We start from the raw sequence: 140580 nt of genomic DNA on the forward strand, positions 1-140580 counted from the left end.
CTCCTCAGGCCCAAGCACCAACTCCAGCCTGTTCTCTGCCCTGTACCAGGAGGCTGGGGAGTAGACAAGGGGCAGCCTCCTGGGGTCCAGGGTCCTTCCAGGGTCTCTACTCCCTGAATGCATGGGGTAAAGAGAGTCAGAACCTCCAGCTTCTGTTTTTTGTTGTTTTGTTTTGTTTTGTTTTGTTTTCCCCAAGACAGGGTCTCACTCTGTTGTCCAGACTGGAGTGCAATGGCTCATTGCAATCTCCGCCTCCTGGGTTTAAGCGATTCTCCCGTCTCAGCCTCCCTAGTATCTGGGATTACAGTCTCCCGCCACCACGTCTGGTTAATTTTTGTATTTTTAGAAGAGATGGGGTTTCACCATGTTGGCCAGGCTGGTCTCAAACTCCTGGCCTCAAGTGATCCACCTGCCTCAGCTTCCCAAAGTGCTGGGATGACAGGCGTGAGCCACTGTACCCGGCCTGTTTTAGTTTTTAAATCTCTTTTTGGCCCTGGAGTACAGAGGTTTTATTTTCTAGTCCCTTTTATTCCCATCATTCCTAGCTCACCACCCACACCCACAGGCAACCTTTCCAATGCGTTCAAGGTGTGCCCTTTCACTCACGTGCGTTCTTGTAAAACGAGGATCGCTCACGGCTACTAATGGGGACGGATCTTCCTTTTGGGGTAACTCACATGTCTCAGAACTAGATAGAGGTGAGTGTGCTAAATGCCACTGAATTGTACCCTTTACAAGTGGTTCATGGTTAACTTTATGTTATGTGAATTTTACCTCCATTTCTTAATACGTGTATCACTGTTTTGGAGGGGTTTTGATTTACCCAAGTGGAACTGGGCTATGGATAATATTTCTGTCTTACTCTTTCTTCTCAGAGTCTGGTGTTTTTTTAATTTGTTTTGTTTTTTTGAGACAAGGTCTTGCTCTGTCTCCCAGGTTGGAGTGCAGTGGTGTGATCCTAACTCACTGCATCCTTGAACTCCTGGGCTCAAGCGATCCTCCCGCCTCAGCCTCCTGACTAGCTGGGACTACAGGTGCATGCCACCACACCCGGCTAATCTTTTTAAAAAAATGTTTTTGTAGAGATAGGGTCTCGATATGTTGCCCAGGCTGGTCTTGAATTCCTGGTCTCAAGCGATCTTCGCACCTCAGCCTCCCAAGGCACTGGGAATACATAGCAAGACTTCATCTCTACAAAAATAAACAATTAGCCAGCTGTAGTGGCTCGTGCCTATAGTCTTAGCTACTTGGGAGGCTGAGGTGGGTGGATCGCTTGAGCCCAGGAGTTCAATGCTGCAGTGAGCTAGGTCACACCACTGTACTCCAGTCTGGGCTACAGATGGAGAACCTGTCTCTAAAAACAAAAACAAACAAAAAAGTAAGATTCTGAAGTTACTAGAACAAATTGTGGGAGAAGATCTTTTGACATAGAAGTGAAGGACTCCTGAAACAAAACCTCAAAAAATGCATAAACCAGAAAGCTTCCCCCGCCAGCCTCCTGCCTCACCCAGAGGAAGTGGCGTTTCCTCCCGGACGCCGGCCTGGGCGCTGCCCACCTGGTGAGTCATGGGCCACTCTCTTCCGAGGCTGGCGGCCTGGCCCACCCTTCCCGTCGGTACCCAGGAGGGAGCACAGCCTGCAATGGCCGCCTTATCTCACCCTCGCCCATGGCCCCGCAGACATGAGGTCAGGGCCGGGGATGGAATGAGGGTGGGAGGTGGGAGGCAGTGGAGGGTCAGGGAGAGGTCAGAGGTCGCTGGCAAAGCTGTTGCTGCACTTTGGAGGTGAGGGTGGGGGGCAAAGCAGACCCTTAAGGGACCCCAGCCAGGCCCCAGGGCTGGGGGTGGCAAGAGGTTCGTGTCATCACAGTGTGGCCGGGTCAGGGGAACAGGGACAGGTGCCCCAGGCCAGGGGAGAGAGGGCCCCAAACCCCAACCCCTTCCAGAATCTTATTTCCGGGGGAGAGAGGGCCCCAGATTAGGATTTTCTATCTAAAACAGTCCGCACCCCTACCCCTTCCAGAATCTTATTTCCAGGGGAGAGAGGGCCCCAGATTAGAATCTCCGATCTGAGCCTGTCCTCACTCCCAACCCCTTCCAGAATCTTCTTTCCAGGGGAGAGAGGGCCCCAGATTAGGATTTTCGATCTGAGACAGTCCACACCCCTACCCCTTCCAGAATCTTCTTTCCAGGGGAGAGAGGACCCCAGATTAGAATCTCCGATCTGAGCCTGTCCTCACTCCCAACCCCTTCCAGAATCTTCTTTCCGGGGGAGAGAGGGCCCCAGATTAGGATTTTCGATCTGAGACAGTCCACACCCCTACCCCTTCCAGAATCTTCTTTCCAGGGGAGAGAGGACCCCAGATTAGGATCTCCGATCTGAGACAGTACGCACCCTCTACCCCTTCTAGAATCTTCTCTTGTTTCTCCAATGGCGCTTTGAGGCCAATCCCCTTCCAGCCAAAACACACGGCCAGACAAGAAAGCCATTGAGAGAACAAGCAAGGGTGTGTCTGTGCCCACTGGGGTGTCCCCAGAACTCTTTGGGCATCTGTGTCTTACCCCTTTCGTCATCCGACAAAGGGTGACTCAACACCAGCACCAGCCCCGCGCCTTCGTCCTGGGAGGGCTGAGTCCTTCTGCGGCGTTGGGTCTGGGTCCCAGGGCTTGCCGGTTCTGCCGATGCCTGTCACCTGGGTGCAAGCCTGTGTGTGGGCCCACATGTGTGCCTGCAGATGTCTCTGCATGTGACATGTGCATGCCAAGTGTCCAGCTGTCTATCCCCTATGCTTAGTCTCTGAGTCTGGGCTGACTGTGCTGATGGCACTTTTTCCAAAGTTTCCTGGTAACTGGGACAAGTCAGTGTGCCCTCCAGCCTGTTGTCGGGGGTCCCTGGGCAGTGCTAGGCAGCAGCTTTTGGATGGGCAGTCAGTCGGTCAACATGTTTATTTTGGGGTGTATATAGGCGGTCCTGGGGGCTTTCTGTCTCGTCTGCTTCCATCCACCGGTCTGCGGGGACTGCAAATGAGGATATAGTTGTCCCCTCTGGCCAGTGTTGCTGTGTGTCTCTGTAGTTAAAGGTGTACCCTGGAGCCCTTCCCCTTCCCTGGGTGCCTGGTTTGTGGGGTTTCTGTCCTGGGTTAGCAAGGGGCAGGGGGACCTAATCCATAGTCAATACCTCCCTCCACTTCACTCCCCAGCAGAAAACCCAAATGTGCATGGAGAAAGAGCACTGGCTCAACTGTCCCCAAAGTATAGAGACAGATGATTAATAGATGCATACATACATGTGTATATGTATGTATACACACACATATCCATCCATCCATATGCATACATACACACACATCCATACATGTACATACACAGATATGATATCACATAGAATAAAATACTCCAACTGACGTCTGAACTTTTAATTAATCTTAATTTTTTTTTTTAGTATTAGCATTATTATTTTTTGAGACAGGCTCTCACTCTTTCACCCAGGCTGGAGTGCAGTGGTGCGATCTCAGCTCACTGCAGCCTCCACTTCCCAGGTTCAAGCGATCCTCCCACCTCAGCCTCCCAAGTAGCTGGGACTACAAGTGTGCTCCAGCATGTGTGACTAATTTTTGTATTTTTTGTAGAGACAGGGTCTCATTATCTTACCCAGGCTGGTCTCAAACTCCAGGGCTCAAGCAATCTACCTGCCTCGGCCTCCCAAAGTGCTAGGATTACAGGTGTGAGCCACAGTGCCTGGCCTGAACTTTTAAATCAAGATTTTATTTGTTTATAATTATTTTATTTCGTTATTTTATTTTATTTTTGAGGCGGAGTCTCACTCTGTTGCCCAGGCTGGAGTGCAGTGGCACAATCTCAGCTCTCTGCAACCTCCACCTCCTGGGTTCAAGTGATTCTCCTGCCTCAGTCTCCCAAGTAGCTTGGATTACAGGTGCCCGCCACCACGCCCAGCTAATTTTTGTATTTTTAGTACAGACAGGGTTTCACCATGTTGGCCAGGCTGGTCTCAAACTCCTGACCTCAAGTGATTTGCCTGCCTCAGCCTCCCAAATTGTTGGAGGTTACAGGCTTGAGCCACCCCGCCTGACCTAAGATATTATTTATACAGAGACATGCATACAGCGTATGTGAACTTGCATCAGATCGAATGGGAATTTTCACAAACCACACACATTGCTGTTGACAGCACTCAGATCAACATACCAGCCCCTCTGACCCCCATTTCCCTTATTCCCCTCCCAGCCCCCAATCTCCCCCTGAGAATAGCCACTGCTCTGACTTCAGCATAGATTCCTTTCGTCATTTTTTGATTTGATGTAAATAGAATCCTAGATTATCTACCCTTACGTTTCAGATTCATCAAAGCTGTTGCATGATTTACTTTATTTTACATTATTTTAGCCTGTGCATTCCCACGACTCTGCCCCTCTCCCGCCGAGTTCTCAGGAGCCCACCACTGGGAAGAAAATCCTAGGGGAGGCCAGGCATGGTGGCTCATGCCTGTAATCCTAGCACTTTGGGAGGCCGAGGTAAGAGGATTGCTTGAGGCCAGGAGTTCGACACCACCGTGGGCAACATAGCAAGACCCTGTCTCACCAAAAACTACAAAGAAGAGTAACCAGGCTTGGTGGCATGCGCCTGTAGTCCCAGCTACTCGGGAGGCTGAGGCGCGAGGATTGCTTGAGCCCAGGAGGTCGAGGCTGCAGTGAGCTGTGATTGCACCACTGCATCCCAGCCTGGGCAACAGAGCGAGACTCTGTCAAAAAAAAAAAAAAGAGAGAGAGAGAGAGAGAAGGGAAGGGGAGGGGAGGGGAGACAGAGAGAGAAAGAAAGAGAAGAGGGAAGGAAGGGAGGAAGAGGAAGGAAGGAAGGGAAAAATTCTAGGGGAAGACTTTGCAAGGAAACAAACATCTCTAGCTCTGTGAAGCTGTGATCCACCAAGACAGGATATGGCCTCTGGGGCTTCTGTTGAGCTCCCAGATCTATGCCTCGGGCAATGGGGAATGAGAGACCACAGGGATGGGTCTTAAGCTTCCCCAGACCTTCCTTCGTCCTTCCAGGAATGCGCCAAGCAAAAGCAAGCTAAGAGCAGGTGCTGGGAGCAAACAGCTGCCTTGCAGGCAGGACGAGGAGCCTCTTCAGTCTGCAGCCCTATTGGAGAGGCTGGAAGGGGAGAGCTCCCGTGGATGGAGAAGCAGCCTCAGACCCCAAAACTGTCCGCACCTCCCTGTAAGACAGGATGGTGTCCGTGGGACAACCGACCCATGTGCTCTCTTCCCAAGCCCTGGGTCTGTACCATGCCTAGGGACACAGATGTGGGCCACATTCCACTGTCCAGACAACTTTCTTCTTCTCCTCTAAGGCCCAGATTGAGTGACACCTCCCCTGTGATACCAGCTTGACCCTCTGTCCCCATCCCCCCTAGACCCCTGCAGCTCCTTCTCTAGGACCACTGGTGCCTGCGCCCGGTTCTGTTTCTTACATAAGAGGTGATGCCCCCAGGGTCATTCCAGGATGCAAATCTGTCCATGTCACCCTCTGTGGAAACCTCCCATGGCTCCCAATGACCTCCACTAACGCACTCCTACTCCTCCGTTCAGCAGGATCTGGGCCCCCTGGCCTGGTTTCTTTCCACTCTCCCCTCCCAAGCTCCCACTCCAAGCCTCGCCTGCTATTTCTTGTCTTTGTACTTTTTGGATTGGGGCCAGCTGATTGCAGTGCTCCCTGCCCGCCTTTAAACTAGCAAAGTTCTCTTTGTCTTCAAAGACTTGGCTGAAAAATGCCTTTCCTCCAGGAAACCTTCCTTGATGGCCCAGGCAGGGCTGGTGCCTCATCTGACCTCTCATACTCCCCACGCATGGGCCCACAGGGTCTGGGCTGGCACAGGGCCCTGGATGTGTCCCTCCATGGGGAGATGTCAGGGAGCCCTGGCCAGATGGCCCAAATGATGAATGTCTCCCAGGGATGTGCCAGCCTTTCCTCCACACTGGGCCAGCAGGTGTCAAGGCAGTGGTGAGGCTTTGGGGCCAAAGCCAACCTTGGATAGATCCTCTGATTTGAGCTTCCTCTGAGCCCTCAACTGCCCCCCTACCAGGATCCCACAGCCCCCTAATAGGGATCCCCACCTGCCTCAGCTCATTCTCCATTTGGCAAGCAGAGAGCACCTGCTCACATGCAGATCTGTGATGCTCCCTGCCTCAAACCCTCCATGGCTCCCCAGTGCCTCAGGACAAAGTCTTGGTCTGGTTCCCAGTGTCTGCTGCCCCATCCCCAGCCCTCACTCTATCAGAGAAAATAGGGGCAGGTCCCCAAACTGTCACCCCCTTGAGCCCTTGTTCCCCACACTGCCTCCACCTGGAGAACTCATTCTACCTAGCCACTGGCCACCAGCACTCTGTAAACCATTCCTGTTCTCTCTGACTGCTCCATCTCAGTCCCCCTGCAGTACCTCTTGCCACCCATCCTGGGCCATGAGAAACTTTGGGGCACTGCTTTTCACTTGTCTATCACCCACTCCAGGCTGTGGACTCAGGGCCGAGGCTCTACTTGGCTCATCTCCATGCCTGGGCCTGGCACACAGTAAGTGTTTGTTGAATGAATAAGTGAACACACCTATTTTATAGACAAGGCACATGAGTCCCAACACAACAGCGACAGTGACTCTGGGCCACAGTGGAGTGCAGGCACGGGGCTTCTACGAGACATCCTCTGAGGGTGTGAGCTGGTTTCTGGGCCCCCTGAGATGTGGGACCATGATCCGCCCACTCCCACCTCACTCCAGGTCAGGCCCCAGCAGGGAACAGCAGATTCGACCACCCCTCTAGGACCAGGAGGAAGGTGACCCCTGGAGCCATCTTTGGGGACCTTTGAGAACACTTCTAGGGCCTGGATCACCCAGGGCACCTGTTCTGCAGAGCCAGGAACTTCTGGACAGGCCCCAGGCTAACCTCAGGGCCCCTCTCTGCCTCCAGGCGGGGCAAAGGTGGGCAGCGCCAGGAGGGTGGGGTAGGAGCCAGAGGCGTTGGGGAGAGGCCAGCCTGATTTATAAGGCAAGCAGGGATGGGATCACTTGGCAAGGTGGGCATGCACGACAGACCCTCAGAGATAAGAGCCCAGAGGTATGCAAGCGATGTAAACAGCTGGGAGCAGGCACCCCAGCTCTCCCGTACCAGCCAGAGACACCCAGACTGGGGAAGGGCAAAGCAGCCATCTCAGATGGAAGAAGGCCCCGTGGCCTCCCAGGACCGGGCCTCACTCCCGCTCCAGCCAGCCCGGACCCCTTGTTCCACGTCATCATTTCAACCGTGCCCAACTCTGCATCCTCTCTCAAGGCAAACCTAGTCTCAGAATTTTCCCTGGGTCCTTCAGGGCCTAACAACACTGCACCAGAGCAGGCCACCCCACCTCTCACCGAGACCACCGCTTCCATCTTCCAGACCTGATTGTGTCACTTTGCTGCTGGGTCCCTGCTGCCTTCAGGATGACACCCAAGCCCCTTAGCCTGGACGCGAGCCCCTCATGATCAGACTCTGCCAGCCTCTCCTTTGCAGTTCATCATGGCCCTCCTTAAGCTCAGCCATCCTGACCTCCTGCACTTTCCTGAGTGTGCCCAGCACTTCTTGCCACCTCTGGGCCTTTGCAGACATGATGCCTTGGCTCTAATAGCCTTCTCTGCTCTGATCTGCTGGTGAACTCCTATGCAACCTTCAAAACCCATCTCATAGGTGCCCTCCTCCAGAGTCATTCCTGCCTCTCTAAGGTAAGGTAGGGGCTGCCTTCAGCTCCTGCGGCACCCCCATCCCAATCCAGTCCTCTCAGTCATAGTACTCAGCATTCTTGCAAGCCTGCTACTCTCTTGATGGGGGCTCTCCAGGGCGAAGTCCTCAGGAATGCCCTCTGCAGGTCCCTGACCTCCACCTTGCGCTGTTGAGGACTCAGAATCTCCAAGTTCATGGCTGGGCGTGGTGGCTCATGCCTGTAATCCCGGCACTTCGGAAAGCAGAGACAGGAGGATCACTTGAGCCCAGGAGTTCAAGACTAGCCTGGGCAACAAAGTAAGACCCCATGTCTACAAAAAAAGTTTAAAAAATTAGCCAGGTGTGGTGGTGTGTGTCTGTGGTCCCAGCTACATGAGAGACTGAGGTGGGCGGATCACTTGAGCCCCGGAGGTCGAGGCTGCAATGAGCTATGATTGCACCACTGCACTCCAGCCTGGGCGACACAGCAGAACCCTATCTTTAAAAAAAAAAGAATCTCCAAGTTCAAAGCTAGAAGCTCCCACCTTTTGTGAAGAGGCCCTGCGCCAAGAGGAAAAAGATCCAGCATACAACATAGTCCTCCCCTCCGCACACACACTCTCTGCAGTCCCAGCTAACTCAGCCCTGGGCCAACAGACAAAAGTACCCTGGCTGTGACCCTTCCTCCTGCCTCAAGTCAGGCGGATTGCTTGAGGTCATGGTCGTGGCGGCCATGTGAGGGGAATGACCGGGCCCACTGACAGAAGAGGAAACTGAGTCTGGAGGTGGGGAGACATATCTACCCACGCCTACAGCAAACAGTGGGAGAGCAAGCTGTTTGACTCCCTAAAGCAGCCCTTTGTCCAGAGTAGGTTGAGGACATACCCACTCCGGGCACATACCAGCTGGTGCCTGGGCAGGACAATTGGCAAAGCATGCTCAGTCAGGGGACTGGCAGTTGCATGCAAGGACCTGGAATGCACCGCTGCCTGCCCAGGGCTAAGGACACACATCGGCAGGGTCATACCAGTTGTCCCTGTGGAGCAGGGAGATGGATGTACAAGCTGAGCGCCCTGGCAGGAGACAGAACCAGGGCATGGGCTGTGTCATAGGCCGGGTGGCTGCAGACCGCCTGTGTGGACGGGAACACAGCTGCGGGCCCACGACACAGCCACGCGGCGGTGTACCCAATGCAGACCCCTGTGATTGTGTGCGTGGCCCAGACTCCACTGCAGATGGTGGCAGAATGTGGCCAGTGTCACCCTGGAGGGAGAATAGGGGGTTGGGAGCGGGTGGGAGCACGTGACCCAGTCTGGGGTCCCTAAAAGCAAGCAAGTCCTGAGCGCAGGTTGGATTTGGACAGGACAGGGATGCAGGAACCACATTCTACCCAGGGGGAGTCAGGGAGCAGAAGCCCCTCCACAGGGGGAGGTGGAAGAGAGAGAGCCCCAGGAGTTCAGGGACCCCTACCAGAGCCAAGCTGGAGACCCTCCCCCCAGGGGCTGGGCAAACGCACACAGCCCTCTGACGCCAATCACCTCTGCCACCAAGCCCAGCAGCCACAAGGCAGGACTGTGCGTGCCGCCGCAAGCCCCCGCCACTGCAGACAGCTGTGACCCCCTCCTCGGCTGGCTTCCCACCGGAATGCACGACTTTGGAAGGAGACTGTGTCATCCAAGAAACATTCTATGTTTTCCTTGGTGCGTGTTCTGGGAACGGGGCAAGAACAGCCGTCCACATGGCCGTTTGCATGCTTGGGTGGCTGCCGGGCCGAGGGCCACCCATACCAGTAGTGTCCTCATTCCGGTGGGGCCTGGCCTCAGCAAAGCCACTCCCTGCACCACCTGCCTGGGAAACCTGGGGGAACATCTCTGGGGCTGGGATCTAGAGGGAAAGAATTTGCAGGGAAGAGAGGTCACCCCCCAACCCAGCCCCCAGCTCTGCTGACCAAGCACTGTCTTTGACAGAGAGACACCCTGGGAGACAGATGGGGTGCCATAAGCACAGCCCTCTGAGCCTCAGGCTTCCTCTCCATACAATGGGCTCTCTCAAAGCTCTGAGTCTCGGCAGTGGTGGGCTTCCTTAGGGACCCAATGGTGGCAAGGGAGAGAGTGTTAAGGACCAAGCAGCTGCCAGCCTTTCCCCCCACTGCCCCTCTGTCCCTCAGAAATGCCTCCTACCTAGGCAGCAGGTCTGGGTGTCACTGAGCCCAATGCATGAGGTGGCTGACATCGTGCACCCACCGACCAGCCAGTCCTGGATTTGCCCGTAGTAGATCCTGCAGAGGGGGTGGCAGGTGGTAACTGCCTGCCAGCCCCAAGTCCTGGCCAACCACCCTCTCTTCAGGGGTTAACTGCATACTCCAGCCCACTCCTGTTTTCAATTTGGACACAGTGGACCAAGCTTAAGGATTTGCATGTTTCCTTGAACATTTCTCGGCTGGGGCCCGAGTCAGGCGGATTGCTTGAGGTCAGGAGTTCGAGACCAGCCTGGCTATCATGGTGAAACCCCCTCTCTACAAAAAAATACAAAACTAGCCAGGCATAGTGGCACACACCTGTGGTCCCAGCTACCCGGGAGGCTGAGGTGGGAGGATTGCTTGGACCCAGGAGGTTGAGGCTGCAGTGAGCTGTGATTGTGCCACTGCAATCCAGGCTGGGTGACCAAGAAATAATATTACCTTATTTTCTTTAATTTTATTTATTTATTTATTTATTTATTTATTTATTTATTTATTTATTTACTTTGAGATGGAGTTTTGCTCTCGTTGCCCAGGCCAGAGTGCAATGGCACGATCTTGGCTCACTGCAACCTCCACCTCCCGGGTTCAAATGATTCTTCTGCCTTAGCCAAGTAGCTGGGATTACAGGAGTGCACCACCATGCCTGGCTAATTTTTTGTATTTTCAGTAGAGATGGGGTTTTGCCATGTTGGCCAGGCTGGTCTCAAACACCTGACCTCAGGTGATCCGTCCTCATAGGCCTCCCAAAGTGCTGGGATTACCGGTGTGAACCACTGCGCCCAGCCAGAATATTACCTTAATCAAGCCTCTAGATATAACAGCCAGCTTCTCAGAACACAAATAATAGAATTATATATTACTCCGGGGGGTGGATGGTGAAGCTCTGTCCCCAAGACCAGCAGCACCAGCTGCCCCTGCCTGGGTGGCCACTTTACAACAGCAAATCTGGAGGTCGTCCTGGCCCATGGGCTCCCAATGGAGCCCAAACAGTGGCTTTGACAGATGAGGAAGCCGAGACCCACTGAATAGAGGGAGTGTTCTTAATGCCAGGGACACCCGGCGCAGAGCCCATGTGGGGCTTGGGGAACCCAGGGCACTTGTCCCTTGGTCTTCCGCTGAGCAGCTTTGAAGAGGGCGCATCTTCTGGGAGTTAGAAACCCAGGTTGGAATGGGCCCGTCTCTGCGTTTCTGGGCCTCGAGTCCCCTACCTTGGGGGCACAGGTGTGTATCTGGGGCCGAGGGGATACTGAGGCTATGCCCTTGGAGACTGGCTCTCTCCAGCTGGCAATCTCATTCAGGGATTCTGGGACTGAAAATCCTCCAGGGCTGGGCATGGTGGCTCACGCCTATAATCCCAGAACTTTGGGAGGCCGAGGCAGGCAGATCACTTGAGGTCAGGAGTTTGAGATCAGCCTGGCCAACATGGTGAGACCCCCGTCTCTACCAAAAATACAGAAATTAGCCAGACGTGGTGGCAGCCGCCTGTAATCCCAGCTTCTTGGGAGACTGAGGCAGGAGAATCACTTGAACCTAGGAGGAGGAGGTTGCAGTGAATCAAGATCATGCCACTGCACTCCAGCCTGGGCGACAGAGTGAGACTCTGTCCCAAAAAAAAGAAAAAAGAAAAAGAAAATGACCTCTCAGTGCCTAGGATGGCAGCCCCCAGGCTCAGGCCCTCAGCTGGAACCCCTGGAGCTGTGAATGAAGTGTGAGGAAGGCGGGGCCTCCAGGCAGCTGGAGTCCAGGAGGGAGGCTGGGCTGGACCTGGGATCTCTGGACCCACGAGGCCTGCCTGACCTGCCTGCCCCCTGCCCAGGGCGTCTACCTTGGCCTGGCTCTCACCCGGTCGGTGGAGGCCCAGGGGCCTGGAATCGGTCACATCCGGCCCAGCCGTCTAAACAGGCCTGAGGCCCCAGAGCCCGCCGGGCCCAAGGGGAGCCCAAAATAACATCTGAGTCAGCATCCCTGCAGACACCCCCATCAGCCTGGGCCCATAGGGAGGGGCCTAGAGGCGGCCCAGACGGGGACCAGGCCAAGTCAGGCAGCCACCTGCTCTGGCGGGGCCCAGCCAGCGGCCAGCATGGCCCAGGGACATTGGAATTAGCCAAGTGGGGAGAGGGAGATTGGAGAAGAAAGAGAAGGGGGCGGCCCTGCCCGAGGTGGGCTCCAGTGTGAGAGAGACAGGGCTGTCTGCAGATGGTAGCAGTTCAATGCAGCCAGTGTCACCCTTGGGGGAGAATAGGGGGCTGGGAGCAGGTGCGAGCACATGGCCCAGTCTGGGGTCCCTAGAGGCAAGCAAGTCCTGAGTGTGGGTTGGATTTGGACAGGACAGGGATGCGGGAACCACACTCTACCCAGGGGGAGTCAGGGAACAGAAGCCCCTCCACAGGGGGAGGTGGAAGAGAGAGAGCCCCAAGAGTTCAGGGACCCCTACCAGAGCCAAGCTGGAGACCCTCCCCCCAGGGGCTGGGCAGACACATATAGCCCTCTGACCCCAATCACCTCTGCCACTACAGCCCAGCAGCCACGGCCAGGCCTGTCCGCCCCACACTAGCCCTGCCAGACACAAAGGTGGCCCCAGCAGAAGGGACTGTCTGCACTGAGCCATCCACGTCATCCTACCCATCCCTCCAGGTGAGCACAGCCCCCAGGAGACCCAGAGGAGCTAAGATTCCAACACCAGGGCAGGGCGGGCCTGAGATCAGGGACAGGTCCTAGGCCAGAGTCCTTCAGCATCAGTCCACGTGATCTCGACTCCTCCCCAGAGGCGGCCGCAGGAGCGAGCTGGTCCAGGCCACACTGTGTCCTCAGGTCCCCGGGTGGGTGGCTCTGGTCAGTCCCTTTGCTTTACAACTGTGAGGTCGCCCTGCCTCCCATGGCCAAGCTGGGGCAGAGGGCGGATACCTGAATCCCTGCTGGCCTCCCAGCTTAATCCCTCAGCTTTCCTGAGAATGGCTCTGCTGTTCTTGGCCAAGGGCCTCCGCTGAGCCTGGCACGGCCCCGGCTTGGCCCTCACCAGCGAGTGAGGGCTTGGCTGGGGCCCAGCCAGGGCGGTGGACATGATTGAAGCTAGAACATGGGGCCTGGTGGGCGGTGGATGTTCACTTGGACCCCAGGGAGTGGCTCTGCCGCGGGGACTCACCTCCTGGGGCCCCTCTCATCCGACAGAAGCTTCAGGGCCTTCTCCGAGCCCACCTGGTCCAGAAAACATATAGACCCTGCTCCTTCACTCCCCTGAAACAAATCTGGGTTTTCCCACAGGGAAAGAAGCAGAAAGTTGAGAACAAAACCCTGGTTCTCCCTCCCGTTACAGGCCTTGATCGAGTCTCTACCATATCCGAGGCTCAGTGCAAAGCTCCACGTAGAGGATGCAGAAATGAATTTTCTATGGAGCCCCAGGACGGGGCCACACCTCTTTTTACTGCCCCAGTTTCTCCAAATGGCCCTGAGCCAGGGATCTGAGTGGGGCTGTAGCTAAGATTTTGCTGAGCAGCTATTTTGTGCTTGCATGCATGCAATGTGCTTGAGCTCCCTGACTCCCTGCCACACCCTCTCTAAGAGATGAGGAAACCGAGGCTCAGGGAGGGTATCTTGCCCAAGGTCAAAGTGCCCAAAGTGGAACAAGAGGGACTTGAACTTGCGCCATGTGGACTCAGAACCTCTGCTTTTAACCACAGGGGTGTAGTGGGAAGGGTATGTCTGGGGAAGGGCAGAAGGTCCCGAGGCCGGCTCAGAGGGAGACAGGCATTGCAGGTGGGCAGAACCAGGGGAGGATTGAATGGTGCTGAATGGTGCCCGAACAGTCTCCAAGGACCATCATAGAAACCCAGGAGCCCCCCTGGTCCATTTCATTAGTGATTTGTGTTTTCACATCTTTTCATTTACAGGCCTTATTTGGGGACCTCTTTCTGCAAAGGTACTTGGAGAAAAACATTACAACCTCAGAACCCCAGTTACCCACCAACTTGCTTTTTTATTTTTATTTTATTTTTTATTTTTGAGACAGGGTTCAATCTGTCACCCAGGCTGGAGTGCAGTGGCACGATCTCAGCTCACTGCAACCTCCACCTTCCAGGCTCAAGCGATCCTCCAGCCTCAGCCCCGCCAAGTAGCTGAGACTACAGGCACACGCCATTAAGTCTGGCTAATTTGTGTGTGTGTGTGTGTGTGTGTGTGTGTGTGTGTGTGTGTTTTGTAGAAATGGGGTTTTGCCATATTGCCCAGGCTGGTCTCGAACTCCCGGACTCAAGTGATCCGCCCGCCTTGGTCTCCCAAATTGCTGGGATTATAGGCATGAGTCACCACACCTGGCCCCAAGTTCCATTTTTTAAAAATTTTACTATAATCCCACCCCAGGAAGAGCTGGCTCACCAGATGGTAAGTGACTATCCCGTGAGATGGCTCCATTAAGTCCATACATTGAATATTGGAGTCAAGGGAGAAACGCAGAATTAGGCAGACATCAGACTAGATTGGATTCACCGTCATATTCTCAATGCTCAGCACAGGAACAGAAATTAGTAGTTGCTAAATCAATATTTGCTGAATAAACAAGTAAGTGCCTTTCTGTTAAATGGGTAATAGCCAAGTTTCTAAACTATCTTATTATCATTATTATTATTTTTTTTTCTTTTAGAAACAGAGACTCACTCTGTTGCCCAGACTGGAGCGCAATGACGTAGTCATGACTCACTGCAGCCTTGAACTCCTGGACTCAAGTGATCCTCCTACCTCAGCCTCCTGAATGGCTGGAGTACAGGCATATACCACCATACCCAGCTAATTGTTTTGTTTGTTTTTTGCAGAGATGGGGGTTTCGCTATGTTGCCCACGCTGATCTCTAACTCCTGGCTTCAAGGAATCCTCCCACATCGGCCTCCCAAAGTGCTGGGATTACAGGCGTGAGCCACTGCGCCCAGACAAACCATCTCTGTTAATTAATGCCTGAGTACCATTGAATGAATCATTTAAACTCTACTTTGGATTAATCCTAATAAGGGATTTAGACTAGATCAGGGTCATTTAAGACACAAAGTATAGGCCATACCTCCCACTTCTTGCTCCCAGCAGACATGACCCATTGACTGTGTGATTCCCATCTGCTGAGACTGGATATCCGCAGAATCCTTCTTAACACCACTTCTGATGGCCATTGCCCATCAAACACAGTTGGTGACGGAACCTATCTGCCATCCTGGTTGGAATGAGCTTCCCCAGCCCATTAAAGAGAGAGGCAGCTGAGAGAAATCCAGGCTGTAGAGAGAGTTTAGGGAGGAGTAAGGAGGGACTAGATAAGATGCTCTTTTTTTTTTTTTTTTTGAGAAGGAGTCTCCGTCTGTCACCCAGGCTGGAGTGCACTGGCACGATCTCGGCTCACTGCAACCTCCACCTCCCATGTTCAAGTGATTCTCCTGCCTCAGCCTCCCAAGCAGCTGGGACTATAGGCATGCACCACCATGCCTGGCTAATTGTACTTTTAGTAGAGACGAAGTTTCACCTTGTTGGCCAGGCTGGTCTCGAACTCCTGACCTCAAGCGATCCGCCTGCCTCAGCCTCCCGAAGTGCTAGGATTACAGGTGTGAGCCACCTCACCCAGCCAGGGCTCTTTAAAGATTCCTAATTCCAGGCTGGGCACGGTGGCTCACACCTATAATCCCAGCACTTTGGGAGGCTGAGGGGGGCAGATCGCTTGAGGTCAGGAGTTCAAGACCAGCCTGGCCAACATGGCGAAACCCCGTCTCTACTAAAAATACAAAAGTTAGCAGGGCAAAGTGTCAGGCACCTGTCATCCCAGCTACTTGGGAGGCTGAGGCAGGAGAATCATTTGAACCCAGAAGGTGGAGGTTGCAGTGAGCCGAGACCGCACCGCTGCACTCCAGCCTGAGTGACAGAGTGAGAGTCTGTCTCAAAAAAAAAAAAAAAGAAAGAAAAGAAAAAGAAAGAGAGATTCCTTATTCTGGTCTGGGGACCCTCAGAGTTCCATGAATGGGTGAGCTTCTCCACCACTGGCGGGGGGAACACAAAAACCCACATGGAGAAAGGATGGTGGCCCCCAGCTTGCTGCCTGAATCCTAACAGGCGTTGGAACCAGCTCTCAGCCTGAAAACCACAGGCAGCTCAGAGCTTTTATTAATTCCAGGGCCTGGAGGAAGGGCTGGGGCCCTCGAAAGAGGCTGTGCAGCTGACGACCCAGGAGGGAAGAGTTTTTTTTCCAAACGCTGAGGCCACCACGCTTTGGGAAGGGTGAGGGTAGACAGGCCAAGTCCTGGCTCTGGGGAGATTTAAAATGCTCTGTGTCAACGTAGGTCATCGACCTAATTGTGAAAGGAAAACTGTAATGCTTCCAAAATAAAGCTTAACAGATTATCTTCATGACCTTCGGGTGGGCACAGATTTCTTAAACAGGACAGGTGAAGCACTAACCCCTAGAGAAAAGATGGATACATTTGACTTTGTTAAAATTAAGGAATTGTAGTCATCAAAAGACAGCATTAAAAGTAAGGCAAGCCAGGCAGGGTGGCTCATGCTCATAATCCCAGTGCCTTGAGAGGCCAAGGTGGGAGGATCGCTTGAAGCCAGGAGTTCAAGGCCAACCTGGGCAACATAGCAAGACCCCCATCTCTACGAACAATCAAAATAAATATAAATAAAGGCAAGCCAAAGATTGAGAGAAGATCTTTCTCACACATATAGCTAACTGCAGAATAGTATCAACATAGAGAACATGCATCATAAGGAAATATCAATCCTATTTTCAAAAATGTGCGTAAGACGTAAAAAGTCACTTCACAAACAAGGATAATCAAATGCCCAAAAAGCGTGTGAGAAAGTGTGCACCATCATTACTCATCAGGGAAATTAAAGTTAAAATCACACTGGGAGCCCAACGCGGAGGCTCCCGCCTGTAATCACAGCACTTCGGGAGGCCAAGATGGGAGGATCACTTGAGGCCAGAAGTTTGAGACCAGGCTGGGCAACATAGTGAGACCCCAAGCCCAAAAAATTTAAAAAGTAGCCAGGCGTGGTGGTGCACACCTGTAGTCCCAGCTACTCGGGAGACTGAGGCGGGAGGATCACTTGAGCCCGGGCGGCTGAGGCTGCAGTGAGCTATGATAGCACCACTGAACTGCAGCCTGGATAACAGAGCAAGACCCTGTCTCAAAAATAAATAAAATACTCTTATGATGAGTTGCATTAGCAGTTGCGTGAGCAGATGTCATCTGGCAAAAGTCAACATGACAACACGCACACACAGTGCCTCACATCCACAGATATACTGACACAGAGACACACACAGACACACTCACCCTCATTGCTACATCCCCAGCAGGCTTCAATCTCCTCTGGGAGGGGCAGGGGGCAGCAGGAAGACCATCCAAGCTGCCCCGGTGATTTCAAGGATAGAGTACAAGGCAGAGAAAAGCAGTGTCTGCCCAGAGCCAAAAGCCAAAACCTGCATGAGGGGCCAGGGGGACCACCCCACTGAGCATGCTTCTTCCTCTGGGAGCTGGCAGGAGAGTTCAGGCAGCTGGATCTCTTCTGGATAAACAATGTAATGCAAACCCACGGAATGAGAGCCTCAGACCCTGCAGGAGTAGACCCCGGGGTGCAGAGAAAGATGCAGACAAGAACATGTGGAGATGGACAGAGAGGGAGACAGAGATGCAGAGAGGGGTGGAGGCCGGGCGCGGTAGCTCACGCCTCTAATCCCAGCACTTTGGGAGGCCGAGGCGGGTGGATCACTTGAGGTCAGGAGTTCGAGACCAGCCTGGCCAACATGGTGAAAGCCCATCTCTACTAAAAATACAAAAATTAGCCGGGCATGGTGGTAGGCACCTGTAACCCCAGCTGCTCGGGAGGCTGAGGCAGGAGAATTTCTTGAACCCAGGAAGCGGAGGCTGCAGTGAGTGGAGACTGTGCTACTGCACTCCAGCCTGGGTGACAACCTGGGCGACAGAGCGAGGCTCCATCTAAAAAAACAAACAAACAAACAAAACAAAAAAAGAAAAAAGATTGAGGGGGATAATAGCACCACTCCGCTTGTCTGGAGATTAAACCAGTTATTGTAATAGAGGCTCCCAGCATGGTGCCTGACAGCCAGTAGGAGGGCAGTTCAGGCTGAAAGCTAAAGCCATTTCTCGCCTCCTCCAGGAAGCCCTCCTGGACTGACCCCATCTGGCACTGCTTCTGCCTGACCTCCCGCCCTAATCCCCATTATCACTTTCAGGTGGTTTTTTTTTTACACCAGTGAATTCCCATACACAGTTCAGGGTAGGGGGACAAGGGCTCCCACCAATCTGGGCTGATGGAAGACGAGTAGGTAGCCCAGCCTGAACCAAAGAAAGGGCCGGGGACAATCACATGCCCCTTGCCGGGCATCATACTCAGACCGTCTAGTAACACAATGTGACTTGGAAGGACCTCTTGAGAAGTCAGTGGAAGTGGGGGCTTTTCTCCTAACCAGGATATTTTGAATATGGGTCTGGGAGGGGCCCCCAACTCCGGAAACCCACCCTTCCAGCCCAGGCACAAACCTAAACCAGAGAGGTTTGCTTTCAGGAGAGGGCAAGGGAAGGTTTGCAATGAGCGTGCTGATGGTTGAGAAAGGAATCAGGGCATCTGCAGGTCTTAGCTCCAGGATATTCCCTTACTGCACTTGGGGCTGGGAGGAAGGAGGAGGCCCCCTCCCTCTCCCAGTTTCCCACAAGTCTTCTGTTATGGGCTGAATTGTGTCACCCCAAAATTCACGTGTTGTTCTCCGAGTCCCCCAGGACCTCAGAATGTGACTGTATTTGGAGACAGCGTCTTTTTTTTTTTTTTTTTTTTTTTTTTTTTTTGAGACAGAGTCTCATTCTGTTGCCCAGGCTGGAATGCAGCAGCGTGATCTCAGCCTCCCAAGTAGCTGAGATTACAGTTGTGCACCACCATGCCCGGCTAATCTTTGTATTTTTGGTAGAGACAAAGTTTGCCATATTGGCCAGGCTGGTCTCAAACTCCTGACCTAAAGCGATCCACCTGCTGTGGCCTCCCAAAGTGTTGGGGTTACAGGCGTGAGCCACTGTGCCTGGTCCCGTCCTCAGGATTCTGAGGATCTGAACCCATTGATTGTCCCCCTGGGAGTCTGGGGGCTTATGGGGCCAGGAGCAGACATGGCCCCACCTGAGAACCATGACCCCACCTGTGATCCAAGCTGGGGGCCCAAGACCTCAGCACCAAGCTCTTATCTGCTTGGCAGGAGACTGACCTGTGACCACCAAGGGGGCTAGGGAAGTGTGTAGCAATAGAGGTCTCCCCCCATCCCTACTCATTTTTTTTCACTCACACATTCACTCAGCTGCATTGCAGATGCTTGCTATAGGAATGACAACAGCCCTCAGGGTAGACAGAGAGAATGATGTGTAAATAGTCATGGCAACCATGCCTTTTAGACTTTTTGACAGTGCTGAGCCGAAAAACAATTCATCATGATCCAGTACACACATGCAAACATATAAACTTAAACAAAGGTGTAGGCCAGGTGCCATGGCTCATGCCTGTAATCAGGCCAAGGCGGGAGGATCGCTTGAGGCCAGGAATTTGAGACCAGCCTGAGTAAGATAGTGAGACCCTGTTCCTTTTTTAAAAAAATTAATTACTTTAAAAAAAATTAGCCAGATGTGGTGACATGCACCTGCAGTCCCAGCTACTCAGGAGGATCACTTGAGTCCAGGGATTCGAGGCTGCAGTGAGCTATGATCGTGCCGCTGCACTCCAGCCTGGACAACAGAGCAAGACCCTGTCTCAAAAGATAGGAGAAAGAAGGAAAAAGAAAAAGCGCAAGAGACAGTGCTAAATTTGATCACTTGCGCTTATTCTATTCTATTCTTTTCTATTCTATTTCACTCCATTCTATTCTATGACAGCCCATCCCATCTGAAAATCCTGTTCCTGGCCGGGTGCGGTGGCTCACACCTGTAATCCCAGCACTTTGGGAGGCCGAGGTGGGCAGATCGCTTGAGGCCAGGAGTTCGAGACCAGCCTGAGCAACATGGTAAAACCCTGTCTCTACCAAAAAATACAAAAATAAGCTGGGCACAGTGGTTCCTGCCTGTAATCCCAGCCATTCGGGAGGCTGAGGTGGGAGAATTGCTTGAACCCAGGAGGCGGAGGTTGCAGTGAGCTAAGCCTGGGTGACAGGGTGAAACCCTGTCTCCAAATAAATAAATAAATGAAAATGTCATTCCTGGCCCACTAAAGTGACTCCAAGCCCCACTAATGGGTCACAACCTGAAATTTGAAAGGCGCTGATTGAGTGAAAGTCCTTCATAGGAGCCCTGAGGTGACCCGGGCTGAGTAGGAAGGACCAGCGTCCTCTGAGAGTCTGTTACTGGCAGGCTTTAAGCAGGGCAGGGACACATGGGGTCTGTGCTCTCAGAAGCTCCCTGCAGGCGGCTGTGTGGGTGGGCAGGAGGACAAAGGCTGGGTGCCTGGTCAGGGCTGCCTTCAGCCTTCCTGCTTTTGCGTACACCACCGGAAAGCAACTCCCTCTGGGAGACGGGAACAGGATTCAGCTCCGGCATCGACTCCTCCAGGAAGCCTTCCTGATTGCCTCCCCTCCTGCAGGCTCTGACCCTCCGTTCCCAGGACTGCAGGTGCTGGTGTCCTCTATGCCTGTCTCCCCTCCCCAAACCCAATGCCTGCCAGAGCAGGCCACTCAGAAATGTGGAGAACAGAATGAACAAGGAAGTGGATCACCCCAGGCCCAGCAGGAGCCCCTGGCCCAGCCTCGCCTGCCTCCCACCCAGCATCCTGGCAGCTGCCCTGCCCGCCCTGCAGGACCCGCCTGGCGCCACAGGGATCAGGCCAGCTGAGGGTTCCGGGCATGGGTGGAGGGCTCTGCCCAGGGCGGGGAGCAGCCAAACGTGGTGTGGGGATGGAGACGGGCAAAACCAGGAGGAAGAGAGCTCCCCCGACCCGGCAGTGTTCCCGGCTCAGGCGCTTGGAAGGGCTCCTGAGCACAGAGGGCTGCGGGAGGCCAGGGAGATAAGGGCTTGAGGGAGGGCGCTTGGGTGGGGTAAGAGCTGCAGCAGCTCTGCCCACTGGTTCCTAGAGCCAGCTCAGGGGAGCAGGCAGCTCAGCCCTGGGTCCCACAACATGTGCAGCCCAGGGAAGAGAAGGCTCTGCTTTCCAGGTGCGGAGCCGAACAGAGATCATCGCTCCACCCTAAAGCAGTGTGGCTGGAGGAGTGAAATACTCTAGAGGCTTGAGCTCCAGGTCACAGTGCCTTTGGGTGACCTTCCGCTGGTCACGTGTTTCCTCAAGGATCCGTTTCCTCACCTGTGTGGCAGGATAGTTTATTGAGTCATGAATATCTGTTCTTATCCACCCTGTAACCCTCCCCTCTTGCCACTTTCCAAGCAGCTCTCCAAGTTGCAAGCAAAAAGCCGCCGGAAGTCATCTTCGAGATGAGAGTGAGTATCTTAGACTGGAAGCATCTCCTGCCAGCCCGGAGATGACAGAATGTCCTGCAGGCCACTCCCTTGGAAGCACCTCTGGAGGTGGTCCAGCCCCGAGCTTCCCAGCCTCAGATTCCAGCACAGTCTTGGGGTGCACACGAGCACACAGGCTCCAACGAGGGAGTCAGGGAGTCAGGGCCTCTACTATCTCCAGGCTCCATCTAAGATGCCTGGATTTTGGTGGGGGGTGGAAGTGGAGGAAGACAGACCCAGCAACTGGGATGGAATTCACTGCCACCTACCCGTGTGACATTGGCTTAAATTAAATTAAACAGATCTAAGGCAGACACCAAGATGCTTTTTCTGGTGGCCGAGTTTATAGACAGGACTCCTAACCCTTCTGGTTGTTAACCGGGATAATAATATCCCCATTGGAAAATGGAAGTGTGCTTTGTAAACGGTCAAGTGTCAAACAAACGAGAGGCGTGCTCTGGACTCCTCCATCTCGGGTCCCATGGGAAGGGGGTTTACAGAGGAGGGCCGGCTCACGATGTTCCCCTCCAGATGGCAACAGACAGCCTGTGAGGCGCTGTAGGAACAGCACAGGGCAGAACAGCCCGTCCGGGACACCCACCTCCCCACCCCCGGCTCACACTGGCCGAAGATCCAGACTGACAAATGACTCAGACACACAAACACCCGGGGCTAAGAGGAAACACCGCATGGCCCGGAGGTTGCAGGGGGCAGCACTCACAGGGATGGGGCTTTCTGCTATGCCTACCCCTCCACCCAGCCATGATCAGTGGCCTGAAATGGTGTCATGGACCCCCTCCCATGTTTGAGCACTTGCTGTATACAAAATTCTTACAGATATGTTTGTACTCTTAAATGGTTATGAAGAGCCTGTCTTCATAGGACGAAACCAGGGATTCTAGGGGTCAATTACTGTTGATGTCACCATCCTTCATTATTATTAGATAATCTGGCCAAAGTCATACACTAATCAATATCAGTCCCCATCACAACCACAACAACGACTGCTGACCCTTCCGAACCCACTCCCAGCCTGGGGGGTTGCAGAAGCACCGAGTTCCAGAATTTCAGCCTCCCTCCCACAACGTCCAATGCATCCCCTCGAAGCACAGCCTGTCCTTCTTTTGAGCTGGCTCTGTGTGATGAAGGGACACCCAGCAAATGGCCCAGACCCACGGGCATCCGATCTATTTTCGGTTGCAGTCCCTTTACCTCTGACACCTGTGCCCACGCCAGACCCCTTCCTTTCCTGGCCAGCCATCCGAGGGGTCCCTGGTGGCCTCTGGGAAGAGAGGAACTGCAGAAGTCCCTTTCATTTTCCAGCTGAGGTGCTGGCTCTGGGCCGATGCTGCCAGGCACCCCACAGGAGGTAGCCGCCCTCTCTGGCTCAGTCACCAGTACGAGGGCAGGGCCTCTCCTTTGGGGCTGCTTGTCACGGGAGCCCTTTGCCAGCCTCCAAGGACATCCCTCCTTCTCTGTCCCTCTCCCCTGTCCTCAAGCCCCATCCCATTTTGAACCTCTGCATAGCAGGATCCAGATTCCCCTCCAAGCGCGTCAGAACTAAGGCTAGCTCTGGCTGGGCATGGTGGTTCATGCCTGTAATCTCAGCACTTAGGGAAGTCGAGGCGGGAGGATCATCTGAGGTCAGGAGTTCAAGATCAGCCTGGCCAAAATGGAGAAACCCCGTCTCTACTAAAAATACAAAAATTAGCCAGGCGTGGTGGCGCGTGCCTGTAATCCCAGCTACTCAGGAGGCTGAGGCAGGAGAATTGCTTGAACCCGGGAGGCGGAGGTTGCAGTGAGCCAAGATCGTGCCACTGCACTCCAGCCTGGGCGACAGAGAAAGACTCCCTCTCAAAAAAGAAAACAAACCACCAAAAAGGAACTAAGGCTAGCTCATCTCACCAGTCCTTTATGATCTAAACCAGTGCTGTCCCCGGTGGCCGCTGCTGGCCACATGTGGCTAATGGAGCACTTGAAATGTGACAAGTCCAGATTGAGACGTACCCTCGATGCAAAATACACACCAGTTTTAAGACCTGGTACAAAAAAGAATGCAAGATATCTCAATAATTTTTATTTTGATTGGATGTTGAAAGGATTATACTTTAGATATGTTGTGTTAAATATATTACTAAGAATAGTTTTACTTATGTTTTCTTTTATTTCATATGGCTACTAGTAAATTTAAGATCACAGGAGGGGCTGGATGCGGTGGCTCACATCTGTAATCCCAGCATTTTGGGAGGCCGAGGCGGGCGGATCACCTGAGCTCAGGAGTTTGAGACCAGCCTGGCCAACATGGTGAAATCCGGTCTTTACTAAAAATACAAAAATTAGCTGGCAGTGGTGGCGGATGGCTGTAATCCCAGCTACTCGGGGGCTGAGGCAGGAGAATTGCTTGAACCCGGGAGGCAGAAATTTTAGTGAGCGGAGATCACGCCACTGCACTCCAGCCTGGGTGACAGAACGAGACTCCGTCTCAAAAAAAAAATCTGAACTTTGTCTGGATAGCGACGGAGAGTGTCTGAGCAAAGCACGATGTTCTCAGAGCCATCCAGAGACTGGGAACTCTGTCCTACCAAAATGGGTGCACCCAGAGGAGCTGGAAGATAGAGATCGCCTGTGGGTGACTCATCTGGTTGCCCCTTGGTAGCACTGAGCCAGGCAACAAGCGGGCAAGGCTTGTCAATGATAACGGCAAGACCAGCGATCACCAGGCGGCCAGGTGCACCCGGTAGCCCTCTGTGGGCAATTCTGCATGTATGACCTTATTTAGTCATACAGCTAGGCAAGGAGGTGACACTAAGCATTTGAGTACTGACGGGGTCTTGAATGAACAAGTAAATGAATGAATGAATGGATGGTGGCCGATGACTGTCATCTCCAGTTCTTACATTATGTATCGCGTGCATCAGACTACATGGCATGGATATTCAGTGCAATGGATTTGATTGTGAATTGAGGCCCCCTTTTGCAATCAATCTTGTTGCATGTTATGTTTGTGGAGCTCCTGCAATGAGCAGAGGCTGCTAAGCAGAAGCAGCGCACAGGCTGGGGGCAGGACACAGGGCCCCCGGCCTCGGGGGAGAGGTCTGTTCCAGCCACCTCAAGTCTATTCCTGTGAGTGCCCCTCCACACCCCTCCTGGATCCCCCCACTGCAAGCTCTCTCCCCCTGGCTCCGGACTCTCTCCCCGTCCTGGAATTAATAAAGACTCTGTGCAGACTGCGGTTTGCAAGTCTGAAAGCTGGTTCCTGCCCACGTCACTGCCTCGAGAGGAGAGGGGTCCAGCTTCCCACAGTACCCCCTGCCTTCCTCCTTCCCAGGAAGGCGGAGGCACGCAGATATACCATTGACTTCCCCTCCCCTGCAGCAGGCACATCCTGGGCATCGAGGTTCAGACCCTGCCCCTGAGCAGCCCCTACCCCCGCCAACAAAGGGTGGCTTGGGGGGGCTTTTACCCCAGCATAATCTCCATCAGCTACCCTCAAAGCACCCCCAAATAAACACATACTGTAAGTAAGAGCTGCACACTGGCTGTATGTGTACATCTTCAAGACAATTCTCCCAGCATGCCCCTACCTTCCAAAATTCCAGAGCTGCTCCCTCCAAAGACCCAGGGAAAAGGAAGGGTTTGTCCAGGGTCCTGGGGTGGCCCCGTATTGACTGAAGCCTGATAGCTGTCCTAGAAGCAGAGCACTTGCAGAGCGAGTGATGGCAACTGTGGTATTGACACCAATCCTAGCACCAGCTGAACACAGAGCATTTTTGATCTAGCGGAAATACAAGACCACGTTGTATTTGTCTTTGCAATAATCTCTTAGCTAGGAATACTGATCACCTGTAGACAGATAAGGAAACTGATGCTCTGTGGAGAGGTTTTCCCACCAGAAAGGCTAGAGCCAGAAATTTACTTCTAGGTCCACCAATACCTGCCTTTGACCAATGCCTGCATTTGACCTTTCCACACTGAGCCACCCCTGCTGGCACTCCAGACTGCCACAGTGCTCCTGCCTCCACAAGGGGTCTTTAACTCATCCCTCGGAGCCATCGTGGTGCAGGGAAAAGCCCACAGGGCGTGTGGCTTCCATGCTGTTCCCTGACTGGCTGTGACCTAGGACAAGGAACAAGTTTCCCTCTCCTATTCTCTAGGTCTCACATTTCTTCTCCTCTAGCAGTAGTGGGAAGTGAGGGGTGGGGGATACGACCCTCCCCTGTTCCATCCCACACTCCAACCCCCAAAATCCCCGAGGGTCCCCGTCCAGCTCAGTCCTGGGGGCAGAAATGCAGAGTTCTCCAGGAACGTGTCCCAGCTGTTTCAGTGCAGGCCGCCCCCTCCTGGCCACCAGTGGAATGTCAGCCTTCCCAGAGGGGCCGGGAGAACAGCAGTCCAGAAGCTCCCAGACTGGTGTGGGCGCTAGCTGTGCTCAGCGTGGGGATGGGAGGTGACCCAGTGATAATGGGAAGCTGGGCTGCCTGTCAGTCTGCGGGGGGCTCCCACCTCCCTGTTCCCCCACAGGGCACCTGGGGATCCAACCTGATTTTTGCCAGACCCTGCAGCCTGCATGGGGCTGGGTATAGGGCTGTGACCTTGACCCATGCAGAATAGAACCCTGTGTGTCGGGATCCTCCATGTGCTCCAGATGCCCCTGGGGACAGCACCAACATGGCCTTAACTCCCAGGCCATTCCCCCTGCCTCTAACCCCCTGGCATCTGCAGGCATCCACCCCAGACCCACCCAACACCTCCTCCCCAGCTTCAGGCGCTAGGCTGAGACCTTGGCCCCTGCAGAATGCAGCCCTGTCCAGGGTCCCCTACCTTCCCTCCAGATCCCTCCCAGAGCAATACCAACCCGATCCTACCTTCCAGGACATTCAACCTGCAGCCCCCTGGCCTCTGTAGACATTGCACCCCCCGAACCCCCAGACCTGCCCAATGCCTCCCCTCCCCAGCTTTGGGCAGAACCTGTCTCTAGCCAGACCTGGGGGTGTTGGGGAGTCTGGAGGGCCCGGGTGGGGGCTGAGGCGCGGGACAGCTGGCCCGTGTCCTCACACTGGGCCCGGGGCCCAGCCGGAGGGGCGGGAGCCTGGCCACTCGGGCCTTGGCTGGGGCTGGGATTTTTGGCCTGGCCGCCAGGCCCTCCCTTCTGCTTCCTCTCCCGAGGGCTGTCCTGGCAGAGGCCCCCCTCGCTCTTTCTGGCGGGAACAGGGCCAGCAGCGAAAGAACAGTCGCAGAGGGAAAGCGGGAAAGAGATGGGGGAAAGTGTGTGTGTGTGAGTGTGTGCTTGTGTGCATGTGTGTGTGTGTGTGTGTCAAGGAAAAAAGCTCGCAGTCCAGCAGCCCGGGCCTGGGAGGCTTGTGAGCCGGGCCTTTCGTAATTGTCCCCTCCCCGCGGCCCCCTCCCCCAGGCCTCCCCCCTCTCCCGCCCTCCCGCCCGCCCTCTCTCCCTCCCTCTTTCCCTCGCAGCCGACGAGGCAACAATTAGGCTTTGGGGATAAAACGAGGTGCGGAGAGCGGGCTGGGGCATTTCTCCCCGAGATGGCGGGTCTGACGGCGGCCCCGCGGCCGGGAGTCCTCCTGCTCCTGCTGTCCATCCTCCACCCCTCTCGGCCTGGAGGTAAGAACCCCTCGCCCCTGTCCCCAGCGCTGCCCACAGCTGCGGGCCCTTTGGGCCAGGTGACTAGACGCTTAAGGGGGAGACCTTCATCCCTGGGAACTGCAAGGGGTCCCAGGTGGGAGCCCCTCAGCCACTGGGTCCTCGGAACTGCCCCTCCCAGGAGCCAGCCCTGTGCCCGGGAGGAACCTGTCAAACAGACACCCTCGACTCAGAATAGTCCCAACCCAGCATCCAGGCTTTGCTGCCCTGCGAGGGCTGAGGGGGCCCCTGCTCAGGTGCCCGGGTGCCCGCCCTGTAGGGGGATCAGAGCATCCTGGGGGAGGGCCCAGCAGGAACCCCTGGGTCTGGAGACACCACAGTCTGCACACCTGTGGACACAGCTGGGGTGCACACCAGCCCTGGGGACAGGGAACCTGGGCTTGATACCAGCTCAACCGCAGTGAGCTGTGTGACCTCAGCAGGTTCCTTGACCCCTGGGAAGCCGGGATCCCCCGGTGAGGAAGGTCAGGGCTCCGCTGAGGATGGATTTGCAGCTTGGGAAGCTGCTGCTGTGTTCTCCCTGCTGAGGCAGGCAGGGACTCCTGGTATGCATTTGTGTGCGTGTGTCTGTGTGTGTGCATGCGTGCAGGAATGAGCGTGCTGTGTGCTCGTGTGTGTATGTGTGCATGCACAGGTGTGCACGTGTGCAGATGCCCGGCTGTGTCACTGAACAGGGGAAGGGATTTCTGGAGGGGTACATATGTCTGCTCACAGGTTCATCCTTAGGCAGGTGTATGCGTATGTTTGGAGGAGGTATATGAAGCTGCTCCTTAGTGTGTGCAAAAGTCTGCCACCTGACAGACATGTAGACATGTACACATGTAGACATGGGCGATCTGGCATCCAGGTGTGACACTGGTGTGGACTGTCACTGTGTGTGTTATGGAATGTGTGCATCTGTGTGTATGAATGTGTGTGCGATGTGGCACACAAGCATGGAAAGGCGGGCTGGAGAAGGTGTCTGTCTCCTGGCAGAGGCAGTGTGGCTGAGACAGAGGCTGGAGTGGATCCTGGGGCACTGCTGGGCCATCTGCTATGTGCCCCAACCCAGGCACAGTTGGTTATGGGGTTTAAGGGTGCCCCCTGTGGGGCTGCTATGCCACGGCCAACGGGGGAGGACTGAAGAGGCTCCCCGGGCATGGGAAAAAGGAGGGCATTTGGTAGGCGGGTCTGGGTGGAGTCTGGTTTCCTCGGGAGTCCTCCTTGCCATGAGAACCAAACGCTGAGTGGGGGGCAGGAGGGCCACGGGGTGGAGTCAGGGGCCTGGGCAGGAGCTGCAGCTGTTTCCGTGAGATTGAACAGCTTCCTGTGCAGGGTCCACTGCTGGATGAGGCCAAGAGACATGGGTACCCACAGGCGGGCCCCAGCAGGGGCAACGAGCCAGGGCCTGAAAGCAGCAGCCCCGGGTCCGTCTCAGCCTCCTCCCCAGGTGTAGCCCCCAAACACCCAGCCACCCTCCTTCCCAGATGGGGCCACCACCTATAGGGTGGCAGTTCATCATCAATGAACCTTGAGAATTAGAAATTATTATCGTCACTTGACAAACAAGGAAACTGAGGCTCCGGCAGGCTAAGGCAGTCCCCGGGGATTAGTATCAGCCAGCTCTCTGCCCCAGGTCAAAGGGCAAGGGGGTTAGGAGTGAGCTAGCAGGCAACATTTGGGGAGGGGGAGGCTTGGGGCTGAGTTCTTTAAAGCAGGCATGCCCTAGGCAGAATCAGCTCTCTCCTTGTGTCCTCAGTGACACCGCTAAACGCCCAGCTGGCCTCACACTTTGCAGCGATCAATCTCAGCTCTGTCCCAGGTGGCTGGACTTGCTAGGTCCAAATAAGGGGTGTGTGAACCGATGAGCTCGTGTGGGGTTTTGCACAGAAGTGCTACTGAAGTCTGCAGAGGTCGGGGAGCCAACACAGGGAGTGGAGCGCTCAGTCACTTGCTCACTGCCACTCACCTGGCCGTCCTGGGGGAGCCTGGCTTCTCCCTCAAGGAAGAGGGTGTCACTTATGCAAGTTCAGCAGCTCCAAGGAAGGAACCCTGTTGCGGGGGTGGGGGAGCAGGAGGAGGGGACAAGCCGCACAGCTCCCAGGCTGTTTCAAAAGTGAGCATGAGAAATTAACCCAGGGATAATTCTTCCCCATCCCCCAGAAATAGTATCAGGGATTTTTTTTTTTTTTTCCTGATTTCAGAACTGAAGATGGTTTGGAACAGAGGTTTCCTTTTCTTTTATTTTCCTTTTTTATTTTTATTTTTTTACCTTTTTTATTTTTTTTAAATTGAGACGGGGTCTCGCTGCGTTGTCCAGGCTGGTCTGAATTCCTGGGCTCAAGTGATCCTCCCACCTCCGCCTCCCAAAGTGCTTGGATTACAGGCATGAGCCACTGCCTCTTTTTAAATATTTTTTAAATTATTGTTTTCCGTCCTTAAGTAGGAACAGGGATTTTCAACCTGGCTATCTATTAGACTTCCCACCCGAGAATCCCTGCTTGCTTTGGTTGGAGAGGGACCTGGACACATACTTTTCAGGCTTCCCAGGTGACGGTGGGGTCGCCAGGGCCAAGAAGCACTGGTTTAGAGGTCGATCCCGCTCTGTGTGTCTGCCAAGGCCCCGGCATGAGGGCAAATGTGCCCTGTGTGGGAGGGGACACAGTCACCCAGTGGAGGACAGCTTGTTTTTGAAAACCCTTGGCAGCCTTCTGCATGCAAACAACAAACAGCTTCGTGTGGTCTTATCTGCTCCCCAAGCCAGCCCCCTGGACTTTGGTTTGGCAAAGCCCCCTGCCAAGACCGGCTGGCCCCAGGCTCGCTCCCAAACAGGCTGCTTCCAGCTCTTTGAACCTGGAGCCCAGGGCCCAGGCAAATGGCCCTACATGTGACTTGGGGTCAGCTGGGGGTCCCAGACCAGGCTCTTCAGCTCACTGGTTCTCCATTTCCCTGGCTGCAAAATGGGGAGAAACAGCCCTGCCTGAAGTACCTCCTAGGGCCAATGAGAGCTTCCAGCAATGTAATATCTGGGGGAAAAAAAAGCATCAAATAAAAGGACCGTGGGAATGGGCATTTTTAAAATAATCTATTCTCTTATTCAGAGTCTGCTAATTTGGGCTCATGGATCCTTGTAATTAGTGCACATTGCTAAGGTTTAATACTCCCTCTCGCTACTTACACCATGTTTTGTCTAGTGGAGGGGCAGCTAATGTGTAAATAGATGTGCAATGATGAAAGAAACAGACAGGACTCGGTTGGGGGTGGCCAGAAGGAACCTTGAGAAATCCAGGAAGGCTTCCCAGCAGAAGTGACATTTGAGTTAGACCTAAAGAGAAAAGTAAATGGGGCCAGGTGCAGTGACTCATGCCTGTAATCCCAGCACTTTGGGAGGCCCACATGGGCAGATTGCTTGAGCCCAGGAGTTTGAGACCAGCCTGGGCAACATAGGAAGGCCCCTGTCTCTATTTAAAAAATAAATGAATATTTAAAAGGAAAGAAAAAGAAAGAAAGAGAGAGAGAGAAAGGAGAGAGAGAGAGACAGAAAGAAAGAAAGAAAAGGAAGGAAGGAAGGAAGGAAGGAAGGAAGGAAGGAAGGAAGGAAAATGTTGGAGGACCTGTCTGTGGATGATGGGTAAGTCCCAGACTACAGGCCCTGGCAGGCAGAACTGAAGAGACAGAAGAGCAGATTCTCGATTGGAGGAAGCCCTGTCTGCAGTTAGTGGTGACAGAATTTGGAGGTGGTGATTTTCCCGTCATGGGAGGTATGCAAGCAGAACACGAAGGATGTTTGTGGAAGGAGGTCCAGCCCAGGCCAGAAGACTATTATGATCCCTGAGAGTCTAGGATCGTGATTCTAAGATGCAAGAGACAAGTTCCACCCTGGGCTAGTCGGTGAAACATGCCAAAACCACATAAAACAAGACAAGTGTTCTCCAGGCCAACTGCTTAGGGCCAGCTGAGCAGCACAGTCAGGGAGAGCCGTGGGCTCGAGAAAGGCAGGCGGGAGAGTCTGAGCTCAGCCCTGGTGCGGGGGTAGGACTTGGACAGAGGCAAGGACATTCCTGGCAGGAGAAACGGCTTGTGCCAAGGAGTGGAGGGAGAAGTGAGGATGCCCCACGGGGCCTGGGGAAGCAGCTGTTACCTTTTCAAAGTCCTTTCCAATTTCCAGCTGCTGTCTAATTTTATTCTCACCTCTCTCACTTGCAGAGAGGCAGGAATCCTTTGCAGCCCCTAAATCTTCTCCATTTCCTCATTGCAAAATGGGGATTAAAACCTCGGGCTCCCCAGGCCGTCAGGTTCAGGCATGAAGTTTGGCAAATGCCACCATCATCAGGGTCTGAACGGTGGGCGTGGAGAGTGGGGACAGAGGAGATCTGGGGGAGGGGAAGCTAAGTCTTCCCCCCAGAAAGTGCCTGGGGTGCAGGAGGGCAGAACCCCAGGAGAAAGGAAGTCAGGGTTCAGCCAGGCCCGGGGGCTCAACAAGCCCAAGGCAGGGGGACTCCCAGGGCAGATGGGGATGAAACAGGTTAGAGCCGGATTCACAGACAACCACCCTGCCACCCCTCTACTTAATTCACCTATCATGTATTGAGTAACTACTGCATACCTGGCCCTGGGCCACGGACTGTGCAGTGAAATGGGAAAAAATGAAACGTAAGTGCCACTGTCTTTTTATTTTTGAGCAATTACTGTCTGCCAGGTCCAGAAGAGGACATAGCCTATTACTTGAACCCTTTTACAACTTGCAGCAACCTTGCAACCTTGCAGCAACCAAGTGATTATCTGCCCCATGTCACAAAAAAGGAAACCGATGTTCAGAGAGGTTGAGTGACTTGCCCAAGGTCACACAGATGGTAAGAAGCAGCGAAGGCAGAATTAGAAGCCAGAGGGGTCTGTTCTGAGCGCTTTGCTCTTCCCCCCACCTCCACCACACTGTTCCCTGCAGTCTGCTCTGGAGCCAGAGAGTAGAGAGGAAGGGAGAGAGGCACATGAAGAACGAGGGAGAGGGGGGAGAAAGAGGAGGAAGGAGAGAGGCCGAGGCAGAGAAAGACGCATAAGAGACTGTTGAGAGCTGGAGGCCGGAGCCAGGGAAGGCATCAGAGGCCCGAGGCGGGCCATGTGTGTGCTTGGCAGTGGATGACAGGGCCCAAGTGCTCCTTCCCAGCAGGCCCAGCCCCCCTGGGGCCACCACTCCGAGCCTTGAGGTTCTGACCAGATTACTTGCACACTTCAGGCCTGGATTGCAGTGCCTGAGGAGCCACAAGCCCTGGAAGGGGGTGGCGCCGGGGTCTTGGCTCCGGTGGCTGTGACAGCTCCACAGCCCTGACCCTGCTGGGCTGCAGCTGAGGCTGACAGGGCCCTGGGGCCAGCAAGCCCAGCTGTGCAGCGTCGCCAGGCCTCAGAGGCCAGACGTCTGGCCGCGAGGCCTCCCTGGACACATTGCAGAGACACCGGTTCCCCCAGCCCCGCCCATGCCCCACGGGGCTCACGGCCCCTTTCAGCAAAAGCAGTAAGGGAGGGCTGGGCTGGGGCGTTGGCAAGGTGGCTTGTCAAGCTCAGAGGGGGGCCTTCTGAGGTGGAGGCAGGGCCCCCGGTTTGGGACCCGGTCTGTTGCCATGGCGATGGCTCAGGCAGGGTCTGGATCCAGCATCACAGCGTTCCCCAGTGAGAGCTTCACTGGTCCATGGGGACTGAACTCGTGATCCTGTCTGGCCGGTGAATTCGCTTTTCCTTAGGAAACTATTCACTGTGCTCATTCATGGCGTCCCCCTGAGGCCCCGGCGCCTCCTAAGACAGCCCGTGTCAGACAGCCAGAGCCCCACCCAAGCTCGGCTGCCCAGTGGCTGAGGACGCTGACCTCACGCCGTCCTATCAGTGTGGGAATGGCTGCATTTGTGCTGGCAGCTGCACCTCCTTAATGCTCACTGTAGCAGCCCGGCCTGCCCTTCCCAAAGCTCTGGCCTCTACCCGGCAGCTCAGCTCGGGAAGGGAGTGGGCTGCCTGGTGAGAGGTGCTAGAGTGGGCTGCCTGGTGAGAGGTGCTCAGACCCAGTGTCTTCCACCCCAGGCCCTCTCCCTGACTCCAGGGAGAACCAGGTAACACAGCAAGAACCATCATACTCTAAGGACTGGCAGCAGGGCACGGGGCCTGTCATCCTAGCACTTTAGGAGGCCAAGGCAGGAGGATCGCTTGAGCCCAGGAGTTCCAGACCAGCCTGGGGAACATACTGACACCCCATCTTTACAAAAAAATCAATTAGCCAGATGTGGAGGTGCACGCCTGTAGTCCCAGCTACTTGGGAGACTGAGGCAGGAGAATCGCTTGAACCTAGGAGGCGGAAGTTGCAGTGAGCTGAGATCTTGCCACTGCACTCCAGCCTGGGTGACAGAGCAAGACTCTGTCTCAAAAATAAAGCACTGGCCTGAGCTTGAATCCAGGCCCCGTCTCTTTCCAGCTGTGTGGCCCCAGGCATGTCCCTTAACCTCTCTGAGCCTGATTTCATGTCTTAAAATGATAGTCTCTGGGAGCGGTGGCTCACACCTGTAATCCCAGCACTTTGGGAGGCCGAGGCAGGCAGATCACTTGAGGTCAGGGGTTCAAGACCAGCCTGCCCAACATAGTGAAACCCTGTCTCCACTAAAAATACAGAAATTAGCCGTGCTTGGTGGCATGCACCTGTAATCCCAGCTACTCAGAAGGCTGAGGCAGGAGAATCGCTTGAGCCGGGCAGACGGAGGTTGCAGTGAGCTGAGATCCCACCACTGCACTCCAGCCTGGGTGAAAGGCCAAGACTCCGTCTCAGTCTCAAACAAAACAAAATGATGATAGTAAGCCCTGCCCTTCCAACTTCACAGGCCGATTTCAAAGAGCAAGAATGAGAACACACTTTGTAAACAGAAACTGCTCTGGAGACAAGCGATGTCATTATTGCCATCAGCATCATTCTTGTTTCCATGTAATTGTGGGTTTTGCCATTGAAAGTAATGGCAAAAACCGCAGTTACTTTTGCACCAGCCTAATAGTTCTGGCTTCTGGAGGACTGACTCTACCTGTTTCCTTTCAGGGGTCCCTGGGGCCATTCCTGGTGGAGTTCCTGGAGGAGTCTTTTATCCAGGTAATGTACATGAAACTTCCACACACCCAGGTCATGCAGATGATGCTGATGTCCATAATAGATGCACATTTTGACACTACAGAAGGTAGGAACATTGACACACCTACCAGAAGTCACACCCACTTAAAAATGCAATTAACAAGACACTGATTTACAGCCATTAAGAGCATACAGGCTGGACATGGTGGCTCACGCCTGTAATCTCAACACTCTGGGAGGCAGAGAAAGGAGGATTGCTTGAGGCCAGGAGTTTCAGACGAGCCTGGACAGCATAGTGAGACCCCCTCTCTACACACACACACACACACACAAATTTAAAATTAGCCATGTTCTACATTGAGAAAAATGAAAATGAAGTATAGAAATTAAAAAAAAAATTAGCTGGGCATGGTGGTGCATGCCTGTAGTCCTAGCTACTGGGGAGGCTGAGGCAGGAGGATCACTTGAGCTTAGGAGTTCAAGGCTGCAGTGAGCTATAATAGCACCACTGCACTGAAGTCTGGGTGACAGAGTAAAACCCTGTCTCTAAAAAGAAAAGGGGAAAAAAAGAAAAGAAAAATCAAAAGTAATACTTTCAATACTTAAAAAGTATTTGAGGCCAGGCACGGTGGCTCAAGCCTGTAATCCCAGCACTTTGGGAGGCCGAGGCAGGTGGATCACAAGGTCAGGAGATCAAGACCATCCTGGCTAACACAGTGAAACCCTGTCTCTACTAAAAATACAAAAAATTAGCCAGGTGTCGTGGCGAGCGCCTCCAGTCCCAGCTACTCGGGAGGCTAAGGCAGGAGAATGACGTGATTGAACCCAGGAGGCGGAGCTTACGGTGAGCCGAGATCGCACCACTGCACTCCAGCCTGGGCGACAGAGGGAGACTCCGTATAAAAAAAATTTTTTTAATTAAAAAAAGCATTTGAGTGTACAGAAGTGACCTGGAAGTGGGGAGAGACGCCAGCACTCCCCCAGATTCATACTGACACTGGACTGCTGGCCAAGCAGAAGAGAAAACCGAGGCTTGCAGAGAGCAGGTCTTGCCCAAAGTCACGTAGTTAGGCAGAGGTGGATTCAGCCATAGCTGGGGGTGGCAGCGGGCTTGCCTGGCAGAAGTACCGATGATCTCTCTTTCTCTTTCTCTCCCCCCACAGGGGCTGGTCTCGGAGCCCTTGGAGGAGGAGGTGAGCTCAGAAACCACACTTGTTCATCACTGAAAGGGCCTGGGTTTCACCCGAGCCACATGCATCCTCAGACCTGAGAACCCTGGGAGACCCGAGCATCAAGGACTCCCTCATTTCACAGACAGCATCCAGGCGGCGGGAGGAGGCTTCTTTGAGAACCAGAACCCATTGGCCTTCCCAGTCCCTCCCCTAGACTTTATCTCTGGTGCCCTCTGCCTTTCTATTTCTTCTTTTTTTTGGTGGGGTAGGGGGGCGGGGGGACAGAGTCTCGTTCTGTCGCCCAGGCTGGAGTGCAGTGGCGTGATCTCAGCTCACTGCAGCATCTGCCTCCCAGGTTCAAGTGATGCTCCTCCCTCAGCCTCCCAATTAGCGAGGACTACAGGCGCGTGCCACCACGCCCAGCTTATTTTTGTATTTTTTCTAGAGACAGGGTTTCATCATGTTGGCCAGGCTGGTCTCAAACTCCCAACCTCAAGTGATCTGCCTGACTCGGCCTCTCAAAGTGCTGGGATTACAGGCGTGAGCCACCTTGCCCGGCCCCTTCCTATTTCTTTTTATCCTCAAAAACCTCCCTGCCAAGCCGGCTGAGCAGGCACCATCTTTTTTTTTTTTTTTTTTTTTTTTTTTTTTTTTTTTTTTTTTTTTGAGACAAAGTCTTGCTCTTGTCACCCAGGCTGGAGTGCAGTGGCGCAATCTCAGCTCACTGTAACCTCCACCTCCCAGGTTCAGGTGATTCTCCTGCCTCAGCCTCCTGAGTAGCTGGGATTACAGGCACATGCCACCACGCCTGGCTAATTTTTGTATTTTTAGTAGAGACAGGGTTTCACCATGTTTGCCAGGCTGGTCTCAAACTCCTGACCTCAGATGATCCGCCTGCCTCAGCCTCCCAAAGTGCTAGGATTACAAGCGTGAGCCACCACCCCCAGCCCATCATCCCCTTTTGAGGCTGAGACTCTGGGACTCAGAGAGTATAAACCACGAGTTAGAAGTAGAGCTAGGTTCCCAGGGGCTCCAAGTCTGAGTGGGAGGACCTGGGGCGTGAGATTCCACACTGCCCACACTTTGCCCGGGTTGGGGGTTGGATAAGTAGTAGATGGATAAGCTGGGCCACCCCATTCACTATCTTCTCTTCCCTCTGCAGCGCTGGGGCCTGGAGTCAAACCTCTTAAGCCAGGTAAGACCCAAGGCCTCGGAGCATTGACAGACAGTGAGGGAGCTGGGGAGGGAGGAGCCTACCCAGCTGGGAATGGGACAAGGAAACCAGGAATGGGACAAGGAAGCCAACGGGCAGGAGGAAGGAGGGAGGTGTGGACACCGATTAGCCTCCCAAGGACGAGTAGGCCGGGGCCAGGTCCCAGGGCTTCCAGGAACAAGAGGCTGGAAGCAGATCCATGTCCTCCCTGTGTGAGGGCGTCTAGCATCTACCCTACATGTGCATGTGTGTTCACCCAGCTGTCCAAAGACTCCTCTCTGCAAAGGAGAGGCTGTTAGAGGCAACATCAGGGATTGCTCCAGTTCCAGTGGCCTCCAAGCCTTACATGACCCTCGGGAGCTCAGACACAGATCCTCAGCCCCAGACTTCCCCTAGCCCTTGACCCCAGACCAATACCCCAGATCGCTCTGATCTTGATGCCATTCTGAGCCCTTCTCCTGACTCCAGACGGAGCACTGGTCTCAAGCCAAAGCTTAACCCCAGCCCAAGCCCTGATCCTAATCCCAGGCTGAACCCTGACCCTGCTGACCCTGGTCCCACAGGACCCCCAATCCTGGCCTTAGGCCAAGCCCTGACCCCAAGCCCAAGCTGAGCACCGACCATGGCCCCGGATAAGCTCCCCTCCTAATCTCAGGCCCTTTCCAGCTGTGTCCAGACCATGGAGTTTTCCAGTAAGAAGGTGTGGCCGGATCTATCCTGGCCTCGCCCAAGGGGCTGGGATCTGCCACGAGGGTCCACTCTCAGCTCTGGGGAATGCACCCCCAGGAAGGAGGGTGGGGCAGGTCCCTCCGGGAAATACTGGCGGATAAGGAGCAGGTGGAGGAAACAGTGTCTCTGTCCAGATTGATGGTCCCTCGGCATGAGACGCTCCACATGTGACTTTGGCCGCCCCACACCCTGAGCTGTGTTGCCCTGGCTCAGAAGCCCAAGTCTCCAGGACACAGTTTAGATGTCCAAGAGCTCTTATGAAATCCTGATCGTTGATAATCCAAGTGCAAATGAATCTTCAAGACCCAGATTCCCCTGCGCTAAAAGTCCATCTGGGTTGTGAAACACCAGGGCTGGAGCCAGGAGAGGCAGGAGAATGGGGTGCCTGGGGTCTACAGGGCTCTGCAAGGCCAGGAGACCCTGGGAGCTTGCCACTTATCCCCGCCAGCACCTATACCCTGTCTTCCTGGAGCAGGTGAGGGTGCTTAGCAGGGTCTTTGACGGTGAAGAGAGGACAGGGGAGATGATAGTGGTGCAGAGGTGTGGAGGTAGGTCTGTGCTTGGCCTAGAAGACCCAAATTGAGGAGGTCGTGCCTGCAAAGCTGGAGGGTACATTCATTGATCCCACTAGGAGCAAGAGACACATAGCAGGTTGTGGTTAAACACCAGAGGAAAGACAGACAACTCCCTATGAAGTTCCAGGATGTGTAGTTGCAAAAGTGAAGCTTTTGTTAATGAAAGATTTAGGTTAGATTTCTGAAAGAACTTCCAGCTCAGGGTGAAGGAGTCAATCCAAAGGAAAGTCAGAGCATCTCCTTCTGATAAAAAGGGCAGTGTTTCCAGGCAAAGGGCTGGATTCCATGACCTCCCCGAAGACTCAGGGCTACAGAAGGGTCGGCAGAGCCCCCATGGCACCCCCAGGGAAGCCCCCACATCCGGGCTGCCAGGACGTCCGGGCCTGCCCAGGCAGGATGGAATGGAGCACAGGCAGTGCGTGTCATGCTTGGGAACAATTAATCCCTTGGTGACAGAGGGTGGGTGGCCTGGCAGCTGCTTTTCCACGTGGGCGCCACCACGGGTCCAAGCTGGCCCTGCCCTGCCTCAGCTCTCAGCGGGGGACCGGGCAGCTGGAAGCCTGCACACCCAACACCCTGAGCACTAGCCAGAGGCCAGCCGCCCACTGAGAGGGGCACGGGCATGGACAAGAAGGAACTGGGAGCACCCACTGTGTGCCCTGGGTAGGTTGCACACACTAGGTGCTTTCTGCACACATGCTCACTGGTCCCAGGAAGGCAGGTGATATAATGGCCATTTTGTAGATGGCAAAAACTGAGCCTCATCAGAGAGGCAAATTGACCTGCTTGTGCTCATGGAGGCTGGGTAGCAGCAGCAGGGTCTGAATCTAGAACTCTCTGACTCTAGAAAGGAGGAGGATGGAGCTGGCCAGGTCCCTGGACTCCCAGCTGTGGTCAGCCCCTCCCCGCTTTCTCCTCCTTTCCAGATTCTGGAATCCTTGGGGCATTTGGGGCAGGTGAGTGCAAAGGAAGGAGGGCAGGCAGAGACAGAAGTGGTCAGGCCACAGGACAGGATGCTCAGGCTGGGATCATGGGGAAAAGGAAGATGGCCCCAGAGAAGCCGCCTGTCCCCCACTGCAGCCCCAGCCTCTTCTCACTTCCTGTGCAGTCCTCAGCTTCCCCTCCCAGCCCCTCTGTGGACAGGAAAGGTCTGAGCATGTCCCTTGCCCTCTCAGAGCTCAGGAAACAGGCCTGGCTTGAGAGAAGTGACTGCCAGCGCTGGTGGGACAGGGCCCGGGTGCTGGGAAGTGACTCTTGCCTGATCGCCAGGCACTCCCGCCCGGAGGCAAAGATGCTTCTTACATGAGGCTGGCTGAGTTTCAGAGGGGTCCAGCTCCCACTAGTAGGAAATGAGGGACGAGGAGTGGTTAGTAACGGAGACCACACCCAGGGAAAGGCAGGGGGGACCTCTCCAGGGTACAGCAGGCTCCATGTTTGGGATCCATCCCTGGAGAGGACTCGCCCCTGAGGCTCAGGACTAGCACTTGTAGGAGAGATCGTCACATAATTAGAAACAAACCTGGCACGGTTGTGAACTCTGACCTGATGGCCCATTGGTCCTGGCCAAGGCAGTGGAATGTCTCCCGCAGTGGGAGACGAAGCGATTGGGCCCAGATGTGGGGAGGAGAGAGCCAGAGGGACCCATTTGGTGTCTCATAAACATCTTAGTAGGAGGCTCCTGGGCTGCAGGGCAGGCTGGATGGAAGGACAGATGGGTAGTGGGGACACAGGAGTTCCCTGATGCAGGTGAAGGGGAGGGGACTGAGTCAAGAGATATCTGCAAGGAAGCAGAAGAGAGACCTCACTGGCCTGGGGTGAGGTCTCGCTCACGGACTCTGCTCTGTCCCAGCCCTTGCTGAAAGCCCTGCTGAATCCTGTTAGCCAGCAGGGCTTCTAGGAGAAGCACAGGCCTGGCCCAGGCTTGTTAGGGATCGGTGCAATGACACCTGCACTGCACATAGTAGTCGCTCACTAAACTACCGGTGGATGCTATTTTATCAGGATCGACCCTGAGCATCACAGGCTTAGGGACCAGCCTAGGGACCTGAGTGGCTGATCACAGCACTGCCCTAACTCCAGGAGACATTTCCCACTCTGGGCCTAGGAACACTGCCTACACTCCTGTCTCTGTTTCTTATCCACAGTTCCCGGAGGGCTTGCGGGTGCTGGCCTTGGGGCAGGTGAGTGCTGACACCCAAGAAGGATATCCCCTGTGGGAACCAGCCCCTGAGCTCAACCCAGGGCTGGTATGCAGCACGGTCATGGAACAAGGGTGCAGCCCAGGTTCTGTCCTGGGCACTGACGGGGACTGATGCTGATACCAACTGCCCCAAGCAGCTGCCCAGGACATGAGGAAATCACAGCTGAGTACCTGGGTTCCTTTATAACATAGTAGTGAAGGCTGCATGGAGGAAGCCCCATGGACCAAGGAAGCCCAAGGGAGTCGCTTAACTCAGCAGGGGTTCAGGAAGGCATTCTAGAGGAGGTGGGTGGGGAAATTTGACCCCAAAAGATCCATGCAGTTTTCAGGAAGGCTGAAGTGAGAGGATCCCTTGAGCCCAGGAGGCTGAGGCTTCAGAGAGCTATGATCATGTCACTGCACTCCAGCCTGGGCGACAGAGAAAGACCTCATCTCTTTTGTTGTTGTTGTTGTTGTTGTTGAGACAGAGTCCCACTCTGTCACCCAGGCTGGAGTGCAGTGGCTCAGTCTCAGCTCCCCGCACCTGGTGCAGTTGATCTCAGCTCACCACAACCTCCACCTCCCGGGAAGTGATTCTTGTGTCTCAGCCTCCCAAATAGCTGGAATTACAGGTGTGCACCACCACGCTCGGCTAATTTTTGTATTCTTAGTAGAGACGGGGTTTTACCATGTTGGCCAGGCTGGTCTCGAACTCCTGGCCTCAAGTGGATCCACTCACCTCGGCCTCCCAAAGTGCTGGGATGACAGGCTCAAGCCACCGTGCCCAGCCACAAGACCCCATCTCTAAAGGGGAAAAAAAAAAAAAACCAGCCATGCAGTTTTGTCAGAGCTGTATGACACATTAACCTCGGCACACAATCTAGTTCTGGTACGTAGGCGCGGTGGCTCACACCTGTAATCCTAGCACTTCGGGAGGCTGAGACGGGCAGATGGCTTGAGCCCAGGAGTTCGAGACCAGCCTGGGCAACATGGTAAAATCTTGTCACTACAAAAAATACAAAAAAAAAAAATTTGCCGGGCACAGTGGCATGCACCTGTAGTCCCACCTACTTGGAAGGCTGAGGCGGGAGGATTGCTTGAGCCTGGGTGGTTGAGGCTACAGTGAGCCAAGATCGCACCACTGCACTCCAGCCTGGGTGACAGAGTGAGACCTTGTGTCAAAAAAAAAAAAAAAAAATCCATTACCAGTGAGCAGTGCTCACATGGATGTCCTGCAGGCATTGATGTCTGGCAGAGAGCAGAAGAGCCTCCAATGTGCTTCCTGAGTGGGGCACAGCCAGGCAGGGCCAGAGTGTAGGAGTCTTCATAGGTGTGGTAGCTCAGGACCTCACCCCATCCTCCCCTCCGCAGGGCTCGGCGCCTTCCCCGCAGTTACCTTTCCGGGGGCTCTGGTGCCTGGTGGAGTGGCTGACGCTGCTGCAGCCTATAAAGCTGCTAAGGCTGGTGAGTGGTGCTCTTTGGGACATGCCACAAGCCCTCTGGCTTCCATGGGGCCCTCCGCTTTGCAAAGAACCTTCCCTCAACTCAGGCTTGGGAGCCAGGTGGGTGGGATTGTCAGTTGCAGTCTACTGGGGCTCAGGGAGGCAGCTAGCTGTGCCCAGTCTGAAGGTGAGTTAGTAACGGGGCCAGACCTCAATGCTGGGCCCTCAGCATGCAGCCCCGGGCCCTTCTGCCTCCCCACTGTTCCTTATGCAATGCCTCACCTGTCCTGGCTCTGCAGGCGCTGGGCTTGGTGGTGTCCCAGGAGTTGGTGGCTTAGGAGTGTCTGCAGGTACGATGGCTATCCCCGAACTCCCTGGGTCAAAGTTGCAGGCCTGGGTGGCGCCAACTCTGATGCAGCCCCTTCTGTGCCAGGTGCGGTGGTTCCTCAGCCTGGAGCCGGAGTGAAGCCTGGGAAAGTGCCGGGTCAGTGCAGAATCCCTGGGGCTGGAGGACAGAGGGCAGGGAGGGGCAGAGGGCAGGGAGGAACAGAGCCCTTTCCACGCCACTGCACTTGGGGAGGAAGGGCAGGGCCTGGCTTCAGTCTGGCAGAGAAACTAGCCAAGCTGGTGCCTGCATCTGTGAAATGGGGAGGAGGGGCCTGGCCCACTTCCCGGGCCCTTCTCCCAGGATCTTGGGGTAGAAAGAGACGGGCTCTGTGGCAGGCTGTCGGGCAACAGATGGGGAAACTGAGGCTCAAAGAGGCGAGTCAGTGTGGAAGGGCCTGCAGCGAGTCCCGGCAGAGCTGGGGGAGCCCCGTGTCCTCTGACTCCCCATCTGGTACTCGTTCTGCCTCACCAAGCCCTTTAGGAAGTGACTTCAGGTTAAACAAAAGACTGCCTGAGTCTACGCAGCAGGGAGGGACATCTGGAAGCTGTTAGCCAGAGGTGGGCTGGCCCAGCCATGTAAACAGGCTCCAGGAGACGGAGATAAATCCACACACCGAAGAGTTTGCAGATGACTTCCGAAACTCGTGGGAGGAGGGTTGTGGCCACCCCACGTCTGTCCCTGGCTGCCCCTGTCGGGCACAGAGGCTGTGGGTTTGAGGGCCTTGGAGCTGCCTGGGTGGGAAGGGCCGGGGAGGGGTCCCTGGAGGCTGAGCTGCTGCTAGTAACTTTGCTTTCTTTTGGCCACAGGTGTGGGGCTGCCAGGTGTATACCCAGGTGGCGTGCTCCCAGGTGAGGGCAAGGAGGGAAACAGGGACTCTATAGGAAGAAAGCAGCCAGGACGCAGTGGCTCATGCCTATAATCCCATTGCTTTGGGAGACTGAGGCAGGAGGATGGCTTGAGGCCAGGAGTTTGAGACCAGTCTGGGCATCATAGTAAGGCCCTCGTCTCTACAAAAAAATTTAGCCAGGCATGGTGGTGTGCACCTGTAGTCCCAGCTACTCGGGAGGCTGAGGTGGGAGGATTGCTTGAGCCCAGAAGGTCCAGGCTACAGTGAGCTACGATGGTGCCACTGCACAGCAGCCTGGGTGACAGAGCAAGACCCTGTCTCAAAACAAAGAAAAAGGAAAAGAAAAGCAGCCCCCTCAGCCTCCCTAGTACCCCCCTCACCTCCCCGAAAAGCAGAGGCCACCAGAAGCCCTGAGTCCTGACCTGAGCCATTTCCCCAAACTCCAAAGCTCAGGCTAACAGACATAAGGTCCCTGGCAGTCCATCCATCCCCTGAAGGTCAACCAGCCTTCCTGCACCCCACCCAAGCCCTGATCCCAGGCACAGACCATCATCACAGCCTGAGGCGGGCCCCTGAGGACAGATCCCAGTGTGACCAGCTATTTCCCAAAAGCTGTGAGTCACCAAGGGGCCACCCAATGAGTCTGCCCTGCAGGAGACCCTAAAGAGCTGCCCCTCACCCTCCTTTCCCCTGCCAGGGCCTGACCACCCCACCCAACATGTGACCTCCTGAATTCCCCCAAAAGCCCAGATTTAGGCTGTTATGTGGGATTTGCTGATGGAGTGGCCCTTCCTCCCTCTCTCCCCCACTACGCTGAAAGCCAAGGCTGCCCAGCCCCAGGGGAGACGGGAGAGGTGGAAGACGCTGGCATGGTCCCAGCTGTAGCTGGATGGCTGCTTTGGGGGTCTGGGTTGTGAGCGATAGCCCCAGAGAGCACAGGCCTCCCTGGTCTACGGGCAAGTGGCACCGCGCAGCAGCTGTCCCTCTCTTTACCTTTTCTGCGGAGGGTGGTCGAGACGGCTTTTGTGATTAACTCCAGCATAGAGATGAGGCTGACTGAGGCACGAGCTCACATGGCTGGGAAATAGGATTAAAACTCAGATCTTCTGACCTTGAGCCAGACAGGGAAGGAAAGTCAGCACTAAACAGGTCCTTTCTCCACCCACCCCGTGAGCCGTGCCTGTCACTGACAGTCGGTCCCAAGGGAGGTCAGCTGGGGGACCCGAGGAGGGGAGGGGTTCCCAGCAGGGCCTGCAAGGCCTGCCTTCCTACACTCACTGCTTTGTCCCCCGGCAGGAGCTCGGTTCCCCGGTGTGGGGGTGCTCCCTGGAGTTCCCACTGGAGCAGGAGTTAAGCCCAAGGCTCCAGGTATGCAGCTGTCTGGACAGAGGGCTGATGGCAGGGACTCTCCAACCACCTTCTGGCCCCTGGTGTGAAATGGGGTGGGATGCTGGACTGGCTCAGGGCCCTCTGGGTGACACTTTTTATGTTCCAGCCCTGGGCAGCCTGGTGCTGAAAAACCTCAGAGTGTGGCTGGGCACACTGGCTCACACCTGTAATCCCAGTATTTTGGGAGGGTGAGCTGGGAGGATCGCTTGAGCCCAGGAGTTAAAGACCAGCCTGGGCAACATAGCAAGACCTTATCTCTACAAAAACATGATTAAAAAATTAGCCGGACATGGTCACACACACCTGTGATCCCAACTATTCAGGAGGCTAAGACAGGAGGATCTCTTGAGCCCAGGAGATCAAGGTTGTCGTGAGCTATGATCACACCACTGCACTCCAGCCTGGGCAGCAGAGACCCCGTTCCCCTACAAAATAAGAAAGAAAGAAAAGAGGGCCAGATGCAGTGGCTCATGCCTGTAATCCCAGCACTTTGGGAGGCTGAGGTGGGCGGATCACCTGAGGTCAGCCTGACCAACACGGTGAAGCCCTGTCTCTACTAATAACACAAAAATTAGCTGGGCGTGGTGGCCTGCACCTGTAATCCCAGCTACTTGGGAGGCTGAGGCGGGAGAATCGCCAGAACCTGGGAGGCAGAGGTTGCGGTGAGTTGAGATCACCCCATTCCACCCCAGCCTGGGCGACAAGAGCGAAACTCCATCTCCGAAAAAAGAAACCCCAGAGTTCATGTGAGCGCAGCATGCGATGACTGGTCTGGGAAGAACTGGCCATTCCTTGGGCCTCCTGGCCCCTTGGAGCTGTCTGGCCCAGTGTCCACAGTTCCAGGGCTGCAGTGACAGCTTTTTATCATTACAGGTGTAGGTGGAGCTTTTGCTGGAATCCCAGGTGAGGCAAGGCTGGTGGGAGAAGCAGGGTGGCCAGCCAGGCAGAGGCTCTGGCATTGGGAGGGGTTGGGCACCCAAGATCCCATCCAAGCCTGCCCAATTTCTCCCACGCCTGCAGAGCCAGGCCTTGCAGTGGCTGTAGCACAAAGTGGCACCCATCCCAGGCCTGCTCCCCCCACTGGCATAGCAGCCCAAAATTCAAAGGAGTCCAGAAAACCCTCCAGCCTGTGCCAAGGGCTGCAGGCCCGAACTGGGGCCCAGGCCCCAGGAGGGAGAGAATCCTGTAGCTTCCTGGAGGAAGTGGCCTGTCACTGGGAATTTCTCAACTGACCCATGATGGAGATTCAGGGAGTCCCTCGAAGCAGGATGGTTTCTGGATGCTGTAGCAAGCTCCTTCTGTCTGAGCAGAAAGTGGAGTGGGTGGCGGAGGATTTGGAAGGGGGTGCTGGGACCTGAACTTGCTCTCTTTATTCCCACAGGAGTTGGACCCTTTGGGGGACCGCAACCTGGAGTCCCACTGGGGTATCCCATCAAGGCCCCCAAGCTGCCTGGTAAGTCAGAGGGACGGTTCAAGATGCACCACTCGGCCGGGTGTGGTGGTTCACACCTGTAATCCCAGCACTTTGGGAGGCTAAGGCGGGCAGATCACTTGAGGTCAGGAGTTCAAGACTAGCCTGGCCAACATGGCAAAACCCGGTCCCTACTAAAGACACAATAATTAGCCAGGTGTGGTGGCATAGGCCTATAATCCCAGCTACTGGGGAGGCTGAGGCAGGAGAATCTCTTGAACCCAGAAGGCAGAGGTTGCAGTGAACTGAGATCGTGCTACTGCACTCCAGCCTGGGTAACAGAGTGAGACTCTCCTCCAAAAAAAGAAAAGAAGAAAAAAAAAATGCACCACTCACTGCGCCTCCCTGCACAGAAGTCAGCCTGGGTACAGGTGTCTCTGGTGGCAGGGAAGGGGTGTTGAAGCCCCTGTATGGTCACCAGCCAAGGAGAGCATGGGAAAGTCATCTGCAGGTATTGAACTCACACACACACGCTCATGCACAGAGACCCATAGTCCCGATCTGAAGCTATTAGGCTGGTGGAAAGGAACACGGTTCATTGGAAAGATCCCTCTAACATCCACCCACTCGTGCTCCCGCCCCTACCTCTGCAATCAGCTTAGACAATAACATGCTTTCCACTGAGGAGGGGGTGTAAGGAAAATACTCAGACTCCAGGGCCATGATGGGGCTTGAATTTGTAGGGGGATGGGTGTTCCATGGGCCTCGGGGGCAGAGGTGTCCTCTCCCTCCTCCACCCAGCGCCTTTGCTGTCCTGGGAGCAGCTCAGGACCCTGATGTGGGAGGTCTCAAGCTTTAGCACCTGTGGGGGTAGATCTGTCCACCCAGGTTGGTGGGACCCCAGCAAGGCATGGGGCAGCCCCTGAGTTTGCTCTGTCCTCTCTCCAGGTGGCTATGGACTGCCCTACACCACAGGGAAACTGCCCTATGGTGAGTGAGACCCTTCTAGACTGTGGGCTTCCAGCTCTTTCCCTCTCCAGGGTCCTAGCAAGGGTGCTGTGCTTCCAGCCCTGGGCCAGGAGAGCACCTCGCTGGGGCAGGGTTGGGGTCTTGGAGTGGGAATCTCAGAAGGAAAGGGCATGGAGTTGGGACTCAGCATGGGTCTCCATCCCTGCCCTCCCACCTATCAATAATGAGACCTTAAGTGAGCTGTGTTGCTTCTTTGAGCCTCTGTGTTCTCATCTGTAAAATGGACATAACAACTCCATACATGTGTTTGTATTTGTTTTCACTCTGGCTGGGGGTGACAGGTGCAGACTCAGGACAGCTTGGACCCCGAGGGCAGAGCAGGGGGAGGGGGAGGGCAGCAGTGGTGACATCTGCACAGATGACCATCAAGCCTCTCTGTTTTGCAGGCTATGGGCCCGGAGGAGTGGCTGGTGCAGCGGGCAAGGCTGGTTACCCAACAGGGACAGGTAAGGAAAGCCTCACGTCACTTCCAGCCAAGGGAGCACTGATCTTCCGGGCTCCAGAGCCCTGGGGTGGATGAGGTTCCCTCCTGAAAGCAGCAGCCCACCCTGCATCCAGACCCTGGTCCAAACCTGGAGCAGGATCCTGGGGGAGGAGTGGGGCAGCTCCATCAGCCTCTGCCTACTCTGAAGCTCCCATGTATACCCACATGTCAGTGGATTGGCTCTCTCGGGGCTGGGAACAAGTGGGCTCTGGAGATACAGGAGCACTGTTTCAAGGTCTCTCCCCTCTGCTTGCTTCCCCCAGGGGTTGGCCCCCAGGCAGCAGCAGCAGCAGCAGCTAAAGCAGCAGCAAAGTTCGGTGAGTGCCCCTGGAGTCCCCACCTGGTGGCCTCCAGCCCCCTAGCCTCTCCATTCCCATTACTATTGAGAGCCTGCCTCTAAAGTGGCCCCTACATACCCCCATTTACTCAAAATTTTCAACATCACCCATCTATCTATCCCTCCCTCCAACCATTCTTCCATGCATCCATGTATCCATTCATCCTTCCATCAATCTATTACTTTCTCCATCCCTCCCTCCATCCATTCCCATTCCTCCATGCATCCATCTATCCATCCATCCATTCATGTACTCATCTGCCCATCCATGCATCCATCCACTCATCCGTCCATTCATTCATCCATCCATCTCTCCCTCCATCCATTCATCCATCCATCCATCCATTCCTCCATGCATCCATCTATCCATCCATCCACTTATCTATCCATTCATCTACTTATTTACACATGCATGCATCCATCCATCCATCCACTCATTCATCCATCCATCTCTCCCTCCATCCATTCATCCATCCATCCATTCATCCATCCATCTATCTATCCATCCATCCATCCATCCATTTCTCCATGGATCCATCTATCCATCCATCTGTCCACACATCCATCCATCCATTTATCCATCCACCCACTCATCCATCTATCCATTCATCCACCCATCCATCACTACCTCCCTCCATTCATCCATTCTCCATTCCTCCACGCAGCCATCTATCCATCCATCCATCCACTTATCCATCCATTCATCCATCCATCAATCCCTCCCTCCATCCATTCTTCCATCCATCAATCCCTTCCTCCATCCATTCTTCCATCCATCCATCCACGCATCCATCCATTCCTCCATGCATCCATCCATCCATGCACCCATCCATCCATCCCCTCATCCATCCATCCATTTATCCATCCATCACTCCCTCGCTCCATTCATCCATCCACCATCTATCCATCTATTCCCCCATATACCCATTCATCCATCCAACCATTCCTCCATGCGTCCATCTATCCCTCCATCCATTCCTCTAGGCACCCATCCATCCATTTCTCCATGCATGCATCCATCCTTCCATCCATCCTTCCATCCATCCATCCACCATCTATTCCTCCATGCATCCATTCATCCATCCATCCACTCCTCCATGCATTCATCCTTCCATCCATCCATCCACCCATCAATTCTTCCCTCCATCCATTCTTCCCTCTATCCATCCACTCATCCATCCATTCTTCCCTCTATCTGTCCACTCATCCATCCATTCCTCCATGCATCCATTCCTCCATGCACCCACCCATCCATTTCTCCATGCATGCATCCATCCTTCCATCCATTCATCCATCCATCCATCCATCTATTTCTCCATGCACCCATCCACCCATCCATCCATTTCTCCATGCATCCTTCCATCCATCCACTCATCCATCTATCCATCCATCCATCTACCCATCAATTCTTCCTTCCATCCATTCTTCCCTCTATCCATCCACTCATTCATCCATTCTTCCCTCTATCCATCCACTCATCCATCCATTCCTCCATGCATCCATTCCTCCATGCATCCATCTATCCATCCATCCATTCATCCATCCACTCATCCATCCATCCATTTACCCATCCATCCACTCGTCCATCCATCCATCCATCCATCCATCCATCTATCCATCACTCCCTCCATCAGTTCTTCCATCCATCCATCCATCTGCCCATTCTTCCATGCATCCCTCCATCCATTCCTCCATGCACCCATCCATCCATTTCTCCATGCATGCATGCATCCATCCATCCATCCATCCATTCCTCCATGCATCCATGCACCCATCCATCCATTCACCCATGCATTCATTCATTCATTCATTCATTCTTTCCTCCATGCATTCATCCATGCCTCCTCCTTCTCTCCCTCACTGCCTCCTCCCACCCATCCATATCAGAGATCAGGGACAAACAAGAGTTCTCTTAGAGAATATAGCCACTGTTGTGGGAGTCAAGAAATGGGAGGCATTTTTTTCTACCTGAGGAAAGTTAGAAAGGCTTCCCAGAGAAAGTGACATGTGATTTAGGCCTTAAAAATAAAGATGGAGCTTACCATGTGGTTAAAACAGGAAAGAGGAGGCCAAGCAGAGGGAATGGGTACCACGGTGGTTAGAAAGATAATTTTAGGTGGTGCATATATAAGCATTTAAAATATTTAATAGTTATGTATCAATTTAATGTGTACTATAAAAATGTTAACTCACTGCTCAGGTCAGTGAGTTCTTGGCTAGCATGGCTGCAGATGGAACGTGGTATTCCTGTGCCCGTGCAGTGGGTGGAGTGGGCATCTGCCCCCTGCCCCAGGTAGTGCCCAGCTCAGGGTCAGACCACTAGGGCTGAAGTCCTCCTTCATCCTCAGCCCCAGGGAAGCCCTTTCCTTATCTCCCCACCAGCCCGAGAGAGCGAGAATGTGGGGAGAAGCCTGAAGCTGGGCCTCCCAGTGGAGGCCCCGCAGGCCCCCCTCCCAGCACCCGAGGCTCCTTGGCCCCAGCGGCTGGTGGGGACGGCTGGAATGTGGGAGCGGGAGAGCAGGGCTGTGAGGGGCTGCCAGAGCCAAGCAGCCAGGCGCTTGGATTACAAACTTGGCTGCATCTTCGGAACACAGGGAGAGGAAGTCTTGAACATTCCTGCAGGGGCCCCTCTGGCCCAGGGAGCGGCCACTTGTGGTTTCTCAGTATGTGGCAATGATTAGAATGGGATTTGTCTGAAAACATACAAGTCCCTTAATGAGTGTGTTGAAATGGACACTTTGGGGGAGAGTCAAGGAACAGTGGAGTGGGGTGGGGGCCTCCCCAGACAGGCCCATCTGGAGACACCCGGGCCCCATTCCTGGATAAGATCACACTGGTGAAAACGCCGGCGTCTAAGTGGCCATCCTGCCTGTCCTCAGGAGGGTCCTTGGGAAACTACATTGCACTGTCCCCATCTCAACAGGTGCTGGAGCAGCCGGAGTCCTCCCTGGTGTTGGAGGGGCCGGTGTTCCTGGCGTGCCTGGGGCAATTCCTGGAATCGCAGGTAACATCTGTCCCAGCAGGGGGCGGGTGTGTCCTTGAGATGGCCACAGGGCAAGGACCTCACCCTCTGTGGCTGTGTTTTCAGGCGTTGGGACTCCAGCTGCAGCTGCAGCTGCAGCTGCAGCAGCAGCCGCTAAGGCAGCCAAGTATGGTAAGTGCCTCCCGGGGTGGCAAGTCCACGGCTCGGGCCCCTGCATAGACCTCGGAGACCCTAGCCGTAAAGCCAGATGGACTTGGCCTTTATTCCTTCCCAAATATGCATTGTTCATGCCTCCTTACCTTTGCCCCTTCTGATCACTCTACCTGAGATGCCGTCTCTATTGTTTTGCCCTGATTAACTCAGCAGAGGGAGGGGACCCTGCAGAGGGGACATGGCTCCTCCCACTCCATCCCCTCCAGGGCTGGCCCACAGGTGTCTGCTGCATCAACTAAATGGGTGCCCAGTGGTGAGAATTCTGACTGTGCTTTAGAAATAGATCACATTCTAGCTATGCACAGTGGCTCACGCCTGTAATCCCAACAATTTGGGAGGCTAAAACCAGGAGTTTGAGACCAGCCTGAGCAACATACTGAGACCCCATCTTTCCAAAAAGTATTTAAAAATTATCTAGGCATGGTGGCACATGCCTATGGTCCCAGCCACCTGCGAGGCTGAGGTGGGAGGATTGCTTGAGCCTAGTAGTTCAAGGCTGCAGTGAGCTATGATCATGCCACTGCACTCCAGCCTGAGTAAGTGAGAATTTGGTTCAAAAAAAAGGGAAAGAGAGACAGAAAGAGAGAGACAGGAAGGAAGGAAGGAAGGAAGTAAGGAAGGAAGGAAGGAAGGAAGGAAGGAAAGACGGAAGGAAGGAAGGGAGGGAGGGAGGGAAGGAAGGAAATGAAGGAAGGGAGGGAGGGAGGGAGAGAGGCAGGAAGGAAAGAAAGGAAGAAACGAAAGAAAGAAAGAGAAAGAAAGAAAGAAAGGGAAAGGAAGGAAGGAAGGAAAAAGAAAAGAGGGAGGGAGGGAGAGAGAGAGAGGGAGGGAGAGAGAAAGAAAGAAAGAGAGAGAGAAAGAAAGAAAGAAAGAAAGAAAGAGAAAGGAAAGAAAGAAAAGAAAAGAAAAAGAAAGAGATCACATTCCTCCAGCCCACTGATTCAAATCCCTAGAGCTCTTTAGGGACCCTCTTAGTCTCTCCACATCTCTCTGATGAGTAGGATCCATGCAGAGGAAATGTCAACCCACCTGCAATCCTGCATTCAGGACCAACTGTCACTTCCATACTCTACTAACCACCCTTCTAGCCCCTCTGAGGTTCCCATAGGTTAGGGGAACAATGCTTTTTCTTCCACAGGAGCTGCTGCAGGCTTAGTGCCTGGTGGGCCAGGCTTTGGCCCAGGAGTAGTTGGTGTCCCAGGAGCTGGTGTTCCAGGTGTTGGTGTCCCAGGAGCTGGCATTCCAGTTGTCCCAGGTGCTGGGATCCCAGGTGCTGCGGTTCCAGGTGAGCTGGGCTCTGTGTGTGTGTGTGTGTGTGTGTGTGTGTGTGTGTGTGTGTGTGTGTGTGTATAAGAGAGAAATACTGAGACTATTGCCAAAATTTTTGCATTCTCCCTAACACCATAACCGTCTGCCCATACCCTTGACCACGTCTCATCCCCTCATCTTCTCTTCCTTGGGCTATACCAATCTCCTAATTAGCTTCTAATCAGTATCATATTTTCCAATTGACCTTCTGGCTATCAGTGTTCTCTGGGGGGTAGGAACTGTGTCTTTTTCAACTCCATGTTCCTAGCCCTTAGCTGAGTAGGTGTTCAGTTTATGGTGGATAAAACGGTAAGTGGGTGGATAGATGGATAAGTGGATGAATGGGTGGGTGGATGGATGAATGGGTGGGTGGATGAATGAATGGATGGATAGATGGGTGGATGAATGGGTGGGTGGATGGATGGGTGGGTGGATGGGTGGGTGGATGGATGGATGGATGGATGGATGGATGGATGAATAAGTGGATGGATGAATGGGTGGATAGATGGGTAGGTGAGTAGATGTGTGGGTGGATGGGTGTGGGATGGATAGGTGAGTGGATGGATGGGGGCATGGATGGATGGGAGGATGGATGGAAGAATGGATGAATGGGTAGATGGATGAGGGATGGATGGATGGGAGGCTGGATGAAAGAACGGGTGGATGAATGGGTAGATGGGTGGATGAATGAGCACATGGTTGGAGGGGCAGATGAATAGACGGGTGGGTGGAATGGTGGGCAAGCAAATGCAAAATGGATGGTTGGCTAGATGGTTAGACGAATGGATAATCGATAGGCAGATGGGATAAGTTGGCAGATAGATGAGTGGACAGAGAGTTAGGTGGTTGGGTGGGTGGATTGGTATCCAAGGATAGACAAATGGACAGCCGGGAGCAGTGGCTCACGCCTATAATCTCAGCACTTTGGGAGGCCAAGGTGGGCGGATCACCTGAGGTGAGGAGTTTGAGACCAGCCTGGCCAATATGGTGAAATCCCATCTCCACTAAAAATAGAAAAAAATTAGCCAGGCATGGTGGTGGGTGCCTGTAATCCTAGCTACTTGGGAGGCTGAGGCAGGAGAAGTGCTTGAACCGGGGAGGCGGAGATTGCAGTGAGCTGAGATCGCGCTATTGCACTCCAGCCTGGGTGACAAGATTGAGACTCCATCTCAAAAAAAAAAAAAAGACAAATGGACAGGTTTAGAGGTGGGTCATTAGGTAGATGGATGATGGGGGTGGCTGGGTATACAGATGGGCAGGTGGGTGGACATCAGTGCATAAATGGATGTGTAGCCAACTCTATGTTGGCATGAAAGGAGATGGCCCAACACACAGATGGGTAGACAGAGGGATACATACTACACAGCTCTCCTCCAATCTCTCCTGAGCATTTGTGTCCCTTTTGGTCTCTCCAGGGGTTGTGTCACCAGAAGCAGCTGCTAAGGCAGCTGCGAAGGCAGCCAAATACGGTGAGTGCTATGCTGACAGCTCTGCCCCACCCTGTCCTGGCCTTTACTTGCCAGAACTAAAGGACCCTCCTCTACTTGCCCAGAGAAGGGAAGTGACTTGCCCAAGGTCACCGAGCAAGTCACCAGCAGGCCTCAGGATAATGTCTCCCCCATTTGTCTCCCACCACAGGGCCATGGGGCTGAGTGGCGGGAAAGTCCCAGGATGGTATTCCCAGTGGGGACAGTGACCCTGAGCCTCCCTGCTCTGGCCAAGGCCCTCTCAGAGGAGCCCAAACCTGCCTGGGGATGTGGATTCTGCCAATAGTCTCTCTGCATCCAACAAAGGGGGTCTTCCCGAAGTGCTCAGAGAGGAGAGGGGCCAGAGGAGGACTGAAGAGTGTCAGTAAAGGGCTGGGTGCAGTGGCTTACACCTGTAATCCCAGCAATTTGGGAGACCAAGGCAGGAGGATTGCTTGAGGCCAGGAATTAGAGACCAGCATGGGCAAAATAGCAAGACCCTGTCTCTACATAAAATGTAAAAATTAGCTGGGCATAGTGGCATGTGCTTGTTTGTTCCAGCTACTTGGGAGGTCAAGGCAGGAGGATTGCTTGAGGCCAGGAGTTTGAGACCAGCCTGGGCAACATAGCAAGACCCCATAAATAAAATAAAAATAAAAATAAAAAATAAAAAAAATAAAAAATAAATGAAAAATTTTAAATTTTTTTTCTTTTTCTTTTTCTTTTTTTCTGAGATGGAGTCTCACTCTGCCGCCCAGGCTGGAGTGCAGTGGCATGATTTTGGCTCACTGCAATCTCTGCCTCCCAGGTTCAAGCAATTCTCAAGCATCAGCCTCCCAAGAAGCTGGGATTACAGACATGCACCACCATGCCTGGCTAATTTTTGTATTTTCAGTAGAGACGGGGTTTTGCCTTGTTGGCCAGGCTGGTCTCGAACTCCTGGACTCAAATGACCCACCTGCCTCGTGGATCCCAAAGTGCTGGGATTATGGGCATGAGCCACTGCACCCGGCCAAAAAAAAGAAATTTTTTTTTTTTTTTTGAGATGGAGTCTTGCTCTGTCACCCAGGCTGGAGTGCAGTGGCGTGATCTCCGCTCACTGCAAGCTCCACCTTCTGGGTTCAAGTGATTCTCCTACCTCAGCCTCCCATGTAACTGGGATTACAGGTGCCCGCCACCATGCCTGGCTAATTTTTGTATTTTTAGTAGAGATGGGGTTTCACCATATTGGCCAGGCTGGTCTCGAACTCCTGACCTCAGGTGATCCACCTGCCTCAGCCTCCCAAAGTGCTAGGATTACAGGCATGAGCCACTGCACCCGGCCCCACATTTTTTTTTAAAGGCTTCATGGTGGAGGTGCTGGGGACCCAGGCATCCCAGTTTTCTGACTTTTATGGACAAGGCCTGGGGGAAATTTACATCCTCTTTCCCAATCCATCAGCATCCCTCAGAGCCCGCCCAGCCTCTCTCACTGAACTTCTTTTCTACTTGGCTCCCTTCCCTCTGCAGGGGCCAGGCCCGGAGTCGGAGTTGGAGGCATTCCTACTTACGGGGTTGGAGCTGGGGGCTTTCCCGGCTTTGGTGTCGGAGTCGGAGGTATCCCTGGAGTCGCAGGTGTCCCTAGTGTCGGAGGTGTTCCCGGAGTCGGAGGTGTCCCGGGAGTTGGCATTTCCCGTGAGCCTTAGTCACATCTGGGGACATGGGTTGAGAAGGGATGGGGGCTTCTTGTCTGCTCGGCTCTGCTGGGGCAGTGGGGACTGTAGATCGGGCTTGAATGTGCTCAGGGAGGAGTTGGGGGAGAAGAAGGGAGGTCGTATCCATGCCTTACAGGGCAGAAGAGCTTTAAGCACGGCTCGGAGGAGACCCAGGCACGGCTTCTGAGGGTCTCTTTCTTTCTCGTTTCCTTGTAGCCGAAGCTCAGGCAGCAGCTGCCGCCAAGGCTGCCAAGTACGGTAAGTGCCCCTGCCCTGCCTGTCCCCAAGTCCTGCTCTCCCGCGGGGCTCAGGGTCCAACCTCAGGGCAAACTGGCTCCCAGGCCTCCAGGACTGAAATGGCCTGGACCAAGGTCACGAGGCCCCTGCCCCATCTTCCAAAGCCACACTCCACTCTTACTGTCCTTTTCAGATGCCCCCTGTTAGGACTGTTGGTGACTGGCTCATCACCCCACCCCCCCACCCCCCACTCCCAGAATTGAAGGTGTCTGGCCGGGTTGGGTGGCTGATGCCTGTAATCCCAGCACTTTGGGAGGCTGAGGCAGGTGGATCACCTGAGGTCAGGAGTTCAAGACCAGCCTGGCCAACATGGTGAAATGCTGTCTGTACTAAAAATACAAAAATTAGCTGGGCATGGTGGCGGGCACCTATAGTCCCAGCTACTTGGGAGGCTGAGGCAGGAGAATGGCTTGAACCCGGGAGGTAGAGGCTGCAGTGAGCAGAGATTACACCATTGCACTCCAGCCTGGGTGACAGAGCAAGACTCCAACTCTAAAAATAAAAGAAAAAGAAAAAGAAAAAGAATTGAAGGTGCCAGGAAGCCATTCTCTTCTTCCCCCGATTCTCCCACCCACCCTTGTTCCCCCAAAAAGTGAGCACTGGGAGGGGCAAGGCTGAAAGTTCTCCACTCCCCCAGGTGCTGCAGGAGCAGGAGTGCTGGGTGGGCTAGTGCCAGGTGCCCCAGGCGCAATCCCAGGTGTGCCGGGCACGGGTGGAGTGCCAGGTGAGCTGTGTCTTCAGCCCAGAGATGGGTTTGGTTTGTCTCATGGAAGGGTCCCTGGAGTTGACCAAGGTCGACTGCACCATTTTACAAACGGGAAGACTGAGCCTAGAGATGGGAAGCAGGGAGGGGTGTGAGAGACTACTCTCTCACCCCTTCTCTTCACACCTCCAGGAGTGGGGACCCCAGCAGCTGCAGCTGCTAAAGCAGCCGCCAAAGCTGCCCAGTTTGGTAAGTCCCCCTCACCTCCGACATTGGCTCACGGAGAACTGCTTTCTCCTGTGCCCTGCTCTGGGGTCTGACTGCCCAGCTCCCTGTTCCTTTCCACCCCACTTAAGCTGTCACATTCTGGGGTGGGCCCTCCTTAGACCTTTTGGCCCACTGATGAATGACCTCTAGGAGTGTGGGTGATGTTTCTGATTAGGGAAGCAGGGTGAGCAGTGTGAGCCTCCCTGTTCCTAAAGTCCCTGGTGCCTCCCAGGCTACTGGGGACCTGACCTCATGCTGAACTCCAGCTCCCCTTGAGGGACTCCAGTTCTCCCCCTTCTCCTGCTCTTTCTCCTTCTCCTTCTTCTTCTTGTGCTCCTCTTCCTTCTTCTTCTTCCTTCTTCTCCTCCTCCTCCTTCTCCCTCCTCCTCCTCCTTCTCATTCTTCTTCTTCTCCTTCCTCTTCTTCTCCTCCTGCTTCTTTTCCTTCTCCTCCCTCTTCCTCCTCCTTCTTCTTCTCCTCCTCCTGCTTCTCCTTTCTTCTCCTTCTTCTTCTTTCTTCTTCTTCTTCTTTCTCCTTCTTCTTCTTCCTCTGCTCCTTCTTCTTTCTCCTCCTTCTTCTCTTCTCCTCCGTCTTTCTTCTCCTCCTTTTCCTCCTTCTTCTTTCTTCTCCTTCTCCTTCTTTTTTCTTGAGATAGGGTCTAGCTCTGTCACCCAGGATGGGGTACAGTGCCACAATCATAGCTCACTGCAGCCTCAACCTCCCAGGCTCAAGCAGTCTGCCTGCCTCTGCCCCCCAAGAGCTGAGACCACAGGTGCCCACCACCATGCCTGGCTAATTTTTTAATTTTTTTGTAGCGACAGCGGTCTCACTATGTTGCTCAGGCTGGTCTCAAACTCCTAGGCTAAAGCGATCCTCCTGCCTCTGCCTCCCAAAGTCCTGGGATTACAGGCGTGAGCCACCACACCCGGCCTGCAGTACTTCTTGTTCCCCATCTCTTGCTACATTTGAGGGCCACCCTGGCAGCCCCAGGTGCCCACACTTTTCTGAACATGGCAAATCGTGGCAGCACCAATTGTAGAGCTCAACTGTATGTCAGGCCCTGGGCATGGGGTCTGTAGGCCTTGGCCCTAGGGACCTGTGGGCTGAAAGGTTCAGATCAGAATCTCTAGGACTGAATAGGCCAGAGAGCATTTCAACTGCAGGTCTGCTGAGCCCCAAATTCTCACACACAGCAACCTTTATTATTTATTTATTTGAGCCAGGGCCTCACATTGTCACCCAGGTTGGAGTGCAGTGATGCCGTCATAGCTCGCTGCAGGCCTCAAACTCCTAGCTTAAGCAATTATTCCCCCTTAGTATCCCTAGTAGCTGGGGCTACAGGCACATGCCACCATGCCCAGTTTAAAAAAAAAAAAATTGTATGTGATCCTCCCACGTTGGCCTCTCAAAGTGCTGGGATGACAGGCATGAGCCAATGTGCCTGGCCTACAAAAATCTTACAGAGTTGATTTTATTTTTCCCATTTTACAGATGTGGAAACTGAAGTTCCCAGAGCTTAAGTAACTTGCCTACAGTTGCACAGCTAAATGGTGGCTGAGCTGAGATTTGAACCCAAATCCTTTCTGTCTTACAAAGTCCCTTATATAATGTAAATCTGCCTCCATCAGCCTCAAATCTCCAAGGGGTCCTTGTCACTGAAAAGGTTAAGAACTCCTGGCCAAATGCAGCAGCTCACAACTATAATCCCAGAACTTTGGGAGGCCAAGTCGGGTGGATCACCCAAGGTCAGGAGTTTAAGACCAGCCTGGCCAACATGGTGAAACCCTGTCTCTACTAAAAATACAAAAAAATTAGCCGGGCATGGTGGTGCGCACCTGTAGTCCCAGCTACTCAGGAGGCTGAGGCAGGAGACTCACTTGAACACGGGAGGTGGTGGTTGCAGTGAGTCGAGATCACGTCATTGCACTCCAGCCTGGGCGATAGAGTGAGACTCTGTCTCCAAAAAAACAAAAGTTATGAACTCCTGAGCCTGCACACACTTCATATTAGGGAGGAGGAAGCTGAGGCCCAGCAAGGGAAAGTAACTGATCCAGGGTCACACAGCAAATCTATGCCAGGGCCGAGGCTCCAGCCCTCTTTCCATAAGCTTCTGTCCTCTTTGATCAGGTCCTGGTTAATGATCAGCTCTTCTCAATCTTGCAGGGTTAGTTCCTGGTGTCGGCGTGGCTCCTGGTGTCGGCGTGGCTCCTGGAGTTGGCGTGGCTCCTGGTGTCGGTGTGGCTCCTGGAGTTGGCGTGGCTCCTGGAGTTGGTGTGGCTCCTGGAGTTGGCGTGGCTCCTGGAGTTGGTGTGGCTCCTGGAGTTGGTGTGGCTCCTGGCGTTGGTGTGGCTCCCGGCGTTGGCGTGGCTCCCGGCATTGGCATTGTCCCTGGTGGAGTTGCAGGTGAGTTTCATGAGTCAATGAGCCTGAGGGGCCCCCGAAGCCTCCATGGGCCCCGCCTCCATCTCTAATCCCCCTCTCTCTCCCTCCCCCAGCTGCAGCAAAATCCGCTGCCAAGGTGGCTGCCAAAGCCCAGCTCCGTGAGTGCCTCACCCACCTTTCTCTCCTCTCCCCAACGATCCCAGAGCTGGTTAGGGGCAACAGCCAGGGAGGAGGCCGCTGCTTGGATCTGGGCCCCTTCCTCTGGGACTAGGCTCAGCTCCCTGGGCAGGACACCTCCTTAGGGGCATGCTCCCTGCCTGCTGTCGCCACCACTGCCCTCTGTCTGCAGGAGCTGCAGCTGGGCTTGGTGCTGGCATCCCTGGACTTGGAGTTGGCGTCGGCGTCCCTGGACTTGGAGTTGGTGCTGGTGTTCCTGGCTTCGGGGCAGGTGCAGATGAGGGGGTTAGGCGGAGCCTGTCCCCTGAGCTCAGGGAAGGAGATCCCTCCTCCTCCCAGCACCTCCCCAGCACCCCCTCACCACCCAGGGGTGCATAGTAAAATCCTTGTTAGGTTCTCCTAAGCATCTGGGGGTAACAGATAGCGGGAGGAGGGCAGACCAGGCCAAGGGACCCCAGGCTGCCCAATTGCAGAGTATCTGCCTCCTCAGTAGAGGGGTGGCAGGGCTCCAGACTGAGAAAAAGCCTGCCCTCCAACCAGGGAAGGAGCAGGTAGATCAGCCTGGCTCCCCTTCAGCAGTGCTCTGTGGCCAGGGGACCACTAGGAACTCCAGTTCTTCACCAGCTGGTGACTGAGCCCCACTCTGTGCCCAGCCTCAGGCAGGCCATGCTAGGCCTGGGGAGAGAAGGAAAGGGCAGACGGAAGGCGGAGGCACTGTTCAGCCCTAAAGCTCTGTGCCTGTACAGCTTCAGGGCTTTGAGGAAGCAATAGAGGCCAAGGAAGTCAGGGAGGGCTCTCTAGAGGAGGCGGCAGAACTCCCAGGCACAGAGCTCGGCTCCTGACCACTCCCCAACTTTTCTTTCTCCCCAGTACCTGGAGCCCTGGCTGCCGCTAAAGCAGCCAAATATGGTGAGTGCACCCCACAACCACTTGTGGCTCCCTTGCCACCACACCATCCCTGACAGCACAGGACTGGGGTGGTCACAATAGAAAAAGGCAGTTTCGGCCGGGCATGGTGGCTCACACCTGTAATCCCAGCACTTTGGGAGGCCAAGGCAGGCAGATCACCTGAGGTCAGGAGTTCCAGACCAGCCTGAACAATATGGTTAAACCCCATCTCTACTAAAAATTCAAAAATTAGCCAGGCGTGGTGGCGGGCACCTGTAATCCCAGCACTTTGGGAGGCCGAGGTGGGCGGATCATCTGAGGTCAGGAGTTCCAGACCAGCCTGACCAATATGGTGAAACCCCATCTCTACTAAAAACACAAAAATTAGCCAGGTGTGGTGGCGGGCACCTGTAATCCCAGCTACTTGGGAGGCTGAGGCAGGAGAATCGCTTGAACCCAGGAGATGGAGGCTGCAGTGAGCCGAGATCACGCCACTGCACTCCGGCCTGGATGACAGAGCGAGACTGTATCTCAAAAAAAAAAAAAGAAAAGAAAAGAAAAAGAAAAAGGCAGTTTCTAGGACACATTTATGATAGTTTAAAAACCTGGCCCCTGCCCACTAAATGCTTATGGTGCCTTCAACCCCTGTGACCACCAAAAACACCCTTGAAATCCCAGTTGCCCCCCAGGAGGCAATTCCACCATCCCTAAGCTCGCCCTGACCCTGACAGTTTCATGGTCCCTGTGTCCAGGAAGGGACTGGGCCTGCTGTGGGTATGAGGAGTCTGGGCAGTCTCTGCCTCCACCCCAGCTCTCTGGCCCGAGCAAAGGAGCTGGTATTCCTCATCTGGGCACCCCGGGTCCCCGCCCGCCTTCCTGTCCTGCCAGCAGGACTGCTCCCACCACGAGCCAGCCCAGAGGACGTGGCAGTCCCACAGCCTCTGCACTTGGCGCTCTGGCAGCCCCGCCTGGCCAGACCCACGCTGTCTGTAGCCCCTGAATTCCTGGCCTCCTGTGAGCAGCGTTGGTGGGAGGTGGAAGACTCCCCCAGGGATCCACCAACCAGCCGGGCAGGTCCACTTGGGGCCAGTTTCTACCTCGGAAAATCCTGGCTTCCTCAGCGCCGACCCCCAGCGGCCCTGGCCTCCTCCCCTGCTCACTGCTGACTGCTTGGCAGGCCTGAGTCAACAGACATTGCCAGGGAAACAGAGTGACGTCACGTGGTGGAGCCACGAAGGGCGCAGGCTCCCCAGCCACTTCCCGTCCCTGAAGCCCTGAGCACACTGCTTAACCTCTGCTCTGCCTCAGTGTTCTCATCTGCAAAATGGGAATGACAATAGTGCCTACCTTTCCTGCTGCAATGCATAAAAAATGGGCTGCTAAGTGTGAAGCACTCAAAATGTTAAGTGCCTGCTCTAGATACTATTGCTGTTGTTTGTTTGTTTGTTTGTTTGTTTTGACAGAGTCTTGCTCTGTCGCCCAGGCTGGAATGCAGTGGTACGATCTTGGCTCCCTGCAGCCTCCATCTCCCAGGTTCAAGTGATTCTCCTGCCTCAGCCTTCCAAGTAGCTGGGATTACAGGCGCCCACCACCACGCCTGACTAATTTTTGTATTTTTCGTAGAGACAGGGTTTCACCATGTTGGCCAGGCTGGTCTCAAAATCCTGACCTCAGGTGATCCACTAGCCTCAGCCTCCCAAAGTGCTGGGATTACAGGTGTGAGCCACCGCACCTGGCTTACAAAAGAACTTTTAAGGCCAGGCACAGTGGTTCACACCTTCGGGAGGCTAAGGCAGGAGGATCGCATGAGCCCAGGAGTTGGAGGCTGCAGTGAACTATGATTGTACCACTGCACTCCAGCCGGGGTGACAGAGCAAAACCCCATCTCAAAATGAAACAAAACATGGACTGGACTTCCTGTCCACTGCTCCTCCACAGTGTCACATGGCCCCTGCCACCTGTCTGTTTGCCTTGTGTCCCTGGGGCAGGGAGACCCATCGTTCAGAAATGGAACACTCATTTTCCCTCCTCTCCCCGCAGGAGCAGCAGTGCCTGGGGTCCTTGGAGGGCTCGGGGCTCTCGGTGGAGTAGGCGTCCCAGGCGGTGTGGTGGGTGAGTTGAAACCCCAGGAGGGGCAGGGTGGGGAGGGAATCTAACCAGTACAGAGTGCCTCCCTGAACTCGGTCTGTGTTCCCAGGAGCCGCACCCGCCGCCGCTGCTGCCGCAGCCAAAGCTGCTGCCAAAGCCGCCCAGTTTGGTGAGCACTGGGTGGAGGTGGGAGCTGCTGCCAGGCCGCCAGGCCCCCAGGGTGTGGGAGGAGCTTCTGACCAGGCACTGTAGACTCACTCCCTGCCCCAGACACCTCCTGGCTCCACTGTGCCATCGAAGGCCAGGGGAGAGCTCAGGCTCCACTGTGTCCCCAGAGGACACCTCCGCCCTCCACAGGCTGAGGCTTCAGTCCCACCTTTCTGACCAGCGGAGTCTAATGCTCAGCTGTCTCCACAGGCCTAGTGGGAGCTGCTGGGCTCGGAGGACTCGGAGTCGGAGGGCTTGGAGTTCCAGGTGTTGGGGCCCTTGGAGGTGAGAGTTATTCTGAAATCAGTGAGTGTGTGTGGTGTGTGTATGCGAGACAGAGATGGAGACAGAGACAGAGACTTTCGTTCCCACCCCTGCCACGTCTTTGCTCAAGATGTCCTCTTGGCCAGGTGCGGTGGCTCACGCCTGCAATCCCAGCACTCTAGTAGGCCAAGGTGGGCGGATCACTTGAGGTGAGGAGTTTGAGACCAGCCTGGGTGACATGGCGAAACCTCATCTCTACCAAAAATACAAAAATAAGCGGGGCGTGGTGGTGGGCACCTGTATTTCCAGCTACTTGGGAGGCTGAGGCCAGAGGATCGCTTGAGCCCAGGAGGCAGAGGCTGCAGTGAGCTGAGATGGTACCACTGCATTCCAGCTTGGGCAGCAGAGTGAGACCCTGTCATATAAAAAAAAGAAAGAAAGAAAAGAAAAGAAAAGAGGCCAGGCATGGTGGCTCATTCCTGTAATCCCAGCATTTTGGGAGGCCGAGGTGGGCGGATCACCTGAGGTCAGGAGTTCGAGACCAGCCTGGCCAACATGGGCTCCAGAGACTCCACCAATGTCTCTACTAAAAATATAAAAACTGGCCGGGCGCGGTGGCTCACGCCTGTGATCCCAGCACTTTGGGAGGCTGAGGTGGGCAGATCATGAGGTCAGGAGATCAAGACCATCCTGGCTAACACAGTGAAACCCCGTCTCTACTAAAAAATACAAAAAATTAGCTGGGCATGGTGGCAGACGCCTGTAGTCCCAGCTACTCGGGAGGCTGAGGCAGGAGAATGGCGTGAACCTGGGAGGCGGAGCTTGCAGTGAGCCGAGATCGCGCCACTGCACTCCAGCCTGGGCGACAGAGCGAGACTCCGTCTCAAAAAAAAAAAAAAAATATATATATATATATATATTAGCTGGGCATGGTGACACACGCCTGTAATCCCAGCTACTCGGGAGCCTGAGACAGGAGAATCACTTGAACCCAGGAGGCAGAAGTTGCAGTGAGCCAAGATCACGCCGCTGCACTCCAGCCTGGGCAACAGAGCAAGACCTCATCCCAAAACAAAATAAAAACAAGAAATGTGGCAAACGGGAGCTGGGGCTATCCCTTGCCGCCAGGGTCCCAGTCCTCCCCCTCTCCTCTCTCTTTCAACCCACCTGACCACTGCGGTGGGAGTAAATTAGGAGAATGATGGTTATGCCAGTTCTCCAAGAAAGAAATCAAAGCTTGGAAAGAAATTGCTTTCCCTAAGTCTCCACCATGGTGGCCGACCTTGTGTGGCCATTTCCCCCTTTTTTGGGCTGTCATTGTGTCTCCCCCTGTAAACTAGCCTGCACAGCTCTTCCTGTGAGTGCCACAAGACCAGACACACAGTAGGAGCTTAACAATTAAGACTTTTAGGGCCGGGCATGGTGGCTCATGCCTGTAATCCCAACACTTTGGGAGGCTTAGGTAGGTGGATTGCTTGAGGCCAGGAGTTCAAGACCAGCCTGGACAACGTAGCAAGACCCCCCACCACCACCACCTCTACGAAATATTTAAAAATTAGCTGGGCGTGGTGTGTGCCTGTAGTTTCAGCTACTTGGGAGGCTGAGGCAGGAAGATCACTTGAACCCGGGAGTTCAGGGCTGCAGTGAGCTGTGATCGAGCCACTGCATTCCAGCCTGGGCAACACAGCAAGACCCTGGATAGATGAAGGAGAGATGGGGGGATAGACACTGGGAGGATGAGTCCATGGGCAGATGGTAAAGGGTGAGTAGGTCAAAAGACAGGGCCCAGCCAGGCGCAGTGGCTCACACCTGTAATGTCAGCACTTTGGGAGGCCGAGGCAGGTGGATCACCTGAGGTCAGGAGTTCGAGACCAGCCTGGCCAACATGGTGAAACCTGTCTCTACTAAAAATACAAAAATTAGCCAGGCGTGGTGGTGGGTGCCTGTAATCCCAGCTGCTCAGGAGGCTGAGGCAGGAGAACCGCTTGAGCCCAGGAGATGGAGGTTGCAGTGAGCCAGGATCGCGCCACTGCACTCCAGCCCAGGCGAAGGAGTGAGACTCTGCCTCAAGAAAAAAAAAAAAAGAAGGAGACAGGGCCTGACAGGTGGCATTGGCATTCCTGAGCCGTCATGTGCCTCATCTCCCCAGGTGTACCTCCAGCTGCAGCCGCTAAAGCAGCTAAATACGGTGAGTTCCCCTCTGATGCCTTCCTGCCAGTGGCCTGCACCCCCTGCCATGCCCATCGCCACCCTCCCCCAGCCCAGCTCAGGCCTCCCTCTGGCTCCCCCTACCCCTGAAGATCTTGTCTGGGACATTCCTTAACCCAGAACCCAGCAGGGATATCAGGGCCTCTTCCCGATGGGGGTGTCTTATCCTGACCCCACCTGCCTCTTCTTAGGTGCTGCTGGCCTTGGAGGTGTCCTAGGGGGTGCCGGGCAGTTCCCACTTGGAGGTAGGGGTGGCCAGCTCTGCTATGTAGTCCTCAGCTCTGTCCCGATCTAGAGGGGGCCTGTCCGTCTAGCAGTGGGGACTCCCAGAGCCCATGTCCACACAAGGACAGGAGACTGGGGCTGGCGAGGGCACTTTAGGATAGCAGATGTACTGGGCAAACGGGCAAGCTATAAGGTTGGGGATAGTGCCAGGCTGAGCTCAGGGTTGAGGCCATGAGGTGCCACACCTGGTTGCTAGGTGGCCGCATGTTGTGTTGAGAAAGCCACTCTGGCTGTAGTAGGGGGGATTGGCTGGGCGCGGTGGCTCACGCCTGTAATCCCAGCACTTTGGGAGGCCTAGGTGGGTGGATCACTTGAGGTCAGGAGTTCGAGACCAGTCTGGTCAACATGGTAAAACCCTGTCTCTACTAAAAAAAAGAATGCAAAAATTAGCCAAACGTGGTGGATGCCTGTAATCCCAGCTACTCGGGAGGCTGAGGCGGGAGAATCACTGGAGCCTGGGAAGCAGAGGTTGCAGTGAGCCAAGATCGCACCACTGCACTCCAGCCTGGGCGGCAGAGCAAGACCCCATCTCAAAAAAATAATAATAAAATAAAATATAAAAAATTATATAGTGGGGGGGATGGAGAGGAGGTGATCCCAGACAGAGGTCTTGGGTGAGCCAGTGCAGGCAGAAAGTGATGAGGCTGGAGTCAGTTTCCACCCCTACCAACCCACCAACCTGAAATCTCTCCTGCAGGAGTGGCAGCAAGACCTGGCTTCGGATTGTCTCCCATTTTCCCAGGTATGCCAGGCTCCCTGCCCCTGGGCCCTGCCCTGGAGCTGCAGCCACCTCCTCCCTCCTCTCCTGTGTCATCTCCTGCTCAGAAGGGCTGAGCCAGCGCCCAGGGGTGGACCCCACAGCCTCAGGTCACACGAGGCTGGACCCCGAGCTGAACGTAGAGCCTCCCCTCCTTCTTGCTGACCTCTTACAAACACAGGGAACATTTGCTTTTCAAAAACACAGTTCATGGCCAGGTGTGATGGCTCACACCTGTAATCCCAGCACTTTGGGAGGCTGAGGAGGGCAGATCACCTGAGGTCAGGAGTTCAAGACCAGCCTGGCCAACATGGTGAAACCCTGTCTCTATTAAAAATACTAAAATTAGCCGGGTGTGGTGGCTCACGCCTGTAATCCCAGCACTTTGGGAGGCCAAGGCGGGTGGATCACGAGGTCAGGAGATGGAGACCATCCTGGCTGACATGGTGAAACCCCGTCTCTACTAAAAATGCTATAGTCTTCTTTTTTTTTTTTTTTTTTTTTTGAGACGGAGTCTTGCTCTGTTGCCCAGGCTGGAGTGCAGTGGCACGATCTTGGCTCACTGCAACCTCTGCCTCCTAGGTTCAAGCGATTCTTCTGCCTCAGCCTCCCAAGTAGCTGGGACTACAGGCATACACCACTACGCCCAGCTAATTTTTGTATTTTTAGTAGAGATGGGGTTTCACCATATTGGCCAGGCTGGTCTCGAACTCCTGACCTCGTGATCCGCCCGCCTCGGCCTCCCAAAGTGCTGGGATTACAGGAGTGAGCCACCACGTCCGGCCGTCTCTACTAAAAATACAAAAAATTAGCTGGGCATGGTGGCGGGCGCCTGTAGTCTCAGCTACTCGGGAGGCTCACGCAGGAGAATGGTGTGAACCCGGGAGGCGGAGCTTGCAGTGAGCCGAGATTGCGCCACTGCACTCCAGCCTGGGCGACACAGCAAGACTCCGTCTCAAAAAAAAAAAAAAAAAAAAAAAAAGCCGGGTGTGGTGGTGCACGCCTGTAATCCCAGCTACTCTGGAGGCTGAGACAGGAGAATTGCTTGAACCCAGGAGGCGGAGGTTGCAGTGAGCTGAGACTACACCACTGCCCTCTAGCCTGGGTGATGACAGGGCAAGACGATTGCGTCTCAAAAAAAAAAACCAAAACAAAAAAAAACAAACTTCAGAGGCAGATGTCTGTTTCTGCCCTACTCTCTGCTCACTGCCACCAGGTGGCGGTAAGGAGCCATATCTGGCTCAAGCAGGGGTAGGAACTGCTCCGGGCCGCGCTACTAGACAATGGTGCCTTACCTAATACAGACTGATGCCTTGAAACAGGGTTCACCCATCAGACTATTCCCAGGAGGGGGTAGGAATCCTGGGTTTGAGTCCCAGCTCAGACACTATGTGGATAAGACCCTCTCTCCCTCTACTGGGCCTTGATTTACTTATCTGATGCCCTCTCAGATGTATGGGTCCACCCCACTCCCTGAGAGGGCCGTCTCCTGCAGACACTGACTCTCCCTTCATCCCATGTTCCTTGATGGAGCTGCTCTTAGCCTTTCCCCAAAAGGCTTCTTGGAGCAGTGGAGCCAGGAGCCAGTGCCAGGCCCTGTCCTTCCCCAGCCAGGCCCCGTCCTTCCCCAGCCAGGCCCCATGACCTGCCCCCTTTTCTGCAAGCGTTGGTTTCATTCAAGTAATATCTTGGGGGCTTCTCCCGCCCCATCTGTCCAGTGGAAGTTGATAGCATGGATCAGGTCTGAGTTTGGCCTGGGGCCACGACTTGGCTTCTCTTGGCTTCTTGGAGCCTCCATTCGAGTGGGTCAGAGCAGGCGGGGATTAGAGCCGAAACTGAGAGGGGCCGGACTCACAGTGATGTGCACCTCCTCCCGTCCAGGTGGGGCCTGCCTGGGGAAAGCTTGTGGCCGGAAGAGAAAATGAGCTTCCTAGGACCCCTGACTCACGACCTCATCAACGTTGGTGCTACTGCTTGGTGGAGAATGTAAACCCTTTGTAACCCCATCCCATGCCCCTCCGACTCCCCACCCCAGGAGGGAACGGGCAGGCCGGGTGGCCTTGCAGATCCACAGGGCAAGGAAACAAGAGGGGAGCGGCCAAGTGCCCCGACCAGGAGGCCCCCTACTTCAGAGGCAAGGGCCGTGTGGTCCTGGCCCCCCACCCCATCCCTTCCCACCTAGGAGCTCCCCCTCCACACAGCCTCCATCTCCAGGGGAACTTGGTGCTACACGCTGGTGCTCTTATCTTCCTGGGGGGAGGGAGGAGGGAAGGGTGGCCCCTCGGGGAACCCCCTCCCTGGGGCTCCTCTAAAGATGGTGCAGACACTTCCTGGGCAGTCCCAGCTCCCCCTGCCCACCAGGACCCACCGTTGGCTGCCATCCAGTTGGTACCCAAGCACCTGAAGCCTCAAAGCTGGATTCACTCATAGCATCCCTCCTCTCCTGGGTCCACTTGGCCGTCTCCTCCCCACCGATCGCTGTTCCCCACATCTGGGGCGCTTTGGGGTTGGAAAACCACCCCACACTGGGAATAGCCACCTTGCCCTTGTAGAATCCATCCGCCCATCCATCCATTCATCCATCCGTCCGTCCATCCATGTCCCCAGTTGACCGCCCGGCACCACTAGCTGGCTGGGTGCACCCACCATCAACCTGGTTGACCTGTCATGGCCGCCTGTGCCCTGCCTCCACCCCCATCCTACACTCCCCCAGGGCGTGCGGGGCTGTGCAGACTGGGGTGCCAGGCATCTCCTCCCCACCCGGGGTGTCCCCACATGCAGTACTGTATACCCCCCCATCCCTCCCTCGGTCCACTGAACTTCAGAGCAGTTCCCACTCCTGCCCCACCCATCTTTTTGTGTCTCGCTGTGATAGATCAATAAATATTTTATTTTTTGTCCTGGATATTTGGGGATTATTTTTGATTGTTGATATTCTCTTTTGGTTTTATTTTTGTGGTTCATTGAAAAAAAAAGATAAATTTTTTTTTCTGATCCGGGGAGCTATATCCCCAGTAGAAAAATCATTTTAATCACTCTAATATAACTCTGGATGAAACACACCTTTTTTTTTTAATAAGAAAAGAGAATTAACTGCTTCAGAAATGACTAATAAATGAAAAACCTTTAAAGGAAACTGTGTCTTAGCTTCTTCGTATGATTTAATCTGCCTTCAACTCGCTGGCCTGGATGGGGATAAGGGCTGTTCTTCAGGGAACCTCCACCACCCACAGTGTATTTGAGAGGTTGCCAACCAAAAGCCCCTGCTGCCGGCTTCTGGGGCATCGATCTTTCTCCAAGTTTCGCTTGTACTTTAACAATGAGGCCAGGAGTTTGAGACCCACCTGGACAACATAGCTGTCCAGTGGAGAATCACTTTGTACCACATAGCTACAAAAAAAAAAAAATTACCCAAGATTGGTGGTGGTGCATGCCTGTGGTCCCAGCTACTCAGGAGGTTGAGGTGGGAGGATCGCTTGAGCCCAGGATTTCGAGGCTGCAGTGAGCTATGATTGCGCCACTGCACTCCAGCCTGGGTGAGACAGCAAGATCCTGTCTTGAGAGAGAGAGAGAAACAGAAAGAGACAGAGAGGAAAGATGGCTGACCTAAGAAAATGCAGAAGACAGTCAAAGGTAACCATTTTCCTCCGAAACAGTCCCCTCTGAGGAAGACCCACTCTCATGCGTGGCCATGTAAGGCCATTTGGCTTGAGAAGTTTAAGAAGTGACACCCAGCAGCAGGTTCACCCTTACTCAGATGCACCCATTCCCATTCTGGCCCTTCCTCCTCCCCTTGAGGCCAGAAATCCGTGGGGCCCGGGAACGTGTTCACCTGCAGCCCACATCCCTACCTCTAGACCACGCTCTGGATACCAGATACTGGAATTCCCTTCCCCAACCACCAAGCCCACTTCCAGGGCTCACTCAGCCTCAGGCCTGTGCCATCCTCCTGAGAGTGGGCCCCGTGCTGAGTGTGCACACCTCTAAGCCAGAAATGTGGCAACAGAGCTGTTCGTGGGGAGTGTGGGTGGGGCTCACCATGCAGACTGGAGCATATGTGGGTTTGCATACGAGGATCCTTGCGATCCCAGAAGGAGCTGGGAGGGAAAGAGAAAGCTGGTGGAGGGTATGCTCAGAGAGAGCTTCCCAGAGGACAGTAAAGGGCAAAAAACATTTTACCAGGCAAAGAATAGAACAGAGAGGAGGGTCAGGCCTTTCAGGCAGAGGACAGGACAACTAGATGTCTGGTAGGAGAGGGCAGTGCTGAGGACTTATGGAGGATGGATCAGGAGGGGGTGAGCGGTGTGGTTCAAGGAGATGCACAAGAGGGTTGCTGTAATAATCCAGGGAGGGGTGACACAGCCTGCCCTAGAGTGGTGACAAAGGAGATCCATCCATCCATCCATCCACCCATCCACCCACCCATCTGTCACCTACCCACCCATCAACCCACCCATCCACCCACCCACCCAACCATTCTTCCATCCATCCATGTCTCCTTCCACCCATCCACCCACCCACCCATCTATCCACCCACCCATCCATCCATCCATCTATCCACCCATCCATCCACCCACCAGTCCATCCATCCATTCATTACTTCACTCAACAAAAATATCCATTGCTGGTTTTTCCTCAGGTCTCTGGCCTCTAAAAGTCAAGTAAGCCCCAGCATTCAGGCCTGTGGACTCCCCGTCTTGGTTTCTCATAGCTTGCGGTTTTATTTATTTATCAGAGACAGGGCCTCAGTCTTTCACCCAGGCTGGAGTGCATTGGTGCTATCACAGCTCACTGCAGCCTTAAACTCCCAGGCTGGAGCAATCCTCCCAACTACAGGCACATACCACCATGCCCAGCTAATTTTTAAATTTTTTTATAGAGATAGAATCTTGCTATGTTGCAGCTGGGCGTGGTGGCTCATACCTGTAATCCCAGCACTTTGGGAGGCCGAGGCGGGCGGATCATGAGGTCAGGAGTTCAAGACCAGCCTGGCCAACATGGTGAAACCTCATCTCTACTAAAAATATAAAAATTAGCCGGGTGTGGTGGTGCATGCCTGTAATCCCATCTACTTGGGAGGCCGAGGCAGGAGAATCACTTGAACCCAGGAGGCAGAGGTTGCAGTGAGCCGAGACCGTACCACTGCACTCCAGCCTGGCGACAGAGCGAGACTCTGTCTCAAAAAAAAACAAAGAATCTTGCTATGTTGCCCAGGCTGCTCTCAAACTCCTGGCCTCGGCCTCCCAAAGTGTTGGGGTTACAGGTGTGAGCCACCTCAGCTGGTTGCTCGTGGCTTTAAATATTTAATACGACCTATTCATTGGTGACTCTCCAATTGACATCTCCAGCATGACCGCTCCCCTGAGCCCAGGACTTGCACATCCAAGGCCAATTCTAACATCTCTACCTAGAAATCTCATAGACATGGCCTAGGTAGCGTGGTTTTCCCTCCCTGCCTTTCCCATCTCAGTAAAGGGCAGCCCTACTCTTCCAGAGGTTCCGGCCTGCAACTCTGGAACCATCTCTGACTCTGCTCTTCCCTCACTCCCCACAGCAGATTCACCAGCAAATAATACGGCACCACCTTCAGAATATATCGAGTTGGCCAGGCACACTGGCTCACACCTGTAATCCCAGCACTTTGGGAGGCCAAAGTGGGCAGATTACCCGAGGTCGGGAGTTCGAGACCAGCCTGACCAACATGGAGAAACCCCGTCTCTACTAAAAATACAAAAAAATTAGCCAGGCGTGGTGGTGCATGCCTGTAATCCTAGCTGCTCAGGAGGCTGAGGCAGGAGAATCACTTGGACACGGGAGGCGGAGGTTGCGGTGAGCCGAGGTCACACCATTGCGCTATAGCCTGGGCAACAAGAGCGAAACTCTGTCTAAAAAAAAAAGAATATATCCAGAGTCCTACTACGTCTCAGGGCTAAGCCACAATCCCCAGTATCTCTTGCCTGAATTACTGAAATAGCTCCCTGAACCCCTTAGTTCTCCCCTGGCTCCCCTTCGGCCTTCTCTCCACTCAGCAACTGAAGCAATCTTTTTTTTTTTTTTTTTTTTTTGAGATGGAGTTTCACTCTGTTGCCCAGGCTGGAGTACATTGGCGTGATCTCAGCTCACTCAACCTCTGCCTCCCGGGTTCAAGAGATTCTCCTGCCTCAGCCTCCTGCGTAGCTGGGACTACTGGCATGTGCCACCATGCCTGGCTAATTTTTGTGTTTTTAGTAGAGACAAGGTTTCACCATGTTGGACAGGCTGGTTTCGAACTCCTGGCCTCAAGCGATCCTCCTGCCTCTGCCTCCCAAAGTGCTGGGATTACAGGTATGAGCCACCACATCTGGCCCAAAGCAATTCTTTCAAAGCATAAGTCAACTCGGGTCATGCATCTACTCAAAGTCCTGCAGTGGTTCCTGTCTCACTCAGAGACAAAGCCAGAGGCCTTTCTATGGCCAAGAAGCCCCTACTTGCATGGCAGCAGCTCTCCTGACCTCACATTCTGCTATTCGAGCCATGCGGTCGCCCTGGCCATCTTACTTTTCCTTGAGTGCAACAGGCCACCCCACTGCCAGCCTTGGCATCTGCTATCTCTTCTGCCCAAAACGCCCTTTCATCAGCTATCTGTGTTTCTGGCTCACTCAGCTGCTTCAGGTCTTGACTCAGGTGTCACCTTCTCAGAGTGTCCTACACTGACACCTTTCTAAAATTGCAAATTGGGCTGGATGCGGTGGCCCGTGCCTGTAATCCCAGCACTTTGGGAGGCTGAGATGGGAGGATCACTTGAGGCCAGGAGTTCAAGACCAGCCTGGGCAACATAGCGAGACCCCATCTCTATTTAAAACATAAATAAAATTGCAAGCTGCACCCTCCTCCCCTGCTCAGCACTCCCTCACCTGACTCTACCTCCGTTTTGTGTTTTGTTTTGTTTTTTGAGATGGAGTCTCACTCTGTCGCCCAGGCTGGAGTGCAATGGCACAATCTCACCTCACTGCAACCTCTACTTCCCGGGTTCAAGCAATTCTCCCACCTCAGCCTCCTGAGCAGCTCGGATTACAGGCACCCGCCATCATGCCTGGCAAATATTTTTTGTATTTTTATACAGACAGGGTTTGACCATGTTGGCCAGGCTGGTCTTGAACTCCTGACCTCAGGTGATCCACCCTCCTTGGCCTCCCAAATTGCTGGGATTACAGGCATGAACCACCGCGCCCAGCCTGTCTCTGCCTTCTTTGACTCCAGAGCACCTGTCACCATAAACAAAATATATTTTACTTCTTTGTTTTCTGTCTCTCTACACCAGACTGTAAACTCTAAGATGGGCACTGCTTTAAGAATAACACAGCCTGGACACAGTGGCTCATGCTTGTAATCCCAGCACTTTGGGAGGCCGAGGCAGGCAGATTACTTGAGGTCAGGAGTTCAAGACCAGCCTGGCTAACATGGCAAAACCCCAACAACAACAAAAAAAATTAGCTGGGTGTGGTGGTGCATGCTTGTAATCCCAGCTACTCTGGGGACTGAGGCAGGTGAATCGCTTGAACCCAGGAGGCAGAGGTTGCAGTGAGCCAAGATTGCGCCACTGCACTCCAGCCTGGGCAACAGAGCAAGACTGTCTCAAAAAACAGAAAAAAAATTTTTTTAAAGACCCTGTCTCCAAATACAGTCATATTCTGCGGTATTGGAGTAAATGCTTCAAGATATAAATTTTGAGGAGACACAGTTCCACCCCTAAGAGTTACCTCATGGAAAAAGGGTCTTTGTAGTTGTGATTAAGTCAAGGATCTTGAGAGATAGGGAGATTATCCTGCTGGGCCCTAAATGCTACATAGGTATTCTTATGAGAAGCTGGGGCTGGGCACAATGGCTCACACCTATCATCCCAACACTTTGGGAGGCCAAAGCAGGAGGATCACTTAAGCCAAGAGGTCAAGGCTGCAGTGAGCTATGATTGTGCCACTGCACTCCAATCTGGGTGACAGAGTAAGATCCTATCTGAGGAAAAAAAAAAATTGGAAAATCTAGATAAAATGGATAAGTTCCTAGAAAGCCACAGCCTGCCAAGACTGAATCATGAAGAAATAGAAAATCAGCATAGACCAATAATGAGTAAGGAGATTAAATCAGTAATAAAAAGTCTCCCAACAGAGAAAAACCCAGGACCAGATGGCTTCACTGGAGAATTCTAACAAACATTTAAAAAATTAACACCAATCCTCCTGAAACTCTTCCAGAAAACTGAAGTAGAGGGAACACTTCCAATCTCCTTCTAAGAGGCCAGCATTATTCTAATACCAAAGACACAAGAAAAGCAAACTATAGGCCAATATCCTTTATGAACATTGATGCAAAAATCTTCAACAAAATACAAGCGAACAAAATTCAATAGCAGATTAAAAGGATTATACACCATAACCAAGTGGAATTTTTCCTGAAATGTTAGGATGTTTCAACATATGAAAATCAATCAGTGAAATATAACATATAAACAGAATGAAAGACAATTACATGATCATCTCAATTGCAGCAGAAAAAGCAGCAAGATCCAATAAACTTTCATGATAAAAACACTCAACAAACTAGGAATAGAAGCAAACCACTTCAACCTAATAAAGGCTATAGATGAAAGCCCACAGCTAACATCATACTTAATGGTGAAAGACTGGGCTTGAGTGGTGGCTCACACCTGTAATCCCAGCACTTTGGGAGGCTGAGGCAGGCAGATCTCTTGAGCCCAGAAGTTCGAGACCAGCCTGGGCAACATGGCGAAGCCCTGTCTCTACAAGAAAATATAAAAATAAACCAGGCATAGTGGCACATGCCTGTAGTCCCAGCTGTTCAGGAGGCTGAGGCAGGAGAATTGCTTGAGTCTGGGAGGTTGAGGCTGCAGGGAGCCATGATCGTGCCACTGCACTCTAGCCTGGAAAACAGAGTGACACCCTGTCTCGAAAAAAATAAAAAGGACTTAAAGCTTTTCCTCTAAGATTAGGAATAAGACAAGGATGCCTACTCCTATCACTTCTATTCAGCATAGTATTGGAAGTCCTAGTCAGAACAACTAGACAAAAAAAAAAAAAAAGAAATTAAAGACATCCAAATTGAGAAGAAAGAAGTAAAATTATCTCTGTTCACAAATAACAGACTCTTATATGTAAAAACTCCTAAAGATCGAACATGCCCACAAAATTAGTTGTGTTTCCATATCCTCACAATGAACAATCTAAAAAGGAAATTAAGAAAACAATTCCAGGCCAGGCGCAGTGGCTCACGCCTGTAATCCCAGCACTTTGGGAGGCCGAGGCGGGCGGATCACGAGGTCAGGAGATTGAGACCATCCTGGCTAACACGGTGAAAACCCATCTCTACTAAAAATACAAAAAAAATTAGCCGGGCGTGGTGGTGGGCACCTGTAGTCCCAGCTACTCGCGAGGCTGAGGCAGGAGAATGGCGTGAACCCGGGAGGCGGAGCTTGCAGTGAGCCAAGATCGCGCCACTGCACTCCAGCCTGGGGGACAGAGCGAGACTCCGTCTCAAAAGAAAAAAAGGAAACAATTCCATTTATAATAGCATCAAAAAGAATAAAATACTAGAAATAAAACTAACCAAGGAAGTGAAAGATTTGTACACTGAAAACTGTAAAACACTGCTGAATTAAATTAAAGAAGACAAAGGTAAATATAAAAATTTACATCCATGTTCATGGATGGTAAGACTTAATTGTTAAGAGGCCTGTAGTACTCAAAACAATCTATGGTTTCAACACAATTGCCATCAAAGTCCCAATGGCATTTTTTGCAGAAACAGAAAATTTCATCTTAAACCTCATGTGAAATCTCAAGGGACTCCAAATAGCCAAAACAATTTTGAGAAAGAAGAACAAAGTTGGAGGACTCACACTTTGTGATGCCAAAACATATTACAAAGTTACAGTAACCCAAACAGTGTGATACTGGCATAATGACAGACAAACAGACCGACAGAACAGAATATTTATAATGGCCCAGAAATATTAATAAAGCCTCGTGTATATGATTAAATGATATTTGACAAGATGCTAAGACCATTCGGTGGGGAAAGAATAGTCTCTTCAACAAGCGATGTTGGTGGCCAGACACAGTGGCTCATGCCTGTAATCCTCACACTTCTGGGAGGCCAAAGTGGGAGGATTGTTTGAGCCCAGGAGTTCGAGACCGCCCTGAGCAACATAGAGAGATCCCATCTCTCTTTAAAAAAACAATAAACAAAACAAAAAAGCCAAATTTTGTTGGGAAAACTGGATATCCACATACAAAAGAATAAAGTGGCCGGGCACGGTGGCTCATGCCTGTAATCCCAGCACTTTGGGAGGCCGAGGCAGGCAAATCACAAGATCAGGAATTCGAAACCAGCCTGGCCAATATGGTGAAACCCCATCTCTACTAAAAATACAAAAATTAGCTGGGCATGGTGGTGGGTGCCTGTAATCCCAGCTACTCAGGAGGCTGAGGCAGGAGAATCACTTGAACCAGGGAGGCAGAGTTTGCAGTGAGCTGAGATCATGCCACTGCCCTCCAGCCTGGGTGACAGAGCGAGACCCTGTCTCAGAATAAAGTCTGGGGGCCAGGCGCAGTGGATCACACCTGTAATCCCAGCAATTTGGGAGGCTGAGGCGGGTGGATCACCTGAGATCACAAGTTTGAGACCAGCCTGTCCAACATGGTGAAACCCCGTCTCTACTAAAAATACAAAAATTAGCCGGGCCTGGTGGCATGCACCTGTAAGCCTAGCTACTTGGGAGGCTGAGGCAGGAGAATTGCTCGAACCTGGGAGGCGGAGGTTGTGGTGAGCTGAGATCATGCCACTGCACTCTATGGGCAACAGAGCAAGACCCTGTCTCAAAAAAGAAAAAAAAAAAGTTTGATCCTTATCTTACACCATATACAAAAATTAACTCAGATTAAATAACTAAATGTAAGACCCAAAACTATAAAATGCCTGAAAGAAGACACAGCAGATTGATTTCAGGATTGATTTCCAACAATCCGATTTCAGACTTCTGGCCTCCAGAACTGTGAGAAAATAAATGTCTTGTTTTCAGCCACCAAGTTTCTGGTAATTTGTCATAGCAGCCAGGGGAAACTGATATAGTACAGTGAATAAGTAATAACTCTAATGCCAGGTAAATCGGTGCTATGAAGATAAAAAGCCCGGGAGGAGAGAGTTACAAGGAATGTTATCACCCTAACTTAGGATGGTTAATGGACCTGGCCTCAAGTCAAAAGCCCTGTAACAACCACGTACTTGGGAAGTTAGAACAGCAGAGAGGTGCACCACGATTTTTCTTCTTTTTAATTAGAGAAAGGGGCCAGGCGTGGTGGCTCACGCCTGTAATCCCAGCACTTTGGGAGGCCGAGGCGGGTGGATCACCTGAGGTCAGGAGTTCAAGACCAACCTGGCCAACATGGTGAAACCCCGTTTCTACTAAAAATGCAAAAATTAGCCAGGTGTGATAGCATGCGCCTGTAATCCCAGCTACTCAGGAGGCTGAGGCAGGAGAATTGCTTGAACCCGGGAGGCAGAAGTTGGAGTGAGCCGAGATTGCACCATTGCTCTTCAGCCTGGGTGACAGAGCAAGACTTGGTCTCAAGCAATCCTCCTGCCTCAGCCTCCCAAGTAGCTAGGACTACAGTCACGTGCCACCATACCTGGCTAATTTTTTTTTTTTAGAGATGAGGTCTCGCTATGTTGCCCAGGCTGGTTTCAAATTTCTGGCCTCAAGGGATCCTCCTGCCTTGGCCTCTCAAATGGCTGGGATTACAGGTGTGAGCTACCATGACTGACCATCATGATTTTAACAAAACTGACAGGAGAATAAAAATAAGGGCAAAGTAGTAGCCAGAGGCTAGGTCCCATAAGCGCAGAAGCAGGGACCTTAGGGTTAGAAAGCAAAGGAATGTCACACATGTTCAGAGGCTCTGCAGGATGACAGGGCATAGGGACATGACTTGGGAGGCTGTTGCTCTAAATACCTAACTAGGACAAGAAGGAGGGAGAAGTGCTGGAATTCTGGATGTATTTTACATATAGAGCCAATAGGATTTGCCAATGGATCAGAGGCAGGGAGTCAAGAGAGGGAATGGGAGCAGTCACGCCATATAGTACACCTGTAGTTCCAGCAGCTAGGGAGGCTGAGATGGGAGGATCGCTTGAGCCTGGGAGGTCAAGGCTGCAGTGAGCTTTGATCGTGCCACTGCCCACCAGCCTGGGTGATAGAGGAAGATCTTGTCTCAAAAAAAAAAATGCCTGTGAGTTTAACCTAAATTACTGGATGATGGTGGTGTCATTTACTGAGATAAGAAACACCTGGGGAGGAACCATCCGGGCACAAATTATGAGCTCTGACCTGGACACATTAAGTATGAGGTCCCATTTGCCATCCAAGTGGAGATCCCAAATAGACATTCGGGTTCTTGTGTCTGCAGTTCGAGGAGAGGTCAGAGGAGTCACCAAGCCATGCATCTGAGTGAGCTCACGCAGAGTGGGCGAGATGTGAGCAGGCAGGGTCTGACAGCAGGGATCCCATGATGCCAGCCTGCTTTGCATGCTAGGACAGCTCAGGCTCTGGTCCTGCCTTCAACAACAGCCCTGGACTCACGTTATAGCAGCATCCCCAAGGAGCCTCCTGCTTGTCACTGGCTTGTGTCCAGCCAGGCACAAATTTGCAACTGGGCAATTCTAACCTCTAGAGTGAGTAAGCCATTCCCATGGGGCGCTCAACTCCTCATAGAAAAAACTTTTATTGGCCGGGAGTGGTGGCTCACGCTGTAATCCCAGAACTTTAAGAGGCCGAGGTGGGATGATCACTTGAGGTCAGGAGTTCAAGACCAGCCTGGCCAACATGGTGAAACCCTATCTCTACTAAAAATACAACAATTAGCCAGGCGTGGTGGCAGGCACCTGTAATCCCAGCTACTCGGGAGGCTGAGGCAGGAGAATCACTTGAATCCAGGAGGCAGAGGTTGCAGTGAGCCGAGTTAGCGCCACTGCAGTCCAGCTTGGGCAACAGGGCGAGACTCCATCTCAAAGAAACAAAAACAAAACAAAAAACTTTTATCAGGCCGGACTCTGGCTCATGCCTATAACCCCAGCACTTTGGGAACACAAAGTGGAAAGGATCAATTGAGCACAGGAGTTCGAGACTAGCCTGGGCAACATGGTAAGACCCCCCCATCTCTACAAAAGATAAAAATTAGCCAGACGTGGCGGTGTGTGCCTGTGGGCCCACCTACCCAGAAGGCTGAGGTAGGAGGATCACTTGAGCTCAGGAGTTCGAGGCTGCAGTGAGCTACGATCGTGCCACTGCATTCCACCCTGTGTGACAGAGTGAGACCCTGTTTCTCTAAAAAAAAAAAAAAAAGAAAGTCCAAAAATCCTTTTTGCAGCCAGGCGAGATGGCTCACATCTATAATCCCAGCACTTTGGGAGGCCTAGGTGGGTGAATCGCCTGAGGTCAGGAGTTCGAGACTAGTCTGGCCAACCTGGTGAAACCCCATCTCTACTAAAAATACAAAAAATTAGCCAGGCATGGTGGTGCACACCTGTAATCCCAGCTACTTGGGAGGCTGAGGCAGGAGAATTGCTTGAACCCAGGAGGTGGAGATTGCAATGAGCTGGGATCGTGCCACTGCACTCCAGCCTGGGAAAGAAGAGCAAACCTCCATCTCAAAATAAATAAATAAATAAATATAAATAAAAAGCAAAAATCCTTTTTGCTTTCAGCAAAAAAAATCTTGCATGAGCAATGTAACTGAATATGTCAGATCTGATGTTTCACCTGGAACTGTGGCTGACAAGGAGCTCCTACAGGGTGTGGAAGTGCCAGCTCCATCTTTTTGCTCATCTGGGTGTGTTAGCATCTTCTTTTTTTTTTTTTTTATTTGTTTGAGACAGGCTGTACAGTGGCACGATCAGAGCTCACTAGAGCCTCCAAATCCTGGACTCAAGCGATCCTCCCGTCTCAGCCTCCTGAGTAGCTGTGACTACAGGTGCACACCACCACTCCCAGATAATTTTTTTTTTCCGAAGAGATGTGAGGGGGTCTCACTATGTTGCCCAGGCTGGTCTTGAACTCCTGACCTCAAGCGATCCTCCCGGTTCAGCCTCCCAAAGTGCTGGGATTACAGGTATAAGCCACTGCACCCAGTCTGCATCATCTTCAATCTGTGCTTTCTTTTTTTTTTTGAGATGGAGTCTTGCTCTGTCACCAGGCTGGGGTGCAGTGGCGTAATCTCGGCTCACCGCAACCTCCAACTCCCTGGTTCAAGCGATTTTCCTGCCTCAGCCTCCCAAGTAGCTGGGATTGCAGGCACGTACCACCATGCCCAGCTAATTTTTGTATTTTTAGTAGAGACGGGGTTTCACCATGTTGGCCAGGATGGTCTCGATCTCCTGACCTCACGATCCACCTGCCTCAGCCTCTCAAAGTGCTGGGATTACAGGCGTGAGCCACCGCACCAGGCCCAATCTGTGCTTTCTTTGCAGGAATTGTTTTCAGCTATGAGTCCATTCTGTGAGGGTTAATTTACTCAAAACTGGATAACATCACTCAACCAAGCTGGCTCAGGCTCACAGCCCCTCCAGGCCACTGTGCACTTCTCTGCCCTGCACTGTGGGCACAGCATCAACATGGCCCTGCCCGCTGCATCCAGACAGGATTGGCTAACGGGAGGCAATGGAAGAATAAGAAGAGCAGGGGAGTCAGATCAGAATAGCCCTTCTGGGCCCTCTTCCCCATGAGTCCCCCAGAACTGGGGACCCCTCTTGCACAGCTCCTCTCAGGCAGGCCTCTCCTCCAGGGACCCCCTCTATGCCCCCTTACCCTGGGCTGGTAACTGCTGCCACCCCTCCAACTGTACCAGTCCTTACTGATCTCCTTTAATCCCCCTCCCCAGTGCATTGTAAACATCCCCTTTATCAAACTCTCCCCAGTTAGCCCCACTAAGTGGCACTTTCTGTTTCCAGCCAGGGTCCTGCCTGGTATATGCCCTACAGCCAAGTTACAAGCCTCTCATTCCCCTCTCTTTCCTTCCCCTTTTTTTGCCTCCCCATCTTTTTTGACAGGGTCTCTGTCACCCAGGCTAGAGTGCAGTGGTGCAATCATAGCTCACTGCAGCCTCAACCTCCTGAGGTCAAGTATCCTCCCACCTCAGCCTCCCAAGTAACTGGAACTACAGGCATGAGCCACCATGCCTGGCTAATTTAAAAAAAAAAAAAAAAAGTCTGGGCACGGTGGCTCACGCCTGTAATCCCAGCACTTTGGGAGGCCAAGGTGGGTGGATCACCTGAGGTCCGGAATTCGAGACCAGCCTGACCAACATGGAGAAACTCCATCTCTATTAAAAATACAAAATTAGCCGGGCATGGTGGTGCATGCCTATAATCCCAGCTATTCCAGAGGCTGAGGCAGGAGAATGGCTTGAACCCGGGAGGCGGAGGTTGCTGTGAGCTGAGATCGCACCATTGCACTCCAGCCTGGGCAACAAGAGTGAAACTCCGTCTCAAAAAAAAAAAAGTTAGAAGAGACAGGGTTTCACTTCATTGCCTAAGCTAATCTCCAATTCCTGGCCCCACATGATGCTCCCACCTTGGCCTCCCAAAGTGCTGGGATTATAGGTGTGAGCCACTGTGCCCAGCCTTCTTTCTCATGAGAAATTAAAAATTCCAGCCAGGCGTGGTGGCTCATACCTGTAATCCCAGCACTTTGGGAAGCCGAGGAGGGTGGATCACCTGAGGTCAGGAGTTCGGGACCAGCCTGGCCAACATGGTGAAACCCCATCTCTACTAAAAATACAAAAATTAGTCGGGCATGGTGGTGCACGCCTGTAATATCAGCTACTCGGGAGGCTAAGGTGGGAGAATTGCTTGAACCTGGGAGGTGGAGACTGCGGTGAGCCGAGATCCCGCCACTGTACTCCAGCCTAGGCAACAGAGCGAGACCGAATCTAAAAAAAGAAAAAAAAAAAAATCTAGTATTTTCTTCCCACCCCACGTAATTGTTTTGCACCCAGGGGTGAGTGCCCCCCACTTCGCAGACATGCCTAGACCTCTCCCCACAAACATGATGACTAGAGTTGGAGCTGGGCTAGCGCTGCCTCTTGTTCACTGGGTTCACGTGGGCACGTGGCTCCTCTCCGGTCACTGCTTCCTGGGCAGAGGGATGACGTGGGAGGTAGACCTAGGGGGGACAGGGTTGCTTCCTGCCCATGTCCAGCATTCTAGAATTGTCCACATCTAGGCAGGGCGTTCCACCATCAGTGCTGGACTGGACCACCCAATTCCTTTGGACGCTTGACTCAGCCCAAACCCGTGCCCCCTCCAGGACCCTGGGCAGGGCAGCCCCAGCTCCAGGTAATCGGCACTGAGAAGAGTACACCTGTCACCGCCTGGCAGGGGCTCGCTCCTTTCTCTGGTGCTGTTCATTCGCGAGGCCTGAGACGCGGACCATCACCTTCCCCGGGCCCAGCCTGGCCTCAATGCAGGCCTCAGAGAGAGGGACAAAACCCGGCCCGCCTCCCTCCCCTCCCCAAGGCGACCACCAGTGTCCTGGTTTGGGTCTGTGGGGGCCTCCCGCAGGGAAGCGGAGGCCCCTTCTCTAGGCTCCTGCATCCTCCTGGCCTGCCCCAGCAGAGCTAGCGGCCCTCCGAGACAGCTGGGCCTCGCAGCTCCCAGCCGAAACCTGTCGCTGGGAGAAAGAAGAATGAATGAAGGGCGGAAGGGGCGGGGAGGGGCGGGGCGCGCCGCGCCGGCTCGCGGCGCCCCCAGTCCGGGCCGCAGCGGGGCGTGGCCTCTAGAGGCGTGGCCTTGGGCGTGGGGGCGGGGTTTCTGGTGGGGGCGGGGCCGCGCAAGGCCGTTCCCGCCGCCGGCCGCCCGCGCCCCGCCCCCGTGCCGCAGCTAGCAGGCCCCGCCTCGGTCCGCCCCTCCGCTCGCTCCCCAAGCCGCCGCGGCGCCGAGCCGGTTTCCCCGCCGGTGTCCGAGAGGCGCCCCCGGCCCGGCCCGGCCCGCGCCCTCCGCCCCCGCCTCCCCGGGCCGGCGGCGGTGGGCGAGCTCGCGGGCCCGGCCGCCCCCAGCCCCAGCCCCGCCCCCCGTCGAGTGCATGAGGTTGACGCTACTTTGTTGCACCTGGAGGGAAGAACGTATGGGAGAGGAAGGTGCGCGGGCCGCGGGGTGTGGGGCGAGGGCCTGGAGGGGGTGCCCGGGGCAGCGTAGGGCACGGGAGGGGGCCGGGTCTGCCAGGAGGCCGCGCCCCTACCTCCTCCGGGATGAGCTCGTCCTTACGAAGCCCGCAGGCCCCTCCCTGTCCCCCTCCCGCCCGGGATCCCCCTCCCCGGCCCCCGGCGAGCTGCCCTCCTGCGGGTCTGGGGGCCCCTGGACCCTTTTTCCTCCCCCCACATCCCCCCGCGAAGGACTCCCAGGCACTGCCCACCCCGCGTCGGCCTCCATCCGCGTGCTCTGTCCACCACCCGGGCCTCGCCCTGGGGCCACCCTTTATCCAGTCTCGGAAGAAAGAGCGGCTGGGGAAGCCGCAGCCCCGGGTCCCAGTGGCCGCCGGGCGCCTGCCCGGCTCTGTGACCTTGAGCCAGGCGCTGACTTCCTGGGCCTCAGTTTCCCCTTCTGTACATTTGGAAACTGGGTAGTTGCCCCCCGGTGTCGGTGATTGGGGGCCAGATGGGTAGAGCGGAGATAGGGGTCCAGGAAGCCGGAGGCCGTGTACTGCGGGAGCCTCATCCACTCTCCCTGTCCGTGCCCCAAACCCGGTGCCTGCCCTCAGTCTTGGCTGGGAGCATGACTCATCCTAACCTCCTCTTTAGCCCCTTCTCCCTCACTGGGGCCCAAGGCGCAGTACTGCACTGCAGTTAGGGTTCAAGGACTCCCCCAGCCTAGGACAGGGTCTGGGGGCCCCTCCTTGGATCTCCTTCGCTGACCTGTCACTTAGATCCACCTGGCCCCAAGGCATGGCCTGACTCCGCACCTCCCCCTGCCACCAACTCTTCCCAGGCCCATGAAAACCTGATTGGGGTAGGGGCCCACCTTCCTGTAGACCCTACCTACCTAAGGCACCTGCGTCTTCGCAGAGGGTCAGGCTGTTGTGGCCTTGGGACCTAGCTATGTGACTGGGCAAGCCATGCCATCTCTGGGGCTCAGTCTCCCCTTCTGTACAGTGGGGAGGGGCAGGTCTGGGGCATTTTCCAGGGCCCACCAGCTCCCAGGGTGCCAGGCCCCAAGGATGACTAAGCATGCCTGTGGCTGGCTAGAGGAGGTGCCAGGCCTCCCTGGGACAGGTGTCTGGGAGTACCCAGCTCTGCAGCCTCTTCCCCTTGCCAAGCCAGGGCATTAATTGCCAAGGATCTGTTAGGGCCGGCACCTCCAGGCTTCCTGCCCTTGACCTCCCAGCTGGCTTCAGCCCAGGATGCACTAATCCAGCTCTGTCCAGTCCCTGCCTTTGAAGGGCCCTCTTAGTACTTCTTCCTGGGCAGGAGAGGGAGGAAAGGAGGCTGTGATAGGAATGTCACCCACTGCCTTATCCCTAAAGCCACTGCTTCCTTTCTCCTCATTTACCTTGCCAGATCCAATGCTATAGCGGGAGGATGGACCTGATCCTCCTCCTAAGCTGATACATAGGGAAACAGGGCCAGAGAAGCTTGGCAACCTAGTCAGTATCTCAGCAAGACTCAGGCCAGCGCCCTTTCTTCTCCTATTTGGCACAGCGACTGCCCTGCCTGGGCGCTGCACATGTGCAGTGTGCGAGGATTGGTGCAGGTGTAGGTATATGTGGGGTGGGCAGGGCAAGCTGGGCCTGCACCAGATCACACTTCCTGAGAACGCTTCCCAACTCCCTTCCCACCCTGCAGGAAGCGAGTTGCCCGTGTGTGCAAGCTGCGGCCAGAGGATCTATGATGGCCAGTACCTCCAGGCCCTGAACGCGGACTGGCACGCAGACTGCTTCAGGTAGGGTGGGGTGCCCAGGGCCTGTGTTGCCCTAAACAAGGCCTGCCAGAGAGGACAGGCTGGTCAAGGAATGGGGGAGGCCGGGATATGCCTCCTGGTGCCGTCCCCCATTGTGATTTCATGGCCTTAATTTACCATTTATGACATGAGGTGTTTTGACTAGAAAATCCCTACAGGCCTTCCTGTTGTCATTTTATTTATCTATTTTTTTTTCTTTTCGAGACAGAGTCTCGCTCTGTCACCCAGGCTGGAGTACAGTGGTGCGATCTTGGCTCATTGCAACCTCTTCCTCCTGGGCTCAAGCAATTCTCCTGTGTCAGCCTCTGGAGTAGCTGGGATTACAGGCGTGCACCACCACGCCCAGCTAATTTTTGTATTTTTAGTAGAGACGGGGTTTTGCCATGTTGGCCAGGCTGGTCTGAAACTTCTGACCTCAAGTGATCTTCCCACCTCAGCCTCCCAAAGTGCTGGGATGACAGGCATAAACCACCGCTCCTGGCCTCATTTTATTTTATTTTATGTATTTTTCTTTTTTCGAAATGGTCTTGCTCTGTTGCCCAGGCTGGAGTGCAGTGGTGCCATCTCGGCTCATTGCAACCTCCATCTCCCAGGCTAAAGTGATCCTCCTACTTCAGCCTCCCGAGTAGCTGGGATTATAGGTGTACACCACAATGCTCAGCTAATTTTTTAAATTTTGTGTAAAGACAGGGTCTCACTATTGAGACCCAGGCTGGTCTTGAACTCGTGACGTCAAGCAGTCATCCTGCCTTGGCCTCCGAAAGTGCTAGGCTTACAGGCGTGAGCTAACGCCTTGGCCTCTGTTGTCATCCTAGATCTCTGAGATCTAAATCTTAGAGAGGATGGGAGAGACCTCCAATTGAGCCAGTGCCTGCAATTTAGCCCCCTGCTGGCACCCAGACGGGGAAGAGTTGGAAGGAATGTCCCTCCTGCCTTCTGGGTGTTCATGCTCTTGCAGGGAGGGAAGACAAACCAGGCCTTGAGGGAAACCAGGCCACCCTCAGTGTCTTCCAGGCTGCTTGGGAACATGCATAACCCAGTCACACCAGCCCCAGCGTCCAGACACACACCCACAGGTAGGAAGAAAGTAGGGTCAGGGTTGTGGCAGAGGATAAAGAGTACATGAGGACCTGAAGGTCACCCAGGAGGACCATCCTGAGAAGCCAGGAGCAGGGGTCTACCTGCCTTGAGCCAGAGCAGGGCCAGAGCAGGGGTCTCAAAGGATGTGAGATTTCCTGGGTAGAAAAGTAGAGTGGAGGTGGGGCGTGGTGGCTCACACCTATAATCCCATCACTTTGGGGGGCTGAGGTGGGCAGATCACTTGAGTTCAGGAGTTCGAGACCAGCCTGGGCAATATGGCAACACCCTGACTCCACCAAAAATACAAAAAATTAGCCGGGCGTGGTGGCGCATGCCTGTAGTCTCAGCTACTCGAGAGGCTGAGGTGGCAGGGTTACTTGAGCCCGGGAGGTGGAGGCTGCAGTGAGCTATGATCGCACCACTGCACTCTAGCCTGGGCAATAGAGCGAGACCCTGTCTCAATTTTTAAAAAAAGAAAGAAAGAAAAACAAATGGAGTGGGAGAGAATTACAGGCATAGTCACCAAACAGCAAGGTTCAGGGGAGAAAACTCCATAAAAGGGTAGAAGGTGAAGCTTCTGGGATGCCCAGCAGGGGTCAAGACATCCACCACTAGGACTTTATTTTAGGCTTCTGCCTTGGTTTATTTTTTGGTTTTTGGTTTTTTTGAGACAGTCTTGTTGTGTCGCCCAGGCTGGAGAGCAGTGGCGCAATCCCTCCTCACTGCAACCTCCGCCTCCCAGGTTCAAGCGATTCTCCTGCCTCAGCCTCCCGAGTAGCTGGGATTACAGGTGTGCACCACCACGCCCGGCTAAGTTTTGTATTTTCAGTAGAGATAGGGTTTTGCCATGTTGGCCAGGCTGGTCTCAAACTCCTGACCTCAAGTGATCTGCCCGCCTCAGCCTCCCAAAATGCTGGAATTACAGGCATGAGCCACTGCACCTGGCCTCGGTTTGTTTTTTTGTTTCTTCTTTTCTTTTTTTTCACACAGGGTCTTGCTGTGTCACCCAGGCTGGAGTGCAGTGGTGAGATCATAGCCCACTGCAGCCTCCAGCTCCAACTGGTTCAAGCGATCCTCCTGACTCAGCCTCCCAAAGTGCTAGGATTACAAGCATGAGCCACCATGCCCAGCCTGTTTTTTCTTTTTTAGGAATAACCTCTAACGTTTTCTAACATTCAGTAAGGGACAACCCCTGTTCTAAGTACTTTGCATAGTTAGATATTAGTGCTGTCTTTGTTTTGCCAGAGAGAAAATTGGGACACAGAGAGGTTAATTCTCTTGATGAAAGTCACACAGCCAGTGAGTGAAATGAACACACTCAGTGTGGCTGAAAGGAGACAGACAGCATGCCCTGGGATTCTGCATCAGGTGCTCAGAAAGAGGCTTTCGGGGGGCAAGAGGGCTCTCAACAGGCAGAGGAAACCATCTGCACAGCGGTGGGATGGTGCGGACTGCTGAGGGAACAGGAACAGTTCACTTGGAAGGAACAGAATAAGCTGAGGGATCCAACAAGAAACAAAGTTGAGACCGATTCGTGAAGGGCCTTGAATGCCAAGATAAGGAGTTTCAGAAGTCAGGATGGGGGTGGTGGCTCATCCCCGTAATCCCAGCACTTTGGGAGGCTGAGGCAGGCAGATCACTTGACCCCAGGAGCTCGAGACCAGCCTGGCCAATGTGGTGAAACCCCCGTCTCTACTAAATATTCAAAAATTAGCCAGGCATGGTGACACATGTCTGTAATCCAAGCTACTCGGGAGGCTAAGGAAGGAGAATCACTTGAACCTGGGAGGCGGAGGCTGCAGTGAGCTGAGATCACGTCACTGCACTCCAGCCTGGGAGACAGAGCGAGACTCCATCTCAAAAAAAAGAAAAAAAAAATAGTCAGAAGGGAGTCGGCAGAAAGCCAGGGAGGGGCTGGGGTGACATGCTGTTGAAGAATGCCATCCCAGTGGGCCGGTGGTGGTATCTAGGCAGGGAAGGGACTGTCCCAGTAACTCAAGGGTCCGAGCTCATAGGACCTGACCTGGGACAGTGACTGAGGATGGAGAGAATTTCAGGCAGAAGGGACAGTTTTTGGTGAGTATTTGTCATATTGGCTAACATGCATTGAGCACTCTTCATGCTAATTTGTTAAATCTTCATCATAACTCTGTGAGGGACTGTATGTGCCCAGTTTGCATGGGAGAAACAGATTCCATGCAATCAAGTGCCTTGCTGAAGGTTGTAACATCTAGAGCTGGGACTAAAACCTTCTCACTCCACATCGCCACAGAGTAGGAAAGGCAGAGGCTGGCGGTGGCACATGCCTATAATCCCAGCCCTTTGGGAGGCGGAGGCGGGTGGATCTCTTGAGCTCAGGAGTTCGAGACCAGTGTGGGCAACATAGTGAAACCTTGTCTATACAAAAAAATTAGCTGAGCATGGTGGTGGTGCCTGTAGTCCCAGCTACTCAAGGGCGCTGACATGGGAGGGTTGCTTGAGCCTGGGAGATGGAGGTTGCAGTGAGCTATGATCACACCACTGCACGCCAGCCTGGGTGACAGAGTGAAATCCCATCTCAAAAAAAGAAAGAAAGGAAGAAAGAAAAAGGCAGGCGCTTCGGGGAGGGCATGGGCACTGGCGAATGGCAGGGTGGAACCTGAAGCCGTCTGGTTTTCTAACCTGGGCACTGGGGAGTTGGTGGTTTGTTGACTCTGATGGAATTGGGGGTCAGGTTGGGGAGGAGACATGCTCATCTGTGTTGAGCTGGAGGGGACATGGGCTATCCATGGTGGCTGTGTCCTGCCCAGAGCTAGCCATGGGAGCCTGAGTCCAGTTGGAGGTAGGAAAGTCAGAAAAAACGGCCGCCTCGGAGCTGGCCCTGAGATGGTGAGTGGGATTTGTGATAGGGCCAAGACGAATGAAAGGAAGAACTTTGGGGACCCCTGTGTCTGCGGTGAGGGGGGAGATGGAGCCTTGGGTGATGGAGAGAGGGTCAGGAGTAGAGCCACAGAAGCCACAGGAGGGAAGCCGTGTTACAGGATGCACATACCTGGCTTTGGAGTGGCCTGTCCCAAATCACTCACCAGGAGAGGGGTGAGTCCCCAGGTCAGGGCAGTAAGGAGGAGGCATGTTTGTGCTGTCCCTGGTGTAGTGAAACACAAGAAAGAAGCCAGGTGCAGTGGCTCACGCCTGTAATCCCAGCACTTTGGGAGGCCAAGGCAGGCAGATCACCTGAGGTCGGGAGTTTGAGACCAGTCTGGCCAACATGGTGAAACCCCATCTCTACTAAAAATACAAAAATTAGCCGGGCATGTTGGTGGGCGCCTGTAATCCCAGATACTCAGGAGGCTGAGGCAGAAGAATCGCTTGAACCCGAGAGGCAGTGATTGCAGTGAGTCAAGATCGCGCCACTGCACTCTAGCCTGGGTGACAGAGCAAGACTCCATCTCGAAAAAAAAAAAAGTCTCAATATGGGGAAAGATCCACTAGAAGTAAGATCCATGGCTTCTACCTCGTGGCTTGTGGGTGTGATACTCCCAACAGTCCCCAAAGCTGGTGGTCCTCACCGCATGACAGTGAGCAGAGCAGCTCAGAGGGGGTCACTGCTCACCTGGGTGCATGGCTGACCACAGCCAGGCTGGCTCTCAGTGGGATGCCCAAGGTGCTAGACTCTGCTTAGTCTCCCTCGGGCCCTGGGCTTGAGGCATTGGGCCCGGCCCAGACCTCATTTCATGCACTGAGACCTTTGTTCCAGGGCCCCTCACCCCTCTGAAGGTGTTCGGGCAGGGGCAATGTGATAAGGCCATGAGGGGTCTGCAGCCTCCAGCCCCACTGGGGAGGTGGCCAGTGATTTCCACCTTCCTGGCCCCTCTGCATGCCCCTCCCAGTGGAACTTCTTAGGGTCCCTGAGTCAGTCACTTGCAAATAATTATGGCGCGCCCACTCTGCATTAGGCCCCTCTCACAACAACCCAGGAAGGGGGTGCTATTTATTTATTAAAGCGATTTTTTTTTTTGAGTCTCGCTCTGTCGCCCAGGCTGGAGTGCGGTGGCGCAATCTCGGCTTACTGCAAGCTTTGCCTCCCAGGTTCACACCATTCTCCTGCCTCAGCCTCCCAAGTAGCTGGGACTACGGGTGCCCACCACCACACCCGGCTAATTTTTTTTTTTTTTTTTTTTTGTATTTTTAGTACAGACGAGGTTTCGCTGTGTGAGCCAGGATGGTCTCGATCTCCTGACCTCGTGATCCGCCCACCTCAGCCTCCCAAAGTGCTGGGATAACAGGCGTGAGCCACCGTGCCCGGCAATATTAAAGCGATTTTAAGGCCAAGGCTGGTAACTCACGCCTGTAATCCCAGCACTTTGGGAGGCTGAGGCAGGAGGACTGCTTGAGGCCAGGAGTTTGAGATCAACCTAGGCAACATAGTGAGACTCCATCTCTACAAAAAAACTAGCCAGGCGTGGTGGTGCGTACCTGTAGTCCCAGCTACTCAGGAGGCTGAGATGGGAGGATCACTTGAACCCAGGATGTCGAAGCTGCAGTGAGCTGTGATCACGCCACTGCACTCTGGCCTGGGCAACAGAGCGAGACACTGTCTCCAATTTTTAAAAAGCGATTTTACAAATGAGGTGCGGAGTTCAGTCACTTGCCAAAAGTCTCACAGCACGTGAGGAGTAGAATCAGGACTCGAACCGAGGCAGCCTGGCTTCAGAGCCTACAGTGTAACCACAGCTTAGTCCCGCACCTCCCAGACCAACAGGGTCCCTGCCTTCTAGTGGGCAAGACACTCAGTGAACAAATGTAGTGTCAGGTATTGGGGGACAGCACTCTCAGGAAGTGATGTTTAAGGGACAGAATTGAAGGGAGCAGTGTTTAGAGGATGTCGGGGGTGGGGGGGGGTGCATGTGCAAAGGCCTTGGGGTGGGAATGTGGTTGGCACAACTGAGGACCACAAAGCCAGCGTGCGGGAGTGCAGTCAGTGGCCAGGGGTACATAGAGCCTTGTGGGCCCCGTGGAAGGTGCCGTTGGCTGTGCAGCTTTTTTTTTTTTTTTTTTTTTTTTTTTTTTTTTTTTTTTGAGACAGAGTCTTGCTTTTGTTGCCCAGGCTGGAGTGCAGTGGCATGATCTCAGCTCACTGCAACCTCCGCCTCCCGGGTTCAAGCGATTCTCCTGCCTCAGCTTCCGGGTAGCTGGGACTACAGGCGCCCACCACCACACCTGGCTAATTTTTGTGTTTTTAGTAGAGGCGGGGTTTCACCATGTTAGCCAGGCTGGCCTCGAACTCCTGACCTCAAGCGATCTGTCTACCTCAGCCTCCCAAAGTGCTGGGGTTACAGGCATGAGCCACTGCGCACAGCCAGCTGTGCATCTTTGAATGTCATAACCTGAGCATCTGAGAGCTGCTCCTGTCCCCTGGCCCCTGCTCTTGAGAAAGTCCCACGCTGATAGGACAGACAGGGTCATAAGTGCTGTGATGGGGGCCTGCAGGCTGCTGGAGGGCTCAGCCGGGACCAGATGCTGCCCCTCTTTGTAGAGTGGGACAATTGCTGCAGGCCCATGGGACCTCTGGTATTAGCCCTGAGGGTTGTCACTCCGGGGCCTGCCCCTTTCTGTGTTCTGACCTCCCAGCCCCTTGCAGGCCCTGCCCCCTTGCAGGCCCCGCCTCCCGGAAGGTTATGACCAGGCTTGGACTGGTCCAGGCTTCCCTTTGGCTCAGATACTGCCTCTGCGAGGTCCCCTCCAGGAAGCCTCCAGTGCACAACCCCCAGGGCTGCCGCAGCCCTGGTAGCATCTCTTTGGCAGCTGGGTGGGCTGGCCCTGGGCAAGGAGGGCTGAGCATGCTGCTGGCCTGTGGGGTTGGAGCAGCGGCGGGATGCAACCTCCCTTTCTTCAGGGGACCTTTCTGGCAAGGACAAACTGTCCACAGGAAGTCGACCTCTGTTCCCTTGGGGGCAGCAGTGGAAGAGGCAGCTGCTTTTGAGCTTGTCCCTGTCCCCAGAGAAGCCTGAGGCCTTCAGTGCCGTTGCCAGGGCCGAGGCTGAGGAGCCTACAGCGTGTGTTCAGGACTGAGGGCCAGGGACGGGCCACAGGCTCCCTGCCTGGGGTCCAAGCCTAGATCGCTCGCTCCCCACCCGCACCAAAGCCCAGGCAAAGGGTGCTTCAGCCACTTCCTGTTGCAGGCTCAGACCAAGTCCCCTGGCACCCATGCGGCTGCAGCCTCCTCCTGTGCGCTGCAGCCACGCTGGCCCCACCCTCTGCAGCCTCCAATCCTGAGCCCCTGAGGGAGGATGGGGAAGCGGCTGGTCTGGCCACCCCTGCCCTCCCTTAGACCTCCAGAGCCCCCAGTGTAGCCACAGAGGATGCTGTTGGCTTCAGCCCCAAGAAGACGCCGCTTCCTCCAGAGGGCTAAGTAAGTGGGAATCCCCCTCCCTATTTGTCCCGGGCTCCAGGCAGGGCCCCTGGTGTAAGGCCTGGGGCTGGAAGCCGACCCACCTAGGTCCAGGCTCTGGGGCAGAACTGAAACTCCTTGGTTACCGTCGGCTGCTGCCTGGGAGCAGGCCACTGCCAAAGCTGTGGGTCCTTCCAGGACAGTCTCCCCATGAGGCCGGTCTTCCACCTGCTGTTTCTTCACACCTGGTGGCCAGGGATGTGGCCCTGGGTAGAGCGATGATTCTCCACTCCTGTCATTATGGAAGCCACCGCTGTCTCCCAGCCCAGCCAGCCACCTGGGCTGCAGAGCACCCCTTTCATGCCCTCCGGGTGCCTCCCCCTTCTCCTGCCCCAGTCTGGCTTTGTCCTACCCTGCTCTCAGGGAGGGGTACCCTGGAGTGGGGCCAGGGCATGGCTCTCCCCCGAGGGAGTTCCTCTCTGGCTGTCCCCAGGGCAGCTCTGCACAGCCTCAGTACCTGGCGCACCTCCCTTGACATCCTTCTTAGGGACAGTCAGGCACTCTGTGTGGGGCACTCAAGAGAGCCAGGCCCGTCAGCCTCTAGCTCCTGCCAGAATGCAGGCCTGAGGGGTGAGGGGCGGGGCAGGGGCAAGGGCAGGGACAGGAACTCCGGCTTGCTCTCCATCCACAAAGGTTCACTAAGGCCCCGAGCCCCAGCCACTGAGCCACCAAGTCAGCCCGGGCCAGGCCTGGGTGCCCTGTCTGCAATGGAGGCAGAGACGGGGTCTCGGGGCAGTTCTGAGGATGCTGGGTGCACAGCGGGGGCCTCGCCGGCAGGAATCACTTATGCTCTCTCCTGGGCCAAGCTTTGTGGATGCCCAGCCTGGGGCCGCGGGGAGCTGGCAGGTCAGTGGCAGACACTGGTGGGCAGACCTAGTGTCTGGTAGAACAGGCATCAAGGAAGTGGTGACCGGAGGGAAGCCAAGTGCACTCAAACCCTCGGGTGAGTCATCACCGCCGGGTCTTTCACAGCTGCTGAAAGTGAGCAACAGTGATGAAGGTTTGTGAGTTTCTGCGTGAGCGAGTGAATGGACCAGTAGCAGTTTCCAGGTTGCGGAAGAGCGTTCCCTCCCCGGGATGGGGACACTTGGTTACAGCAATTCCTAATCCCCCACCCACCCACCGCCCACTGCAGAGGTATGCGGGGGCCCTGCTTCCTGCAGGCAGGAGTGAGGGGCACTCCTGTGATGTGGCACCCCTGTGACCGAGGTCATGTGTGATCGGTGTAAGGGCAGGAAGCGAGTCATTGGTCTGCACCAGGCGTGGGGGCTTCTGCGAGGGCAGGACCCAAAGTCGGCCTGGCCTCCCGGCTGCAGCACTCCTTTCCCTTTCTAATTAGGTTAGAGCCCTGGGACGGGAGGTGCCCTGTAGACCACCCCCCTCACCAACTTCCGTCCTCCGCCCCACCCCCGCGGTGATCCGGTGAACTGCCGGCCCCCTGCTGTGCACCAAGTGGGGCAGTGACCCTGACGTCGCGTCTCCTGCCACCCCTGCCACCGCCACCACCTCCGGTGGCCCAGCCTCCGCATTACCCACCCCCATGGAGGAATGCACCAGGCCTCCCTTCCCGGATGCACCCCTCACCCACATGCTTCCAAACCCTGGCATTTTCTGCTCCCCCTTTACTCCCACCCCTTCCCCCAGGCTCCCAGACAAAGGGGAAGTGGCTGGATCCTCTTAAAGGGACAGTGTCCCACCAGCTTACTGCTGAACTCCCCTCCTCAACCCCAGTTCCCTAGTTACAGTTAATTAGCATTAGCAGACAGCCCATGAGTGATACCCATGCAGGCCCCAGGCTGTGGAGAGTTTCCTGGGTAGGAAACAGCCCTTAAGGTCCCTCATCTCATCCAGGTCCCAGTCTTTCCTACCTGCCTCTCTCCTAGATTGTGGCCCTTTGGAGCCTGGTTCTTCTGTCCCTGTGTGACCGACCCATAGCACCCAAAGAGTGGCAGAGCGGGACGGACCCCCTAGCCTGTTCTCTGTGTCGGTCTGTACCCTGACCCAGACATGCCCCCCCACAGCAGGACCCAGGGGGGCACATGTGTGCCTGCGGGTTCACTGGGGCACCCGCATTTGGTTTATTTTATTTTTTAGAGAGAGGATCTTGCTGTGTCACCCAGCTGGAGTGCAGTGGTGTAATCATAGCACACTGCAGCCTTGAACTCCTGGGCTCAAGCGATCCTCCCTCCCCAGCCTCCCTAGTAGCTGGGAGTACAGGACCCACTGTATCCTGGCTGATTTTTTAATAATTTTTTTAAGAGATGGGGTCTTACTGTGTTGCCCAGGCTGGCCTCAAACCTCTGGCCTCAAGTGATCCTCCCACTTTCGCCTCCTGAAGTGCTGAGATTACAGGCATGAGCCACCATGCCCATCCCAGACTGACATTTCTATATTTGTTCATCCTGGCTGGGCAGGGCTGCTGGTCCCCACCCCACCAGGATGCTTGGCTGGGAAAAAGCCGGGAATGTAGGTCTAACCCTGGCCTGTGTTATGGCACCTACAGCCTGGCATTCCTCCCCATCTGCCCTTCAAGGCCCCACCAACCAGGCCTCCTTGGTAGCCTCTAGTGAGGAAACAGGCGAACCCTGGCTTTGATGACCCTGCACACCTGGGGATTCTCCTCCATTTTGCTTTTTCTTTTCTTTTTTTTTTTTTGAGACAGAGTCTCACTCTGTTGTCCGGGCTGGAGTGCAGTGGCACAATTTTGGCTCACTGCAACCTCTGCCTCCCAGGTTCAAGCGATTCTTCTGCCTCAGCCTCCCGAGTAGCTGGGATTACAGGTGCCCACCACCATGCCTGGCTAGTTTTTGTATTTTTAGTGGAGACTGGGTTTTGCCATGTTGGCCAGGCTGGTCTCGGACTCCTGACCCCAAGTGATCTGCCCACCTCGGCCTCCCAAAGTGCTGGGATTACAGGTGTGAGCCACCGCTTTGGGAGGCCAAGGTGGGCGGATCACGAGGTCAAGAGCTCGAGACCATCCTGGCCAAGATGGTGAAACCCCATCTCTACTAAAAATACAAAAAATTAGCTGGGCATGGTGGTGTGTGCCTGTAGTCCCAGCTACTCAGGAGGCTGAGGCAGGAGGATCACTTGAACCCGGAAGGCAGAGGTTGCAGGGAGCCGAGATCAAGCCACTGCACTGCAGCCTGGCGACAGAGCCAAGACTCCGTCTCAAAAAGCAAACAAAAAGAATACTTGTTCTAATTCTTACAAAGGTGCCTATAGCCAAGGCAGGGGCCCAGGTGAGGTGGAGGAGGGCGGGAGTGGACATCTCAGCCCGGCCCCTCTCCTGCAGGTGTTGTGACTGCAGTGCCTCCCTGTCGCACCAGTACTATGAGAAGGATGGGCAGCTCTTCTGCAAGAAGGACTACTGGGCCCGCTATGGCGAGTCCTGCCATGGGTGCTCTGAGCAAATCACCAAGGGACTGGTTATGGTGAGCGCCCCCTGCCTTGCACACTCACCTGGGGTGGGGGTATCCAAGCACACCCCATGCTCCAGGTCTCTCTCCCATCATCGTCTCTCCTGGTCTCCTTTTTGCTGGTCTTTGGAGCTGCTTTCTGAGCCTGACTGTCTGTCAGTATCCCTCAGCGCCCCCATCTATGGAGCCAGCTCTGTCCAGGAGCTCAGCAGCTGGCCAGCCAGGTCCCCGCAGTTGTTTTTTTGGTGACACCCTTCGAAGAGGCCTAGGGGAGGATCTGTGGGGGTTGTTGGGTCTGCTGAGCTGGGCTGTTCCCTCCTCACCCCCGCACCAGGTGGCTGGGGAGCTGAAGTACCACCCCGAGTGTTTCATCTGCCTCACGTGTGGGACCTTTATCGGCGACGGGGACACCTACACGCTGGTGGAGCACTCCAAGCTGTACTGGTGAGTGCCTTGGCCCCTCCCTGAGCCTGGGAGGCCCACCTGTGTCACAGATCTGCAAGGGTGCTGACTCTCCCACACCCGGGCCTCCTGCCCTTTCCCATGGGGTGAGGTTTGTTGGGGCAAATGTTCATATGTCCTTTCCCATCCCGGCATGGAAACAAGTGAGAAATAACACACAGAAGTCAGTGTGAAAAAGCCTCAGACGGCCAGGCATGCTGGCTCACACCTGTAATCCCAGCACTTTGGGAATCCGAGGTGGGTGGATCCCTTGAGGCTAGGAGTTCAAGACCAGCCTGGCCAACATGGTGGAACCCCATCTCTATTAAAAATACAAAAATTAACCAGGTGTGGTGGCAGGTGCCTGTAATCCCAGCTACTCAGGAGGCTGAGGCAGGAGACTTGCTTGAACCTGGGAGGTGGAAGTTGCAGTGAGCCAAGATTGCACCACTGCCCTCCAGCCTGGGCAACAGAGCAAGACTCTGTCTCAAAAAAAAAATCCTCAGACGTCAGCTTTCTTACTGGCCATGACTGCAGCATGGTGCTGGCACAAACCACCAGAGGTGGGGTGGATGCCACAAGTTAAGGACACCATCCCCAGCATAACTGCTCCCTCTTTAGACACCAGCCACAAGTTCAGGGGTCCCCAACCCACTCACACTTCTGACCGACTGGCTACAAATTCAGGGACTCCCAAGACCCTGCCAAGTTTGATCGTTTGCTAACAGACTCACAGAACTCAGGAAAGCCTCCATTTTTATTCCAGTTTTATTATGAAGGACACAGCTCAGTTCCGACCAAATGAAGAAGCATCTCCCCTCCCTCCCCTAGCACATCAATGTGATCACCAACCAGGAAGCTTCACTGAGCTTCAGCAGCCAGAGTTTTTATTGGGATTTCATTACGTCATCATGACTGATTGAGTCATTGGCCGTATGATCAAGCTTAGTCTCTAGCCCCCGTTCTTGGAGGTCAGGCTGGATGAAAGCTGCAACCCTCTTCAAATCACATGATGTATCTTTGCGGGGCTGAGTCATCTCATTAGTATCAACTCAGGAATAGTCTGAGGGGCTCATGAATAACAAAGATACCCCATTCCAAGGACTTAGAGTCTCCCTCCCAGGAATCAGGACAAAACCCAGACAGATTCTTTCTTATACAACACTGATCAAGCTGGATTAGAGGACAACGTGGCTTGATCCCAGATGGGCTTTTAATGACTTCCTCCTGAACTGGATTTATCCTCAGGCCTTGTCCTGGCCGCCTTACAGGATCACAGCGAGTAGACAGACCCGAATGACTCAGAGGGATGAGGGCTGGCTAGGCACTCACAGTTCCTGCTCCCAGTTCCATAGGAGGAGTGAAAGAAAAGAAAGCTGGCCAGGTGCAGTGGCTCACCCCTATAATCCCAGCACTTTGGGAGGCCAAGGCAGGCGGATCACCTGAGGTCTGGAGTTTGAGGCCAGCCTGGCCAACATGGTGAAACCGTCTCTACTAAAAATAAGAAATTAGCCAGGCATGGTGGTGCGTGCCCGTAATCCCAGCTACTCAGGAGGCTGAGGCAGGAGAATCGCTTGAACCCAGGAGGCGGAGGTTACAGTGAGCCAAGATCACACCACTGCACTTTTGGACAATTGCTAGCTTTCCTTTTCTTTTGAGACAGAGTCTTGCTTTGTCACCCAGGCTGGGGTGCAGTGTTGTAATCAACAGAGTGAGACTCCATCTCAAAAAAAAAAAAAAAAAGGAAGGGATTGGGGGAAGAGCCTGGGGCTGGGGGCTGCAGAGATGCTGAAATTGATGACGCCCTTGACACTCTTTTCTTCCCACCCCGGCGGCTCTTGCAGCGGGCACTGCTACTACCAGACTGTGGTGACCCCCGTCATCGAGCAGATCCTGCCTGACTCCCCCGGCTCCCACCTGCCCCACACCGTCACCCTGGTGTCCATCCCAGCCTCATCTCATGGCAAGCGTGGACTTTCAGTCTCCATCGACCCCCCGCACGGCCCACCGGGCTGCGGCACCGAACACTCACACACCGTCCGCGTCCAGGGGTGAGTGGCCGGCCTGCCGAGGCTGCCGTCGGTGTGGCTATGGCTGTTGATGTGGGTGGCAGAGTCTGGCACTGGGGGCCCTGAAAATGAATGGGCGAGTGTTTGGGTACAGATGGGGCCCAGTTCTGACAACCTGGTTTGCCAGATTTCTGGCCCAGTCATTCCTCTGAATACCATTACAAATGCCAGATACAATAAAAAGACATTTTCAACCGGGCGTGGTGGCCCACACCTGTAATCTCAGCACTTCGGGAGGCCGAAGTGGGTGGATCACCTGAGGTCAGGAGTTCGAGACCAGCCTGGGCAATGTGGTGAAACCCCGTCTCTACTAAAAATACAAACGTAGCCAGGCATGGTGGTATGTGCCTATAGTGCCAGCTGCTTGGGAGGCTGAGGCAGGAGAATCACTTGAACCCAGGAGGTGGAGGTTTCAGTAAGCCCAGACTGCCATTGCACTCCAGGCTGGGCAACAAGAGTGTAACTCTGTATCAAAAAAATAAAAATAAAAAAAACACACTCAAAAAATAAAAAGACGTTTTCTTTAGTCCATGTCTGATCCAACAAGAAAGAGGAGAAACCAAGTCAGGAATGAGTGAAGAAGCTGGGCGCAGTAACTCACACCTGTAAGCTCAGCACTTTGGGAGGCCAAAGTGAGAGGATCACTTAAGGCCAGAAGTTTGAGACCAGCTTGGGCAGCATAGCGAGACCTGCATGTCTACAAAAAAAAAAAAAAAATTAAAAATTAGCCGGGCATGGTGAAATCACTGAACACATAAAGGCTGGGCATGGTTGCTCACACTTATAATCGAAACACTTTGGGAGGCTGAGATGGGAGGATCACTTGAGGCCAGGAGTTCGAAACCAGCCTGGGCAACATTGTAGTCACAGCTACTTGGGAGGCTGAGGCAGAAGGATCTCTTGAGCCCAGGAAGTTGTGGCTACAGTGAGCTATAATTGCACGACTGCACTCTAGGCTGGGCAGTGGAGCAAAACCCTGTCTCAAAAAAATGGGGCAGGGCTGATAAAGATTAGATTACTGTGTGACTTTGAGCAGCTGCTTTCTCTCTAGGCTTTGGGGGTCTGTTTGAACAATGAGGGAGTTGGATACCTTGGAGCTTTCTAAGATTTCTGTGGCGTCTTTATTGACACCTTGAGAAGTAGCATGCAGTGTTTCCACTTTTGGGCAATTGGTCACTTCTTTTTTTTTGAGACAGTCTCACTCTGTCGCCCAGGCTGGGGTGCAGTGGTGTGATACCAGCTCACTGCAGCCTCCACCCACAAGGTTCAAGCAATTCTTGCACCTCAGCCTCCTGAGTAGCTGGGACTACAGGTGACCACACGTGGCTAATTTTTGTATTTTTAGTAAAGACAGGGTTTCACCATGTTGGCCAGGCTCGTTTCAAACTCCTGGGCTCAAGTGATCCTCCCTTCTCGGCCTCCCAAAGTGCCGGGATTACAGGTGTGAGCCACCATGCCCGGCCCAAGTGCTAGCTTTCTCTCTCTCTTTTTTTTTTTTCAAGACGGAGTCTCGCTCTGTCGCCCAGGCTGGAGTGCAGTGGTGTGATCTTGGCTCACTGCAAGCTCCGCCTCCTGGGTTCACGCCATTCTCCTGCCTCAGCCTCCCGAGTAGCTGGGACTACAGGCACCTGCCACCATGCCCGGCTAATTTTTTTTTTATATTTAGTAGAGACAGGGTTTCACCATGTTAGGCAGGATGGTCTCAGTCTCCTGACCTCGTGATCCGCCTGCCTCAGCCTCCCAAAGTGCTGGGATTACAGGCGTGAGCCACCGCGCCCGGCCCTACCAAGTGCTAGCTTTCATTTGACGCAGTGAATGTTTCTTGTACACCTGGCAGGTGCCTGGCACAGCATAGGCACTGTTGAGATGTGAAGGTGGCCCTGGGGACAGAAAATTATACTGGGCTTGACTGTGTGTCTCCATCCCTTGACATCAGCCAAGCCAGCAGCTGCTTTACATACATGAGTGAGCAGACAGCTGCTTGAAAGAGATGAGGAAACTCCCAGACCAACGGCTCTTACCAGAGGGCCAAGGGAGGTCCCCACAGAGTCAGAGGCTGCAGCTGGTCCCTGAAATCCAGGCAGAATTTTAGAAATGAAGACAGTCAGCTGGGTGCAGCGGCTCATGCCTGTTATCTCAGCCACTTTGGAGGGCTGAGGTGAGAGGATTGCTTGAGCCCAGGAGGTGGAGGCTGCAGCAAGCTATGATGACACCATGCATTCCAGCTTGGGCGACAGAGCGAGACCCTATCTCTAAAATAAAAATGAAGAAGAGAGTTAATGATGTCTCCTCCCTGTCTGCCTCACTGGGTAAGCATTCTGCCCAGCCAACATCTGGAACATCCCAGTTCTGCAAAGAGCCACACCCTTCCCAGAAAGAGCCCAACTTGCCAAAGATTTACTTATTTGTTTTAAACTGGTTTTAGTTGACCGCTTTTCATTTTGTGTATAGCAGCGTTTTAAGGAAGGTCTAATTTATCCAGGCCACCTGCTGCTTTAGCAAACCAAGGGAGAGGATGTGAGATTCTAAGGAATTTATATATGTATGTCATATATATATATATATATAGACACACACAATTTTTGAGACAGGGTCTTGCTCTGTCATACAGGCTGGAGTGCAGTGGCACAGTCATAGCTCACTGTAGCCTCAGACACCTGTGCTCAAGCAATTCACTCACCTCGGCCTCCTGAGTAGTGAGACTACAGGCACACACCACCACACCCAGCTAATTTTTTAATTTTTCGTAGAGACTGAGTCTTGCTGTGTCGCCCAGGCTAGTCTTGAACTCCTGGGCTCGAGCGATCCTCCCACATTGGCTTCCCAAAGTGCTAGGATTACAGGCGTGAGCCACTATGCCTGGCTTATTTTTAAGGTTATATGCATGCAAAGCCCGTATCAATGAAAATATTTTCTTTGGTTTTTTTCAACTTTTCATCTTCACATTTTGCAGATTTATAGAAAATTTGCTAAAATAATAAGTCCATTGAATACATACACACCCTTCACCAAAGTTCACCAATTCGTAACTGCCGTATTTGGGAGTTATATGTGTGCCTCTCTATATATACATATATGGATACAGATACATATACATGTTTAGTGACTTGTTTATATTTGTACATATATGTACATGTTGTTATTTATTGATCATTTGGGAGTAAGTTGCAGGGATCATTGACTCCCCCACAAATATGCTAAATATTCTCAAAAGAAGGGCCTTCTCTTTTTTTTTTTTTTTTTTTTTTTTTTTTTTGGAGACAGAGTATCACTGTCATCCAGGCTGGAGTGCAGTGATGCGATCACAGCTCACTGCAGCCTTAACCTCCCAGGCTCAAGTGATCCTCCCACCTCTGCCTCCCAAGTAGCTGGGACTACAGGCACGGGCCACCACGCCTGGCTAGGCATTCTGTTATGTAATTATCAATTGTATCTTATAGTTCAGTGATCACATTTTGGAAATGTAACATTGATACCATTATCTAATACACAGACCATATTCAAGTTTTGCCTGTTGTCTCTATACTGAACTACTGAACTGTCCTTTATAGCAATCTCCCCCTCATCCACAGTCCAGTCTATCATCAACATTGCATTTAATCGTCATGTCTCATCAGTATCTCTTTTTTTTTTTTTTTGAGACGGAATTTTGCTCTTGTTGCCCAGGCTGGAGCGCAATGGTGCAATCTTGGCTTATTGCAACCTCCGCCTTTGGGCTTAAGTGATTCTCCTGCCTCAGCCTCCTAAGTAGTTGAGATTACAGGTGTGCACCATTATGCATGCCTAATTTTTGTATTTTTGTTAGAGACGGGGTTTCACCATGTTGCCCAGGCTGGTCTTGAACTCCTGACCTCAAATGATCCACCCACCTCAGCCTCCCAAAATGCCAGGTTTACAGGCATGAGCCACTGCGCCTGGCCATTTCCTCAGCCTTTCATTGCCCTTCATGATCTTGACATTTTTGAAGTGTACAGGCCAGTCATTAAAGTAAAATGTTTTTCCTTTTTTTTTTTTTTTTAAAAAAAAAGAGAGACAGGGTCTCACTGTGTTGCCCAGGCTGGTCTCAGACTCCTAGGCTCAAGTGATCCTCCCGTCTCAGCTTCCCAAAGTGCTGGGATTACAGGCGTGAGCCATCGCACCCGCCCTCGCATTTGGGTTTGACTGATGTTTCCTCTTAGGGAGACAGGCTCTGCGGGTTTGGCCTGATACTGCATAAGTGATCCTCTGTCCTTCCGAGTGGATCTTGCCGGGAGACATATGATGTCAGTGTGCCCTTTGCTGAGGATGTTCACTTTGATTACTTGTTTTTTCTGTACTGTAAGGATTTTTTTCCCTTTGTCATCAATAAACCATTTGTGAGATTTGAGTCCGTAAATATCCTGTTCCCAAAAACCCTTCCCCAAATGATTTGAGCATCTATTGATGATTCTTGCCTGTAGCGATTATTACTAGGGTGGCTACCAAATGCTGAATTTCTAACTCTGTTCTTCCTTCTGCATTTGTTACTGTAAGGAAGAGCTTCTCCCCCATACGAGAATAGTCTTTTTGTTTGCTTGGTTTTTTTTTTGAGATAGGGTCTCACCCTGTTGCCCAGGCTGGAGTGCAGTGACATGATCATAGCTCACTGCAGCCTCGACCTCATGGGCTCAAGCGATCCTCCTGCCTCAGCCTCTCGAGTAGCTGGGACTACAGGCAGTACCACCATGCCTGGCTAATTTTTTACTTTTCGTAACGGTGAGGTCTCACTATTTTGCTCAGGCTGGTCTCGAACTCCTGACCTCAAGTGATCCTCCCACCTCAGCCTCCCAAATAACTGGGATTACAGGAGTGTGCCACCATGCTCAGCTAATTTTCTGTAAAAAATGTCATAGAGATGGGGTCTTGCTATGCTGCCCAGGCTGGTCTCAAACCCCTAGTCTCAAGCAATCCTCCCACCTTGGCCTCCCAAAGTGCTGGGATTCCAGGCATGAGCCACCACACCTGGCCCTGTTTTTCTTAAAGTTCTCAGTCTCCTCTCTGCCTTACCCCCATCCCCTTTTCCATCTCCAGGACCTAGGGCAGAGACAAAGTGAGCATTCCCTAAAAAGCTTTTATGAGGCAAAATGAAAACCAGGTCCCAGGCCGGGCGTGGTGGCTCACACCTATAATCCCAGCACTTTGGGAGGCCAAGGTGGGTGGATTACCTGAGGTCAGGAGTTCAAGACCAGCCTGACCAACATAGAGAAACCCCATCTGTACTAAAAATACAAAATTAGCCAGGCGTGGTGGCACATGCCTGTAATCCCAGCTACTCAGGAGCCCGAGGCAAGAGAATCACTTGAACCTGGGAGGCAGAAGTTGCAATGAGCCGAGATCACTCCATTGCACTCCAGCCTGGGCAACAAGAGCAAAACTCTGTCTCAAAAAAAAAAAAAAAAAAAAAGAAAAGAAAACCAGGTCCCTAACACTGAAGAGTTAAAAGAAATAAGTAAATTTGGCAAATTGGTCTTTTTGTGAGTTAGCTTATGGGTAACTGATCGAGGGTCTCTTTCCCGTCTTCACCCTGCAATTGTGGCTCGGGGCAAGCTGCCAGCTCCCTCCTGCCAATGCAGGAGCAATAGAGCTTGGCCTCCTCTTGCAGGGCGAGTTTGGGAGTCAGATACGAAGCCACTAATCCGGGACCTTTTTGGGACTCAAGGCACTCATCTGCCCCAAGCATACCAGGCAGGCCAGGTGCAGTGACTCATGTCTGTAATCCTAGCACTTTGTTTTTGCGACGGAGTCTCGCTCTGTCCACCCAGGCTGGAGTGCAGTGGCAGAATCTTGACTCACTGCAACCTCCACCTCCCAGGTTCAAGCAATTCCTGCCTCAGCCTCCCAGGTAGCTGGGACTACAGGCGCCCACTGCCACGCCCGGCTAATTTTTGTATTTTCAGTAGAGATGGTGTTTCACCATGTTGGCCAGGCTGGTCTCAAACTCCTGACTTCAAGTAATCCATCCGCCTTGGCCTCCCAAACTGTTGGGATTACAGGTGTGAGCCACTGCACCCGGCCAGTCCTAGCACTTTGGGAGGCTAAGGCGGGCGGATTGCATGAGCTCAGGAGTTCGAGACCAGCCTGGGAAATGTGGTGAAACCCCATCTCTACTAAAAATACAAAAAAAATTAGCTGGGTGTGGTGGTGTGCACCTGTAATCCCAGCTACTCAGGAGGCTGAGGTACGAGAATCGCTTGAACTCAGGAGGCAGAGGCTGCAGTGAGCTGAGATTGTGCCACTGCACTCCAGCCTGGGTAACAGAGTGAGATTCTGTCTCCAAAAAAAAATCGAGACCAAGCATACCTGGGAGTTGGAAGGATAGATAGATCTGTTCCCCCAGGGTGGAGACAATGGTCCATTGAATGGGAACAGCTGAGCATCTTGTGTGGGTGGCCAGTGCCTACAAGCGCGCCACCTTTCTCCAGCTCACACCTGTGGCAGACATCAGTAATTGATTACAGAATTCCTCCCCTGAAACCAGAACTAACTCGGTGTTCTGGCCATCTGCTACTTCCCAGTCACATGAAGTAGAATACTCCGCCTGCTCACCCTGGATCTGGTGCCCTTTGCCTTGGTTTCCTGTTGGGGCTCTGAGGGACAGGTGGGCACTGGCCTGACCCTTGCCTTACCCACAGAGTGGATCCGGGCTGCATGAGCCCAGATGTGAAGAATTCCATCCACGTCGGAGACCGGATCTTGGAAATCAATGGCACGCCCATCCGAAATGTGCCCCTGGACGAGGTACGGTCCTGAGTCTGTGGGGCAGGATGGGAGGTAGTGCCTTCGTGCCTAGCCCCCTCCCCACTCCACCCCCATTCACATGCCTGCTGTCCCCAGATTGACCTGCTGATTCAGGAAACCAGCCGCCTGCTCCAGCTGACCCTCGAGCATGACCCTCACGATACACTGGGCCACGGGCTGGGGCCTGAGACCAGCCCCCTGAGCTCTCCGGCTTATACTCCCAGTGGGGAGGCGGGCAGCTCTGCCCGGCAGAAACCTGTCTTGTAAGTCAGCCTGCTCCTCGGTTCAGCTGGGTGCTTTCACTCCTGCTGGGGCTGAGGGGCTGTGGGACCTAGGTCGGGGAGCCAGCCCTGCACAAATGCAGCCCAGGCTTGAGCCAGGGAGGTGGAGGCTGCAGTAAGCTGTCATCACACCACTGCTCTCCAGCTTGGGTGACAAAACAAGACCCACTCTCAAAAAAAAAGAGGAAACACACATTTTTTAAAAAGCCGGGGACGGGGCCAGGCGTGGTGGCTCATGCCTGTAATCCCAGCACTTTGGGAGGCCGAGGCAGGCGGATCACCTGAGGTCAGGAGTTCAAGACCAGCCTGGCCAACATGGGAAACCTCATCTTTACTGAAAATACAAAAATTAGCTGGGCTTGGTGGCGGGTGCCTGTAGTCCCAGCTACTCGGGAGGCTGAGGCAGATGAATCACTTGAACCCAGGAGATGGAGGTTGCAGTGAGCCAAGGTCACGCCACTATACTCCAGCCTGGGCAACAGAGTGAGACTCTGTCTCAAAAAAAAAGAGGATGACAGAGCGGGATCTGAGGGGTTGAGGGGAGCTGGGGGCTGCCACTAGAGCCAGGATAGGCCGAGACACTGGGATGGGCAGCCTTTGGACTGTCCCAGGCGGGCCGTCCCAAAGCAGGGGGTGATTGCATAGACTGGCATGGACAGGGGCATGCAGGCAGGAGGAGGAAGGGGCAGGGCCTTGGCCGGGTGCTACCTGTCCCCCGGTGGCACTGGGCACCATGTGTGCCCCCCAGGAGGAGCTGCAGCATCGACAGGTCTCCGGGCGCCGGCTCATTGGGCTCCCCGGCCTCCCAGCGCAAGGACCTGGGTCGCTCTGAGTCCCTCCGCGTAGTCTGCCGGCCACACCGCATCTTCCGGCCATCGGACCTCATCCATGGGGAGGTGCTGGGCAAGGGCTGCTTCGGCCAGGCTATCAAGGTACAGAGCATGCCAGGGTCTCAGGGGACAGTCTGGGTGGGACCTCTCCATCCTCCTTCCTTCCCAGTCTATGGAAACACAGTGGAAGGGGTATCTGGCTTCTAGACTCCCTGGCCAGTGCCCTCTCCTCCCTTGGCCTCCTGGAGCTAATTAGGAGCAGGGGACCTCCTACAGGTAGACTGATACCTTATGTGCGGGAGGTCATTGAAAGGTGGCTCCTAGCCAGGCACAGTGGTTTATCCCTGTAATCCCAGCACTGTGAGAGGCTAAGGCTGTAGGATTGCTTGAGCCCAGGAATTCAAGACCAGCCTTGACGTCATCTCTACAAAAAATTTAAAAATTAATTGGGTATAGTGGTGCATGCCTGTGGTCCCAGCTACTTGGGAGGCTTAGGCAGGAGGATTGTGAGCCAGGAGTTCAAGGCTGCAGTGAGCTGTGATCATGCCACTGCACTCCAGCCTGGGCAATAGAGCAAGACCCCATCTCAAAAAAAAAAAAAAAGACAAGGGATTAATACATCCCATCCACTTGGGTATTTGGGAACATCCCATGCACAGCCTAGAGTATGAAGCCATCTGCACATCTCCCTGGCAGTCCTGGGGTGGAGATGGGGCTTCCTAGAAGGCGGGCTTACAGCAGAGCCTCTGTCTTCACACCTCTGTGTCCCACACGCAGGTGACACACCGTGAGACAGGTGAGGTGATGGTGATGAAGGAGCTGATCCGGTTCGACGAGGAGACCCAGAGGACGTTCCTCAAGGAGGTCAGTGAGCGGAATGCCCTCTTCCCTCCAGAGGGACTTCCAGGTGCTCACCCCTGCCCCATCAACACAGGTCGGAAAAGGGCTCTGGGAACCATTGAAAGAAGAGCGAGCAGGCCAGGCATAGTGGCTCACGCCTGTAATCCCAACACTTTGGGAGGTTAAGGACAGAGGATACTTTGAGACCAACCTGGGCAACATAGCAAGACCCCGTCTCTACAAAAAAAATTTTAAATTAACCGAGCTTGGCAATGTGCACCTGTCATCCCAGCTACTCGTGGGGCTGAGATGGGAGGCTCGCTTGAGCCCAGGAGTTGGAGGCTGCAATGAGCCATGATCGCACCACTGCACTCCAGCCTGGGGAACAAGACAAGACCCTGTGTCCAAAAAAAATAAAAGTAACTGCATTGGTCGGGCATAGTGGCTCACGCCTGTAATCCCAGCACTTTGGGAGGCTGAGCCGGGTGGATCACCTGAGGTCAGGAGTTCGAGACCACCCTGGCCAACATGGCAAAACCCCATCTCTACTAAAAATACGAAAATTAGCCCGGCATGATGGTGGTGAGTGCCTGTCATCCAAGCTACTCAGGAGGCTGAGGCAGGAGAATTTCTTGAACTCAGGAGGCAGAGGTTGCAGTGAGCCAAGATCGTGCCGCTGCCCTCCAGCCTGGGCGACAGAGTGAGACTCCTTCTCAAAAAAAAAAAAAAAGAAAGAAAGTAACTGCAGGCAGGGGACTGGGAAAAAGAGCATCGCTGGGGGTGGGGGCAGCTCAAGCAGAGGGCACAGGACGCCAGAGGGTGTGGCAGAGGCAGGAGAGGGGAGCTGGGGGTTCCGTATCTTTGAGACCGCCTACAGCCCCTGGTGGGATGGAAAAGGGAGAAGCAGACCCAAGCACAGCTGGGACCACACAGAGCCCGGGCCCAGCCTGTTTGTGCCCCGCCAGGTGAAGGTCATGCGATGCCTGGAACACCCCAACGTGCTCAAGTTCATCGGGGTGCTCTACAAGGACAAGAGGCTCAACTTCATCACTGAGTACATCAAGGGCGGCACACTCCGGGGCATCATCAAGAGCATGGTGAGTCCTGGGCAGAGCCAGCCACCCCCGCTGTGTGGCCCTGGGCAAAGCAGCTCCCTCTGTGAGCCTCAGTCTCATCTCTTCAATGGGGGGAAGCCACAGGGGTCTCAAAGGCCCTCTGAACCCTGATTCCTAATCAAAAAGGGGAGCGACTGACTCCATCTAAAGCTAGGAAAGGCCAGGTGCAATGGTGCACACCTGTTATTCTAGCACTTTGGGAGCCCAAGGCAAGAGGATCACTCGAGGCCAGGAATTCAAGGCTGCAGTGAGCTGTGATCTCACCACTGCACTCCAGCCTGGACCACAGAGCAAGACCCTATCTCAAAAACTAAAATAAAATTCAGAGCTTTCCTTAAGGATTTGAATAAAATTACACATCCATCTTTAGAAATAACGTGCTCAGGCCAGGTGCAGTGGCTCATGCCTATAATCTCAGCACTTTCAGAGGCTGAGGCCAGCAGATCACCTGAGGTCAGGAGTCCAAGACCAGCCTGGCCAACATGGTGAAACCCCGTCTCTACTAAAAATACAAAAATTAGCCGGGCCTGGTGGCAGGCACCTGTAATCCCAGCACTTTGGGAGACTGAGGTTGGCAGATCACCTGAGGTCAGGAGTTCGAGACCATCCTGGTAACCCGTCTCTACTAAAAATACAAAAAATTAGCCGGGCGAGGTGGCGGGTGCCTGTAGTCCCAGCTACTCGGGAGGCTGAGGCAGGAGAACGGCGTTGAACCCAGCGGGCAGAGCCTGCAGTGAGCCAAGATCGCGCCACTGCACTCTAGCCTGGGCGACAGCGAGACTCCGTCTCAAAAAAAAAGCGCTTGGAGGAAGCCTCAATGAGCCCTGTGCTGGACCATGCCCTGGGGATCCAGTCCTGGCCTCCAGCCCCATTTCTGTACCACCCTGAGACCATGGGATCTTCCTCAGGTTGGATTACCTTGTATCCAAGGTGTGGACCCTATGGGCTCCTGCTAGGTGTAACTTGACACAACGGGTTCCGTTGTCAGGTGCAATTTAGAAACTCTGGGCTAGGCCAAGCGCAGTGGCTCACACCTGAATTCCCAAACTTTGGAAGGCCGAGGCAGGAGGGTCGCTAGAGGTCAGGAGGTCAAGACCAGCTTGGACAACATAATGAGATCCCAATCCCATCTCTACAAAAAAAATTTAAAAATTAGCCAAATGTGGTGGCACATGCCTGTGGTTCCAGCTCCATGGGAGGCTGAGGCAGAAGGATCACTTGAGCACAGGAGGTCAAGGCTGCACTCCAGCCTGGGTGATAGAGTGAGACCCTGTCTCGATAAAAAATAAAGATCTCCAAGAGGATGGGGTTTGAGAATGAGGCGTCTCCCCCAAATGATTTGAGCCCAAAGCCCCGTTCTCCTGGCGTGGCTCAGTGCTGCCACTCCGCAGGTGACCTTGCTGGGCCCTTCTACCTCTTACCTGTCTGTGAAAGTAGGTTCTAATTTTTTAAAAACCTAGAAAGATGAGTTTTTTGTTTTTGTTTTTGTTTTTCCCGAGACGGAGTTTTGCTCTTATTGTCCAGCCTGAAGTGCAATGGCATGATCTCGGCTCACTGCAACCTCCACCTCCCAGGTTCAATCGATTCTGCCTCAGCCTCCCGAGTAGCTGGGATTACAGGAGCCCACCACCACACCCGGCTAATTTTTCCATTTTTAGTAGAGACAGGGTTTCACCATGTTGGTCAGGCTGGTCTCAAACTCCTGACCTCGTGATCCAACCACTCTGACCTCCCAAAGTGTTGGGATTACAGGCGTGAGCCACCACACCTGACAGAAAGATGAGATTTTATAGAAAATAAATATAGCTTGTTTTCTCAGAGGGGGCAGATTGGGAGCTATAGAGGAATATCCCTGCTTAGAGTTTGAAATCAGTTCTGTTAGGAAATAATGTTTGTAGGGGCCGGGTGCGGTGGCTCACGCCTGTAATGCCAGCACTTTGGGAGGCTGAGGCAGGTGGATCACTTGAGGTTAGGAGTTTGAGAACAGCCTGGCCAACATAGTGAAACCCCGTCTCTACTAAAACTACAAAAATTAGCTGGGTTTGGTGGTGGACACCTGTAATCCCAGCTACTTGGGATGCTGAGGCGAGAGAATTGCTTGAAGCCGGGTGCAGTGGCTCATGCCTGTAATCCCAACACTGGGAGGCCAAGGTGGGCAGATCACCTGAGGTAAGGAGTTCAAGACCAGCCTGACCAACATGGTGAAACCCCGTCTCTACTAAAAATACAAAAAATTAGCTGGGCGTGGTGGCACATGCCCATAGTCCCAGCTACTCAGGAGACTGAGACACAAGAATCACTTGAGCCCCGGAGGCGAAGGTTGTAGGGAGCTGAGATGGTACCACTGCACTCCATCCTGGGTGACAGAGTGAGACTCCATCTAAAGAAAAAAAAAAAAAAGGAAATGATGTCTGTGAGCTGTGTTGACTCATACTCCTTAGAAGCAGACAGTTGTGGGTGCCCGAAGAAATCGGGGTGTTGGGGAGCCCATGGACCCTCTAGGACGCTTGCCCCTTCCTGCCTCTGTCTCATGCCACCATCCCTGCCACCGGGGCCCCCACCGGCCCCACCCTGGCCATTCTTTCTCCATCCCAGGACAGCCAGTACCCATGGAGCCAGAGAGTGAGCTTTGCCAAGGACATCGCATCAGGGATGGTGAGTGAGCCGGGTGCTCCAGCTCCATTCATAATCCCACCAGGAATTTGCAAACAGAACCCACAAAGAAGCTTTGAAAGAGGGCAGAGGGGGTCGATGGGAGAGTGGGAAGAATCGTCCCGACTGGCCTGATTGGGGTGGGAGCGGAGGGAGTTCCTGGGGAGCCAGGATGGGTTGGGGTCCCTCTGCACAGCTGCCCCCTGACTCCCGTGTCCCCGTCCCCAGGCCTACCTCCACTCCATGAACATCATCCACCGAGACCTCAACTCCCACAACTGCCTGGTCCGCGAGGTGAGTACCAGGGCCCCACGTGGCTGGGTGTCGGGAGACAGCAGGAACCCACCCACTCCCAGCCTCAGGGCCTTCCCAGAACTAGCGGCCCCTGGGTTGCCTCCATGACTTCAATTTGAGGTGGGGGTGGGGGGCAGCAGCCCGTGGGGAAGAGCGCAGGGTCAGGAGGCAGACAGACCTGGGTTTGAGTCCTGTCTCTGCCACTGACTCATGGTGGACCATCAGCATCCCAGGCTGGTAGGAGGGTCTCATGAATCAATGAAGGAGAAAGTGACATGTAAGCTGCAAAGGACCAGGACCGTGGTCTTCATAGAGCACAGCCCACGGCAGAGTGGCCATGGGCTACACCAGACAGCACCAGCATCTGGGGGCCACAGAGTGGGGGCATAGGCATATGGGCTGGAGTGGTCAGGGCAGGCTTCCTGAAAGAGGAGGCTTGGCCGGGCACAGTGGCTCACACCTGTAATCCTAGCACTTTGGGAGGCCGAGGCGGGCGGATCACGAGGTCAGGAGATCGAGACCGTCCTGGCTAACATGGGCACTGTGGCTCATGCCTGTAATCCCAACACTTTGGGAGGCCGAGGTGGGTGGATCACTTGAAGCCAGGAGTTCAAGACCAGCCTGGCCAACATGGCTAACACGGTGAAACCCCATCTCTACTAAAAATATAAAAAATTAGCCAGGCGTGGTGGCAGGTGCCTGTAGTCCCAGCTACTTGGGAGGCTGAAGCAGGAGAATGGTGTGAACCCGGGAGGCGGAACTTGCAGTGAGCCAAGATCGCGCCACCGCACTCCAGCCTGGGCGACAGAGCGAGACTCCATCTCAAAAAAAAAGAGGAGGCTTTAGGTGGATATTTAAGCAGGGGATGGGCAGGCAAAGAGCCCAGTGTCTAAGGATTGGCAAGGGAGGAGAGCCCGGTTCTCCACCGAAAGCAGAGGAGCGAGTAACCATGCCCGTCTGGAGAGGTGGTGTATTCGTGTCCTGGGGCTGCCATCATGAAGTACTGTGAACCAGATGGCTCAAAACAACAGAAATGTGCCGGGCACAGTGGCTCACACCTAAAATCCCAGCAATTTGGGAGGCCAAGGCAGGTGGATTGCTTGAGCTCAGGAGTTTGAGACCAGCTTGGGCAACATTACGAAAGCCCATCTCTGCCAAAAATACAAAATGGAATAGCCAGGCGTGGTGGCATAAGCCTATGGTCCCAACTACCTGGGAGGCTGAGGTGGGAGGATCACTTGAGCCTGGGAGGTAGAGGTTGCAGTGAGCCGAGATTGTGCTACTCTACTCCAGCCTGGGAGACAGAGCCAGACCCTGTCTCAAAAAACAAAACAAAACAAGGCTGGGCACTGTGGCTCATGCCTGTAATCCCAGCACTTTGGGAGGCCGAAGTGGGTGGATCACTTGAAGCCAGGAGTTCAAGACCAGCCTGGCCAACATGGCAAAACCCTGTTTCTACTAAAAATTCAAAAATTAGCAGACATGGTGGCGCATGCCTGTAATCCCAGCTACTCGGGAGGCTGAGGCAGGAGAATTGCTTGAACCCAGGAGGCAGAAGTTGTAGTGAGCTGAGATTATGCCACTGCACTCCCAGCCTGGGTGACAGAGTCAGACACCATCTCAAAAAAAAAAAAAAGCATCACATGGCGAGAGGGACTGACAAGAGACCCCCAAACTGACCATTATACAGACCCACTCTTGTGATAACTAACCTGGTCCCTCAATAACCCATTAATCCGTTAATTCATACAGAGCCCTCATGACCCAATCACCTCTTACAGGCCTTGCCTCTTAATACTGTTAGAGTCAGGCCAGGCATGGTGACATGGGCCTGTAGTCCCAGCTAGTTGGAAGGCTAGGTGGGAGGATCCCTTGAGTCCAGGAGGTAAATGTTACAGTGAGCTCTGATTGTGTCACTGCACTCCAGCCTGGGCAACAGAGCGAGCCCCTGTTTTTAAAACAGCAACAAGCCAGGCACAGTGGCTCACGCCTGTAATCCCAACACTTTGGGAGACCGAGGTGGGCAGATCACTTGAGGTCAGGAGTTCAAGACCAGCCTCGCCAACACAGTGAGACCCCTCTCTACTAAAAATACAAAAATTAGCTGGGTGTAGTGGTGGGTGCCTGTAGTCTCAGCTACTCATGAGACTGAGGCAGAATTGCTTGAACCCGGGAGGTGGAGGTTGCTGTGAGCCGAGATCACGTCACTGCACTCCAGCAACAGAGTGGGACTCCATCTCAAAAAAAATTAAAAATAACATAGACCTGTGTTGGCTTACACCTGTAATCCCAGCACTTTGGGAGTCCAAGGTGGGCAGATTGCCTGAGCCCAGGAGTTTGAGACCAGCCAGGCAACATGGCAAAAAAATTTAAAAAATTGTCTCTACAAAAAAATTAAAAAATTAGCTGGCATGGTGGTGAGTATCTATAGTACCAGCTACTCAAGAGGTGGAGGTGGGAGGATCGCTTGAGCCTGGGAAGTTGAGGCTGCAATGAGCTGTGTTCGTGCCACTGCACTCCAGCCTGGGCCACGGGAGGGAGACTGCCTCAAAAAAAAAAAAAAAAAAATCAAACCCGAAAAGCAAAAAACATAGACCTCACCTGCTTATTGGGAATATTAAAGATAAAATTAGGCCAGGCATGGTGGCTCATGCCTGTAATCCCAGCACTTTGGGAGGCCGAGGTGGGCGGATCACGAGGTCAGGAGATCGAGACCATCCTGGCTAACACGGTGAAACCCCGTCTCTACTAAAAATACAAAAAATTAGCTGGGCGTGGTGGCAGGCGCCTGTAGTCCCAGCTACTTGGGAGGCTGAGGCAGGAGAATGGCGTGAACCCAGGAGGCAGAGCTTGCAGTGAGCTGAGATCGTGCCACTGCACTTCAACCTGGGCAACAGAGCAAGACTCCAACTCAAAAAAAAAAAAAAAGATAAAATTGGGCCAGGTGTGGTGGCTTACTCCTGTAATCCCAGCACTTTGAAAGGCTGAGGCAGGTGGATCTCTTGAGGCCAGAAGTTGAAGACCAGTCTGGGCAACATAGCAAGACCCTATCTCAATCAGTCAATCAACCTAAATAAATAATAAATCTGGTGGCATGCCATGCACAGGACCTGGGTCTATAATCAAAATTCCTGTCTTGCCGGGCACAGTGGCTCACACCTGTAATCCCAGTAGTTTGGTAGGCCGCAGTGGGTGTATCACCTGAGATTAGGAGTTCGAGACCAGCCTAGCCAAGTATGGTGAAACCCGTCTTTACTAAAAATACAAAAATTAGGCAGGCGTGGTGGCAGGCGCCTGTAATCCCAGCTACTCGGGAGGGTGAGGCAGGAGAATCGCTTGAACCTGGGAGGCAGAGGTTACAGTGAGCCGAGATCACACCACTGCGCTCCAGCCTAGGTGACAGAGCAAGACTCTGTCTGAAAAAAAAAAAAAAAAAGAATTCTTGTCTTCTTTCCAAAACAAAGCAGCGTCAGTGCCCTCGTAGGTGGGAGGGAGCACTTGCAGGAGGGAGCAGTGGGGCCGCCACGACGGTCTGGGGAGCAGGTGGGGAGGGGGCAGAGGGTGCAGCGTGTGGTGGGAGGGAGGAAGCCACACTGCTACCTTTAGGTGCTTCCAGCAGCTCCATTTGCAAAGAGCCGATGGGTTTGGGGAAGGAAGGGGTCCCCACCCTGTGCCAATACAGCGTATCAGAGGTATGTTCTCTGGGCTGTCTACGGGTTGGCTTGGGGTCCTGGGGAGGGGCAGGCCAAGCGGGCAGTACCAGGATCAGGTCCCAGTGTGACCCAGCTTCACCTTCCCAGAACAAGAATGTGGTGGTGGCTGACTTTGGGCTGGCGCGGCTCATGGTGGACGAGAAGACTCAGCCTGAGGGCCTGCGGAGCCTCAAGAAGCCAGACCGCAAGAAGCGCTACACTGTGGTGGGCAACCCCTACTGGATGGCGCCCGAGATGATCAACGGTGAGTGATTCAGCCCTGCCCGTCATGGCCCTCACGGGAAGCCATGGGGGAGCCCAGCAGAGCTGTAACCTCCCGAGCCCCTGGCCCCTCCCAGCCTCCTTGGCTCTTCAGTTACCTTGTGGGTCCTGTTGCTCCTGTAAGACACTTAGTGGCAGCCAGGCACGGTGGCTCACGCCTGTAATCCCAGCACTTTGGGAGGCTGAGGCGAGTGGATCACCTGAGGTCAGTAGTTCGAGACCAGCCTAGCCAACATGGTGAAACCCCCGTTCTTTACTAAAAATACAAAAATTAGCTGGGCATGGTGGCGGGTGTCTGTAATCCCAGCTACTAGGGAAGCTGAGGCAGGAGAATCGCTTGAACCCGGGAGGCAGAGGTTGCAGTGAGCCGAGATCGCGCCATTGCACTCCAGCCTGGGCAACGAGCGAAACTCCATCTCAAAAAATAAATAAATAAAAGACACTTAGTGGCTTAAATAAATGATCATACAGTTCTGGAGTCTGAAGTCCAGCATCAGACTCACCGGGCTGAAATCAAGGCGCCGGCAGGGTGAGCTCCTTCTGCAGGCTCCAGGGCACCTGTTTCCTGACCTTTTCTGGCTCCTGGAGGCTTCCTCGTTCCTCCTGTTGCTGCCCCCTCCTCTGTCTTCAGGGCTGGCTGCAAAGCATCTTCTTTTCTCTGATCTCTGCATCCATCCCCGCATCTCTTTCCCTGGCTCTAACCTTCCTCCTTTTTTTTTCTTTTTAAAGAGGGTCTCGCTCTGTTGCTCAGGCTGGAGTGCAGTGGTGCCACCATAGCTCACTGCAGCCTCAACCTTCTGGGCTCAAACTGTCATCCCACCCCAGCCTCCTGAATAGCTGGGACCACAGGCATGAAACACCACACCCAGCTAATTTTTTTAATGTTTTTTCTTTTTTTTTTTTTGAGACAGAGTCTCGCTGTGTCTCCCAGGGTAGAGTGCAGTGGCATGATCTCAGCTCACTGCAAGCTCCGCCTCCTGGGTTCACGCCATTCTCCTGCCTCAGCCTCCCGAGTAGCTGGGACTACAGGCACCCGCCAACACGCCCGGCTAATTTTTTGTATTTTTAGTAGAAACGGGGTTTCACCGTGTTAGCCAAGATGGTCTCGATCTCCTGACCTCGTGATCTGCCTCCCAAAGTGCTGGGATTACAGGCGTGAGCCACCGCACCCGGCCAATTTTTTAAATTTTTAATAGAGACAGGGGTCTCTCTATGTTGCCCAGGCTGGTCTCAAACTCCTGGCTTCAGGCAATCCTCCTGCCTTGACCTTTCAAAGTGCTGGGATTCCAGGCATGAGCCACCATGGCCCTCCATCCTTCTGATAGGGACCCCTATGGTGACATTGGGCCCACCTGGATAATCCAAAAGCAGCCCTCCATCTCAAGACCCTCAACTTAATCCCATCTGCAGAGTCCGATGGAAGGTAGGACGTATACAAGTCCCAGGGATCAGGACACAGTCATCTTTGGGGACCATAATTCTGCCTCCCACAGGGTCTGCCTCCCTCAGTCCATTTCTTTGCTGTCAGTGGTCCTATATATGCCCAGATTATAGGTTATAAAGTCCTTCTACAAGCAGGTGACACATGAACACAGGTTCAGGGCAGGCAGACCCCAGCCATCACCTCATCATAGTTAACCTAGTTAAATTAGCCTGGCATGTGGCGTGGTGCCTAATGCCTGTGGTCCCAGCTACTCAGGAAGCCAAAGTGGGAGATTTACTTGAGCCAAGGAGATCAAGGCTGCAGTGAGCTATGATCATACCACTGCCTTCTAGCCTTGGCAACAGAGCAAGACCCTGTTTGAAGAAAACAAAAAATAGGCCAGGCACAGTGGCTCACACGTGTAATTCCAGCACTTTGGGAGGCTGAAGCAGGCGGATAGCTTGAGGCCAGGAGTTCGAGACCAGCCTGGCCAACATGGTGAAACCCTGTCTCTACTAAAAATACAAAAATTACCCGGGTGTGGTGGCACAGCTACTAGGGAGGCTGAGGCAGGAGAATCACTTGAACCCAGGAGCAGAGGTTACATTGGGCCAAGATTGCACCACTGCACTCCAGCCTGGGCGACAGAGGAAGACTGTGTCTCAAAAAGAAAAAAAAAAAAAAAACCCGCCTGTAATCCCAGCACTTTGGGAGGCTGAGGTGGGCGGATCACGAGGTCAAGAGATTGAGACCATCCTGGTCAACATGATGAAACCCCATCTCTACTAAAAATACAAAAAAATTAGCTGGGCGTGGTGGCACGCGTCTGTAGTCCCAGCTACTGGGGAGGCTGAGGCAGGAAAATGATGTGAACCCAGGAGGCAGAGCTTGCAGTGAGCCGAGATCGCACCACTGTACTCCAGCCTGACGACAGAGTGGGACTCTGTGACACACACACACACACACACACACACACACACACACACACACACACACACACACACACACACACAGAGTTAACGTAGCCCCCAAAGAAGACTATAAAACAGTCTTAGTGGCCGGGCACGGTGGTTCACGCTTGTAATCCTAGCACTTTGGGAGGCTGAGGCAGGCGGATCATGAGGTCAGGAGTTTGAGACCAGCCTGGCCAACAGAGTGAAACCCCATCTCTACTAAAAATACAAAAATTAGCTGGACATGGTGGCGGGCGCCCGTAATCCCAGCTACTCAGGAGGCTGAGGCAGGAGAATTGCTTGAACCCAGGAGGCAGAGGTTGCAGTGGGCGACAGCAAGACTGTCTCAAAAAACAAAAAAGTCTTAGTGTTTCCTATGTTTAGGGATTAGTGTGAGGAGTAAAGGTTATAAACTCATTTCCACCTAGTTGGCATTCAGTAAATGAGAATTGGCATTTAGTACTAATTGTTTTGGGTATTTTTTTTTTTTTTTTTTTTTTTTTCTGAGACGGAGTCTCGCTCTGTCATCCAGGCTGGAGTGCAGTGGTGCGATCTCGGCTCACTGCAAGCTCCACCTCCCAGGTTCACACCATTCTCCTGCCTCAGCCTCCCGAGTAGCTGGGACTACAAGCGCCCGCCACCACGCCTGGCTAATTTTTTGTATTTTTAGTAGAGACGGGGTTTCACCATGGTCTCGATCTCCTGACCTCGTGATCTACCCGCCTCAGCCTCCCAAAGTGCTGGGATTACAGGCGTGAGCCACCGTGCCCGGCCAGTTTTTTGTTTTTGAGATGGAGTCTTGCATTGTCACCCAGGCTGGAGTACAGTGGCGTGATCTCGGCTCATTGCAACCTCCACCTCCTGGGTTCAAGTGATTCTCCTGCCTCAGTTTCCCGAGTAGCTAGGATTACAGGCACCTGCCACCATGCCTGGCTAATTTTTCTATTTTTAGTAGAGATGGGGTTTCACCATGTTGGCCAGGCTGATCTTGAACTCCTGACCTCAGGTGATCTGCCCACCTCAGCCTCCCAAAGTGCTGGGATTACAGGTGTGAGCCACTGTGCCCGGCCATGTACCGATTATTTTTAACATCATTAAGTAGCTGGTATCATTCCCATTTTACAATAAGGAAACTGAGGCTCAGAGAGTCTGTGTCAGTGTCCTGAGGCTGCTGTAATAAATTGTTAGAAACTTGATTATTTAAAACAGCAGAAAATGGTCAGGCACAGTGGCTCACACCTGTAATCCCAGCACTTTGGGAGGCCGAGGCGGGCAGATCACTGGAGGTCAGGAGTTCGAGACCAGCCTGGCCAACATGGTGAAACACCATCTCTACTAAAAATACAAAAATTAGCTGGGCATGGTGGCGGGCGCCTGTAATCCCAGCTACTCGGGAAATTGAGGCAGGAGAATCGCTTGAACCCAGGAGGCAGAGGTTGCAGTGAGCCACAGTCATACCACTGCACTCTTGCCTGGGCGACAAAGCAAGACTCCATCTCAAAATAAAATAAACAGCAGAAATTTATTCCCTCTTAGTTTTGGAAGCCAAAAGGTTGAAATCCAACAGGGCTGCACTCCCTCCAGGGCGATCTAGGGGAGAATGCATTCCTTGCCTCTTCCACCTTCTGGTTGTTTTGCATTCCTGGGCTTGTGGCCGCATCACTCCAGTCTCCACCCCTGTCTTCACAGGGCCACCTCCTCCTCTTCTGCTGTGTCTTCTCTGTGTCTCTCAAGAGGGCATTTGCAGTGGCATTTGGGGCCCACCCAGATCATCCGGCATCATCTCATCTCCAGATCCTTAACTTAATCCCATCTGCAAAAGACCCTTTTTCTGACCCAGTAACATTCACAGATTCCAGAGACCTGACATGGTTCCCTTTTGGGACCAGCACAGAGTTCATGACTTGTGCAAAGTCACGCAGCTGATCGGTGCCTCGAACTCCTTGTCCAGGGCTCTGCCCCTTGCTCCTCAGAGCTCCCAAAGGCTTGCTCAGACCTGGTGGGGTTGGGGGAAAGAGCCTAAGCCTGGGTTCCCATAGAGGTTGCCGGCATCTGCCTCCTGGGCCTGGACCTCCCGGCCGGGGCATCCTCCCAGCTGGCCTGGTCCCCTGCCTTTTGGCATCCCTGGCACCCCCATGTGTTCATCTGCTGACAGGCGGTCTCTTTATCCAGGCCGCAGCTATGATGAGAAGGTGGATGTGTTCTCCTTTGGGATCGTCCTGTGCGAGGTAGGTCCAGGGTTGGGTAGCGGCGGTGTTGAGGCCTGGGCTCCTCCCCACTCACCCAGGCTGCAGGCTCAGCATCTGCAGGGGCCTCATGCCAGGAAGGCTGCCCACAGCAAGGCATGGGCTGGCCCCCATGGGGTACTGCAGTCAGGCTGCAGCCAGGCCCGGTGCCACCTGCCCTCAAACCACCTGGATGGCACCCAGATGCCCAGGCTGAGGGCCCCCCTGGAGTAACTGCTGGGCCTTGTACTGGACAGATCATCGGGCGGGTGAACGCAGACCCTGACTACCTGCCCCGCACCATGGACTTTGGCCTCAACGTGCGAGGATTCCTGGACCGCTACTGCCCCCCAAACTGCCCCCCGAGCTTCTTCCCCATCACCGTGCGCTGTTGCGATCTGGACCCCGAGAAGAGGTGAGTGGGGTGGGGCCCTGGCCTGGGAGACGGTGGGGCCGATTCCCGGGAGAGCCAGACCCACCGTTCCCCACCCGCCTGTCACCCAGGCCGTCCTTTGTGAAGCTGGAACGCTGGCTGGAGACCCTCCGCATGCACCTGGCCGGCCACCTGCCACTGGGCCCACAGCTGGAGCAGCTGGACAGAGGTTTCTGGGAGACCTACCGGCGCGGCGAGAGTGGACTGCCTGCCCACCCTGAGGTCCCCGACTGAGCCAGGGCCACTCAGCCGCCCCTGTCCCCACCTCTGGAGAATCCACCCCCACCAGATTCCTCCGCGGGAGGTGGCCCTCAGGTGGGACAGTGGGGACCCAGGCTTCTCCTCAGAGCCAGGCCCTGACTTGCCTTCTCCCACCCCGTGGACCGCTTCCCCTGCCTTCTCTCTGCCGTGGCCCAGAGCCGGCCCAGCTGCACACACACACCATGCTCTTGCCCTGCTGTAACCTCTGTCTTGGCAGGGCTGTCCCCTCTTGCTTCTCCTTGCATGAGCTGGAGGGCCCGCGTGAGTTACGCCCCTTTCCACACGCCGCTGCCCCAGCAACCCTGTTCACGCTCCACCTGTCTGGTCCATAGCTCCCTGGAGGCTGGGCCAGGAGGCAGCCTCCGAACCATGCCCCATATAATGCTTGGGTGCGTGGGAGGGCGCACATCAGGGCAGAGGCCAAGTTCCAGGTGTCTGTGTTCCCAGGAACCAAATGGGGAGACTGGGGCCGGTTTTCCCCCCCAGGGGGTGTCTAGGTAGCAACAGGTATCGAGGACTCTCCAAACCCCCAAAGCAGAGAGAGGGCTGATCCCATGGGGCGGAGGTCCCCAGTGGCTGAGCAAACAGCCCCTTCTCTCGCTTTGGGTCTTTTTTTTGTTTCTTTCTTAAAGCCACTTTAGTGAGAAGCAGGTACCAAGCCTCAGGGTGAAGGGGGTCCCTTGAGGGAGCGTGGAGCTGCGGTGCCCTGGCCGGCGATGGGGAGGAGCCGGCTCGGGCAGTGAGAGGATAGGCACAGTGGATGGGGCAGGTGTCCACCAGTAGCTCAGCCCCTGCAGTCATCTCAGAGCCCCTTCCCGGGCCTCTCCCCCGAGGCTCCCTGCCCCTCCTCATGCCCCTCTGTCCTCTGCGTTTTTTCTGTGTAATCTATTTTTTAAGAAGAGTTTGTATTATTTTTTCATACGGCTGCAGCAGCAGCTGCCAGGGGCTTGGGATTTTATTTTTGTGGCGGGCGGGGGTGGGAGGGCCATTTTGTCACTTTGCCTCAGTTGAGCATCTAGGAAGTATTAAAACTGTGAAGCTTTCTCAGTGCACTTTGAACCTGGAAAACAATCCCGACAGGCCCGTGGGACCATGACTTAGGGAGGTGGGACCCACCCACCCCCATCCAGGAACCGTGACGTCCAAGGAACCAAACCCAGACGCAGAACAATAAAATAAATTCCGTACTCCCCACCCAGGTCCTGCGTGGCGATGTGTGTCTGGGGCCCTGGGGAAATAGTCAAGGTAAGAGGAGTTAGTCTTCCCTGACCAGAAGACAAGGATGAGTGTGGTGGCTCATGCCTGTGATCCCAGCACTCTGGGAGGCTGAGACAGGACGATCCCTTAAGCCCAGGAGTTCAAGACCAGTCTGGACAACATAGTGAGATCCTGTCTCTACAAAAAATTTTTTAAAATTAGTTGGGCAGAGGCCAGGTGTGGTGGCTCACGCCTGTAATCCCAGCACTTTGGGAGGCAGAGGCGGGTGGATCACCTGAAGTCAGGAGTTCAAGACCAGCCTGGCCAACATGGTGAAAACTCGTCTCTACTAAAAATACAAAAATTAGCCGGGTGTGGTGGCACATGCCTGTAGTCCTAGCTACTTGGGAGACTGAGGCAGGAGAATCGCTTGAACCCGAAAGGCAGAGGTTGCAGTGAGCCGAGGTGGTGCCATTCCACTCCAGCCTGGGCAACAGAGCGAGACTTTGTCTCCAAAAAAAAAAAAAAATTAATTGGGCAGGCCAGGCACAGTGGCTCACACCTGTAATCCCAGCCCTCTGGGAGGCCGAGGCAGGAGGATCTCCTGAGGTCAGGAGTTTGAGAACAGCCTGACTGACATAGTGAAACCCCATCTCTACTAACAATACAAAATTAGCCAGGTGTGATGGCACATGCCTGAAATCCCAGCTACTTGGGGGGCTGAGGCAGGAGAATTGCTTGAACCCAGGAGGCAGAGGTTGCAGTGAGCCGAGATTGCACCATTGCACCCCAGCCTGGGCAACAAGAGCGAAACTCCATCTCAAAAAAAAAAAATTAGTTGGGCATGGTGGCATGCACCTATAGTCCCAGCTACTCAGGAGGCTGAGGTGGGAGGATCCTTTGAGCCCAAGAGATCAAGGCTGCAGTGAGCCATGTTTGCACCACTGCACTCCAGCCTGGGCAACAAAACAAGACTCTGTCTCAAAAAAAAAAAAAAAAAAAAGGCAGGGATGGAGGGGCAGCAAGGGGCCCATCAGGTGATGTAGAGGGGAAGAGAGCACAGCCCAGTTTTAGGTGGAGCTGAGGTGGTGGCCCAGCCAGGACAAGTGAAGAGTCTTCAAAAGCTGGGTTTGGAGGGCCGCGCATATTCCGGAGGTACTGCTTTCATACTTAAATGTTTTCTTGTAAAACTCACACCTGTAATCCCAGCACTTTGGGAGGCCAAGGTGGGCAGATCATCTGAGGTCGGGGCTTCAAGACCAACCTGACCAACATGGAGAAACCCCGTCTACTAAAAATACAAAAAATTAGCCAGGTGTGGTGACACATGCCTGTCATCCCAGCTACTCGGGAGGCTGAGGTAGGAGAATTGCTTGAACCTGGGAGGCAGAAGTTGTGGTGAGCTGAGATCATGCCATTACACTTCAGCCTGGGCAACAAGAGCAAAACTCCATCTCAAACAAAACTAAACTAAACTAAACTAAAGGGTTCTATCGAGAAGATGGGCTGCACGTGATGGCTCACACCTAGAATCCCAGCGCTTCAGGAGGCTGAGGTGGAAGGATCACTTGAGGCCAGGAGTTCAAGATCAGCCTGGGCAACATAGCAAGACCCTGTTTTTACCCAAAAAATAAAAAAAATTACCCAGATGCTGTGGTGTTTGCCTGTAGTACCAGCTACTGAGAGGCTGAGGCAGGAGGATCGCTTGAGCCTGGGAGGTCAGGGCTGCAGTGAGCTGTGATCATGCCACTGCATTCCAGCCTGGGTGACACAGCAAGACCTTGTCTCAAAAATAAATAAAACATTTTAAAAACACACTAGGTATTGCAAATACAGGGCATTTAATTTGGTTTTTTGTTTCTGTTTTGTTGTTGTTTTGAGACAGGTCTCACTCTGTCACCCAGGCTGGACAGCAGTGGCACAGTCATGGCTCACTGCAGCCTCAACATCCCAGGGTTGAGTAATCCTCCCACCTCAGCTTCTCAGGTAGCTGAGACTATAGATATACGCCACTACACCAAGTTAATTTAAAGAAAAAAAAAATTTGAGAGGCCAGGCGCAGTGGCTCACGCCTGTAATCCCAACACTTTGGGAGGCCGTGGCAGGCGGATCACCTGAGGTCAGGAGTTCAAGACCAGCCTGGCCAACATGGTGAAACCCCATCTCTACTAAAAATACAAAAATTAGCCAGGTGTGGTGGCAGGCGCCTGTAATCCCAGCTACTCGGGAGGCTGTGACAGAAGAATCACTTGAACCTGGGAGGCGGAGGTTGCAGTTAGCCGAGATCACGCCATTGCACTCCAGCCTGGGTGACAAGAGTGAAACTGCATCTCAAAAAAAAAGTTTAGAGGCAAGGTCTCACTTTCTTCTCTAGGCTGGCCTCAAACTCCCGGGCTCAAGCAGTCTCCTGGGCCTCCCAAAGTGCTGGGATTACAGGCATGGGCCTCCATGCTCAGCCATATTTAATACGAGAAAAAATTATTTTTTGTTTTTTTGGTTTTTTTTTTTTGAGATGGAGTCTCGCACTGTCACCCAGGCTAGAGGTCAGTGGCACGATCTCCGCTCACTGCAAGCTCTGCCTTCCGGGTTCACACCATTCTCCTGCCTCAGCCTCCCGAGTAGCTGGGACTACAGGCGCCTGCCACCACGCCCGGCTAATTTTTTTCTGTTTTTAGTAGAGACGGGGTTTCACCATGTTAGCCAGGATAGTCTCGATCTCCTGACCTCATGATCTGCCCATCTCAGCCTCCCAAAGTGCTGGGATTACAGGCGTGAGCCACCGCGCCCGGCCAATACGAGGAAATTTTTACATGGATGTTGAAAGACAGAGGAAAGGCCAAAAGTGGACACTTAGGCAACCCAGAGATGATTGCAGGAGAGAGCTACCACCCTCGGTGGAGGGATTGAAGGGGAGAGGTGATCACTTGAGTTACCTAATGTTGCATAGGGAAGTCACCTCTCAATTTGGTTGCTTAAAGTAACAGGGATCACTCATTGCTCACGATTTCTGTTTTTTGTTTTTTTATTTGAGACGGAGTCTCGCTCTGTCGCTCAGGCTGGAGTGCAGTGGCGCAATCTTGGCTCACTGCAAGCTCCGCCTCCCGGGTTCACGCCATTCTCCTGCCTCAGCCTCCCGAGTAGCTGGGACTACAGGCGCCCGCCACCACGCCTGGCTAATTTTTTGTATTTTTAATAGATACAGGGTTTCACCATGTTAGCCAGGATGGTCTCGAACTCCTGACCTCATGATCCGCCCGCCTTGGCCTCCCAAAGTGTTGAGATTACAGGTGTGAGCCACCGCGCCCAGCTTGATTTCTGTTTGTCAAGAATTTGGGAGTCATTTGGGTGGGGGATTTGTATGTGGGGGTCTCTCCTGGGGCTGCAGTCCTTTGAGGGTGTAACTGGGGCTGAAGTTCCCTTCCAAGAACCCTCATATGTGGCTCACTCACATGGCGGGCAATTTGGTGCTAGCAGTTGATTCTACAGAGAAAAACGGGCTTGAGCCAATGTGCTACAAGCCAATACTATGACACCAGGCTTTTGGTTTTTTGTTTTTATGATTTATGTATGTATTTTTTTTTTTTTTTTTTTGAGACAGAATCTCATTCTGTCACCGAGGCTGCAGTGCAGTGGCACAATCTCGGCTCACTGCAAGCTCCACCTCCTAGGTTAAAGGGATTCTCGTGCCTCAGCCTCCCTAGTAGCTGGGACTACAGGCGTGCACCACCGTGCCTGGCTAATTTTTGTACCTTTAGTAGAGACAGGGTTTCACTATGTTGGCCAGACTGGTCTCAAACTCCCGACCTCAAGTGATCCACCTGCCTCAGCCTCTCAAAGTGCTGGGATTACAGGTGCGGGCAACCATGACTGGCCGTTTTTTTTGTTTTTAAAGTTGGGGTCTCGCTATGTTGTCTCGGCTGGTCTTGAACTCCAAGGCTCAAATGATCCTCCTGCCTCGACCTCCCAAAGTGCTAGGCTTACAGTCATGAGCCACCATGCCCAGCTGACACCGGGCTTTTGAGAAAAGAATAGCTTTATTGCAAGTCAACCAGTAAGGAAACAGAAGTCTAGCTCAAATTTGTCCCCCTGTGCCGGCTTTAAGGCGGTAATTTTATTAGGAAAGGTTTAGGGGGTGGATTCTGAGATTAGGTGATTGGTGGAAGCAAAGGGGAGGCCTGGAAAGTGCTCAGGCATGCGCAGTTCCCTTTTCATGTTACCTCATGGGGGGCATGTGCAAATTCCGGGGGTGGTTAGTATGTAACATGCAGTGGAAATTCGGGCTGTGACATCAGCAAGCTTGTTCTGTGCAAACTGCAGTTGGCCATATTGGTCCCAATCTTTCAGCCAGCGTGTTAATCCCACCAGCAGATGAATTTCAGCATTTCTGCAAGTCGTTTCTTTTTTTATCTGCCATCCTGCAAACTGGAAAATTTCTGCTAGTCATTGGTTTCTTTAACTCTTTGGGGCACGGTTTCACTGGTAGGAGGCCTCAGTTTATCCCATGGGTCTCTCCATAGGGCTACTTCAGAGTCCCCACAGCAGCCTCCAGAATGAATATCCCAAGAGAGAAAAGTGCCACTAGGGGCCGGGTGTGGTGGCTCACGCCTGTAATCCCAGCACTTTGGAAGTCTGAGGCAGGAGGATCCCTTGAGTCCAGAAGTTCAAGCCAGCCTGGGCAATGTAGGGAGACCCCATCTCTACTAAAAAAAAAAAAAAAAAAAAAAAGAATTTAGGCCGGGCGTGGTGGCTCACGCCTGTAATCCCAGCACTTTGGGAGGCCGAGGCAGGCAGATCACGAGGTCAGGAGTTCGAGACCAGCCTGGCCAAGATGGTGAAACCCTGTCTCTACTAAAAATACAAAAATTAGCCAGGCACGGTGGCGGGCACCTGTAATCCCAGCTACTCAGGAGGCTGAGGCAGGAGAATTGCTTCAACCCGGGAGGCGGAGGTTGCAGTGAGCCAAGATCGTGCCACTGTACTCCAGCCTGGGTGACAAAGCAAGACTCCATCTCAAAAAAAAAAGAAAGAAAGAAAGAAAGAAAGAAAGAAATTAGCTGGGTATGGTGGCACACACCTGTGGTCCCAGCTATTTGGGAGGCCAAGGCAGGAGGATTGGTTGAGCCCAGAAGGTCAAGGCTACAATGAGCCGGATTGTACCATTGCACTCCAGCCTGGGCAACAGAGTAAGACGCCATCTCAAAAAAAGAAAAGAGGCCAGGTGCAGTGGATCACGCCTGTAATCCCAACATTGTGGGAGGCCAAGACAGGATCCCTTGAGGCCAGGAGTTTGAGACCAGCCTGGCCAACTTGGCAAAACCCTGTCTCTACCAAAAAATACAAAAATTAGCTGGGTGTGGTGGCCCACTCCTGTAATCCCACCTACTTGGGAGGCTGAGGCGGGAGAATCACTTGAACCTGGGAGGCAGAGGTTACAGTGAGCCGAGACTGCGCTATTGCACTCCAGCCTGAGCGACAGAGCGAGACTCCGTCTCAAAAAAAAAAGAAAAAAATTACAGCTAGCCAACTGCCCACAAGCGCAGCTCTGGGTGCATTGCTTATGAATTAACTCCTGCTTTGCAAGGAGTAGCTCTGGTTCAATAAAAGATTGCTGTGTAACACCACCAGCTTACCCTTGAATTCTTTGAGTGAAACCAAAAACCCTCCCAGGCTAATCCACAATTTGGGGGCTTAGCTATATGCCTGTATCGGTACTAATTGTCTTCATTATTGTAGCTTTGTCATAACTTTTGAAATTGAGAAATGTGAGCCTTCCAACTTTGTTTTTCTTTTTCTAGACTGTTTTGGCTATTTGAAGTCCCTTGAATTTCCACAAGAATTTTTTTTTTAAGTGCTGAGATCTCAGCTCACTGCAACCTCTGCCTCCCAGGTTCAAGCAATTCTCCCAACTTAGCCTCCCAAGTAGCTGGGACTAGAGGCATGCACCACCATGCTAATTTTTGTGTTTTTAGTAGAGATGGGGTTTCACCATGTTGTCCAGGCTGGTCTCGAACTCCTTGCCTCAAGTGATCCACCCACCTCAGGCTCCCAAAGTGCTGGGATTCTAGATGTGAGCCACCATGCCCAGCCTCCACATGAATTTTTAGGATGAGCTTGTCAATTTCTGAAAACAAGCCAGCTGGGGATTTGTTTAGACACAAGATGTCACTCTGTCACCCAGACTGGAGTGCAGTGGCACAACTCCTAGCTCACTGCAGCCTGGAACCCCTAGGCTCAAGTGATCCTCTCATCTCAGCCTCCTGAGTACCAGGGAATACAGACACATGCCACCATGCCCTGCTAATTTTTTAATTTTTGTAGTGACATGGTCTCAAACTCCTGCCCTACCAGGCTGATCTTTTTTTTTTTTTTTTTGAGATGGACCCTCACTCTGTCGCCCAGGCTGGAGTGCAATGGCGCAACCTCGCCTCACTGCAACCTCTGCCTCCTGGGTTCAAGCGATTCTCCTCCCTCAGCCTCCCGAGTAGCTGGTGGGCATGGGCGCCTGCCACCATGCCCGGCTAATTTTTCATATTTTTAGTAGAGATGGAGTTTCACCATGTTGGCCAGGCTGGTCTCGAACTCCTGGCCTCAAGTGATCCTCCTGCCTCAGCCTCCCACAGCACTGGAATTACAGGCATGAGCCACTGTTCCCGGTCCAGCTGAGGATTTTGACAGGGATTGGTTTATGTCTATATGTGAACTGGGGAGTATTGGAATATTGACATCGTAATAATATTAAGTCTCCCAGGCCAGGCATGGTGGCTCACACCTGTAATCCCAGCACTTTGGGAGCTCGAGGCAGGTGGATCAGTTGAGGTCAGGAGTTCAAGACCAGCCTAGCCAACATGGTGAAACCCCGTCTCTGCTAAAAATACAAAAATTAGCCAGGTGTGGTGGTGTGTGCCTGTAGTTCCAGCTACTTGGGAGGCCGAGGCAAGAGGATCACTTGGACCTGGTAGGCAGAGGTGGCAGTGAGCCTAGATTGCACCACTGCACTCCAGCCTGGGTGAAAGAGCAAGGCTCTGTCTCAAAAAAAAAAAAAAAAGGGAGGAGGAGGAGGAGAAGGAGAAGGAAGGAAGGAGGAAGGAGAAAGAAGAAGAAATATCTGAAACTGGGTAATTTTTTTTTGAGAAAGGATCTTGCTCTGTTGCCCAGGCTGGAGTGCAGTGGCACAATCTTGGCTCACTGCAACAACCACCTCCTGGGTTCAAGCGATTCTCATGCCTCAGCCTCCTGAGTAGCTGGAATTGAGATGTGCACACCACGCCCAGCTAATTTTTATATTTTTAGTAGAGACGGGGTTTCATCATCTTGGCCAGGCTGGTCTCGAACCCCTGACCTCAGGTGATCAACCCACCTCAGCCTCCCAAGTGCTGCAATTACAGGCGTGTGAGCCACTGCGCCTGGCTTCAAAAGTACCATTTAATGGCTGACAATTACTTGCCCTGAAATGTGAAACAAAATTCATTTACTACATTGTTTTTAAGATAGCACCTGAACTTCAGTAATCGGAAATAATGATTTCCTATAAATAAAAACCACTGCAGTGCTTTTAGTGATTAGTGTACGTAGAGTTTTTCCCCTGGCTGTGACATCATATTATTAAAAGCATTAAGCACCTGGAATTCATGCTGTAGTTGATTTATAAGTTACATAATGTACAAAGCTCCTTTTATAAGAATGTTTTGTGGTCACAATTACTTCAAAACCCAATTACATTCAAATAATCTTATAGCTCATGCTTTGGCAATTATAGAAGTGTGATTTTGACACATAGAAATTTTATGAGGTTAGCAAATAAAAAAACACTATAAAAGAGGTGAACAATGGTTCCTCTGTTTAAATTTAGAGTGCAGCAATATTTAGGTAATATTTTTCAGTTAATATAATCAGCCTAGAATATAGCATTGTAAATCATACAGTGTTTTAGAAATACGGATCTAAAGAAGCTAATACCTTTTCCAAATTATAAAATTTTGGCAAATCAATACAGTACTTTGTAATACAATAAAACTGTGTTTTTGTTGGAGTCATATATGACTTTAATCATAATTTCCACTGCAAAAGCACCACCTAAATACTAAATCAAATTATGAAGGCTTTTCATGACAGTTTATAACAGAGTCAGTTGTTTTACACAAATTAATGTGGCTTTTAAAAAATTATATAATTTCTTGGCCGGGCACACTGGCTCATGCCTGTAATCCCAGCACTTTGTGGGGCTCAGACCAGCAAATTGCTGAGCTCAGGAGTTTGAGACCAGCATGGACAACATGGCAAGACCCTGTCTCTAAAAATAAAAACGTTTTAAAAGCTGCAGAGTTAACACAGTAGAGAAATCATGTGCATATAAAATATGCTACGTTTCCTTCTGGGATTGGTCCAAAACTGCTCACAAAAAGCTTCAAAACTCTACTTTAAGAAGCTCCAGGCCGGGCGCGGTGGCTCACGCCTGTAATCCCAGCACTTTGGGAGGCCAAGGCAGGCGAATCACAAGGTCAGGAGTTCGAGACCAGCCTGGCCAACATGGTGAAACCCCGTCTCTACTAAAAATACAAAAAAAATTAGCTCAGCATAGAGGCGTGCGCCTGTAATCCCAGGTACTCGGGAGGCTGAGGCAGGAGAGTCGCTTGAACCTGGGAGGCGGAGGTTGCAGTAAGCCGAGATCACGCTACTGCACTCCAGCCCAGGTGACAGAGTGAGACTCCGTCTCAGAAAAAAAAAAAAAAAGAAGCTCTAATACCAAATTAAAGTCATTTTTCAAGTATTGGTAAATCTTCCATAAACAGGGCAACCCTTAATGATCAATAGCTCATTCGACTGGGGCTTATGCTGGCGGATCTCTTTTATTTAAAGCTCCAAACTCAGCTGGGCTTGGTGGTTCACGCCTGTAATCCCAGCACTTTAGGAGGCCAAGGCAGGTGGATCACCTGAGGTCAGAAGTTCGAGACCAGCCTGGCCAACATAGTGAAACCCCCGTCTGTACTAAAAATACAAAAATTAGACAGGCGTGGTGGCACAGAAAAAAAAAAGTCAATTATCCTATTTGGGGATTTAAATTATACTATTTTTTATTTTTTTGAGACAGAGTTTCACTCTGTCACCCAGTCTGGAGTGCAGTGGTACAATCTTAGCTCACTGCAACCTCCACCTCCTGAGTTCAAGCGATTCTCCTGCCTCAGCCTCCCGAGTAACTAGGATTACAGGCACCAGCCACCACCTGGCTAATTTTTGTATTTTTTTGTAGAGACGGGGTTTCACCATGTTGGCCAGGCTGGTCTCAAACTCCTGGCCTCAAGTGATCTGCCTGCTTCGGCCTCCCAAAGTACTGGGATTACAGGAGTGAGCCACCACACCACCTGGACCAGCCTTTTCCTCTATAAATTAAAAAAAAAAAAAAAAAAAAAAAAAAAAAAAAAAAAAAAAAGGCCAGGTGCGGAGGTTCATGCCCGTAATCCCAGCACTTTGGGACTGATCACTGTAATTCCAGCTACTCAGGAGCCTGAGGCAGGAGGATCACTTGAACCCAGGAGTCGGAGGTTGCAGTGAACCAAGATTGCTCCACTGCACTCCAGCCTGGGCAACAGAGCAAGACTCCATCTCAAAAACAAAGAAAAAAGAAAAAGGCCAGGTAAGGTGACTTACATCTGTAATTCCAGTACTTTGGGAAGCTGAGGCAGGAGGATTGCTTGAGCCCAGGAGTTCAAGGCTACAGTAAGCTATGATTGCACCACTGTGCTGCAGCCTGGGTGACAGAGCCAGACCCTGTCTCATGAAAAAAAAAAAAAGAAAAGAAAAGAAAGGAAGAAAAGTGCCAAATTGTTTCTCAAAGCAGTTCTAGTGATTTATGGTCTCACTTGCAGTATATCAGATTCTTCGTTGTCCAGATCTTTTTAATTTTTTACAGACTAACAGGTACAATACAGTATCTTACTGTGGTACTAATTTGAGTTTCCCTGATTTCCTCTATAGTTGAGCATCTTTACGTGTTTATTGGCCACTCATGTTTCTTCAGATCTTCTGCCTGCCTGCCTTCCTTCCTTCCTTCCTCCCTCCCGCCCTCCCTTACTTTTTTTTTTTTTTTTTTTTCTTTTGAGACGGAGTCTTGCTCTGTCGCCCAGGCTGGAGTGCAGTGGCGGGACCTCAGCTCACTACAAGCTCCGCCTCCCAAGTTAAATCGATTCTCCTGCCTCAGCCTCCCGAGTAGCTGGGACTACAGGCGCCCGCCACCACGCCCAGCTAATTTTTTGTATTTTCAGTAGAGACGGGGTTTCACCGTGTTAGCCAGGATGGTCTCGATCTCCTGACCTCATGATCCGCCCACCTCGGCCTCCCAAAGTGCTGGGATTACAGGCGTGAGCCACCGCGCCCGGCCCCTTCCTTCTTTTTTTTAAAAAGAGAGACGGGTGCTCCCTTTGGCAGCAGATATACTAAAAAAGAGAGACGGGAAGGCCAGACACAGTGGCTCACACCTGTAATCCCAGCACTTTGAGAGGCCGAGGCTGGTGGATCACCTGAGGTCAGAAGTTCGAGACCAGCCTGGCCAACACGGTGAAACCCTATCTCTACTAAAAATACAAAATTAGACGGGTGTGGTAGTGCATGCCTGTAATCCCAGCTACTCAGGAGGCTGAGGCAGGAGAATCAATGAACCCGGGAGGCGAAAGTTGCAGAGAGATGAGATTGTGCCATTGCACTCCAGCCTCGGCAACAAGAGCGAAACTACGTCTCAAAAAAAAAAAAAATTCATAAGTTTTGTGAACAAATATTTCATAATTTTCTCTACTGAGGTCTTAGACTTTTTTTTTTTTTTACATTTTACAGAATACTTCATATCTTCTTTGTCTCTCCCCTTTTTTTTTGCAATCACCTTGAAAACATTAAGATTCAGATGGTCCTCTAATTTTCCTGTCTCCTGTTATCCTTTGTGGTGTGTGTGTGTGTGTGTGTGTGTGTGTGTTTGAGACAGAGTCTCACTCTGCTGGACAGGCTGCAGTACAGTGATGGCATCTCGGCTCGCTGCAACCTCCGCCTCCTGGGCTCAAGTGATTCTCCTGCTTCAGCCTCCCGAGTAGCTGGGATTATCCGCATGTGCCACCACCCCTAGCTAATTTTTGTATTTTTAGTAGAGACGGGGTTTCACCGTGTTGGCCAGGCTGGTTTCAAATTCTTGACCTAAAGTGATCTGCCCACCTCAGCCTCCCAAACTGCTGGGATTACAGACGTGAGCCACTGCGCCCAGCCTGTTATCCTTTGTTTTTGGAAGGAAGCATTTGAAAAAGAGTGACTCTATCTTGAATAGGGGCTGGGCAAGATGAGGCTGAGACCTGCCGGGCTGCATTCCCAGTAGGTGAGACATTCTTATTCACAGGATGAGACAGAAGGTTGGCAGGACTGGTATCACAAGATACGGGTCACAAAGACCCTGCTGATAAAACAGGATGCTGACAGGGCACAGTGGCTCACTCCTGTAATCCCAGCATTCTGGGAGGCTGAGGCGGGCAGATCACTTGATGCCAGGAGATCAAGACCAGCCTGGCCAACATGGTGAAACCCTGTCTCTACCAAAAATACAAAAATTACCCAGACATGTTGGCAGGCACCTTTACTCCCAGCTACTCAGGAGGCTGAGGCAAGAGAATTGCTTGAACTCGGGAGGCAGAAGTTGCAGTGAGCCAGGATTGCACCACTGCACTCCAGACGGGGCAACAGAGCGAGACTCCATCTCAAAAAAAAACAAAAACGAAAACAAAAACAGGACGCAGTAAAGAAGCCAGCCCCAAAACCCACCAACGGTGATGAAAGTGACCTCTGGTCATCCTCACTGCTCATTATACACTAATTATAATACATTACCATGCTAAAAGACACTCCCACCAGGACTATGACAGTTTACAAGTGCCACGGCAACACCCGGAAGTTACCCTATATGGTCTAAAAGAAGGAAGAACCCTCAGTTCTGGGAAATCCCTGCCCTTTCCTAGAAAACTCATGAATAACCCATACTTCGTTTAGCATAGAATGAAGAAATAACTGTAAGTATACTCAGTCAAGCAGCCCATGCCACTGCTCTGCCTATGGAGGAGTCATTCTTTATTCCTTTCCTATTCTTTTTTTTTTTTTTCTTTTTCGAGACAGAGTCCCGCTCTGTTGCCCAGGCTGGAGTGCAGTGGCACGATCTTGACTCACTGCAACCTCTGCCTCCCAGGTTCAAGCAATTTTCTCCTGCCTCAGCCTTCTGAGTAGCTGGAATTACAGGTATGCACCACCACACCCAGCTAATTTTTGTATTTTTAATAGAGATGGAGTTTCACCAGGTTGGCCAGGCTGGTCTCGAACTCCTGACCTCAGGTGATCCACCTGCCTCAGCCTCCCAAAGTGCTGGAATTACAGACATGAGCCACTGCGCCCGGCTATTCCTTTATTTTCCTGATAAGCTTGCTTTCAGGTCGGGTGTGATGCTTCACATGTGTAATCCCAGCACTTTGGGAGGCCTAAGTGGCAGGACTGCTTGAGCCCAGAAATTCAAGACCAACCAGTGCAACATAGTCAGACCATATTTCTATTAAAAAAAAAAAAAAAAAAAAAAAAAGCTTGGCCAACATGACGAAAACCTGCCTCTACTAAAAAAATACAAAAATTAGCCAGGAATGGTAACACATGCCTGTAATCCCAGCTACTCAGGAGGCTGAGGCAGGACAGTCACTTGAACCTGGGAAGCAGAGCTTGCAATGAGCTGAGATCAAGCCACTGCACTCCAGCCTGGGCGACAGAGCGAGACTCTGTCTAAAAAAAAAATAAAAAATAAAAAAAAGAACTTATTTATGTAACCAAATACCACCTGTTCACCTGTTACCCAAAAACCTGTTGAAACAAAAATAAATAAATAAATATAAAGAAATAATTTTTATTTATTTATTTTAGTATATTTTGAGATGGAGTCCTGCTCTGTCGCCCAGGCTGGAGTGCAATGGCGCGATCTTGGCTCACTGCAAGCTCCGCCTCCCGGGTTCACGCCATTCTCCTGCCTCAGCCTCCCGAGCAGCTGGGACTACAGGCGCCCGCCACCACGCCCGGCTAATTTTTTGTATTTTTAGTAGAGACAAGGTTTCACCATGTTAACCACGATAGTTTCGATCTCCTGACCTCGTGATCCGCCTGCCTTGGCCTCCCAAAGTGCTGGGATTACAGGCGTGAGCCACTGCACCCGGCCCCAAGAAATAATTTTTTTAAAAGCTGGGGTTTCCAAAAACCCTGTCCTGGAGTTAGATAATTTTCTAGAATGGCTCACAGAGCTCAGGGAAATACTTATGTTAAGTAATTTATTTTTTATTTTTTATTTTTTGAGACTCACTCTGTCGCCAGGCTGGAGTGCAGTGGCGCAATCCCGGCTCACTGCAACCTCCACTTCCTGGGATCAAGCGATTCTCCTGCCTCAGCCTCCTGAGTAGCTGGGACTACAGGCGCAGGCCACCACGTCCAGCTAATTTTTGTATTTTTAGTAGAGACAGGGTTTCACCGTGTTGGCCAGGATGGTCTCGATCTCTTGACCTTGTGATCTACTCGCCTCAGCCTCTCAAAGTGCTGGGATTGATTACAGGCATGAGCCACTGCACTCACTGCAACTAGTTTATTATATTCAAATTTTTTTACTTAAATTTTTTTTTCTTTTTTTTTTTGAGACGGAGTCTCGCTCCGTCCCCCAGGCTGGAGTACAGTGATACAATCTCGGCTCACTGAAACCTCCGCCTCCCAGGTTCATGCCATTCTCCTGCCTCAGCCTCCCGAGTGGCTGGGACTGCAGGCGCGTGCCACCACGCCCGGCTAATTTTTTTGTATTTTTAGTAGAGATGGAGTTTCACTGTGTTAGCCAGGATGGTCTCGATCTCCCAACTCCATGATCCGCCCACCTGGGCCTCCCAAAGTGCTGGGATTACAGGCATGAGCTACCACACCTGGCCTTTTTTACTTAATTTTTAAAATAGGGATGGAGTCTTGCTATCTTGCCCAGGCTGGTCTTGAATTCCTGGGCTCAAGTGATTCTCTCACCTCAGCCTCAGCCTCTGTAGTAGCTCGAACTACAGGTGCACACCACCACATGCAGCTAAGTTTTTAATTTTCCTTTTTTTTTTTTTTTTTGAGACGAAGTTTCACTCTTGTTGCCCAGGCTGGAGTGCAATGGCATGGTCTCAGCTCACTGCAACCTCTGCCGCCTGGGTTCAAGCGATTCTCCTGCCTCAGCCTCCCAAGTAGCTGGGACTACAGGCGCCTGCCACCACGCCTGGTTAATTTTGTATTTTAGTAGAGACAGGGTTTCACCATGTTGGTCAGGCTGGTCTCGAGCTCCTGGCCTCAGGTGATCCACCCGCCTTGGCCTCCCAAAATGCTGGAATTACAGGTGTGAGTCACCACACCCAGGCTTTAATTTTATTTTCTATAGAGAGGAGTCCCATAATATTACCCAAGCTGGTCTCAAACTCTTGGCCTCAATAAATCCTCCCACCTCAGCCTCCTGAGTAGCTAGGACTACAGGAGTGCACCGCCATGCCCAGCTAATTTTTTTATGTTTTGTAGAGATGAGGGCCTCATTATGTTGCCCAGGCTCGTCTTGAACTCCTGGGCTCAAGTGATCCATCCTCCTGCCTCAGCTTCCCAAAGTGCTGGGATTACAGGTGTGAGCAAACATGCCCAGCCTAATATTATTAATATATCGTAGCTGTCCATATTTATAGGGTGCATGTGAAATTTTGTTACGTGCATAGAAGTGCAATTGTAGGAACCAAGGAAAAAAACTTCTGCTTCACCTTCTGAAGGTTTGCTGATAAATCAGCTCACAAAAGGCAGATTAATTGGAAAAAGGGGGATACAAATTGCATTCACACGTATCTGGGGAGAACCACACCACAGCGTGATTACCCACCACCCCAAAGGCGTTCAGAAGCTTATATACCATCTTCTTTTTTTTTTTTTTAAGTAGAGACTGGGTTTTCGCCATGTTGCCAGGCTGGTCTTGAACTCCTGCGCTCAAGTGATCTTCCCCCCTTGGCCTCCCAAGGTGGCGCTGGGATTACTGCCATGAGCCACTGTGCCTGGCACTATATACATATCTATAGATATGTATACATATCTATATCTATAGATATCTATATATCTATATGTATATGTATACATTATATCTATAGATATGTATATGTATACATATCTATATATAGATATGTATATGTATCTATAGATATAGATATACCATCTTGCAGTTACAGAAAGAATAGGGGTTTGGATCCTGGTAAAACAGGTTATGGCAGGGGGAAGAAAGAGGAATTCTATTGAGGGGACATAAAGGATTACTGGGGGCTAGGCAGAGTGGCTCACGCCTGTAATCCTAGCACTTTCGGAGGCCAGGGTGGGCAGATCACTTGAGGTCAGGAGTTTGAGACCACCCTGGCCAACATGGCGAAACCCTGTCTTTACTCAAAACACAAGAATTAGCCAGTCATGGTGGCATGTAGCTGAAATCCCAGCTACTCAGGAGGCTGAGGCAGCGGAATCACTTGAACCCAGGAGGAGGAAGTTGCAGTGAGCTGAGATGGCATCACTGCACTCCAGCCTGGGTGACAGAGTGAGACTCCATCTCAATAAAAATAAAAATAAAAATAAAAATAAAGCATTGCTGGGGAGAACGAATAGATTTAGGAACAGAGATTAACTTGTACATAATTCTCTTTGAAATTTCAATGAGCCTGAGGGAGACATTATCTTGCGGAAGAGTCTGTTCAGGTGTGGTTCCATTCTTGATTTTATAGAAAAGAGAAGAAAAAAAAAACAATTGTTTTCCTTGTTGAGGGGGGATGTCTGGATCTTAGGCAGAGAAAGTAACTTCAACTTTATCCTGTGCTGTGGAGAAACTGTGCTGTGGAGAAACTGTGCTGTGCTGTGGGAGAAAAAATGGTCTTTTAGACACAGTTTATTGTTACTGCTGCTTTTCCTGTGTTTGGGCTATACCTTCCTGCCTCTTTGAATGGTGGGTAGACCAGAGTTTGTAAGTCAATTTGTATTAGCTGTGTGATCTGGAGCAAGCTACTGTTGTCAAAGGAGTTTGAACCAGAGTGACTCCATTTGAATAGGGGGTGGGTAAAATGAGGCTGAGACCTGCTGATATTGACAGGAGGCAGCCAATTGCCTAGGTCAATAGGGGTGGGTCCCTGGTGAAACCCCACCTCCAACCCGAAGACAGTTTAAAGCCTGAAACTGAAGGTACAAGTTTAAACCTCAGACCAGATTGAGAGCTTACCTTCCTGTTTGTCGCGCTTTCCTCTGATTGATCCCCACCCTTCGCCTATTTTACATATACCCACCCTTTCCTAATTGGTTTTCTACTCTTTCTTTTTTTTTTTGAGACAGAGTCTCGCTCTGTCACCCAGGCTGGAGTGCAGTGGTGCAATCTCGGCTCACTGCAAGCTCCACCCACCGGGTTCATGTCATTCTCCTGCCTCAGCCTCCCCAGTAGCTGGGACTACAAGTGCCTGCTACCACGCCCGGCTAATTTTTTGTATTTTTTAGTACAGATGAGGTTTCACCATGTTAGCCAGGATGGCCTCCATCTCCTGACCTCGTGATCCACCAGCCTTGGCCTCCCAAAGTGCTGGCATTACAGGCGTGAGCCACCGTGCCCGGCGGTTTTCTACTCTTTCATGACCACCTTTGAGTAGTGTCTTTGCTTTAACTCACCTCATTAGCATAAACTCCAGTGTGATCAGAAGGACTCATTATAAATAACAAAAGACATTCCTCCAACTCCTGGACTTAAGGGATCCCTCAAGCAAGCCTCAGCCTCCTGAATAGCTGAGACTACTCCTTTTTGCATACTCACAAGCCAATCAGCACACACTCCCCACCCTGTGCCTATAAAGCCTCCAGACTCAGTCAGCAGGGGAAAAGACGACCTGACTTCAGGGAAGGCAACCTGCACTTCCCATCCCCTCTCCAGCTCCCCTCTCCACTGAGAGTCGCTTTCATTGCTCAGTAAAATTCTCCACCTTCATCATCCTTCAATCGTCCATGTAACTTCGTTCTTCCTGGATGCTGGACAAGAGCTTGGGACCCAGCGAGTGAGGATACCCAGAAAGGCTGTCACACTGGGCCTTTGCCCTCACCGGTGAAGGGCAGCTGTCCCCACATGATGAGGCAAGGGACCAGCTGATCTGCTGACATGTCACCATCCATGGACAGCAGAACTAAAAGAGCACTGTAATAACACCCCCTCTGCAGCTTTGGGGACACGGGCACCCTCACCTAGGTGCTGCTGCATTCCCCTCAAGGTGACATGCCTGCTCTGGCCATGGGCCCTGCATACAGCTTGCTCCTGTGTTGGTGCCTGGAGAAGCCAGCTGGCCAGATCCCACACTTAGTCACTCATGTGCTCCCTCCTGCAAGGGGTTGAGCACAGCAGGCTGAGTAGATGGGGCATCCCTTCCATGAGTCCAGCGAAGGTGCCTGGAAAAACCCTGCATCACCACTGAGCTACTTTCCCAGGAGGTGAGGCATTCCCAGTCACAGGATGACACAGGAGGGTGGCACAAGACACAGGTGACAAAAAACCTTGCTGATAAAACAGGTTGCAGCAAAGAAGCCAGCCAAAACCCACCAAAACCAAGGTGGCGATGAAAGTGACCTCTGGTAGGCCAGGTGCAGTGGCTCAACGCCTATAATCCCAGCACTTTGGGAGGCCGAGGCGGGCAGATCACCTGAGGCCAGGAGTTCAAGACAAGCCTGACCAACATGGAGAAACTCCGTCTCTACTAAAAATACAAAAAATTAGCTGGGCGTGGTGGCACATGCCTGTAATCCCAGCTACTCGGGAGGCTGAGGCAGGAGAATCGCTTGAACCCGGGAGGCGGAGGTTGCAGTGAGCCAAGATCGTGCCATTGCATTCTAGCCTGGATGACAAGAGTGAAAAACTCCATCTCAAAAAATAGAAAGAAAGTGACTTCTGGTCGTCCTCACTGCTCATTATATGCTAATTATAATATATTAGCATGCTAAGGACACTCCCATCAGTGCCATGACAGTTTAGAAATGCCGTGGCAACATCAGGAAGTTACCCTATATTGTCTAAAAAGGTGGCAACATCAGGAAGTTACCCTATATTGTCTAAAAAGGGGAGGAACCGGCCGGGCGCAGTGGTTTATGCCTGTAATCCCAGCACTTTGGGAGGCCAAGGTAGGTGGATTGCAAGGTCAAGAGTTCAAGACCAGCCTGGCCAAGATGTGAAACTCTTTCTCTACTAAAAATACAAAAATTAGCTGGGCATGGTGGCGGGCGCCTGTAATCCCAGCTACTCGAGAGGCTGAGGCAGGAGAATTGCTTGGACCCGGGAGGCAGAGGTAGCAGTGAGCTGAGATTGCACCATTGCACTCCAGCCTGGGAGGCAGAGCAAGACTCTGTCTCAAAAAAAAGTGGGGAGGAACCCTCAGTTCCAGGAATTGCCCGTGCCTTTGCCAGAAAACTCATAAATAATCCACCCTTGTTGGGCATGTAATCAAGAGATAACTATAAAAAATAGCCAGTCAGCAACCTTAGGGGATGCTCTGCCTATGGAGTAGACATTCTTTGTTCCTTTACTTTCTTTTTTTTTTTTTTTGTGAGATGGAGTCTCACTTTGTCATCCAGGCTGGAGTGCAGTGGTACAATCTCGGCTCACTGCAACCTCTAGCTCCCCAGCTCAAGCGATTCTCCTGCCTCAGCCTCCCAAGTAGCTGGGATTACAGGCGTATGTCACCACGCCCAGCTAGTTTTTGTATTTTTTAGTGGAGACAGGGTTTCACCATGTTGGCTAGTCTGGTCTTGAACTCCCAATCTCAAATGATCTGCCCACCTTGGCCTATCAAAGTGCTGGGATTACAGGTGTGAGCCACTGTGCCCAGCCTATTCCTTTACTTTCTTAATATACTTGCTTCCACTTTACTCCATGGACTCGCCTGGAATTGTTTCTCGTGTGAGATTCAAGAACTCTCTCTTGGCTGGGTGTGGTGGCTCACGCCTGTAATCCCAGCACTTTGGGAGGCCGAGGCAGGTGGATCATGAGGTCAGGAGTTTGAGACCAGCCTGACCAACATGGGGAAACCCTGTCTGTACTAAAAATACAAGAAAATTAGCCGGGCGTGGTGGCACATGCCTGTAATCCCAGCTACTCAGGAGGCTGAGGCAGGAGAATCACTTGAACCCGGGAGGCAGAGGTTGCAGTGAGCCAAGTTAGCGCCACTGCAGTCCAGCTTGGGCAATAGAGTGAGACCCTGTCTAAAAAAAAAAAAAAAAAAAAAAAAAAAGATTAAAAAAGAACCCTCTCTTGGGG

The 140580-nt window shown here is 53.0% G+C and overlaps 2 protein-coding genes across 28 annotated transcripts; both read left to right on the forward strand.

Annotated features, from left to right (window-relative positions):
• The first annotated feature begins 26599 nt into the window (after window positions 1-26599).
• Window positions 26600-68696, forward strand: ELN (elastin). Of its 26 annotated transcripts, none has more exons than XM_031012708.3 (32): window positions 26600-27067; window positions 34149-34199; window positions 35342-35371; window positions 36513-36545; window positions 40012-40047; window positions 41418-41510; window positions 41788-41838; window positions 41907-41972; window positions 42683-42724; window positions 44020-44091; window positions 44986-45015; window positions 45494-45565; window positions 46472-46513; window positions 46939-46998; window positions 47300-47353; window positions 50297-50377; window positions 50462-50527; window positions 51708-51854; window positions 53293-53346; window positions 54853-55017; window positions 55254-55295; window positions 58468-58707; window positions 58800-58844; window positions 59036-59134; window positions 59734-59772; window positions 61792-61863; window positions 61949-62008; window positions 62257-62331; window positions 64460-64498; window positions 64710-64763; window positions 65501-65545; window positions 67442-68696. In XM_031012708.3, the coding sequence occupies exons 1-32, from the start codon at window positions 26989-26991 to the stop codon at window positions 67483-67485; spliced, it is 2178 nt and encodes a 725-aa protein (XP_030868568.2). In that variant the 5' UTR covers window positions 26600-26988; the 3' UTR covers window positions 67486-68696. The 26 variants fall into 26 exon arrangements, with proteins under 26 accessions (XP_030868568.2, XP_055248712.1, XP_063564203.1 ...); XM_031012710.3 differs by having other exon boundaries at window positions 26683-27067; window positions 41922-41972; XM_063708135.1 differs by having other exon boundaries at window positions 26903-27067; window positions 41922-41972; window positions 54853-54939.
• A 13791-nt stretch (window positions 68697-82487) lies between these two features.
• LIMK1 (LIM domain kinase 1) lies at window positions 82488-121233 on the forward strand. Of its 2 annotated transcripts, XM_031012713.3 has the most exons (16): window positions 82488-82743; window positions 84445-84541; window positions 95365-95503; window positions 95823-95932; window positions 97774-97980; window positions 104649-104754; window positions 104851-105017; window positions 105784-105967; window positions 106643-106729; window positions 107671-107802; window positions 110416-110475; window positions 110701-110766; window positions 114567-114723; window positions 119289-119344; window positions 119599-119756; window positions 119846-121233. In XM_031012713.3, the coding sequence occupies exons 1-16, from the start codon at window positions 82689-82691 to the stop codon at window positions 120006-120008; spliced, it is 1944 nt and encodes a 647-aa protein (XP_030868573.1). In that variant the 5' UTR covers window positions 82488-82688; the 3' UTR covers window positions 120009-121233. The 2 variants fall into 2 exon arrangements, with proteins under 2 accessions (XP_030868573.1, XP_055248719.1); XM_055392744.2 differs by lacking the exons at window positions 82488-82743; window positions 84445-84541 and adding an exon at window positions 91896-92030.
• The last annotated feature ends 19347 nt before the right edge of the window (window positions 121234-140580 follow it).

Source organism: Gorilla gorilla, chromosome 6 (genome assembly GCF_029281585.2).
Source record: "Gorilla gorilla gorilla isolate KB3781 chromosome 6, NHGRI_mGorGor1-v2.1_pri, whole genome shotgun sequence".
Lineage (NCBI taxonomy): Eukaryota > Metazoa > Chordata > Mammalia > Primates > Hominidae > Gorilla > Gorilla gorilla.

Excerpts from the sequence above, each read along its gene's own strand:
- ELN (XM_031012708.3), top strand. The coding sequence starts at position 26,989 with ATGGCGGGTCTGACGGCGGCCCCGCGGCCGGGAGTCCTCCTGCTCCTG. Across the intron at positions 47,354-50,296 it reads TAAAGCAGCAGCAAAGTTCG|GTGCTGGAGCAGCCGGAGTC; the intron begins GTGAGTGCCCCT and ends CCATCTCAACAG. Across the intron at positions 58,708-58,799 it reads TGTCCCTGGTGGAGTTGCAG|CTGCAGCAAAATCCGCTGCC; the intron begins GTGAGTTTCATG and ends TCCCTCCCCCAG.
- LIMK1 (XM_031012713.3), top strand. The coding sequence starts at position 82,689 with ATGAGGTTGACGCTACTTTGTTGCACCTGGAGGGAAGAACGTATGGGA. Across the intron at positions 95,933-97,773 it reads GAGCACTCCAAGCTGTACTG|CGGGCACTGCTACTACCAGA; the intron begins GTGAGTGCCTTG and ends CGGCTCTTGCAG. Across the intron at positions 119,345-119,598 it reads TTGGGATCGTCCTGTGCGAG|ATCATCGGGCGGGTGAACGC; the intron begins GTAGGTCCAGGG and ends TGTACTGGACAG.